The sequence below is a fragment of the Aquarana catesbeiana genome, linkage group LG07 (assembly GCF_042186555.1).
Source record: "Aquarana catesbeiana isolate 2022-GZ linkage group LG07, ASM4218655v1, whole genome shotgun sequence".
NCBI classification, from domain to species: Eukaryota; Metazoa; Chordata; class Amphibia; order Anura; family Ranidae; genus Aquarana; species Aquarana catesbeiana.
Genome location: NC_133330.1, coordinates 218,080,514 through 218,221,514, shown reverse-complemented (window position 1 = coordinate 218,221,514; position 141,001 = coordinate 218,080,514). Strand labels below are relative to the sequence as shown.

At 42.7% G+C, this 141,001-nt stretch overlaps 2 protein-coding genes across 2 annotated transcripts; one reads left to right on the top strand and one right to left on the bottom strand.

Moving 5' to 3' along the window:
- Positions 1-19,322: 19,322 nt before the first annotated feature.
- On the bottom strand, positions 19,323-61,511 carry DBT (dihydrolipoamide branched chain transacylase E2). Its single transcript, XM_073593046.1, has 11 exons — positions 61,361-61,511; positions 54,954-55,071; positions 49,794-49,869; positions 46,987-47,168; positions 38,990-39,114; positions 37,491-37,734; positions 36,350-36,516; positions 25,220-25,297; positions 23,999-24,190; positions 23,847-23,918; positions 19,323-20,339 (listed from the first exon to the last, which is right to left on the bottom strand). The coding sequence occupies exons 1-11, from the start codon at positions 61,409-61,411 to the stop codon at positions 20,172-20,174; spliced, it is 1,473 nt and encodes a 490-aa protein (XP_073449147.1). The 5' UTR covers positions 61,412-61,511; the 3' UTR covers positions 19,323-20,171.
- A 561-nt stretch (positions 61,512-62,072) lies between these two features.
- RTCA (RNA 3'-terminal phosphate cyclase) lies at positions 62,073-118,656 on the top strand. Its single transcript, XM_073593045.1, has 12 exons — positions 62,073-62,175; positions 66,414-66,496; positions 76,872-76,972; positions 83,750-83,893; positions 90,726-90,849; positions 96,552-96,610; positions 98,985-99,126; positions 100,557-100,681; positions 100,912-100,970; positions 112,932-113,026; positions 116,738-116,842; positions 118,315-118,656. Exons 2-12 carry the CDS (start codon positions 66,446-66,448, stop codon positions 118,408-118,410), a joined length of 1,101 nt encoding a protein of 366 aa, XP_073449146.1. The 5' UTR covers positions 62,073-62,175; positions 66,414-66,445; the 3' UTR covers positions 118,411-118,656.
- The last annotated feature ends 22,345 nt before the right edge of the window (positions 118,657-141,001 follow it).

Sequence of the window (141,001 nt, the reverse complement as noted above, 5' to 3'; positions counted from 1 at the left end):
ACAGATCAGACTGGATTTCTCGGTCACCCACTGCCCCTTTTAGAGACACAGTGAGATTTAGACATAGGAGGTGCATGGGGAGCTGAAACAAGGGTTTTCCAACCTCCCCAGGGGATTCTGGATTCCATGAGCCCCCCCCCGCCCAAAGTGACTGCCGTCACATCTCTACCCTTTCGGCAGCAGACTAACACAGGAGGAGACCCCAGTTAGGTTGACTCTGAAGTTAGTCAGTAGTTCCAGTACCCCAATGCGGGTATCCACACAGTACCCCAAATAAACTGTTCCATACATAGCATTACTCACCCAACCAACCTCTGTCTCTCTCAGAGAACATACCCGCCCCGCTGGGGAGAAGTGCAGACTGGCCCTTCTCCCTGGAGTCCTTTCAGCCGCTGGAGAGAAGACAGGGTGGCTGGAATTGCTTCATCATGCTGTTGGGGATCTGGGCCGACTGCCCAGCATCCCTTGGGTATACAGATGGAGACCGCATCTTTTGTTAGTTGAAGGCAGAGGCCAGCAGCATTCGGCCCTATTGCCAGACCTTCTGTTGGGTTGCTGGCATTATTCTGGGGTGCCATCTGCTGCTGGGAGGGGAAGCCGGCTGCTTACCCTCATCTGGCTGCTGGGATGACATGTCCCTGGTACTGTCTCCCAGGTGCATGGATCCTTTCTGGGGAGGAAAGACCACCACCTTCTCACCCTGGGCCTCTGGAACTGCAACAAGCATAGGGCAGAGGTCTGGGACCCTCTGTTCAGTTGTCAGTTGAAGGCAGAGGCAGGTGGCACTCGGCCCTATTGCCAGCCCTTCTGCTGGGTTGCTGGCTTTATTCTGGGTGCCATCTGCTGCTGGGAGGGGAAGGCGGCTGCTTACCCTCATCTGGCTGCTGAGATGACATGTCTCTGGTACTGTCTCCCAGGTGCATGGATCCTTTCTGGGGATGAAAAGACCAACACATTCTCACCCTGGGCCTCTGGAACTGCAACAAGTGTAGGGCAGAGGTCTGGGACCCTCTGTCCAGTAGTCAGTACTTCAGCTGCAGAAGTTTATGGTTACTCCACAGATGTTGCTGGCAGAAAATCCATTGTCTCTGTCAGTATTGTGGGAGAAAGGCTGACTGCCTCTTTTCTCAGGGAGGCTGAAGCTGGTGTTGGTGCTGGGCAGAGGTTAGCAGAGCTCTGCCCTGTTGTCAGCACTTCAGCTTTAGAAACGGCAATCTCCGGAGTTTCCACTGCCGATTCTCTGGCATGCTGCTGAACGTGTTCTAGACTTGACCTTTCTGCAGGAACCTCCAGCAGCTCGTGTTAATCTTCTGTCAGCCATTGTATTGCCTTGGCCATTACATAATCAGAAGAGAAAGCACGATTCTTGTATCGAGGATCCAAAAGACATGCCAGCACAACATTTTTATTCTCTTCATGCTTCTCAAAGTGTTTGGTGAGGCTATCCCTCATGACCTGCCTGAATGTTTTAATGCCACGTTTGTTGGGTCCTTCCTTCTCTTGAAGAAGTCACTTCCTCTATGGGGAGGAGGGTCTCAATGACATTGGCTACAATGTCCCACTGATCAGCAGTAGGACAACTACATCCCCCATGTTCACCTGAATAGAGTTCGCTTCTGTTCCAGCATTCTTTGCAGCATGTGAAGTGTTGAACTCCAACATGTTGGAACAGTCTGAATTAGGCCATTTTTGGGTAGGCCAAGGTCTGACTGAATGCACCTCAGTCGCTGCTTGACAAGGACTGAATGGAGGAAATGGCCTGCGCACCTCTTCAGCATGCCAATTATATCTATCAAAGCTCTCTGGCTTGACAGACCATAATTTACCACAAGTTGCAGGGTGTGTGCCATGCAACTGAGGTCTGACACTTCAGCAAGCCTCATTCCTTTCACCATGTTTGCACCACTGTCACGAAGCACAAGCATCACTCGGTCTTTGTTTATTCCCCAGTCTTGAAGCATGCCTAGAAACATTTTTCTAATGTACTCCCCCATGTGGGATCCTTGCATCACTTTTGTATTCAACACCAATTGCCTTTTTGTCCATCCGCTGTCAACGAAGTGGCATGTAAGACTCATCAGTGACACTGTAGGTCCTGACCAGCAGTCAGTCATGAATGAGAGTGAGTTGCCAGAATTCTCTGGTTGCAGCATAGCCTTTACTTTCTCAACTGCCTTTTGGTGAATCTTTCCCAGCATTTTGGTTCGATAATACTTTTCACTCTTCATTGGGTACCTTGGCTCAGCTATGGTCATCAACCACTGAAATCCAGAGTCAGACACCATTGTAAATGGCTGGTTATCCATAACCATCATCTCTGTGATTGCTTTGTCCAGCTGTTGGGATCTTCCATCCAAATTTAGCCACTTAGCTTTTTTCTGAAAATATCTTTTATTGTTTTTTGGTGGGATTGTGGTATTTTGCTTTGTGATTCAGTTTGTTTTCTCTGTGCTTCATTATCCACTTTAGACCCGGAATGTTTTACCCCCTTTCTGACCAGAGCATTTTTTACAATTTGGCACTGCGCTGCTTTAACTGGTAATTGCACGGTCATGCAATGCTGTACCCAAACCAAATATGCATCCTTTTTTCCCACAAATAGAGCTTTTATTTGTGGTGAGCACATTGAATATTTTATTTTTTTGTCATAAGTGATTAAAAAATGACAAAAAAAAAAAAAAATGTATACAAAGTTGTCACTGAAATGATATATTGCTCAAACATGCCATGGGCATATGTGAAATGACACCCCAAAATACATTCTGCTGCTTCTCTTGAGTACGGGGATACCACATGTCTGAGACTTTTTTGGGAGCCTAGCCGCGTATAGGACCCGGAAAACCAAGCAACGTCTTCAGGCTTTCAAGGGCGTACATTTTTTATTTCACTCTTCACTACCTTACACAGATTCTGAGGCCATGAAATGCCCAGATAGCACAACCCCCCCCCCCAAATTGACCCCATTTTGGAAAGTAGACACCCCAAGCTATTTGCTGAGAGTCATGTTGAGTCCATGGAATATTTTATATTTTGCCACAAGTTTCGGGAAAATGACAATCTTTTTTTTTTTTTTCCGCAAAGTTGTCACTAAATGATACATTGCTCAAACATGCCATGGGCATATGTGAAATTACACCCAAAATACATTCTGCTGCTTCTCCTGAGTACAGGGATACCACATGTGTGGGACTTTTTGGCAGTCTAGCCACGTACAGGACCTCGAAAACCAATCACCCCTGCCCCCATGCTTCGGCATATATGCTCTTTTTTTTTTCTCTTTCAAATCTTTTATTTATTAAAAGGGGAAAAATACACGCAATACAACATCCTTAATTATCAAAAGAAGAGGATACAGTGGTGTAGGGTGGGGTAGGGTGAGTTGAAATACATAACATGGCATATACAGGGTATCCAAGTACACCTGGACCAACAACTATACCTATCTGAAGTAACTAGCGTCTCCAGGTATGTGAAACTTAATAGTTACAGCCAACCCCATCTCCTACCGGGCTAGAAGGTATCCTACCTCCATAGTGCTTCTTTGGAACCCTGGACAGTTCCGTGGATCCTGCCCCCATTTTCAAGTATAATAGAGCAGCAGAGCATTGTAGGCATACGGTGGAACCAATATATCCCCGTATGCCTAGACATATAGAAACAGAGAGAAAGGACAAAGAAAGAGAAAGACGGGGGGGAAGAGAGAGGGATGCAACAGGGGAATAGGGGCGTAAAGATGGGGGGGGGGAGGAGAATTGGGGCTCATGGAGGCAGCGCACATTCGCATCTTGGGCTATGAGTCCAAACCGATACGGTCGGTTGACATCAGTATACTTCTTCGATCCACCATTAATCTATAATGAGGCTGATCTAATTGTTGTGTCACCTTCCAAAAGGGCCCGACCCTCATCCGAGAAGATAAACATATTCCAAATGGACCATGTTTTAGTGAACTGTTCATTTTAATGGTGGGATTAGATCCTCCATTTTTTTAATGTCTTCCACCTTCCTAAGCCACAGGCTAATGATTGGAGATTGTGTGGATTTCCAACCTAAGGGAATACATGACTTGGCGGCATTGAGTAAGTGACGGATTAGTGATTTTTTTGTAGGACTTACGTGAAATGTTAGAGGCATGGAGTAGGAAGAAGGCTGGATCAGCTAAGATTGGGCACTCAGTGAACTTCTGAATTATGTGCTGTATGGTCCTCTAGAAAAGGCTCCAAACTGGGGCACGTCTAGATGATGTGGAAGATCGTACCCCGATCGCCCTGACATCTCCAGCAGCGATCCAAGGTAGAGGGGAAAATCTTTTGTAGTTTTGCAGGGTATTGTACCATCTAGTGACGATTTTGTAGTTAGTCTCTTGTGTCTTCGTGCATATTGAAGATTTGTATGTGAAGTGAAGAATATTTTGTTTTTGACGCGTCGTAAAGGAACATTGCATGTCCCTTTCCCACATCTCGAGGCATTGCAGTTGATGACCATCTGGTAGTGTAACAACAGTTGATAGGTAGCAGATAAAGTATGTGGCATGATGCCCTCCTCTGAGCAATAGGTCTCGTAAGTGTTTAAGGTTTAGTCGGGATTCCCAGGGGAAGGTATGGATTTGAGAAAATGGCTAAGTTGGAGAGCCCTCCAATAATCCAAATGAAACGGTCCGTCTGGGTTCATGAGTTCGGTCGCGGACAGCCATTTACCGTTCACGAAGAAATGGGAAGCTTGAAAGCAACCCGAGCTCATCAAGGAGCAAAAGACGGGATCTGTATATCCGGGGGAAAACGTCGGGGTTCCCAATATTAGACGAAGCGGGGAGTCAGTTGTCGTAAAGGCGGGATCGTGTAAAGAGGGATGAGCAGATTTGTGTGGTCGTACCTATCAGGGGGTGGTTTTTCATGTCTCCTGGCAGTGAGTTATAGCACCAAGGAGCTCTGTTCAGGGGTATGGTACACTGGGATTGTTCTAGTCGGGGCCATAATTTAGTGGACTGGTGACGGTTCCAGTCAATCAGTCTGGCTACATGAGTTGCTTGGTGGTATTTACGGAGGTCCGGTACCGCTAGGCCTCCATACAGTTTTGGTAACATAAGTAGTCTGTTGAGTCTAGGCCTTTTATGTGCCCATATAAAGTCAAAAAACAGAGCTCTGGTCCGATCAAAATAGCTAGCGGGGAATTGGATCGGGAGGGCCTGTAAGAGGTAGAGAAATTTAGGAAAAATGCACATCGAGGATATTGCATCTGCCGAACCATGAATACAATCCCCTGTGCCATTTGGCGAGCAGTGCCCTTACCACTGCCAGCGGGGGGAAAATTCAGGTCGAATATCTGTGACATTTTGGGGGGGATGTATGTACCCAGATACTTCAGGGCAATGTTCGTCCACCTAAATTTAAAGCTGGTTTGAAGAGTTGTGAGAAGGCGCAAGGGTATACCCACACCCATGGATTTGGACTTATTGAAATTAATCTTCAAGTTCGAAAGACTACCATATGTTTCAAATTCTCGCAAAATCTTGGAAGGGAAACCACTGGATTAGTAAGTGAGAACAACATATCATCCGTGTATGCGGTAAGCTTCTGCTGTGATCCTCCCATAACCACTCCAGTGATGTCCGGGTTGGTGCGTACAGTACGCAGGAAAGGTTCCAGTGACAGGGCGAAAAGGAGCGGGGACAATGGACAACCCTGACGTGTTCCATTCTTGATCTTAAAGGAGTCCGACAGAACCCCATTGGCTCGAACATGAGCTGAAGGTTCAGTATAAATTGAGTTTATCCAATGTAACATGGTTTTGCCCAGCCCTATATGCTTCAGAATGGAAGACATTAATTGCCAGTTCACCCTGTCAAAGGCCTTCTCCGCGTCCGCACTTAGGAAGACACAGGGAGTCTTATTCTTATTGACTACGTGTAGGAGGTAAAGGACTTTAATTGTGTTGTCCCTTGCCTCCCTGGTTGGGACAAATCCTACTTGATCTAAATGGATCAGGGACGGGAGATAAAGTTGGATCCTAGTGGACAACAGTTTTGTAAAAATGTTTAGATCCGTGTTGAGAAGCGAGATTGGCCTATATTTTCCACATGCGGTAGGGTCCTTTCCCTCCTTGGGGATCACCACTATGTGTGCCGAGAGAGTGTCGCGAGGGAATGTAATGTCGGAACCTAATGAGTTGAAAAATTTGTGCATAAAGTTTCCGAGGGATGGCAATAGAGTTTTATAATAGTGAGCGGTTAGCCCATCTGGTCGGTCCCGGTGCTTTCCCTAGCTTTGTGGCCCCTGTTGCCGATTGTATCTCCTCTATGGTGGTGGGTGCGTCAAGTAGATCGCTTATTTCCATGGACAGCTTGGGCATGTCAGACTTGATCAAGTAGTCCTCTATCTGGGATGGAGGGGGGGATGGCGTCGGGAGGTTGTATAGCGACGTATAAAAGTCTTTAAATTCCCCTGCTATATTTTGTGGGAGAGCGATCTTCTGACCAGAGGGTGATATGATATGTGGTATATAATTTGCAAGCACTTGTTCTTTCAGGGATCTGGCTAGTAGCTTACCACATTTGTTACCTGATTCGTATGAGACCCGCCTGCAGGAACAGCATTAAATCAGTAATTTTTTTGCGTAATAGCAGGATCACCACCTCCGAAAAGGGAGTTTGGACATGTTTGTGTCAGGCTTCAGCCAGGTTCAAGTCATCAAGGACCGACGCCATCTGTGCAGTGCGTCGCCTCTTAATGCGCGACCCATGCTTTATTAGTACTCCGCGGATCACAGCCTTGTGGGCTTCCCAGACGATGCCCGGGTTACTGTCAGGAGTGTCGTTGGTTCGAAAGTAACAGTCTAGTTCCTTAACTACATCCTGGAGTACCTCTTCGTCTTGTAGAAGACTTTCATTTAACCTCCAAGTCTTGGACCTAGAGGTGATGTTATCAGTCAGGGCATAGGACCTTTTTTTTTTTAAAACTGTAGTGGTGAAATCACCTCCTACAGCACTGGAGTCGCTTGCAAACGCTGTTGCTGTCAAGATAAAATAATGGTTAACAATAAAACACAGTAAACAGTAAAGTATAAAAGAATTACCTGAAAAGCAAACATGATAAAACATAGTAACAATAAAACATTGCAGTTAAAAAACCCTAGTTAGACTTACCGGTAACGGTATTTCTACGGGTCTTTCAGGACAGCACCTGGAGAGAGCGCAGCTCCACCCACTTTTCCCAGGAAACACTGCAGTCAGTTTTTTCTTTAAAGACCGGACACTTCCACCATGGCTTCAGTTGTTCCTAGAGTACCTCCAGCCATGCTGAAATTAGATAAGCAGAACATAACAATAACACCACATTTTTATAAACCCATTAGGGCTGGTCATCGGTGCTGTCCTGAAAGACTCGTAGAAATACCGTTACCGGTAAGTCTAACTAGGGTTTTTCTCCCCTCGTCTTTCAGGACAGCACCTGGAGATGATAAAAGAGTACTTACTCTAGGGTGGGACCACCGCCTGCAGGACCTTCCTGCCAAACGATTGTTCCGCTGCTGATAGCAAGTCCAACCTGTAGTGGCGGGTGAAGGTGGAGAAGCTTGTCCACGTGGCCGCTTTACAGATCCGACCTGGAGAGGCCCCTGCTCTCTCCGCCCAGGACGTTACTATTGCCCTTGTTGAATGGGCCATTACCCCTGCTGGAGGATCAGCCCCTGAAGCTTTGTATGCTTCACTGATCGCCATTCTTAGCCATCTGCCTATAGTGCTTTTAGAAGCACAATGACCCTTGCGTGATCCAGAAAAAAGAATAAAAAGAGAATTTGTCTTCCTAAACTCTCTCGTAATCTCCAAATAATGGAGTAAACATCTTCTCACATCCAGGGTATGAAAAGCCTCCTCTTTAGAGTTGGATGGTGTAGGACAAAAAGTAGGTAAAACTATCTCTTGTGCCCTATGAAAAAAAGGTTGCGACTTTTGGCAAGAAACCCGGGTCAGTTTTCAGCACTACCCGGTCTGGAAATATCAAACAAAAGGGTTCTATTATAGATAGAGCTTGCAACTCACTTATTCTTCTGGCTGAGGTAATTGCTACCAAAAGAACCAGCTTAAGCGTCCATACTTTTAAAGTCGCTTCCTGTGGGGGCTCAAAAAGTGTTCTGATCAACCCCTGTAGCACCAGAGATAAATCCCACTTAGGGAAACATTTGAAAGGTACCGGCCTAAGCCTGGCCAGTGCTTTGAAGAATCTAACTATAAATGGTTCTTGAGATAACTTTCTCTCAAGAAACACCGACAAGGCAGCTACCTGGACCTTCAGGGTACTGGCTGCTAGCCCTATCTCCATACCATCATTGAGAAACTCTAATATTGAGGGCAATTCCTGTGGTGAACATTTTTTAGTCATGCACTAGGAATTAAACCGTTTCCATGTCTTGAAATAAATACCCCTGGTAACCTTCTTTCGGCTACTTAACAGGGTTGACACCAGCTTATCTGAGAAGCCCCTTCTTTTTAGAAGCTGCTCCTCAGTAACCAACCCGTCAGCCTGAGCTGGTTGATATTTGGATGTTGAAGGGGTCCCTGGGATAGTAGATCCTTTCGAAGTGGGAGAACCCAATGTGGTTCCACTGCCATCCTCTGAATGGTTGCAAACCAGGGCCTCTTGGGCCAAAAAGGAGCCACTAGGATCATACTTGTGGTCTCTCGTTGTAGTTTTTTCAACACCAAAGGGATCATTTGAAAGGGGGGAAAGGCGTAGCACAAGTGGAAGTTCCATGGTTGTGCCAGCGCATACAATCCTTTCGCCTGATCTTGCCTGTTTAGTGAGAAATAGGCCTTCACCTTTGAATTCTTGTGGGATGCGAACAGGTCTATCTGAGGAGTTCCCCATTTGTCTGTTAATTCCTGGAATACCTCCTTGTTCAGACTCCACTCTGCCTCTAGTATCCTTTCTCTGCTTAGAAAGTCTGTCACTAGATTCAGCTCTCCTTTTAGGTGTACAGCTGTTAGGGACCTTACGTTGCCTTCCGCCCAGGATAGCATCTGAACTGACAAGGCTAGCAAGACTTTGCTTCTCGTGCCCCCCTGTCTTGTAACATATGCCACTACTGTGGCATTGTCTGATAGCACCTGAACATGGTGACCCCGGACTATTTTCTCGAAAGCCCATAGTCCTAGGAGAATAGCCCTTAGCTCCCTCCAATTGGAGGATCTCCTGGCCTCCCTGTTTGTCCAATTCCCCTGAGCCATCTGTCCTTCCAGATGGGCGCCCCAACCCCAGGAACTTGCATCTGTTGTTAATCTCCTCTCCTGGGGAAAACACCAGAGCAGGCCCTTGTCCAGATTGGAGTGACTCCTCCACCACCAGAGCTTCCTCTGAACTCGGGGGGATATTGTTATCACTTTTTCTAAGGACTCTCCATGGGACCAATTTTTCAAAATTGTCTGTTGAAGTTCCCTTGCGTGCAAACGTGCCCACTGTACTGCAGGTATTGCTGCAGTAAGGAGCCCCAAAACGGACATCACTGCCCTGATAGAAATTGGCAGGTTTGTCTGGGCCTTTTTTACAGCGTTCTGAAGCTTTACTATCTTCTCCTCTGGGAGGTAGATTTTCTCCTGTATGGAATCGATAGTGTAACCTAGAAAGGTTATTGCCTGTGATGGGATCATGTTCGATTTTTCCTCGTTTATTAACCACCCCAGGCTCTGCGGATGACTCCTTGTCCTTTGCAGATCCCTCTCTAATATGTGCCTTGCTCTGGCAAATATTAGCAGGTCGTCTAAATATGGGACGATCGAGATTCCTTCTATTCTGAGAGGGGCTAAGGCCTCTGCCAGAATTTTTGTGAATATCCTCGGAGAGGATGACAGCCCGAAAGGGAGAGCTCTGAATTGCAGATGTATGACAGACCCCTCTATCCTGGTCGCAAATCTGAGGTGTTTTTGTGATGCTGGGGCTATAGGCACATGGAGATATGCATCTCTCAGGTCTAAGGATACCATAAAGCAGTTTAGGGTCAGGAGACTCTTTACCGAAAAGATCGTATCCATCTTGAATTTCTTGTACGTGACCGCTCTGTTGAGAATCTTCAGGTTCAGGATTAATCTGAACTTGCCTGAAGGCTTCTTCACCAGAAAGATGTGCGAATAGCACCCCTGTTCCACCTCCTTGGGGGGAACCTTTACTACCACCTTCTGCTGAATTAACTCCTGAAGAATTGCCAACATCGCTGTAAGCTTTTCTGGGTCTCTGGGAGCCTGAGTTATATAAAACCGAACCGGAGGGGGTTGGGCAAACTCCAGTCCGTAACCCTCCCTTATAGTTTTTAGGATAAACGGACTGTCTGTTATCCTCTGCCACTGCGGGAAGAAGGTCTGTAACCTTGCTCCCACAGACGGAGGACAGTCACTGGCTCTTTGTATTAGGGGTAGGGGGGCGAAAGAGTACCCCTGACTTGCCCCTGCCTCTCTGAGACCTCCAGGGTCTCTTATACCCTGTCTCCTTTGAGTCTGAGGTTTTCCGAAAAGGACGAAAATTTTTGTTGCCCTGAGGAACCACCTTTTTCTTAATGGGGAAGGCCTTCTTCTAGTCGGCCGTTCTCTCAAGAATGGCTTCAAGACCTGGGCCAAAAACCAAATCCCCCTCAAAGGGTAAACCACATAACTTGGTCTTAGAGGCTGTATCCCCGGTCTAAGTCTTGACCCATAGAGCTCTGCGCGTTGAATTGATTAGAGCAGATGATCTGGCCGACATCCTGATTCCGCCGAAGCATCTGCTATATATCCAGCAGCCTTCATAAGCACTGGTAAGGTCTCCAAAAGATCCTTACGAGGTGTACCTGCCTCGATATGAGCTTTCAGTTGTTCCAACCAATGCTCCAGGTTTTTGGCTACCACTGTTGATGCCATAGCTGGCTTTAGATTTGCAAGGGTGGAATCCCAAGCTTTCTTTAGCAGGGAGTCAGCCCTCTTGTCCATGGGATCCTTGAGGATACCCATGTCCTCGAACGCAAGGTCGGTGTTTCTCGACACTTGAGAGAAGGCCGCATCCAGTCTAGGCTTTTTGTTCCAGACCTGTGTGCTATCTTCCTCAAAGGGAAACCTGCGTTTGAGGGATCTAGAAAAGAAGGGGGCCCTCTCTGGGTCCTTCCATTCTCTTTTAATTGTTTCTGACAGAAACTTGTGCACCGGAAACATCCTGTGTTTCACTTCACCCATGCCCTGAAACATTTTGTCTTCACCCATGCCCTGAAACATTTTGTCATGTAACGACAGCAGGGCTTTGTCCTCTGTAATATTAAGAGTCGTGTGGATAGTTTTCAGCAAATCATCCACCTCCTCTAGAGACAATTTATATTGAGAAGAGGAAGAAGAAGATTCTCTCTCTTCGTCTGCTTCTTCCTCAGATTCCATAGCCATGCTACGATTTTCCTCTTCCGAGTCACTGTCACCCCTATATGCGGAAACAGAAGACTGGGAACGGGGTACTGAGCTGCCTGCGGCTGGACGTTTGTCTAGGTAAGATTTAAATGACTCAAAAGTCTCCGCCAAATCCTTCCTAAACGAGCTCAGTAAATCCTGCTGAACCACAGTTGCACTAGGAGTGGTTTCCTCCTTTACTAAGTCTGCAATACATCCTTTGCATAACACTTTTGCCCAGGACTCTTTAAGCACATTTTTACAAGATGGGCACTTTCTTATAACAGAAACAGACGAATGTTTGGTCTTTTCTTTAGCCTTCTGAAATACACAAACAATTAAACCTATAAACAAACAGCATGCTGAAAAAGGAATGGAAAAGCTAACACTTTAACCCCCCTCCTTCACTCAGCCAGTAAATCCCCCCACAGATTTACTTCACAATCTTTAAAACACATTTACTTCCTGCTTCAGTATACAGGAAGAATGTTGCAGGCTCTTTAAAAACTTTACCAAAGAGGGAACTAAAACATGCCCATAGAGTAAGTTACAGAGACACACTGTCCCCGCTTACCTGGGCCTGGCTGCCCTGTGTGGCTCCTGCTCCGGCCACCACCGATTGTTCCTCCTCCATGCTGCAGGATTTGCAATGGCGTTTTTGGTGCTTTTTTTGAAGTTTCCCGGTCCGCTCGCCGCTGCGAGGGCCGTAAATGACGTCAGCCGTCGGAGGCCTGCCCTCCCCTCCTGCGTTCAGAACCGGAAGCCGCGTCGCGCCGCTAGAAGCCCCGCCCCCAGCCGTAGTGACGCTCACGCCACCGGAACCCAGAAGGCTAAGCTATGGGGGTGAAAAAGAGACGCCGCTCCTCCCAAGCTAGCCGCCGGTCTAAGGGAGCGAGGACCCCCAGCAGCCTAATCCTCGCCGGACATGAGAAGGGGAGGACGCTGGAGCAACCCCCGCACGTCAAGGGAGGAAGCTGGGCTGGCCTGTGAAACAAACATCCCAACATACCGGTATGCCCCAACTCTCTATACCTGGAGACAGCGCAGCACACCCCTGGTTCCCTGCAGCGCTTCCACCATGGCGGAGGAAACACTACAACTGAAGCCATGGTGGAAGTGTCCGGTCTTTAAAGAAAAAACTGACTGCAGTGTTTCCTGGGAAAAGTGGGTGGAGCTGCGCTCTCTCCAGGTGCTGTCCTGAGACGAGGGGAGAAAAATACAGTAAAAGAGAGCAGAACAATAGAGAAAGAATAAAACGACAACTATATTTGGCTTTTTTATTTTTATATATATATATATATATATATATATATATATATATATATATATATATATATATATTTATATATTTATTTTTATTTTTTTTTCAACTACTTTAAAATTTTTCTTTTTTTTTTTTTTACACTTATTTGTAACTGTAACGATTCCAGGTTTGGGTCTCTAAAAATGCGATGGCATCTTTGAAGACCCTGTGAAAGTGTGTCTTAGCCTGTGCAGTGCTGTACCCTACACTAATGCTCCACTAGTGTGTGGTAGATGCAGAGACCAGGTTGGTCAGGACAGGAGGGACAACAATTGAGGGTGCCACGCCTAAATTCACGCTTGCTACGGACACGACATCTTCTTTGGCGTGATCGATTGGTAGGGGTACCAGGGAGGACATATGGAAAATGCCTCCCATGCAGCTGGCTCACAGCATTTACACAGCCACAGCACTGTCTGGAAACAGAAGGGCTGTGATTATGTCTTCCTGGAATTTAAGGAAGGATCCATTTCGTCCTGAAGCTTTGTATAGCACATAAGCGTTCAGCAGAGCCAATTGGAATAAGTATACAGACACTTTTTTTGTACCAGCCTCTGGCCTTATGGGCAATTAAGCACGGCGACATCAACTGGTCGTTGAGGTCCACCCCTCCCATATTAAGGTTGTATTCGTGGACGCAGAGGGGTTTCTTCACAACACCAGTCGCCATTTGAATTTGGACCATCGTGTCTGCATGAAGGGAGGACAGAATGAAAACATTCTTATTATCCCTCCACTTCACAGTGAGCAAATTGTTACATTTCAAGCAGACTCTCTCCCCCAGCCTAAGACGGGAAAATCTACAAGACGCTGGGGTAAGCCACGTCGATTAGATAGCATGGTGCCACATGCGCCAATTCCATGATCAAACAAGTGATTAAAAGTGGCACGCTTGTGTAATAATTGTCCACATACAAGTGGTACCCCTTTCCGAATAAGGGTGACACCAAGTCCCACACAATCTTACCAGTGCTCCCTATGTAGTCTGGGCAGTTCTCCGGCTCTACGTAACTATCACTTCCCTCGTAAACCATAAAACTATATGTATAGCCTGTTGCCCTGTCACAGTGCTTATACATCTTGACCCCAAATTTGGCACACTTGCTGGGAAGATACTGTTTGAATGACAAGCGGACAGAAAACTTAATCAGGGACTCATCAACGCAGACAACTTGATCGGGAGTAAACAAGGCTGCAAACTGTTGGTTGAAGTGGTTTACGAGGGGGCAAAATTTTGTGGAGCCAATTGTATTCAGGGTCACCCGAGGACGACAGAGTTCATTGTCATTGAAATGCATGAACCGCAAGATCTGCTCGTATCGTGTCCTGGTCATGCAAGCAGAGAACATGGGTATATGGCGAATTGGGTCAGTGGACCAACTTGACTGCAACTCACTTTTTTTAGTTAAGCCCAACAGGAGGGATAGGCCCAGGATTGTCTTAAATTCGGAGACCGTAATAGGTCTCCAATCTCTGGCAAGGGTCAACTAGGGATTAGTGGCGATTAATCGACCAGCATACAAATTGCTTTGATCCACAATAGATAGAGATCTTCCGTGAAAAACAGCAAATAAAAATTAAGTGATGTAAAATCAATTGTTACCACCTGAATTCCGGGTTGGCCAGTGAATGGGGGAAGTACGGGTGCTGCAGAAGTGGTAGGCTCCCAATTCGGATTGGCAAATGCAGCAGGAAGGGCACTATTGGCTCGAGGGGCCTGTCTTTGTCTTCTTGGTGGCAGCGGGACACTACTTGTGCTAGCCACCTCTCCAGCTTGAACTGCACTTATGGGACTCACCACGTCACCAAGTGTTACTGCAGTGCTGGATGTATGACCAGGATGTACTAGGCTGCTTGTGCTTGCAAGTTCTCCAGAAGGACGAGCAGCACTAGTACTGGCTCTCTGCTCCATACGAGAGCCATGTGGTTCTTGCACCTCAACAACAGCAGAAGAACGGGGTCGGGTACGCCTGACCTTGGCAGGGACCACTACGCCATTGTCAGAGCCAGGGCTTTTTTTCTCAGAGAATAGGTGCAGGAACTCAACCATGCCCACCACACACACATACCTGCCAAATGGCATCAAATAGTAGCTCTGTCCTCTGCATACAACCCCCTCCCTTCACTGCCCTCATCTTCTCCCCCCCTCCTTAAAAGCTTCACCATCTGTCATTTGTCTTACCTTTGTTGCAACATTAAGCTGAAACACCTATCCGGCTATAGTACCCCCCAGCATACTATACTATACTACAAAGGAAAAGAAGGGGCAATACTAACAGTACTACCAAAACCGGACTTTATGGTGCAGGAAAATGGAGAAAGGAATATTACAAGCAAAAGAGGTACCTTGAGTACGCTATTCTATATTTAGATATACACATCTTTGCCTTGCTCTTTTGCGACGCCCTTTTAGGTAATGAATCGCATTGTGCGTTTTTTTTTATAATTTTGAACTGTGAATATCCATTACCTACTCTAAGTTTTTGAGAGACAAATATATCAGCGTACTCCAATTCAAGGTACCTCTTTTGCTCATTGTTGATGTGCTTTCCTTTGAGTGATTCAGCATATGTCTTTTAAAGTAGATTATTTGTGCACTATTATTGGTTTTAATCACGTTATTTCATTTCAGATAGTGAGATTTTTTTTTTCTCTCATCTGTTGCGTCTTTGAACCTTGATCGTGTCCTGAAGAAGCCTAACGGCAAAACGCGTAGACGCACAAGGGCTCACTGTACAATTTTATAATGCATATGTACGATGGTTTCTATCTTCATTATTTTGTAAAAAAATTTTTTCAATAAATAAGATGTTTTTTTTGTAATATTCCTTTCTCCATTGTTTCCTGGCCCATAAAGTCCGGTTTTGGTAGTACTGTTAGTATTGCGCCTTCTCTCCATTTATACTATACTACAGTCACTTGCAATGGAGATCATGCAGTAGGAGCATCAACAACTGGTCGCCAGGGAAAAAATGGAGACCACAGAGGGTGCAGCTTACCACGCACCCTCTCCTGCCTATGACTGCACTGAACCCTGGGCACCTGTTCTGTAACCCCCTTGTCCTTGTCAGGCACTCAGTGTGATCTGTGCAGGAGATCTGACCTGTGGGAGCTACTGGGAGATAAGCTATCACTTGTAAATGCAAAAGCTAGACTTCAGTGTTACCAAGTGATAGTGGTGAGCAGGGAGCAGAAGACCTGAGCCAGAGGTGGTGGAACGGAGTTCCCCCTAGTTCCTGCTGAAAAAAGCCCTGGTCAGAGCTATCTGTCAGAGTGCCACTGCTGTCTACAGGATTGTATTCTGAGCCTGAATCTGACAGATGGGCGACTCTCTCTTCACTCTCATCTGTCATGCTCAGACACGTGTAGGCCTCTTCATTAGTGTACCTTCGATTGGACATTTTGGCCTCTAACTTTACTGGTACAACTAGTGAGAAAAAAAGAGCACCTGACTGTTAGCGACTGCTTCAAACGCTACCAAAAAACCCGTCAGCATTCGCAGGGATCAGGCCCAACTCTGAACGCTGCAGTTATGTGTTTAATGTTTTGCAATTGACAGTGATCGATTGATCCTGCATTTGGGTGGGCTGGGCAGAGGGGCTAAACGCAGGTGCTGGCAGGTATCTGGGCTGATCCCGCTAACGCTGCATTTTTGGGAACCCTAAACTACTGTGGATGCTAGTATAGATCTGATCAGATATTGATCCGTTCAGACACTATACTACTAAGGGAGGTGTATGGTGCGCGCGTGGGTGTTAGTGCTACTGGCACTAATCTGACGCTGCCTGGGGCGATGCAGACCCTGAAGCTAAAACCTAACTGATGTGATCAGGGGGTTAAACCTTTATTTAGGTAATATTCAGCGGGTACCCTGACGCTATCAAAAAATAACCAACTAACCAGCGTCCCCCATAACACCAATACGGTGATCACTGGTCACGGGTGATCAAGGGGTTAAACCTGTATTACGGGGGGTTAGGGGAGTACCCTAAAGCTACCTGGGCCTACCACTAACGCTGATTAGTGTCACAAATGACACCAGTAGAGTGATCAGTGAAAGATCTGATAACTGCACTGGGTGACACTGACAGGGAGTGAAGGGGTTAACTGGGGGGGCGACAAGTGTACCTACATGTACAGGTGTTAGTGTACTGTTGGTGCAACTTACTGTGAGATGTCTCCTCTCTGGAGCGAAAAAAGTGTTCCACGAGGGGAGATTACATCACTTCCCCTGCCTGTGTTTACACCTACAGGCAAGGAAAGGATTTCATTCGCCAGAACAATCAGCAGGTCCAGGCCATAAATTATTGGCCTGGACCTGAAGATTGATCGGTTCTAAAACAGATCCGATGGTTGCAAGCGCGGCGGGGGGGATGCACGGGTGCGCCCGCCCCGTACAGGTACAGGATTTCGCCACAATAAAATGTACATGACACGGTCGGCAAGTGGTTAAATATCTCAACATGGACTCTTACATGGGCCCAAAGATTTGACGTATTTTTGGTTTTTGCAGTTGTTGATCCCATGCTCACATCGTTTGTGCATGTGTTGCACACTGCTCCTTTTCCTGGAGATGGTTGAGACGAGAAATAGTCCCAGACCACACTTACTTTTTTTCTCTGCATTCATCTGCATTGGAATTTGAAAGAGTAAGTTTAAAAATGGCTGGCACCCTGCTGTGGGTGGGCTTGCTGGCTGGCACCCTACTGTGGGTGGCTTGCTGCCTGGCACCCTGCTGTGGGTGGCTTGCTGGCTAGCACCCTGCTGTGGGTGGCTTGATGTCTGGCACCCTGCTGTGGGTGGCTAGCTGGCACCCTGCTGTGGGTGGCTTACTGGCTGGCCTGGCACCCTGCTGTGGGTGGGTTTGCTGGCTGGCACCTTGCTGTGGGTGGGTGGCTGCTGGCTGGCACCTTGCTGTGGGTGGGTGGCTGCTGGCTGGCACCTTGCTGTGGGTGGGTGGCTGCTGGCTGGCACCTTGCTGTGGGTGGGTGGCTGCTGGCTGGCACCTTGCTGTGGGTGGGTGGCTGCTGGCTGGCCTGGCACCTTGCTGTGGGTGTCTGGCACGTTTCGTCCTAGTATCGAGGAGGAGAGGGAGGCCTGTCAGACTACAACGTTAGGCCCAGTGTGCAGAGATGTAATGACATTGTGTGCGTGTTCCATGCGCCCCTGCTCAATGGGTCTGCAGGCTTCTGGGCCCCAAAAAGATGGCCTGGCCCGCGGAGACCAATTTTGGTAATATTGGTCTAGTTTAGAAAAATACTGATAGTGGCCCGCGATAATCAGTCGATCCCTAATTACGACTTTCTAGACACTGGCATCCTAACAACCAATGACGTCATCAGTTAATAAGGAGGATGTCTGTTGCCTCCACAGCATCTTTGTTTGACCCTCCTGTGCCCCTCTCCCTCAGCACCTGGGTGACATTAGCTGACTGATGGAGAATAACTGAGGGAGAAGAGAAACATTGGAATATGTGCTAAATTTGCTTTAGAAAAAATTCAACAATACCATTGGGTGTCCTACGTGTGGATGTTGCTGCTTTATGTAACGTTATTAGAAAAACATTACATTTTAAAATGGGGCGCCTCGAGACTGTCCATACTTTTAAAGGGTGCCTTGAGATTGTCTATAGTTTTAAAGGGTGCCTTGCCTGAAAAAAAGGTTGAGAATCACTGGGTTTAGATCAAAGCATATTCATGTGTTAGAATGGCCCAGTCAAAGCCCAGACCTCAATCCAATTGAGAATCTGTGTCAAGACTCGAAAATTGCTTTTCACAGATGCTCTCCATCCAATCTGACAGAGCTTGAGCTATTTTGCAAAGAAGAATGGGCAAAAATTACACTCTAGATGTGCAAAGCTGGTAGAGACATCCCCAAAAAGACTTGCAGCTGTAAATGCAGCAAAAGGTGGTTCTACAAAGTATTGACTCAGGGGGACTGAATACAAATGCATGCCACACTTTTCACATATTAAATTGTAAGAAATTTTGAAAACCATTTATCATTTTCCTTCTACGTCACAATTATGTGCCACTTTGTGTTGGTCTATCACATAAAATTCCAATAAAATAAATTTACATTTTTGGTTGTAACATGACAAAATGTGGAAAATTTCAAGGGGTGTGAATACTTTAAGGCACTGTAGGATTTCAGATGGGCGTGCAACTGGCCAATTATCTAGATTCATACAGATGCTTATATGTATGCAACTTGTGAGATATATTATTTGAGATTGAAAAATAAATGTGGTTTCCCCTAGGCACCCACGTGACCTGGGCTAGACTTGGTAAGCCAAAAGGAGGAAGCTTTCCGCAGCTCAGTGCTATGCACAGGTCTGTGGAATGTTTTGTTTTGTTGCAGTGTCAAACCTGTGATGGTGTCACAGACACACTTGGAGAAAACAAAAAAGGTTTTATGTGACATAGAGAAAGCATAAAAGTTTTGTCTGGAGTTCATCAAAATGTAGTTCCCCACAAGGCTAATACTGGATCATTTTGTTCAATAGAAAACATATTTAAGCTGAACAACTTAAATTCCAAGAATGTTTTTAATTAAGAATATGTAATATAAGAAGTCCCATTCTAGTTTCTTAAAAAAAAAAAAATTTTTAAAAATCAATCAATCAGGAGGTATTTTACCACAATCCCATATTTATTACAGCGACACTGAACATTATGGGGGCATGGAGTGTAAATTCTCATGATCATTTAAAACCATTTCACATATTTCTCGAATTACCGCAAACACACACACACTAATCAGCACATTCGTATGTTAAATTTGATCCTTATGTAGTGTAACAGTCACCTAAATGTTTTTTTTTGCTTGACAGACTCATTTTCATTTCATTGACCAGTCAGTAGCCAATACAACACATAATTTTAACTTATGATCTTGTCCAGGCATACAACAGTTGGTTCAGACTATTAATCATTCATGAATCTTGCAAAACATGGTAGATCCATTTCGATGGCAGAGAGCACTTGTCAAGGGATGCCACAAAAGAAACGTTAATACTAGAAAAGCGAACCTTATTTTTTTTAAGTATTTGAAGGAAAAAATGTCTTATTCTCCCATTGTGTATCATATGATTGAAAGGCAGAATATGAGTGGCATTCAAATACGAAATACATTCTTCCTCTCCCTTATGCAAGTTATTTAGTAAGGCCCAATGTATACATGTGTTTGAAGGATCCACTTAAAGCCATTAATACATTGATGGGCTAGCAGTACCTTGTAATGAAGTTCCAGACATTTGAATCTAAAAAGTTAAAATTCTAAACAGTATTAAAGAGTGATCGCTTTGAATTGGATAGACGGCCTGTAATTTGTGCTTTAATGTGCACATTTGTCCATAGGACAGTACAGCCAGGCTGTATGAAGTGCCTCCCACAGTAAAGGGAAATCATGTTGAGGTTTTTAGTGGAGAGAGCTTGATGTTCCTGTTCCTTGAGAAAATAATAATTTTCGTCATCCATTTCATTTTAGATCCAGGAGCATGGAAGATGGGTTCTCTAGGTAGGATTTCCAGAGATTAGAGAATCTGGACATGGTGGCTCCATCGATAATCCTGTGGTCTGCAGACCAGCTAACGTTGATGATTTGAGCTTTCACAACCTGCCCTCTCGAGTCAAACCGTGGAACTACCTGTATGACAGGAGAGATAAGACAGCTAGTGACTACAGTTTGTTATGCAAGATTTTAATGACAGATTATGTGATAATAAAATGAATCCCTTTTGTCATTGTGGTTACAGATGCAACAACAACAACATAAAAGACACGTAAAATGTATAATTTACATGCAATGGCAAAATAAAGAAACAGACCATTCAAGCCTCAAAGATGTGGCTCAGAGAAGAATCTCACAGCCTGCCATTTCCTTAAAATATGGCTGGCTGAACACTACACAGTTCGGCCATATGTAGAGGCTTCTAACATGTATAAAATTATGCTATTGCTAGCTACTATTAGTAAGAGCTAGAGCATTTTAAACATTATAATCCCGATTTGAAAAGCTATATCAGAACTTAAAGTGGAAGTGAAACTAAGCTTAAACCTGTTCCCAACCCCCATTCTTAGCCCTATACTAACTACCATGTAAAGGAAAGGGGCATATGCATAATCTAAAGGCACTCTGGTCTGGTCACGTGATCTCCCTAGTGGCCAGCTTCAGGGGACAGGAGAGAGCAGCAACAATGACAGCAATGCCTGGGTGGTGACTTCACCCATAGAGTTACTATGGGGCATTTGTTGTCTGTTATCCCTCCACTCCCTTGAAGCCACCGCTGGGAGCTGATCACATTACGCACACCCTCAGATTAGGCAAGTATACAGAATTTTTCTTTACAGAGTAGTTAGTATAGGGCTTAGAATGGGGTGGGTGCAGGTTTAAGCGTAATTTTGACCAGATTTCCAATTTAAGCATGCAAAGGGGGGATTGTTGCCTGTGAGGCCATGTCAACATGCCTTACATACCATCACGATAGAAAAATTAGAATCAATAAACACAGTAATGAGTCCTGCTCTTTTGTCCATAAAAAAAAATGAAAAACAAAAAAATAAAATTGCGGAGAACTGAAGGAGTGAGAATAACAGGGGTAAACAGTTAAGTGAGCCTGTTGCATTAATCTGTATGGGCAAGAACGGGCTTGCATTAAAATGGTCCAATCCACTAAAAACTAACTTTGGTCACATACAGAGTCCAATGGTTTTAATAACACGCCTCTCAAGTTCTCAAGCAAAAAAATCTCCCTGTCATAATTTTTTGCTTGGAGTTTTGAGTGTTCCTACTCCTGCATTCTATCTCTATATACAGAATTTCAAAAGATTTAAGACAGTTAGTTTTGGGTCGAGCGACCATTTAAATGCTGTACTAGGCCTTTACAAGTCAGTTACTGATTTGACAGATTTAGAATGCTTAATTATAATTGACCACATAAAAAGGCACTTGCAGCAAGTAGTTTCCACAAACTTCTGTATGGCATATTCAAACAGCTCTAATTCACGTTATAATTTATGTAGGCATTTTAAAGGGAAAGATATCACTATTATCCCACAGGTACAAACAAGGTGGGGTATTTTTCCCAGCATATTTTACAGGATCTACAAGAAGTCCAACAATGAGAGTCTAGAGAAAGAATTTCTATTAACTATAACAAACTAGAAATGCAGAGAAATTCCAGCGCTGAAGAACTATTTCTAAACTTTTGATTTGTGCTCTAGGAAATGTAGGTTTCATTTTCTAATCTACATTAGAAAACAGTTGGAATAGGATTGGTTAAAACATTTTTTACTATACAGTAAAAAAATGGACACATGGCACCTGCAGGTTTCTTTGATGACATCATATAAAAATTCTTATACTGGCTCACCATTCAGACTGCAAGGACTACTATAGCACAGGTCAGCCACTAGAGGCAAATCTAAGAGGTTCATATAGTTCATTACATTCTAAAATAGCACCATAGCTTCACAAAAAAATGTGCTGCAGCACCTAAAGAGCAGCTTCCCCTTCTCCTTACACTTTTTGCCGAGTTATGCCTCCTATACTGCAGCAGTGTTCTGTAGGGATCTGCTGCTCCCCCACTTCACACCCAATCATATGATGCAATTTTTTTCTGTGATGTCATCGGGAGCTGCCTGTCTCTTCTGGGGTTATGCAGCTAGTACCCTGATGAGGTGCACTTGCAGTGATGCGCCACCAGGGGGCCAACTGCAAGAACCAGAAAGAAACAGCCAGCCCCCTAATTATGCACTGAAGAGCATGCGGCATAGAGTATTCCAAGGCCTCCTGGGACGCTGTGGGCAATGAGAAACTCCTTCTTGATTGTGCATGAATCCAGGAAGTTCAGGGATGTGTTCTCAGAAAAAAAAGGTATTCAAAAATAAAAACAATATGTGATTCTTAGAGAGGACGGGGTGGGGCTGGAAAGCAGAAAAGAGGGACTGAACTTAGCTTTCTCTTAGTTCCCCTCAAAATCCTATAAATACCTGTTAAATCTGCCATTGAAGTCCATCTAATGCAGTTGCCACCCCATCACAGGGAGCAATGCTGCACAGCTGCTGAATTCAGAGCAGAGTTGCCTCTAATTTGGGTGTGCCTGCTTGTGCTACTGTGGGATGAATCCTTACCTAATCAATACGCTTTGCCTTTTACTTTATTGCTGTGCAGCCAGCCTTCCTGATACACCAGGTAGTATGTCTCAGTCATATTCTATGTAATGGTCCAAATTCACAACATCACATTAAAATGCCAGTGATTCAGTCACTTCCAGTGCCATCATGCCTCAAAGTGTGTCCTGGAGATAAAAATCTCCAGTGACATTAGCACTTCTCCACCTCTACACAGGCCATGGAAGCTAATTGATGACACAGTAGTTCAATACATCACACCTTTTGAATGCTTTGCAGAACAAATAGAAAACAGACCAGCAAGATCATCCGCATACAGTTTAGAAGGCCAAGGTCTGGAAACCCCCTAGACTCTTGAAAAGAGGGATGTTTCAAGACTCTCTACCCAGTTACCCAGGCCATGATCCATGAAAAGAATTGAAGCCATGTTGGCAGACCAGATGAATGGATACACCAAGGTGTGTCAGCCCTGGATAAACAAATGCTTACTGCAAAGCTTTGATCACTGCCACTGGAACCCTAATGCACCTGTCTGTGTTGAATTATACCTCACCACTCAGAGCTCAGGCACGGCCTTTCCCTGCTCTATACCACTTGATAACCCACCACTCCCTCTCTTTTTCAGTCTTCTATCCTTACTTTTTATCCTGGTTAAACACATCAGTTTATGGTCTGTACGAACTACTGTAACTGTATAGACCTGAAAGATCTGAATGTACACATTTTTCCTCTTGAGCTTCGTCTTAAACACAGCATTTGAATTCCAATGAAAGAAACACTAAACATGAACATGAACATAAGTATCTTAATCCTGTTCTGTTAGCTTTGTGAGTTAAGCCTACATTCAAATATATAAAATTGTTCAAATGCCAACACATTCACACGGCTAAGATAATATACAGGCAATGTACATATGTAATGCTTCAATAACAGTGTCTGTGTAAGTGTGGAACAATAATATTCCAGGACATAGTGTGGCAAAACATTTTCTTTCTACATGTTTTTATGACAAATAACCAACCTGCAATTTTCCAATGGCACCAATTGCTACTTCTGGAGGCAATATAACAGGCTTGGCATAGGTACCCCCAATCTAGAAATGAAAACAGAAGGTCAGTAAACTATGCAGATGGGTCTTTAAGTGTTTACTCACACTATACCATGATCACTTACAGAACCAATGTTGGATAGTGTAAAAGTTCCCCCTGTCAGTTCGGAAGCCCCCAGTTGCCCCGAGGCACCAAGGGTCTGTAGTCGGTTAAGTTCACCAGCAATTTCAAATATACTTCGTACTTGTACATTCTTCACATTTGGAACAATCAGACCTTGATGTGTATCCATAGCAATCCCAATGTTGTGAGAAGCCTAGAAATGACATGTTGAAAATAGTCAAAATGTGCTTATATACAGGGCAAAACATTTTTTGTCTTAAATGGCCAGTCCACTTGAAACAGTTTTTAGCAGCTTTCATTGCCTATTATCTTTGTATATGTATGATGGCATTGTTAAAGGATCTTTGCATTTAGGCTGCAAGAACATCCATTAAAAGAATGTTCTACTGAAAGAATTCTCACTTGTAGAACACAGCAAAGACTGCAGCAGTAGATGCAAGATTTTCTGTGTGTCGGGAAAGTGAGGGATTGAAGTGGGCAATCTTGCCAGACAACATGACAAGGGAGTCTAATGCTGCGTACACACGGTCGGACTTTTCAGCTACAAAAGTCTGACAGACTGGACAGACTTTTGGCGGACTTGCAGCGGACTTTCTAACGAATGGACTTAACTGCATACGATCACACAAAAGTCCGACGGATTCGTACGCGATGACGTACGACCGGACTAAAATGAGGAAGTTGATAGCCAGTAGCCAATAGCTGCCCTAGCGTGGGTTTTTGTCCGTTGGACTAGCATACAGACGAGTGGATTTCTTGGTCCGGCGGAGTTACGACGTAAAGATTTGAAGCATGTTCCAAATCTAAAGTCCGTCAGATTTGCGACTGGAAAAGTCCGCTGAAGCCCACACACGATCGGATTGTACGCCGGATTTGGTCCATCGGACCAGTCCGGTCGAAAAGTCCGACCATGTGTACGCGGCATAAGGGATAAAAATTTCCAGCTGATAAATTGGCTCACCATCCTCTACCTATAATCATAATATATCACTTTATGACCTGTACACATCTGTACTTGATGTTTGTTACATTCCTGGAATATGATCCCCGATTCCGTTTGTTAACCCTAAAACAAAAACATTTAAATAATCATTTTAGGGAGAACTGAACCTTTACTTAATATTGGTTTTGGTCACATTTTCTTTAGTGGTCCTCTCAAACAGTAACCATGTATATTTAGATGATCAGTACAATGCTGCACTGCAGCTTTGACAATACAGACCTTATACGTGATATTCTGACAGTTTTCATCCACAAAGGCATTGAGGACTGGATACTGCAGTAAACCCAGACTGGCTGCCTGAAAGCAAGAGGAAAAATTATTGAATATGAAGTAAATTGCAACATCATAACAATGTTAGAGCAGTAAATATTAAAAAAAGGAAGAAATTCTGACACCACTGATACCTACTTTTCCTTATCTCAGCACTATGGTGTTTAAACTTTCAACAGCAGGCACAGTGTAAAAATTAAATATTACAACAAATTATTTCACATGTTATGTGTATATCAGCAGCCGCTTAAACAAACAAATCAGTTCCTCTCATAAGATAAATACTTCCTAATACTACACAGGATCAAGCGATTCATCAAAAGCAGCGCTCCTGTCAATATTTAAAATGACTGGCTAACAAAAGTCTATCAACATAAGTGAACAAAGAGAAACACTAGGGGTAGCAGGTGGTGATGAGAAAGAGTCCGTAGTAGACACAAGTGGTAATCTTAGTGTTGTCTGTAAAACATGCACCTTTCACCAGATTCCTCAAGACAGTGTGCCACACTGCCCTCTGGGGTTTAAACTCACCAAACCGCTGTAATTTACAAGCCTCAACAGATATCCAGATGCTACCTCCACACAATGTCCTCGATCAGAGCCTCAAAGTCCTCAGGCACCAAAAATATGAGAAGAAAACTCCACATAGTCTAGTCCCGTTTTGAATTTTTATTGAAATTCCTCCGATCATAAAAACGTGTAATCATTAAAACTTTCACAGTCCTTGCCTTCTGATTGATCCTATAACTTGATGTCCTTGTTATTATCAAACCTTACTGAGGGGCCAAAGATGGTTCCGTGGTGTGCTCAGCCAAACACGCCGACCCGCACTACTTCCGGTTTCCTCACTCAGTTCTTTGGAACGCAAGGCGTCAGTACATCACTTCCAGTTCTTCCTTCTCTTTTTTATAGTGCTAATATATAGACCTTTTGCTCTCCTAGACAGAAGTTGTCTGAAGTTCCCAGGCCAGGGAACTTCAGACAACTTCTGTCTAGGAGAGCAAAAGGTCTATATATTAGCACTATAAAAAAGAGCCACGGTCTAGCACACCACGGGAACTATCTTTGGCCCCTCAGTAAGGTTTGATAATAACAAGGACATCAAGTTATAGGATCAATCGGATGGCAAGGACTGTGAAAGTTTTAATGATTACACGTTTTTATGATCGGAGGAATTTCAATAAAAATTCAAAACGGGACTAGACTATGTGGAGTTTTCTTCTCATATTTTTGGTGCCTGAGGACTTCATTTGAGGCTCTGATCGAGGACATCGTGTGGAGGTAGCATCTGGATATCTGTTGAGGCTTGTAAATTAAAGCGGTTTGGTGAGTTTAAACCCCAGAGGGGAGTGTGACACACTGTCTTGAGGAATCTGGTGAAAGGTGCATGTTTTACAAACACTAAGATTACCACTTGTGTCTACTTCGGACTCTTTCTCATCACCACCTGCTACCCCTAGTGTTTCTCTTTGTTCACTTATGCTGATAGACATTTGTTAGCCAGTCATTTTACATATTGACAGGAGCGCTGCTTTTGATGAATTGCTTGATACTGTGTAGTATCAGGAAGTATTTCTCTTATGAGAGGAAATGTTAGAGCATCTCCAGCTACAGTAAAAAAAAAAAAAAAAAAAAATGTTAATAGAGAAGCGCCATCTTGCTCATAACACGGCCCCCTGAGAACAACGTCTGTGTACAAATAGAGGAGAATGACCTGACAAAACATGGGATGCCTCAAGTTTGGTAACAAAAAACAAAACTCAAGCGTATGTTTGTGCACAAAGAATCAGAAGTTGTAGACTGGCATAGACTCCAAAATGGGACTAGTTGGATGGATAAATACAGGAAAGAGGGGGACTAGGGAGAAAGATAGAATAAAGGATGGGAGGGGAGCAGGGAGGTAGGGGCAGTGCAGGAAATAAAGCCTAAACTGAAAAAAACGAATTCAGCCAACACATTTAAGGGTTTTAAACGGCAATACATTAATGTTTTGTTTTTTGGTCTAACACCTTTTAAGTTACATCACTTTCATGAAGGTGTTCGAATGAAGGGTGATAACCAGTCATGGCCTAAGAACTGGTCAGGCTGTGCTACTAGTCAGTACTTAGGATAGTTTTGGATCAGCTCCTATGTACCTGCAGAGTCCTTTGGCTTTAGGGCACAGACTATATATAGGGTCCTGACTTCTGTCCAAGTCAGCACCAAGTTCTACTCCCCTTTTCAACAATAATCTAGTGCCAAAACTTTGGTGGTCAGTAGATGAAAACTGTTGAATATCAGTGGTGAGTTTTAATGCTGGCATAGAAGCCCATGTTCATTATGCAGTAGGCACATGGAATTCAATGGGCTTCACTGGGATTGCTTTCAAGGTTAACATATGTACTTGCTGGCACCATAAGATGCTTCCACATCAGAATTGTGAGCTTAGCTAGGTTTTAGGATCTGACAGATTAACGTTAAAAAGCAAAAATTGGTCCATCTATGGATTATCAGACAAGAAGTCAGCCATGTATCGGAAAATAATCCCTCCCCTCATACTCTATTCATCTGAAATACCTTCCAAATAATATACATTTAGGCCCCTTTCACATGGGCATCATCCATTCAGTCACATTTTTGCTAAGAAAAACTGGATTTCAGTTACATCAGATGATGTAAATGGATGACATTTTTTATATCCATAGGAATGCAATAGGATGGATGAAAAATGGACAGATAGAAATTTCCGTGTGAAAGGGGGAATGAATATTAATCACACATACAAACACACATATGCAGACACACACACACACACACACACACAGTGGGGAAAGATAGGATTTTTAAAACAGCTTACCTGTAAAATCCTTTTCTTGGAGTACATCATAGGACACAGAGCCTCAAGTAATTACTTGGTGGGTTATGGGCCTACCTTCAGGTATTGACACTGGTATAACCAATACAGGAAGTTAACTCCCCTATATAACCCCTCCTCCTTCCAGGAGTCCTCAGTTTTTGTAGCCAAGCAATATACTCCCACCCCATAAAATAGAGGGACGGGAGCTCTGTGTCCTATGATGTACTCCAAGAAAAGGATTTTACAGGTAAGCTGTTTTAAAAATCCTATTTTCTTTATCGTACATCATAGGACACAGAGCCTTAACTTGAAAAGGGGGAATCTTTCCCTTTAAATCTTAAATTTGAATTATAACTTGCCGAATCCACTTAGCCACAGTGGATTTTGAAGCTGCCTGTCCTTTTTTAGGATTCTCTGGCAGAATAAATAAGACGTCAGTCTTACGAATCTGAGCAGTTTTCTTCAAATAGATCTTCACTGCTCTCACCACATCAAGACAATGTAGTGACTTTTCTTCCTTGGAACATGGTTTTGGAAAAAACAATGGCAGGACAATATCTTCATTGAGATGAAAGTCTGAAACCACTTTTGGCAAAAAGCCTGGACGAGGGCGTAACACCACTCTGTCCTCATGAATAACCTACATGGTTTGGGAAAAAACGGCAGGACAATATCTTGTTCAGGTGAAAACCTGAGACCACTTTTGGTAAAATACCTGGTTGAGGGCCCAACACCACTCTGTCCTCATAAATAACCAAATATGGCTCTTTACAGGAAAGAGCAGCCAATTCTGAAACCCTCCTTGCTGAGGATATAGCAACCAAAAATATCAGCTTCCTAGTCAGAAGGACTAAGGGAACATGCTGTAATGGTTCGAATGGCGGTTTTTGTAACACTGACAAATCTAAATTCAAGTCCCAAGGGCTTAAGGGTGATTTAACTGGAGGATTAATTCTGCATCACTCCTCGCATGAAACCCCGGACTAAAGAATGCGTAGCAAGTGGTCTTTGAAATAAAATTGATAAGGCTGAGACTTGGCCCTTAATAGTACTCAGGGCCAACTTCATCTCTATGCCTACTTGTAGAAAGGCAAGAATTCTGCCTATAATATATATCTCTGAGGGTGCCAACCCTTGGATTCACACCAGGAAACATAAGCTTTCCAGACTCTATAATATATAGTTCTAGAAGCTGGCTTCCTAGCATTAATTAAAGTAGAAATAACTGCCCTGGAAAGCCCACGTTTCTTCAGAATGTGGGTCTCAACAGCCAGGCCGTTAAATTTAGCATTCGTAAAGTAGGATGGAATATAGGCCCCTGTGAGAGCAGGTCTGGCCTTTGTGGAAGGGACCACAGATCCCCCATTGCCATCTTTACGACCTCTGCATACCATGACCTTCTGGGCCATGCTGGTGCTGCCAGAATTACCGGTTGTCTTTCCAGCTTGATCCTGCAAAGAAGTCGACGCAGCAACTGAATATGGGGAAATGCATAGATCAGTAAAAGCTGATCCCACAGTATGACCAATGCATCTGTTCTGCATGTGAATGGATCCCTTGTTGTGGACACAAAGTTGAGTAACTTTGTTGCACTGGATGCTAGAAGATCTAAATCCGGAGTCCCCCATCCTTGACAAACAGCCGGAAACATGTCGGGGTAAATAGACCATTCCCCTGGGAATAATCTGCTGGCGGCACATGTAGTGTGCGTGCCAATTCTCTATTCCCGGAATGAAGACTGCCGATGGGCACGGAATATTTCTTTCTGCCCAAGTTAGAATATGGTTCACTTCTCTGCACTGAGAGATTTTTGGTGCCCCTTTTGTTGATTGATATAGGCCACAGCCGTGGCATTGACGGATTGGATCCTGTCGGGACAATCTCTTAACCTGGAAGTCCAGGCTTTTAGAGCCAGACGCACTGCCCGAATCTCTAGGATGTTAATGGGCAAGGCTCTTTCGGTTCTTGAACAGTTGTCTTCTCTGTCATTACCACTTTCCAGAAAAGTGGTTTGAAGTATTTACCCTTTAGGACATTCTTTAGTAACCAATTGAGGCTTTGGGACACCCTTGGGGACAGCCGCATTGGCAAGTCCAAAGCTTGGATCGTTTTGTTCCAAGAAAATAGAATACTGTTTTGCAACAGTCTCGAATGGAACTGGGCAAAGGGAACTGCTTCGAATGAAGCCACCATCCTTTCTAACAACCTCATGCAAAGGTGAATGGAGGGACCTCCTTTTGACCTGACCATCCGGACCAACTCTTTTATAGAGAGGTGTTTTTCTTTATTTTGTTTTCTTTCTTTTTCTGGGCTGTATCTATGATCAGACCCAAATACTGCATCCCTCTTTTAGCGATTTTAATGGAGACTTTACTAGGTTGAGAATGCAACCCAGACCTTTCCAGGTAACTGGTTGTAATGCGTACACCTTACTCTGAACAGAGATTGGTCTATTAGCAATAGATCATCTAGGTATGCCAAGACTGTTTAAGCCCTGTGCCCTTGACCTGGCTACAGGTGGGGCTAGCACCTTTGTGAACACTCGAGGTGCTGTAGCTAGCCCGAAGAGCAAGGCTATAAACTGAAATGCTGCTGTTCTACTTCGAACCGCAGAAACCTTTGGTTAGCGGGAAATATATGGACATGCAGATATGCATCCCGATAGGCGCCAGAAGTTTTCCTCCTTGCAGGATAGAAACTACTGACTTGATCGACTCCATAGAAAGGAGCGGATCTTCAGGAACAGATTTAGATTCTTTTAGACCTAGAATGGATCTGTTGAATTTCTGCTTCGCTCTGTACATGTACAGGAAATGCATGAAAAAGGCAGTGAAGGTTCCAAGGAACCTAAGAAAAAACACAACTATCAGCTGACTCTACTGAAGGTAGCTTGAAAGAGGCACAAATCATCTCTGTAAGAGGTTTGTACCAGCAATTTCTCAGATTGCGAGGCTGAAAAAAAGTTCAACTCTAGTTGTCTCCTCTGCAGAGGAGTACTCGTTTTGCCTTTCTTCCGATTACCCGAGGGTAATCCTTCATCCTCTACCCACTGTTCCCTTGATAAGGGATCTCAGGTGGGGGAGGGGGGTCTAACACGCTTCTCATCCTTGGATATGGGATGCGATTAAAGTCGCTAATTTTCCTTCTAGGTCCTGCAGGGCGGCGGAAAAATGCATCTTCAATCATGTATACAGGGGCTGAATATTTTCTCCTCTTAGGCTCAGTTTCCACTATTGCAACCCCAAAGTTGCGTGATTTTACTGTGATCCTTTGCCACTGAGAATACGTTGGGGCGTGATTTTGATGCGACAGGAAACAATGTCTGTGTATTCTAGAGGTTTATGGACCTCAAGTCGCATCAAAGTGGTACCAAAGTAGTGCAGGGACTACCTTGAAGTCGCACAGATCTGAACAGTATTTCTTGAAAATCATGCCCTAGAGCAGTGATGGCAAACCTTGGCACTCGAGATGTTTTGGAACTACATTTCCCATGATGCTCCTTCCAAAACATCTGGGGTGCCAAGGTTCGCCATCACTGCCCTAGAGTCTGATGGTGGAGGCCGTCACCGCTGCCTAGAGGCAGCTGCCCCTGCGCAGGGGAAGGAATCTGTTTAAGTGACTTGTCCAAGGTCACAAGGAGCCAACGTGAGGACGAGGTCCCACGTCTTTCAGGAAGCCTCCCATGGCTACACTGGCCATCAGAGTAGTTAACCTGTGAGGAGTGGCTCCTTCACTAGTGAACGCCGACATGTGGATCTGAACCCATGTCTGTCAGGAAGTCTCCCATGGCTGCACTGGCCCTCAGTGTACTTAACCTGTGAGCTGTTGTGGCTTCACTTTAAATAAAAGGACATTTATACCTTCTACTGGACAAAAGAGCTTTACTGCTAGAAATCATTTGGATGTATTTCACCAAACCTTCCCCAATGAAAAGGGAAACTAGTCAGACACCCCTTTTTTGCAAGATGCTTCAGCTGACCAACCCTTTTAACCACAGGGTCCTAAGCATGTGTTTTAGCACAAGCGCAAGGCGAGACGCCTGGTGGATAGGGTCTTTTATGGCATCTATGGCGAAACATAGCGCCATTGGTAGGAGGATTTTAACAAAAAAATTCCAACTCCTTATCTGTTGGATGCTTAAGCAATTATGCATCTTTATTGATGCTGGAAATCGCAGCGTCTACTGCTGGTATTTCCAACCCTTGTGAATTTTTCCTCCATGATAGAGAACTGAAAAACTCTTTGGAGGGAAAAAAATGCTTATCCAGATTATCCCATTCAGCATAAATAAGCGCTGTAAAAGATTTTTTTTAGTTTTTTTTAAAAAAAAAAAACAAAGAAGGGACCTAGACTTTCAGCTTACTCTGTTAGGAGTAGTATAAAAAGTGGAATGAACCATCTCTGTAAGAGTTTGTACCATCAGTCTGTCAGATTGTGAGGTTGCATAAGGTTCATCAACTGTTGTTTTCTCCGCAGAGGAAAATTTGGCTTGTTTTTCCCCATGATCACCTGAGGATAACACCTCATCCTGTGCCCACTGTTCCCCTAGAAAAAGGGGTTTGAGGTGGGGGAGGGGGATCTAGCATGCTTCCTATCCTCTTGGATGGAGAATGTGATTAAAGCCGCTAATCTTCCTTCTAAGCCCAATGGGGCAGAATAGAATGCATCATCAGTCACATACACAGGGGCTGAAGTGTGAGAAGCAGTTGCACCACCAATTGCTTCCAATGACTCACCCTGGCTTGCCAAGTCAGGTATCTCCGGAGAGGATGACAGTGTGGAGGCATGACTGGAGTTCCCAGAGCCTAGGGGTGGAAACCTTGGTACCTTTGTGGTACACTGGAAATCAAATGTGCCAAGCACAACAGCAGAGGCACTTTAACAAATTATGGTATTTGCTGAACAATAGTTTTAGCAAAAGAAAACAATGTCACCATAAGGATCAGCCTTTCATGCGGAGTACCATAATATTTCCTGTGCTGGAAATGCCTGTTTACACACCTTTACATGCCCAGTGCTCCTGTGTCTCTTAGGCTCGGTTCACATAGGGGCGACTTGTCAGGCGACCTAGTCGCCTGACAAGTCGCCTCCCGTTCTGTGCTACGGAACCGTTCTAATGGGAGCGACGCAAGTCGCTCCGACTTAGAAAAAGGTTCCTGTACTACTTTGGGGGCGACTTGGGGCGACTTGCATAGACTTCTATACAGAAGTCGTTTTGCAAGTCGCCTCAGAAGTCGTTTGCAGGTCGCCTCGCTGAGGCGACCTGCAAGTCGTGCCGCCCCTGTGTGAACCGGCACTTAGTGTGACAGACTTCTGTCTTCAGCATATGAACTGAGAGCGTCTGTGTTAAGCCTCAGGTGAGAACCTAATTACACATAAGTGTCAGCTGTTCCCGCACCTCTCCAGGAGGAGAGGGGAGGGGGAGGGGAATTTTTATCAGCAGTGTTTGTTAAGCTCCTAGTTTTAAAGGAAGACTTCACTTTATACAAAAAAATGTAAATGGCTGGTTTTGTATGTTCATAAACTACTGCTGTAACCCCTTTAGATCCCTCAGAAGAGGAACAATTAAGAACTCCCCTCTGGCTGCAGGGACCACACCCGCTGCTATAGCCAGACACAGAGCTGCTGAAAAAGCATTGTACTAGGTAAGTGTAATATACTCCCTCTAGAGGAGACATTTTAAGGCATACAGTTATAAAATTATATTATATATATATATATATATATTTATTTATTTATTTTTTTTTTTTGGGAGAAAAAGGCATAGGTGGACTTTTTACAGTTCCTAGGCTTCTCCCCTTACCTTATCCTCGCTGCAGGATACCGCTGATTTAACAGACAGATCCAACTTTCACCCATCACGGCAGGCAGCGTAATTAAACCTTCAAAGACTGGGGCCCTTTTTAAAGGGGTGCCTCTCCTTTGGACCTGTATAGCACCCCTCAGGAACAACTTTAGGTAATATGAAAAACCAAAAAGAGTCCTGGTTCCTAGGGTCCAGCTCTCAAAGAGAAGCTTACAGGCAAAACCTCGTTCTTCAATGGGAGGCCCAGGTACCATCCTATGGCCTCAGTGGAGAGGATGGATCCGGTTGTGGAGGTTTTTTAAATCCAGCATGGATCCCTCCCTGGAGCTCCTCAGAGCACATCTTCACTCGTGACCAACACCTTAGACACTGGCGAAAAAACTGAGGACTCCTGGAAGGAGGAGGGGTTATATAGGGGAGTCAACTTCCTGTATTGGTTATACCAGTGTCAACACCTGAAGGTAGGCCCATAATCCACCAAGTAATTACTTGAGGCTCTGTGTCCTATGATGTACGATAAAGAAATTATTATTTGATCCCCTGCAGATTTTGTATCATATGTGTATTTTAAATGATAGAGACAGAATATCAACCAGAAGTCCAGAAAAAACCCCCACAAAAAACAAATGCTTTAAATTAAATTGCAGTTCAGTGAGTAAAATAAGTATTTGATCCCCAAGAAAAACATTTCTTAGTACTTAGTGGAGAAACCCTTGTTGGCAAGCCCAGAAGTAAGACATTTCTTGTAGTTGGTAACCAGGTTTGCACACATCTCAGGAGGGATTTTGGTCCACTCTTCTTTACAGATCTTCTCTAAATCCTTAAAGTTTCTTGGCTGTCTCTTGGCAACTCAACGTTTCAGTTCCCGCCATAAATTTTCTATAATATTAAGATCTGGAGACCGACTAGGCCACTCCATGACCTTAATGTGCTTCTTCTTGAGACACTCCTTTGTTGCCTTGGCAGTATGTTTTGGGTCATTGTCATGTTGGAAGAGCCATCCATGACCCACATTCAGTGTATTGGCTGAGGGAAGAAGGTTCTCATCCAAGATTTTACAATACATGGCTCAATCCATTGGCTCCTCAATTCAGCAAAGTCGGCCTTCTACCTTTAGAAGAGAAACAACCCCAAAGCATCAAGTTTCCACCTCCGTGCTTGACTGTAGGGATGGTGTTCTTAGGGTCATAGTCAGCATTTTTCTTCCTCCAAACACGGTGAGTCGATTTAATGCCAAAGAGCTAAGTTTTGGTCTTATCTGACCACAGTACTTTCTCCTAATTCTTCTCTGAATCATTAAGAGGTTTGTTGGCATGACTGTACATGTGCCTTCTTGAGGAGGGAGACTCGTCGTGTTTGGAAGAAGGAAAATTGCTGACTATGACCCAAAGAACAGCATCCCTACAGTCAAGCACGGAGGTGAAAACATTATGCTTTGGGGCTGTTTCTCTGCTAAAGGTACAGACCAACTTTGCTGCTTTGGGGAGGGCAATGGATGGGGCCATGTATTGTAAAATTTTGGATGAGAACCTTCTTCCCTCAGCCAGAACAGTGAAGATGGGTCTTCCAGCATGACAATGACCCAAAATATACCGCAAAGACAACAAGGGAGTGGCTCAAGAAGAAGCACATTAAGGTCATGGAGTGGCCTAGCCAGTCTCCAGACCTTAATTTCATAAAAAATGTATGTAGGAAGCTGAAACTTCAAGTTGCCAAGCGACAGCCAACCAAGAAACCTTAATGATTTAAAGAAGACCTGTAAAAAAAAAAAAAAAGGTAGAAGAGTGGACCAGAAATCCTCCTGAGATGTGTACAAACCTGTAAACCAACTACAAGAAACATCTTACATCTGTGCTTGCCAACAAAGGTTTCTCCACCGAGAGCACACACAATGATTATTGCTAATACTTTTAGCGACTGGCAATAACCACATGAAAAATCCAACAGGCTGGTTGTACCCAAGTTGACCGATCGGTCAATTAACTTGGGTACAATCAGCCTGCTCATACATGGTTCGAATCCCTATGGCCAGCTTTAAAATGTTAGTGCAAATTTATCACAGACAGTACTTGATTGTTTTTGCTGAAAATGCACTAATGTGGCTACAATCGATTACAATTCAACTTGTAATGTTGACAATGTTTGCTTTTCATTGGGTGCAATCTATTGTGTAGGTGCAAATATAGTACAATAGTTAGTGCAAGACAGTTTATTAGATCTCATATGGGCTTTATCCTTTTAGCATTGACAGATTTTCTATTTGTCACATATGCAGCAATGCTGTTTTAAGGCATAAAACCTATTTCCTAACAAAAAGGTGTGGATACCAGTGGAGGAAAATATGGGGAATGTTGGATTTTTTTTTTTACACATGAAAAAATTTATTGTAGCTATTTTTGTACTATTATCGTTCTTGTACCTTCTACTGTAACCTCACCTTGAGGAAGAAGGGCATAAATGACAGACGGACCCCTCGTGCTTCAGCAGAATGCTTCAAGTCCTCTCTCAGCTGGACAAGTTTGGTCATATCAATTTCATCACAGTACCCAAAGTGAGGGATCTTTAATGCCGCAGACATGGTCTTCACCATGGCTTTATGGAACCCTAAATCAATAAAACATTACAAAAAAATATAACAAAGAGGAAAAGGTGCACATTTCCAAAAAAAAAAAAAAACTGGAGAAATATTTTTGGTTCATTAAAAATACTTATATATTGTTTAAGTTTGTACACAAGCCTTTCTATGTCTGTGCATACAAAGACTGTATAGGCGCTCAGAAATATATGGATGTACCCTTTTCTGAATACAAGCATATATTTGATGATACGCCAATGATCTGAAATGCCCTGTACCGCTCAAAATAATCAAAATGGCTTCCTTTGCTGTAATCCCATTAATGCCAAGCTGTAGGCTGAAGCCGCATGCTGCTTTCTGAACTTCCCCCCTTTGACTATTGGTTTCCCTTTCTGGGTATGGCAGACACAAGACTTGGCTGTTTGGCTGTGATTTTTCTATATTTTCCAATATGAGCAAAAGTGGTGTTAAAAATGAGGTGACAAATTTACATCTATGGTTAGCTTATTAGAAAGCATACTACAGCTAAAGGTGGTATATTAATAATGATTAATTAAACCCGCTGTGCATGTAACTAAAATTAATGGTTACACAGTCGGCCGCTGAATTTTGAAATAATAGACCACTTAGGCCAGTCATAGACAGTTTGAATCTCGGCCAAGATTCACACCATATATGCACAAGACTGAATGTACCAGGTTGATCGATCGATCAACTTGGGTACAATCAGCCTGCCGGATTTTACATGCGATTATTGCTAGCGGCTGGTATAGCCGCTAACAATAATCACAGTTTCCTCCCAGCGGGGAAAGCTGTCCCCGCTGGGAGGAAACTGTGATTATTGTTAGCGGCTATAAATACAATGGCTTGGCCGGAGGGATTCCCCTGTCAACAGTCTGTTTTGATGGGAGAAATTTGCTCCGTGTATGGCCTGCTTTAGCTGTGTTATGAAAAAAGATAACAATTCACATGCACATGTCTTTGTTTGTCAGCACGGTGTTACCTTTCAATGGCTCTGTCACATCCTTTCCAGAGAATGTGATGGGTTTAGTAAATGTCACAGGAATACTAGGGGTTATCGGTATCTGGGATGACTTGGGGATCTCCGCTTTAGGAGGAGGTGGTATTATCTCCAATTTTGGAGAGGGTGGTAATATGGCTCCTGTTTGTTTGGCCAGAAAGCTTAAAATGTCTTCTTTTAGGATACGTCCATCCCGTCCAGTGCCCACTACTTCACTTAGTTTTATCTAAAACAAGATCAAAGAACACAGAGACTTCAGCACCTTGCAAACATTTAATGCTCATCTTGTGCTAAATTAGGGTTTCTGTCAGAGAAGTACAGTGCCTTGAAAAAGTATTCATACCCCTTGAAATTTTCCACATTTTGTCATGTTACAACCAAAAACGTAAATGTATTTTATTGGGATTTTATGTAATGGACCAACACAAAGTGGCACATAATCGTGAAGTGGAAGGAAAATGATAAATGGTTTTCAATATTTTTTACAAATAAATATGTGAAAAGTGTGGCGTGCATTTGTATTCAGCCCCCGAGTCAATACTTTGTAGAACCACCTTCGCTGCAATTGCGGCTGTAAGTCTTTTTGGGTATGTCTCTACCAGATTTGCACATCTAGGAGTGTAAAATTTGTGCCCATTATTCTTTGAAAAATAGCTCAAGCTCTGTCAGATTGGATGGTGAGCGTCTGAACAACAATTTTCAAGTCTTGCCACAGATTCTCAAATTGGATTTAGGAATAGACTTTGGGCCATTCTAATACAGGAAAATGCATTGATTTAAACTAAATTAATGCTTTCCTTGCCCAGCCTGTAAGTTTAGGTGGACGGCCATGTTTTGGTAGGTTTGCAGTTGTGCCATACTCTTTCCATTTTCAGATGATGGATTGAACAGCGCTCCATGAGATGTTCAAAGCTTGGGATATTTTTTCTTTATAACCTAACCCTGCTTTAAACTTCTCCACAACTTTAATCCTGGCCTTCATAATGCTGTTTGCTCACTAAGGTTCTCTAACAAACCTCTGAGGGCTTCACAGAACAGCTGTACTTATATTGATATTAAAATTACACACAGGTGGGCTCTATTTACTAATTAGGTGACTTCTGAAGGCAATTGGTTCCACTAAAAATTTTAGTTAGGGGTATCAGAAGGGGCTGAATACAAATGCACGCACACTTTTCAGATATTTATTTGTAAAAAAAATTAAAAATCATTTATCATTTACCTTCCACTTCACAATTATGTGCCACGTTTTGTTGGTTTATCACATAAAATCCCAATAAAATACATTTACGTTTTTGGTTGTAACATGAAAAATGTGGAAAATTTCAAGGGTTATAAATACTTTTTCAAGGCACTGTACCTACACTGTGAGGATGTTCAGCGTTTATTTATTGGCTGAACATGTAGGCCAAGTATAAAGCAAATAGCACTTTCAACATAGCATTGATGTATAGATTTCTATGCACAGTAAAATATCATACATTGTTCTCCATGGCAAGGCGTCTGACAGCTGGAGTTGCTAGAGTCTTGTGTCCCTTTATTTCCTGGTGTGTATGCTCTTGAGATATAGCAGGAGTTTCCACAACATCCTCTTCTGGGGCTCCATCTACAGGAAAAATGTGATCACTGACAATATATACAGTAAATGTAGCAGCAACAACTGACAAAGCTACATCTCCATACACAAACTTGTTAAGTGAATTGTAGGTTTAAAGACAAAAAGATGATGTTGGAGACTTTAATTTCTCCTATATCTCTATGAAATTCTGGTGGCAAGATCTCTTCACTTTAATTCCCATATCTGGCTACCCGCTGTGCCTTTTACAAAAAAGGCCCTACTCTACCGCCAGGATTTTTTAAATTTATTTTATTATGGGAACACCCTGAAGTTTAAAGTGGGCAAAAACACTTATAATAAATTTAGTAATACTTGCTTTTTATTTTGTGTACCTTTATTTATATTTTATATCACTTTTTCTACAGACCAAGCTGTCCATCAAAAGTGAAAGATGGCAGGGGTTTGAACAAACTTCAAAACTGCCAGCAGTGCTGGCAGTGATCACCTTTTATTTGTATGCTAGTTAACCACTGTGACATAAAGGAATCAATTTGTGAGCTCCACCTGCCCTAGCCTTGCAAAGAAATGCTACTGCAACTTCTCTATGATCCAACAATATAGCTTGTTCTAGTATTTGCTTATATCACTTTTGCTAGAGAGCGAGGTCTGCAAGTGAATGTAGTAAGAGAATATATATATATTTTAAATTATTTATTATGTATGTACCTACATAAAATTTTATATATATATATATATATATATATATATATAAAAAACACCCACAGTGTATATAAAAAGTCTACACAACCCATGTTAAATTGTCAGGTTTCTGTGATGTAAGAAAATTTGATGAAGATAAATAATTTCAGAAATTTTTCCAGCTTTAAATGTGACGTATAAACTGTACAACTCAGTTGAACAACAAACTGAAATCTTTTAGGTGGAGGGAAGTAAAAAATAAAAAAATATGGCTGCAAGTGTGAACACCCTTAAACTAATACTTTGTTGAAGCACCTTTTGATTCTATTACAGCACTCAGTCTTTTTGGGTATGAGTCTATCACAGTGTTTCTCAACTCCAGTCCTCAAGGCGCCCCAACAGGTCAGGTTTTCAGGATTTTCCTCAGATGAAACAGCTGTGGTAATTACTAAAGGCAGTGAAACTGATCAAATCACCTGTGTAAAATAATGGAAGGCCTGAAAACATGACCTTTTGGGGCGCCTTGAGAACTGGAGTTGAGAAACATTGGTCTATCAGCATGGCACCTTTTGACCTGACAATATTTGCCTACTCTTCTTTGCAAAAACACTCCAAAACTGTCAGATTGCAAGGGCATCTCCTGTGCACAGCCCTCTTCAGATCACCCCACAAATTTTCAATCGGATTAAGATCTGGGCCATTCCAAAACTTTAATCTTCTTCTGGTGAAGCCATTCCTTTGTGGATTTGGATGTATGCTTTGGGTCGTTATCATGCTGAAAGATGAAGTTCCTCTTCATGTTCAGCTTTCTAGCAGAAGCCTGAAGGTTTTGTGCCAATATTGACTGGTATGTGGAACTGTACATAACTTCTCTCTACCTTGACTAAGGCACCTGTTCCAGCTGAAGAAAAACAGCCCCAAAGCATGATCCTGCCACCACCATGCTTCACTGTGGGTATGGTGTCTTTTGGTGATGTGCAGTGTTTTTATGCCAAACGTATCTTATGGAATTATGGCCAAAAAGTTCAACCTTGGTTTCATCAGACCACAACACATTTTCCCACATGCTTTTGGGAGACTTCAGATGTTTTTTTGCAAAATTTAGCTAGCTTGGATGTTTTTCTTCTTCCGACTTGCCACTCTACCCCATAGCCCAGACATATGAAGAATACGGGGGATTGTTGTCACACGTACCACACAGCCAGTACTTGCCAGATACTCCTGTAGCTCCCTTAATGTTGCTGTAGGCTTCTTGGCAGCCTCCGTTGACCAGTTTTCTTATCCTCTTTTCATCAATTTTGGAGGGACGTCCGGGACTTGGTAATGTCACTGTTGTGCCATAGTTTCTCCACTTGATGACCGTCTTCACTGTGTTCCATGGTATATCTAATGCCTTGGAAATTCTTTTGTACCCTTCTCCTGACTGATACTTTTTAACAAGGAGATCCCTCTGATGCTTTGGAAGCTCCCTGCGGACCATGGCTTTTGCTGTAAGATGCGACTAAGAAAAGGTCATGAAAGACCTACTAGAACAGCTGAGCTTTATTTGGGGTTAATTAGAGGCACTTTAAACGATGGCAGGTGTGTGCTGATTCCTATTTAACATGAGTTTGAATGCGATTGCTTAAAGTGTTACTAAACCCACAACTGTAACATCTGTCTGTATATGCATAGCATGCTTGTTATACTCACTGTGGAACTTAAGGTGTTAATCCTCTGCATTGTGTAAAAAGGCTGTTTTATCCTGTATGCATAGATCCTCTTCCTCCTGCACTGTCTATCTGGGGAAGGCAAGCTAAAACAGGCAGAGTAGCTAACCTGCAAATGCTCAGTTGAGTCTTTTATGCTGGAGAGAACATTTACTTGTTCTCAGAGCTAGCCAGGTCATATGATATTGACATCACACATGTGGGCGTGTATGCAGGCTGTAGTGAAAATCTCCTCCTACCTGAACTCTCTTCACTGGAGAAACTGTGTAGAATATTTATAAGCTGTGGGCACTGTGGGGGGTGGATAAACTATTTTCATATTACTGGGTTTAGTAACACTTTAATTCTGAATACAGCTGCATCCCCAGTTATAAGAGGGTGTGCACACTTATGCAACCACATTAATTTTAGTTTTTTTAATTTTTACTCTCCCCCCTAAAATAATTCAGTTTGTTTTTCAGTTGAGTTGTAACGTTTATAGGTCACATTAAAAAGGTGGAAAGTTCTGAAATGATTTATCTTTGTCTCGTTTTTTTAACATCACAAAAACCTGACATTTTAACAGGGATGTGTAGATTATATATATATATATATTATATATATATACACATACATACACACACACACACACACACACACACACACACATTATATTATAAATATATACACACACACACACAGAGTTGTGCTCATAAGTTTACATACCCTGGAACAATTTATGATTTCTTGGACATTTTTCAGGGAATATGAATGAAAACAAAAACTTTTTTCACTCATGGTTAGTGTTTGGCTGAAACCATTTATTATCAATCAACTGTGTTTACTCTTTTTAAATAATGACAACAGAAACTACCCAAATGACCCTGGTCAAAAGTTTACATACCCTGGTGATTTTGGTCTGATAACATGCACACAAGTTGACACAAAGGGGTATTAAAAGGTAACCATCCTCACCTGTGATCTGTTCGCTTGTAATTAGTGTGTGTGTGTGTATAAAAGGTCAATGAGTTTCTGGACTCCTGACAGACCCTTGCATCTTTCATTCAGTGCTGCACTGACGATGCTGAGGCATGGGGAAAGCAAAATAATTGTCAAAGGTTCTGAGGAAAAAGGTAGTTGAACCGTATAAAACAGGAAAGGGATATAAAAGAAAGCCAAGGAATTGAGAATGCCAATCAGCAGTGTTCAAACTCTAATCAAGAAGTGGAAAATGAGGGGTTCTGTTGAAACCAAACCACGGTCAGGTAGACCAACTAAAATTTCAGCCACAACTGCCAGGAAAATTATTCAGGATGTAAAGAAAAACCCACAAATAACTTCAGGTGAAATACAGGACTCTCTGAAAACATGTGGTGTGGCTGTTTCAAGATGCACAATAAGGAGGCACTTGAAGAAAGATGGGCTGCATGGTCGAGTCGCCAGAAGAAAGCCATTACTATGCAAATGCCACTAAGTATCTTGCTTACAATACGCCAAACAGCACAGAGACAAGCCTCAAACCCTCTGGCACAAAATCATTTGGAGTGATGAGATCAAAATTGATCTTTTTGGCCACAACCATAAACACGACATTTGGAGATGAGTCAACAAGGCCCATGATGAAAGTTACAGCATTCCTCCTGTGAAATACGGAGGTGGATCGTTAATTTTTTGGGGATGTGTGAGCTACAAAAAGGCACAGGAAATTTGGACAAAATTGATGGCTAGTAAATGTAGTATGTTATCAAAAAATACTGGAGTGACATTTGCATTCATCAGCCAGGAAGCTGCGCATGGGAGAAGATAAAGAGCCTCATCCACAAATACAACAAAAGACTTCAAGCTGTCATTGATGTTAAAAGGGGGGCAATACATGGTATTAAGAACTAGGGTATGTAAACTCTTGATCAGGGTCATTTGGGTAGTTTCTGTTGTCATTATGATTAAAAAAGAGTAAACACAGTTGATTGATAATAAATGGCTTCAGCCAAACACTAACCATGAGTGAAAGAAAAGTTTGTGTTATCAATATTCTCTGAAAAATGGCCAAGAAATCATAAATTCTGCCAAGGTATGTAAAACTTATGAACACAACTGTAATATATAATATATATATATATATTATATATATATATATATATATATATATATATATATATATATATATATATATATATATATATATATATATATATATATATATATATATATATATTTTTTTTTATATTAATTAGATAGAAGTGTTAATAGTTTATTTTTATCAATTAACAAAATGAAAATGAAATGAACAGAAAAGAAATCCAAATCAAATTGACTACCCTTTGGCTTAACAGCATCAATTTTTCTAGGTGTGCACAGTTTTTGAAGGAACTCAGCAGGTAGGTTGCTCCAAACATCTTGGAGAAGTAAGTAACCAGAGATCTTCTGTGTATGTAAACTGCCTCAAATCCTTATGCATCTTCATGTAATACCAGAACGACTCGATGATGTTGAAATATGTAGCATTTTGTAAAACTGATAAAAATAAACAATGAAAAAATATATTTTTAACCACTTCCCACTCGCCATATGCAGAATGAAAGCCGGAAAGTGGTTCAGTTATCCTGACTGGGTGTCATGACATCCAGCAGGATAAAAAGTCGTCATGTGCCCGCGTTGATCGGTGGTGTGTCAGTCTGACACACCACATCTCCAATCTTGGTAAAGAGCCCCTGACGTAGACTCTTTACCACGTGATTAGCTGTGTCGAATCACAGCTGATCACAGTCTAAATCGGAAGAGCCGTTTATCGGCTTTTCCTCCACTCGCACTGACCGGCGCAAGTAGAGGAGAGCCGATCGCTGCTCTCCTGACTGGGGGCTGATTATCAGTGCAGCCCCCCCCAAGGATGCCCACCCAGGACCACCAGGGATGCCAATCAATGCCCAATAGGGATGGCACTCAGTGCCCATCACTGATGCTTGACAGTGCCTCCCGATCAGTGCCACCTCATTAGTGCCCATCAGTGAAGGAGAAAACTTACTTATTTACAAAGTTTTGTAACAGAAACAAGAAAAAACTTTTTTTTTTCAAATTTTTCTGTATTATTTATTTGTAGTGCAAAAATAAAAAATTCAGTGGTCACCAAATACCACCAAAAGAAAACTTTATGGAAAAAAAATATAAAAATTTCATTTGGGTACAGTGTTGCATGACCGCGCAATTGTCATTCAAAATGAAACAGCGCTGAAAGCTGAAAACTGGTCTGAGCGGGGGGGGGGAGTGCCCTGTATTGAAGTGGTTAAAAGCATTCTTACTTTTACAGCATTTCTTCACACCTGCCTAAGACCCCATACAAACTATTCAATTTTCTGCTGATTTTTGTCTTCAGATTTACCAAGACCATGTAGTGCAAGGGCCTGCCTGACTGCATACAAATTGAAACTCTTAAAGTTCGACCTCATATTACAGTATATGGTTTTGGTAAATCTGAAGACAAAAATCTGCAGGAAATCTAATAGTGGGTATGGGGCCCTTGGCTTCATGTACACTACAGCTCCTAAACTTGAGTCCATGTACACATAGGCTTTAACAATTGTTTAGGAACTGCCGCGGTTAGGGGAGGTTCAACCTCCCTCCTCTGAACGCTAAATAATCACGTTAAGGATAGAAACATTTTGACCACTAGCTGCAATATGCATCGGAATTGCAGTAAAATTGTGGCGTGATTTTGCAGCGTTTTGCGTTTTCCACGACAGGTGGTCTTAATAGGCTGTGTGTACATGAAGCCTAAAACTTTTGCACAGCACTGAATGGTGATGATAGTGAACAGTAATAGCTAGGCTTTGCTTAGTAACATCCTAGCAATGCCCTAGGAGTTTTCAGTCAGGCTTCATGAGGTACATAAAAGGTCTACACCTATAGCAATGGCATTATTTAACTTTAGTCAGAGCTGCAGTTTGTTTTTATCTACAAACGCCCCTTATCTATACAGGCAGTTTTGGTGTAAAAGGTGAAACTTTAAAGACAAACGCGGCAATAACTCAAAATACATGCTCCCTTAACATTCACTATAGGTTTCCACTTAAGGTAAATCTGTTATGAAAAATATGCAGGTTGCAACTGTGAACCTTCATTGTCTGACCATCTCTATGGTCAATATTTTCTTTTACTATCCCAAAAATAGTTTGTAGTCAGTGAAGGAGCTTGAAGGAGACCTGCCGGTTCACCCTGCTGACACTGTGTAAATTCTGGAGAGGAGGTGGAGGCATGATCTCTGCTGAGACACCTTACAGTGAGGACCTTTGTCTCGGACACTTATATTGCAGCATAGTATACCACTATGTAGGATACCTCTTTCAAACAGTGACCTAAATCCCCTGAATACTCGAAGGAGACATACAAATTTGCTACATATCTAGTAGTAATTTTAAGCTGTCACATAAGCGTGAAGGATATCGAGTCTTCACTTTGGTAAAAATAGGATACTCACTCCTCTACCACCAGAGCTGGAATACTACCGGTACCCTAGTAAGTATCGCTATATCCAATCCCCTTATGGAGCCTACATAGTTATTATCCTTCTCATACCAGCCTCGGACTGTTGTCTTTAGGTGTGTCCCCGTATGTCCCTGCAGGGGGGTCTGGATTGTCCTTCCCATCCTCTCTTCATTTGATTTTTTTATTAAAGTAATTTTAACCCTTAAGCTCCTGAAGAAGCAAATGTCAAGCGAAACATGTCGAGCAAGACTTTTAGCTGGACATCACCATCCCTCAATTAGCCACCACTGGATACCTGGAAACTAGGGCACTCAGGTTGTTTTCTGTATTCCGCATGTGTTGTAATTGTTTGGGGGCTCCCCACCCATAATTTGAGGGCTTATGGTGATACTAGCACAAGTTACTTGGGCTCAAAGAGAAACAATAATATGAAGTCTCAGTTTACCTCTATTCTTCAAATATCACTACATTAGGGATGAGGCATAGTATATCTATCTTTGCCCGCAGTACCACTCTGCATTGACATACATTTTTTAACTATCAGTGAAGGAGCGGTTGTTGGTTTGTAGTTCTCAACGAACTACCATGGTACTGTGGAGCGCTGTTTTAGTTCATCAAGTCTTCCTGTCATTGAGTATCAGCTTATCCATACGGGATGTACGGGTAAACAGATACACTGACAGTGTGCAGGGGACCTGCATGGTATCAGCGATCTGCCGATTGCTGGTGCCATGCTTTTCAGGCTCCTGCAACAAAAAATAACTAAATGCACATTTTTGTACCTGCAAAAAGATGTGCATTTATTATTTTTTGTACAAAGGTGAACTTATCCTTTAACTTTACTGACTAAAGTTCCAATTTAAAGGACTAATTTTATTATTAAATTATGAACAAGATTTCTGAAACTATTGTATCAGTATGACACTCAGGTAACTAGTATTTTTTTTTCAGAAGAGGTCATAATTGCAGCCTGCATAGTTCTCTTGACAGGCTTTAAGTGGTATCATAATACTTAGTGGTACAAATACACAATGCAATTAGCTTGCTTACAAACCTTTCAGAACATCAGTTTCAATGTCGACCAGAGGCTTCCCCACAAATGCTATGTCATCCACATTGTAATACAGTTTCCGAACAACCCCATCATAGCGGCTGGTAATTGTCACTGAAGCCTTGTCACTCTGTACTTCACAGATGCTGTCAAACTGTGACACTGTGTCCCCTTCTTTCACATACCTGAGAAGACAGATATTACAAGCAAATAGTCAGACAATTCTGGCAGAAAAATATTTAAAAATAAGTGGCAAAGTTGTGTTTTGGGTCCTACAGTCCAGAGACTTTGCAGAGCTTGGGTGGGATAAAGCCTCCATTCCTAGGTCCACATCTTACCTGGTAGCCATTCTCAGCTGTCCACGAGGATATAATATATATATATATATATATATATATATATATATATATATACACACACACACGTATATGTGAGCTGACTGATGCTTATGCTGTCTGCTGTAGGACCCTACTGTTGTGCAAAAAGGCAGAGTGCTGACAAAACACTAAATGGTGCAAGTGCTGCCTGTTCATTTTGGGGAACCCATTACAGTACACCCTGTAAGCCAGGCTTTAATCTGAGTTTGGCCGCTAGCACAGAAGAGTAGATGATTTTTTTATTGTTTTAAGCTATGGACTTGCTGTACAAAGCCCTCCTGCATTGAAACTGTGTTTGTTTGCTGCCTTGCTGATCAAAAGTGCAGGCCAAACCTGCTAAGACTGTCCCTGCCTTATGCATGGTTTGCTGCGACCAATAGCAGTTGAGTTTGTCCCCATTACTATAGATGGATAGAGAGGTTCGCATGGGGGTCAACAACCTGTAGATCACGGACAGGTGACTGGTAGATCTCAGGTCTGGGCTTGCTGACCCGCCATTCCAGAGCATCAAACGGAGTGCAATGTAGAGAGATTACCTGTAAAGTTGGAGCTGTAGTAAGGAGCAAGAGCCGTATAAGCCGATGCCTCCTGTGTAGTGCTGGTTCCTGTCCCATGCAAAGTGATACCAAAATGCACTCCACCTCTTATCCTGACTAGTGGTCTCCAGAGTGGTGCCAATAGCAGAAAAGAAGAGATCTTCATGTCAGTGTGAAGCAATACACTGGGCATTATAGTAAAAGGCTGCTTTCACACTGATGCACTGCGGTTTAACCACAAAGTGGGTGCAGTGCAGTGTACCTGCAGGTTTGCTACGCTTAGCCATAGACTTCTATTATATCCTGCTGTTTTACCACCCCCTTACTTTAGCGTGAACGAGCCCCAAGGGTGCTGCTGCCGAATGCAACTAAGGGCTCATTAACAAGTGCAGCAGGCACTGCTGCTCCTCTGAAAAGTGATCCGAGTGTGTGTGTTGACAGGTGGTGAGGAGGCGATATGTTGCTTCTTCGCCACCTGATTTAAACCCATGAATGCTGTGCAATGCACGCAATTGCGACACAGTAGTATGGAAATTTAAGGTTTAAATCAGGGGTGAGGAGACGCCACTGTGCACAGTGATCTTTGACTTCTCCCGTGTTGATTAGATATTGTGAAGGGCAGGGGAGACATTGGGGTCTATTTGACCCCTAATATCTCCATAAAGAATACCTGTCAACTGCCAAATGCTAATCATAGGGGTTTATTAAACCCTTGTGATAGCAATCACTACAAAAAAAAAAGAAAAAAAAAAGGGAAGAAGCCAAAACCCGTTGCCCTGTACCTACATAAACGTGGTGCACACGTGTATGTAAACCGCGGTCGCACCACACCATGTGACATATTGTTGCGAACATCAGAGTGGGAACAATAATTCTAGCACAGGAGCTCCTAGTTAACTCTAAAATGATGAGCTGCAACGGCTTTTAAGGCTTCACCTATGGTGATTTTTGGGCACATAAGTTTTTGGCGATATCGCGTGCGCATGCAATTTTAAGACATGGAATGTTAGGTATCCATTTACTTGTTGCAACCTCATCTTTTATATTTTAAGCAAAAATGGGTATTATATGGTGTGGTTTTGCACTAAAATTAATTTTAGTATATTTTTTCCGAAAAATTTGCATTTAATAAACTTGTGTAAATATCACATGAAAAACATGGAAAACATATCACCTTTTTATTCCACAACCTCTGCTTTCAGAAAATATATAAATGTTCTGGGATTTATGTAAATTTATTGCCAAAAATGAGGCTTTTTACAATTATGCGACAAAGAAAAAAAAATTGCTCTGGAGCCGAACTGGTTAAAGCTGACAGTAGATCGATTTCTACAAACTTGGCAGTGCCTAAAAATAGAGAGTAACCGAGCATGTGCAGAGCAGGGTGACACAGTATATTACTGGATTTAAAACAGTATAGGCACTTATTTTTATTGTTTTGGTTAATATAAGAATGTTAACTGACTGGAGCTTCTGCTTATTCATCATACGCTATTGGAATTGCTGTCCTGAAAGTAGTGAGGAAGATCCAACACATGGGGCACAGACCACTATATATAAAAAAAAAAAAAAAAACACACACACACACACACACACACACACACACACACACGGATCTATTGCTTCTCCTCTCTTTCCAAACCTACAACTATTTTATATAAATACTTTCACCTGTACACTGTAACAGAAAAATCTGAAAACCTTTTTTTATAATATGGTGTGAAAAATAAAATGAATACCAATCATACAAAGCATGAGGTATATACAAGGTAAGAAATTGCACTTGTCATAACAGAAACGGAAAAATAAAATCTGCCCAATTGGTTGCTTGGGCAACACTTGCTAATCTCAATGTGACAGTCTTCAGAAATCATATTTGCGGTTCTTGTTCACTTACCAATCTTTCACTGTCACCTCTGTGATTCCTTCTCCAATGTCTGATAACTTGAACTGTACAATCTGACCATTCAATGCTGGAAAAGCACAAATAAACCATCACTAGCTTTGTGAATACAAAAGAAACTATTCAGCTCACATACATTAACAACCAGTAAGTCAGAGAGAAGGCAAAAGTACGGTAAATCTTTGGGATGTGAACGGGGTGGCTCATTACGGGACTGGCAGACAAGATCACCTGCTGACTGGCTAGAAGTACATTTTCCATTACTCATCGCCCATACAAGAGGAGGCCCCACTATTTTGGAATACGTGGGTGTTTTCATCTATTAGGTTACTGGACTTTTGCTTGCAATTTATTAGGATACAAGCCACTCAGAAGGGGCTTCATATAGCCGTTTACACTGTGTTGTGTGTTCTTTCCTATCTGAGACAGCCTGATAATTCCTTTTTGGATGTAGCGCTATAGTAATGAGGCTATGGTCATGTAATTTGTGAGGTCTCCTGATGAAGCGATTGAACAGCAAAATGCATTGATTTAGGGGTGCACCGAATGTTTTTTTTGGTGCCGAAACCGATACCGAAAATGAAAAATACACTAGGCCGAAAACCGGAAACTGATACCGAAAATGACTGATACCAAAAATGTCCTGCATTCTTAACCTCCGCGGTGCTGCACACCGATAATGCTCCTCCCGCTGATCATACCAACAAGCTGCTCCTTAATGCGGTGTGCTGACAGCTTTCCTCCATAGATAGAGCACTGTTTTGTTTTCAGCCGCCTCGTCGAGGAGGGAGGGAGGGAGGGAAGGAGCGAGGGAGGGAAGGAGCGAGGGAGGGAAGGAGCGAGGGAGGGAAGGAGCGAGGGAGGGAAGGAGCGAGGGAGGGAAGGAGCAAAGGAGGGAGGAAGGGGAGGAGAGGACTGGACTGGGGCTGGATGGGGACGCTCCAGAACGACACCCCCGTACTGGGCGGCACCAGGGGCGGGGCCCCGCCCCCATTTTCGGCGGCTGAAATTTTAGTGCATCCCTACATTGATTGATTAACCATTATACTGCACATGTGCCCCTTACATCTGTATATACTGTATAATATTGCATTAACCAGTTCCTCTAGACACTGCTGATGACAGATCACTGTACCAAGCCACTACCGGTACAATGTGATCGCTGTGACCAATCACAGCAGATCACATGACAATTTTAAGAAATAGATGGCTTCCATACATGACATTCAGTGTGTACAATTGTGCTGCTAGCTGTGATTGGTCAGTGATCACATGGTACAGACAGGGCCAATAACTGCCCATCTGTACCATGCGATTAGCTGGGGCCGACCACAGCTAATCACAACAATACACACTGAAGGAATCAATTTCATTCAGTAAAATGATTGCTTATAACAATGAATTTCACTGGCATAAGCACTCATAGTGTGTTAATAAAAATCCTGATCACTTCTCCAGAGTAGTACAATGTTACTATGCTAACACTGTATTGCTCTGGTCATAGTGTGCTAAAAAAAACACAATTGTAAAAAAAAGAAAATAAAAATGTAAGGAAAAAAGAACCAAAATTGTCTCTGATCCCAGCCACACCAGTTATATGAGGATGCTGTACTGCACTGGTGACAGTATGTAAAAAATAAAACTTTAAAATTTCAGGCAAAAAATGTACAACTGCAAAAAACTTGCTATGCCGCTTACTAAATGCCTTGGACTGTCTACTTTCCAAAAAGGGGTCATTTGGGGGATATTTGTACTGTCCTGCCATATTCGGGCCTCAAATACATTAGGATTGATACATTTTCAGATATACACAGTATATACCATAGTTTGTGGACTCAAACTTTCCTACAGACTAAATAATATACACTGATTTGAGTTATTTTCATCAAAGACATGTAGCAGAATAAAGTTTGGCCTAAATTTATGAAGAAAGATTGTTTATTTGCAAAACTTTATAACAGAAACAAAGAAAAATGCGCTTTTTTTTCAACATTTTTGGCCTTTTTTTGTTAATTTAGCAAAAAAAAAAAAAAAAAAAAAAACACAACAGCAGTAATTCAATATCACCAAAAGAAGTTTCTATTTGTGTGGAAAAAAAATGTCATATGGGTAGTGTTGCATGACCGTGCAATTGTCATTCAAAGTGCGACTGCACTGCTGAAAGCTGATAACTGGCCTGGTATTGAAGTGGATTAAGATGCACTATATTGTCAAAAGTATCGGGAAGCCTGCCTTTACACACACATGAACTTGAAAAGGGGCTGTAAACCCTTTTTTTTTTTTCTTTAATTTTTATAAAAATAACAAACATGCCTATACTTACCTGCTCTGTGCAATCGTTTTCCACAAAGCAGCCCTGATCCTCTATTTGTGGGGTGCCCCATTGGCGCTCCAAGCCCCTCCTCTTCATCGGCTACTCCCTGGAAAAGCCTCTTTCCCTGGGGGTAATGCTCCCGAGCCCCGCTGCTGCGTCCATTGACAAAGACAACGGGAGTCGGCCCCGCCCCCCCTGCTCCTCTGTCAGTGGATTTGATTGACAGCTGCGAGCCAATGGCTCCTGCTGCTATCAATCTGTCCAATGAGGAGAGAGACAGTGGCTGGTCCTGCAGCGCTCGTGCACATTACTGGATTGGATTGGGTTCAGGCAAGAAGAAGGGGGGGGGGGTCTGGGGGGAGCTGCAGCACAGAAGGTTTTTCACCTTAATGCATAAGATGCATTAAGGTGAAAAACCTTGAGGTTTTGCAACCACTTTAAAGGCATCCCAGTCTTAGTCCGTAGGATTCAATATTGAGTTGGCCCACCCTTTGCAGCTATAACAGCTTCAACTCTTCTGGGAGGGCTGTCCACAAGGTTGAGGAATGTGTCTATGGGAATGTTTGACCATTCTTCCAGAAGCACATTTGTGAGGTCAGGCACTGATGTTGGACGAGAAGGCTTGGCTTGCAGTCTCCGCTCTAATTTATCTCAAAAGGTGTTCTATCGGGTTGAGGTAAGGACTCTGTGCAGGTCAGCCAAGTTCCTTCACCCCACACTCGCTCATCCATGTATTTATTGACCTTGCTTTGTGCACTGGTCCTAATCATTTGGTGGAAGGGGGATTATGGTGTTTTTCAGGGGTTGGGCTCGGCCCCTTAGTTCCAGTGAAGGGAACTCTTAAGGCGTCAGCATACCAAGACATTTTGGACAATTTCATGTTCCCAACTTTGTGGGAACAGTTTGGGGATGGCCCCTTCCTGTACCAACATGACTACACACCAGTGCACAAACAAGGTCCATAAAGACATGGATGAGCAAGTTTGGGGTGGAGGAACTTGACTGACCTGCACAGAGTCCTGACCTCACTGCCATTAGAGAATACCATTTCCATGAAGGGGTGTACTTGGGTCAATAACAATGTTGATAGTGTATCCTGGTGCCATCTCTTGTACAGGAAAGTGACACACATGCACCCAGCCACCCACATGATTTAAATAAAAATGTGATTCATTAGGACAGGCCACCGTCTATTGCACCGTGGTCCAGTTCTGATGTTCACATGCCCATTGGTTGTGGACACGGGTCAGCATTGGTGCCTTACACAACAAACGGCAATGCTTCCAACTCATCAACTTCAAGGACAACATGTTTACTTGCTGCCTATTCACTTTATCTGTCAGTGGTCATAAAGTTAAAGTTAAGGCTGTTTGGTGTATATCTAGGCAAAGAAAATTTGTAAATATTACCCATTCCTTTTTTTTTTCTTTGATGGCTGACATCAAAGTTTCAGGAAGCACCAAGAACCCCTTTTGCTTACTTACAGCTATTATGCGTATGTGTAATAGGTGTCTTCTTACTTTACTATCTCATGCTCATTCCAGGACAGTGACTTGCTAAGCTGTGCTGAAACAATAAAAACTCTGAATCTCACATGTTCAAAAACAAGTCAACAATGCTAGCTCCCACATTTCTATCATTACAAGTTCCTTTTACAGTTAAATTGAGTGGTATTTTAGATTTCACAGAGCTGCAGTGTTTCCTTGATATTAGTAGCTCTAGGGGTGCACCGAAATCGATACTGAAAATGAAAAATACACTAGGAAAACTGAAACCGAAAATGACCGATACTGAAAATGACTGTTTTTAAAAAATATTTTTATACAGGAGATGGTCAGAGACTGGGGGCATGGTACAGGAGATGGTCAGAGACTGCAGAGGTGGTCAGAGACTGCAGAGGTGGTACAGGAGATCAATGCCGCCTGCCAGTGCCCATCATTTGCAGCCTGCCTGTGCCTCACTAGTGCCCAGCAGCCTACCAGTGCCCATCATGCAGCCTGCCTTAGTATGTCTGACAGGATCAGGACAGAGCAGTGTTAGCAAGGCAAAGCCAAGAACAGTGCTCTATCTATGGAGGAAAGCTGTCAGCACACCGCGTTAAGGAGCAGCTTGTCGGTATGATCAGCGCTGCACACTGATAACGCTCCTCCCACTGATCATACCGACAAGCTGCTTCTTAATGCGGTGTGCCGACAGCTTTCCTCCATAGATAGAGCACTGTTATGCATTCAGCCGCCTCGTCGAGGAGGGAGGGAGGAAGGAAGGGAGGAGAGGACTGGACTGGGGCTGGATGGGGACGCTCCAGAATGACACCCCCGTACTGGGAGGCACCAGGGGCGGGGCACCGTCTCCATTTTCGTTGTGATTTCCTTTTCGGAAAAATGCTGAAAAGGCCATTTTTGGCCGATATGTTTCGGCGGCCGAAATTTCGGTGCATCCCTAAGTAGCTCATTTACTTTCACCAACTTTACCTGTGATTGCTCTTAAATGGAAAATTCCACTTTAAAACCATTTGCTGCAGCATAACCTAGAGGTGCCTGCACAGAACCTGCTGCAGCCTGTGATCTCTTCTCTCCACCCAATACCCAAATCCTGGGTTGGTCTGGTTAGGCAAAGCGCCGGAGCTTCCTGCTAGTGTCAAAAGCTGGCCCTCTTCCTCCCCGGCTGTTGGCAGTGTGTGCACTGCAAGTGCATGTGGAGGTCTCCATCAATACTGGTAATGGGGACAAGCGACTGTGGAATGAGATTGCAAACCCTTGGGAATAATCATAAACATCAATGCATCTGGCCCAGTAAGTAGAGATTGTTAAAACTTTAGAAAGGGTATTCTCTATGCTTACCCGAAATAGTTCTGAAGTATCTGATCTGTGAAGTTAGCAGATGTGAAGAATGAGGTTGTTGTTTGCATGATTTTATCAACAAAAACCGGTTACATGAGGTCAGCTGTCTAAAACTGGCCTGGGGGGGAATAAGAGCAAAACAGCAATCAGTGGAAATACACGATCAATACAAGGCTAAAGAATGTAGTTTTCCAAGAAACCATTTACACTGCTTGTGTTACCCTGCATTATACAACACGGGCCAAAGGCAGAGCAATGCAGAAAGTCATGCTTTCAGATGGAGCATGGTCTTCCATACACACACACGGGTTATTTTACTAAAACCGGAGAGTACAAAATCTGGCGCAGCTCTGCATAGAAACCAGCTTCCAGGTTTTCTTTTTTTCAAAGCTTAATTAAACAAGCTGAAGTTAGATGCCGATTGGCTACCATGCACAGCTGCACCAGATTTTGCACTCTCCATTCTAAGGCCTCATGCACACGAGACGCCGGTGCAAACTCTGCTGAACACATGTTTTTAAAAGCTGAAACCGGCGTTTAGAAACACCTGTTTTGCCGCGTTTGCATGCCGCGTTTGCGTCTAGAAGTGTCTGCAGAGCAGAGAATGACATTTTGTGACCCAACTTTGGGGCCCTGTAGCTCGGGGCCACTTAGTGCTAGGAACCCCAAATTTGGTGTCACGCCTCCTCCTCGTCCGTGACAGAACACTGACTCACATTGAATCAGTGTTCCACCTATCATGGACAAGGAGGAGGCGGGGCTTTGTTACAATGCATGGCTGTTGACTAGACTGACGTCACAGCGTCGGGAGATCAGGCGCACACGGCTGCAGATGGACACAGACTCGAGTATAAGCCGAGGGGGGCATTTTCAGCACATAAAAATGTGCTGAAAAACTTGGATTATACTCTAGTATATACGGTAACCAACTATATGATTAGGGAGCAAAATATCTAATCCACTCTGAGAATAACAGACAGAAAGGATATACAGTATATACTATTAGAGGGGATATGCTGTATATACGATTAGGGGAGAGATCTACTGTATATACTATTAGAGGAGAGATATACTGTATATACTATTACTATATAATATACTATCGTTAGAGGGGTAAAAATTTACGCTCGTTTTCAACCACAGTGACGGGAAAATTTGGAAATAATAGAAAACTTTTTGGTCAAAGGAATTTTCAGACAGTGTATGTGGTTTTCGTTCAGAAATTACATTCATTTTAAAAACAGAATGTTAAAAACCAAGTGAAAATTTCAAACAACATTCTTTCATTTAGCGAATGTACAAAGATTTTTCGTCTGAATATTCTCATCTGAAAATTTAACCATGTGGCCAGCATAAGGCTCAGTACACACCTATGCAGTTTTCTTTTGATCCGTTTCTGCAGTGCTTTTTGCTGTGCATTTTGATTTTTGCACACATGATTTTGCTTCTTTTTTTTTTTTTTGGCCAATTTGTTGTTGGGCAGACTAAAAAACACAAATTGCGGCAAAAACGCATTACATGCTTTTCTACAGCTTCTCCATTGAAGTATATTGAACCAAAAAAGCACCGTTTTGCGGTAAAAAAAAAAAAAAAAAAAAAAGTCCTTGACCCTTTCCAAATACGCAGCGGCTGAAAAAAGCATAGATGTGAATGTGTCCCATAGGAAACCATGTAAATGAACTGTAGTGCGTTTCTGCAAAAAGCACCAAAAAATTTATATGTGTGAACCAGGCCTAAGACGTTTAGTTATATAACGGGGTTAAAAAAACTAAAATTAGCCCTTTATAGTACAAAAAAAAAAAAAAAAAGCAGATAATCACTACTGTAAGGGGTTCTTTTTTTTACTGTAGAACTGTAAAAGTAATATTTACAGTAGCGATTATTTGCTACTGTAAAGGGCTCATTTTAGTTTTTTTTAACCCCATTATGTTACTGGCCGATTAATTACGAAAATAGTAATCGATTCATTTCATAATTGATTAGTTGTCGATTAATCGATTCGTTGTTTCAGCCCTATCCAAGTCAATTGAATAGGAACCTTTCAAATTGCAGTAGAATGCACATGAGAACGCATAGCAGTGTGCATTACTGTTAACATGCATTTCTAGATCCGTTGTGTAAAAGAACCCGAAACACTCAGCTAAAAAGTACTGAAATAACAGAACAGACCCAACCAAACACAACATTAGGGCCCCTCCACCAAACACAGTGCTTCTGTAGTGATACTTTATTACATAGAATCTGCCAAGAAAAAAAAAAAAATCTTTCCACATGTAGCAGTTTCCTATATACATAAAAAATATAAAGCTCTTGCCAGATGTGTCAATATCCAGATGAATGATACAATGTAATATGTTAGGGACAATCATCAAGATCACGGCACTCTGAAAAATCAATGAGCTGCATTGAAAAATGTTGGATGATTACCCCCTGCTCACTGTATTGTGTGCCATTCTAGAAGTATAATCGCTTCTAGGCCATTCTCTGTCATGTTATTATCTTTAAGATTGTTGAACATCAGCATCACATTAATCATGGGAACCCAATAGCAGCCTCAAAACACTTTTACAAAGTGTGTTTAATTTGATGATAATATTCAACAATATTAAATAGATTATTAAAATGACAGCAAATACTCTATTGCAGGTTTTCTCAACCAGGGTTCCTCGAGCAATGGACAATTTCTGCTTCTCAGATAAGTTCCCACTGACATCATTGAACTTTTTATCTATCTATAAGCGGGTAATTCTTCCCAATGACCACCAGTGTAAGAAGAATTCATCCCACTGACCAACACACTAATGTATCATGAGTTGCAGATAGGGTTTTCCCGATACCACTTTTTTAAGACCGAGTACAAGTACCGAACTATATGGGCTGGATGTAATAAGATGTCTGCTGCTGGCTTACTGCAGCCGAGTGCAGGGTGTACCAAGATGGGCGTCGGGATGTCCAATCGCTGACGGAGCGTCACTTACGGTGTTCCGCCCGCTGACTTCCGGCTGCGTCGAGTCGCTTTATTCCTCTCCCAGGTATCGGATCGGGAGCATTTGCGCGAGTACAAGTACTCGCGCAAATGCTCAGTATCGGTCTCGATACCGATACTAGTATCGGTATCAGGACAACCCTAGTTGCAGATATAGAAATTTTTGGCAGGGGTTCCCAAAAACCGGAAAGTTATTTGAGCCCTGGTTCACATTGGTGCGATTTGGCATGTCAAATCGCATGCCAAATTGGTGGCAATTGCACCGCAGCGCCGCACCAATTTCCAAAAGTTGTTCCTGTACTACTTTTGGCGATTTTGAGATGCGATTTCCATTGACATCTGTACAAAAACCCACACAGATGTCTCTGAAATCGTCCCTGAAATCGGGACTGACATGCGGGAACGAAATTGCGCAAGTTCATTCCTGCACTCAGTGTGAACCTAGGCTAAAGGTTTCTTCTGTGTTGAAAAAGTTGAGAAAGGCTGCCCTATTGTCTACAGAAAGATCAGACTCCCCACTTCCAACTGCTCTCTGGAGTACAAATAGTACCATAAAAAGGAGTAAGATTTTTAAAATAAGGTTTTGCTATATAAAACACTCAAGGGGGCATATTTTTTGAAGCTGTGAATAAGGAATTTACTGGGGGTAAATCATTCCCTGTATATCAAAGTAAAAGGAGAGTCTAACAAATCAACATTTTAATGTCGCTGCCCTTTTTCTCCCCACAATGTAAAGACCCTTTTTTTGTTTCTATTTGGTCACATGACACTTGGGCTCCAGCGCGTCGGAGTAATGTGGAGAGCTGAATCATATACAGTGGGGACGTCACCAGACGGTGTCCACTGCTCTAGACACTGTTGGCGGGGCAGACCTCATACCCACCAGCTCCCCAGAAAAATGATAGCGCTGGAGCATTGCACTTAAGTTTGCACATACAAAAAAAGCCCCCCCCCCCCCCAAAAAAAATGTATTTACATTGCAATTTGTTATAAAATGTATGCAGGTCCAGGGGAAGAAAGGGAGAGGATCATATAAATGTTGGTTTAATACTTAGCCCTTTCTTGTACTTAAAAAAAAAAAATACATTCAGCAAAAAGATTCTCCTGCAGTGAGTGTCTCCCACTGCTTTATAAATATGCTTCTAGGTATTTTTACAATATTTAGGGGCTGTCAAGGGGCTTTAAAAGTCAATGGGAGTGAACAAACTAATGCCAGCCATACAAAATGCGAATTTAGAACGAAAATACAAATCGAAAATAAAATAGTTTGTTTTTGGTATCGTTAGTGTGGCATGTGCGACATGCAATTTTCATTTGACAACCGAAATGGACTGATCCAACATGTTTCGTTTTTCTACGATTATTAAGTTATAACTTTTGGGTAAAATTTTTTTTTTTGGATAGCATGGAGAGGGATTAGAACTCAGTCAGTTTTTATTGCAATCTGTGCTCCCATTAGGTAGATTCACCCTCTCTATTTATCCTGATTACTGTTATCATCAAAAGAGAATCCCATATTTTGGGTTGACATCAGAACCAGAAAAGGGGGGGGGGACTCTTCCAATGGGTACACTATCACTTTCTGCTCTGGCTATGGGACAGGAAGTGAAGGGAGATATCCTAAACCAGACACAAATGGGAAAACAAAAAAATAAACTGGACTATATTCAAAATGAGAGAAAAATAAAGTTTTGTCATTGGTGACACTTTAAGCACATTAACTTAAAGTGGTTGTAAAGGCAGAAGGTTTTTTTTATCTTAATGCAAAAACCTTGTGTGCCTTAGCCCCCTAATACTTACCTGAGCCCCATCTCTATCCAGCAACGTGCACGAATGTCTCGTTCATCCGAGACGCTCCCTACTGATTGGCTAAGACACAGCAGTGGTGCCATTGGCTCCCGCTGCTGTCAAAGTCAGTTAGCCAATCAGGAGAGAGAGGGGGTAGGGCTGAACGCAGCTCAATTTCTGAATGGCCACAGGGAGCTGCGGCTTAGTGCACTCAACAGGAGAGAGGGGCCAGCAGCACTGAATAGGGACCCGAGAAGAGACGGATCCGGGTTGCCCTAGGCAAATCCGCTGCAACAGAGCAGGTAAATATAACAAAGAAAGAAAAAATAAACGAGACCTTATATCACTTTAATGGTAAGCACTTCTACCTAGCAGCACTGAGGTTTTCTGTTTAAATTCCCAACAGGACAAAATGTGCCTGGAGTTTGCATGTCCTCCATGGGTTTACTTCTGGTACTCCGGTTTCCTCCCACAACCCAAAGACATGCTGGTAGGTTGATTAGCTCCTCTCTAAACTGGTCCTAGTAATTGTGTGTGTGTGTATATGAATGTGAGCTAGGGACTTTAGATTGTAAACTCCTTGAGACCAAAGATTGATGTAAATGTGCTATATGTAAATTCTCAGCACTATATTACTGTACCTGTAATCTATAAAATATAAACGCAGCAGAGGAGCTTGCAATCTATTGGTATTACTATGCACAAAGTATGTGTATCCAGAAACCAGCAGTATGTTTCTGGTATAAAGCGGAGCACCAAGGGGCTACTAATGCTAACAAAAGGACAACAAACTCCGTGCAGATCGCACCCCCCCGAGAACAAACTCCGTGCAGATCGCGCGCCCCCCCCGAGAACAAACTCCGTGCAGATCGCGCCCCCCCGGAGAACAAACTCCGTGCAGATCGCGCCCCCCCGGAGAACAAACTCCGTGCAGATCGCGCCCCCCCCGGAGAACAAACTCCGTGCAGATCGCGCCCCCCCCCGGAGAACAAACTCCGTGCAGATCGCGCCCCCCCCCCGGAGAACAAACTCCGTGCAGATCGCGCCCCCCCCCGGAGAACAAACTCCGTGCAGATCGCGCCCCCCCCCGGAGAACAAACTCCGTGCAGATCGCGCCCCCCCCCGGAGAACAAACTCCGTGCAGATCGCGCCCCCCCCGGAGAACAAACTCCGTGCAGATCGCGCCCCCCCGGAAAACAAACTCCGTGCAGATCGCGCCCCCCCGGAAAACAAACTCCGTGCAGATCGCCGCCCTGAAGAACAAACTCCATGCAGATCGCCGCCCTGAAGAACAAACTCCATGCAGATCGCCGCCCTGAAGAACAAACTCCATGCAGATCGTGCCCCATGGAGAATGAAGCCAGCACCTTAGCTCTGCAATGAAGGAAAGCCTGTGCTGGGATTATTATTGTGCTCTAGTTGGGTTTATCCATCCTGCCAATGTTATAGCGGATTTCCTCTATCAGTCCTTGCAGTGTACAGCCCAGTGACATCAGACATTCTTCTCATAACTGATAAGAAAGGGCAGGACAAGTGTCACTGTCACCGTCCCCCAGACATGAATGTCATTACCCCAGGGGTGACCCTCACAGTTTGCCTCTCATACAGAAGAACACATTACAGCTTCTCTCACCAGACGGACGAATGACCGGTTACAGCTCCTCAAGGCTCTCACAGCCGCCATGTTTCCCGGAAAAGCCCGGAGAACCAATCAGATCACAGAGCTGCTGCTCCCGACCAATCGGAAGACAAGAACTAGAACAATTGTGTCAATGCCAAGGAGATGGGGGAGGGAGGGGGTGTGGGGCCCCGACAGCCAATCGGAGTTGGAATAAACTGTTGCCCAGCTGTCAGAGCAGGGGGCGGAGCGCCAGACTGGGATCGCCAAATCTGACGGCGACTTCAGACTATAGGCTTAGTGTGGCCGAGTGCGGGTGTACCAAGATGACCGTGACGAAACGTCACTTCCGTTACGAAATTTGACAGGTCGCCTCATCTGACGGAACACCTGAGCAATCCTACAGGGACATCGTTTTATGAATGTGTCGCTGTCAATGTGAGCAGCCATTTTCTTGGTTAGAAAAAGATCAGAAGACCGTGATCAATATTACAAATTTCATTTAATGAGGCTTTAACGAATATGTCAAAATCCTTACTAGTCCTCATATGAACAATTCATCTAGATCTGGGTGCAACAAAAAACTGGATACAAATACGTTTAAATACTTATATTGAACATGTTATACGGTGTTCGTATTTATTGGTTAACTAACTTTATCTGAACGTCAATATATGAACAGATTTTTAGTACATAAGAGGAGTGCAAAGCGCGATTTTCCCTGGCAGCGGCAGGGTTAATGAGTGACAGGAAGGGGCGGGCCCAGGGTGACAGGAGCCGGTGTTCACTGCACCGCTATACACTGGACGGGGCCGACTGATCGGGGACTGGTGGGTGCTACAGGCTTTCATCGTACACACACACACCATGCATATGTACAGGGAGGCTTTTATCACACACACCATGTATATATGTACAGGGAGACATTCATCATACACACACACACACACACACACACCATGAATATATGTATAGGAACGCTTTCATCACACACACACACCATTATATGTACAGGAACGCTTTCATCATACACACACACACCATGTATATATGTACAGGGAGGCTGCTACAATATAAATGTATACACATCAAGCTCGGGGTATGGGCTATGCTGCCCAAATCGCACATTTCCATTGATTTGTGAGGGTGTGTATATACACCGATCAGCCATAACATGATGACCACTGACAGGTAAAGTGAACAATTACTTTGTTACACTGGCATCTGAAAGTGGGTGGGATATATTAGGTAGCAAGTGAACACGTTGTCCCTAAAGTTGATATTTTGAAAGCAGAAAAAATTGGGTAATTGTATGGATTGGAGCGACTTTGCCTAATTGCAATGGGTAAACGATTGGGTCAGAGCATCTCCAAGCCTGCGGCTCTTGTGGGATGTTCCAGGTCTACAGTGATCAGGATGTACCAAAAGTGGTCCAAGGAAGGAACAGGGTCATGGGCTGATTGATGCACGTGGGGCGCGAAGGCCGGCCTGTGTAGTCTGATACAGTAGAGCTAATGTGGCTCAAATTGCGGAAAAAGTTGATGCTGGTTCCGATAGGTTTCAGAACTTACAGGGGTTTATTTACTAAAACTGGAGAGTGAAAAATCTGGTGCAGCTGTGCATGGTAGCGAATCTGCTTTTAACTTCAGCTTGTTCATTTAAAGTGGTTTTACACCCTGTACAACCAATTTTACCTACAGGTAAGCTTATATTAAGGCTTACCTGTAGGTGCTGGAAATATCTCCTAAACCTCCCCGGTTTAGGAGATATTTACGAAAAACCTGAGCGCCGATGACTACAGCGCATGCGCCAATATCATCGGCGCATGCAAACTTTAGAAAGGGCACATCGTGCCCTTTCTAATAGGGGTCATGCTGTGACTGGTGGCTCCCGAACGCGACTCCGGCCAGTGACAGAGCCCAGAGTTCGCGGCCCCGGAAGGAAGAGGGGCAAAGATGGACACTTCTTGATAGTGGGGACAACGGTGACATCGCAGGCTTCGGTTTCAGGTAAGTGACACATAATGGGCTACTATGCAATGCATAGTAGCCCATTATGCTTTACCTTTGCAGGGAAATAAAGAGGAAGTAAAGCTCACCAGGGTTTACTTCTTCTTTAGGCTTTGACATAAAAACCTGGAATCTGATTGGTTTCTATGTAGAGCTGCACCAAATTTTGTACTCTCCAGTCTTAGTAAACCAACCCCATGGTGCATCACAGTGTGTTGGGTCTGCGTAGCTACAGACAGGTGCCCATGATTACCCGTGTCCACAACCAATGGGCTCATAAGTATCAGAACTGGACCACAGAACAATGGAAGAAGGTGTCTTCAAATTCTCCAGATCTCAATCCATCAAGCATTTGTGGGATGTGCTGGAAAAACAAGTCCGATCCACGGAGGCCCCATCTCGCAACATGATCTGCTGCCGTTGGCTTGGTTCCAGATATCACAGCATAACTTCAGCGATCTAGTGCAGTGGTTCTCAACCTACCCCCAACAGGCCTGTTTGTGGGTTTTCCTTTATCTTGTACAGGTGCTGTAAATCAGAATCGATGGCTTGGTATTTTAGACCGCTATTTTTTCTAAGAGAAATTCCCAAAACATACTTGAGGACTGAAGTTGAGAACCACTGGTCTAGTGGTGTCTGTGTCTCGACAGGTCAGGGCTGTTTGGTGGCAAAAAGGGGACCTACTTAACATTAGATGGGTGGACATGTTATGGTAGATGGTCACGATGTTAAGGCTGATCGGTGTATACTTTATATTACAGAGACACATGTATATAAATATATATGTACCTTGGGGTACACTTTTATATTAGTAATGCTCTCAAGAGTCCTGCAGATGCAATCAGTCAGGCAGTACCTTCATAGTTCATCCTTTGTAGTGTACCCCAATATTTATTTGCAGATCACACATTCTTTTTATTACAGGTGTTTATATAGTGATGACAATTTTGCAGCTTTACATACTGTGCATTCACATCAGTCTCAGCATCAAGGAGCTTACAGTCTGACACTGGCCATACAATATGCACATTTTGGCAAGTTCCTGATTAGGGATGAGCTCAGGTGGGTTTGGATCCTAATTTGAACCCACTGGAATGAACCTGTCAGTAAGGTGCCGCTTGTACTGGGCCATTCATCTGAAGCCATGGTATTCCCTACTCCACAGCTGCATGTATACATGCCTATTGCATACATGTGGCTGTGGGGAATGCCATGGCTGCAGATGATTGGTCCAGTACAGGTGACACCTTACTGACAGGCTCACTCAGATAAGTTCAGACTAGGTTCACTCCCAAGTAGAGCTGTACAATTAATTGTTAAAAGATCGCAATCTCAATTCAACACCCCTGACGATCTGTAGTGCAGAGTTTCCCAATTCTTTCATGCAACAAGTATAGAGAATTCTCTGCTCACTCTGACAGTCTGCCAAGTTTTTAACAACATTGTAACTCTTCTGTCTTAGATCAAAGGGATAAAACTTCTGTGTGAATATGCAGGAAGTTTAACCAATTAAAGTCTAAACCTTTTTCTGACACTTGTTTCTTATGCCCCATACACACGGTCGGACTTTGTTCGGACATTCCGACAACAAAATCCATGGATTTTTTCCGACGGATGTTGGCTCAAACTTGTCTTGCATACACACGGTCACACAAAGTTGTCGGAAAATCCGATCGTTCTAAACGCGGTGACGTAAAACACGTACGTCGGGACTATAAACGGGGCAGTGGCCAATAGCTTTCATCTCTTTATTTATTCTGAGCATGCATGGCACTTTGTCCGTCGGATTTGTGTACACATGATCGGAATTTCCGACAACGGATTTTGTTGTCGGAAAATTTTATATCCTGCTCTCAAACTTTGTGTGTCGGAAAATCCGATGGAAAATGTCCGATGGAGCCCACACATGGTCGGAATTTCCGACAAGACGCTCCGATCGGACATTTTCCATCGGAAAGTCCGACCGTGTGTACGGGGCATTACAGTTAAAATCAGATTTTTTTGCTAGAAAATTACTTGGAACCCCCCAAACATTATATATATATATATATATTTTTTTAGCCGAGACCCTAGGGAATAAAATGGCGATTGTTGCAATATTGTATGTCACACTGTATTTGCACAGTGGTCTTTCAAACGCAATTTTTTTGGAAAAATACACTTCAATGAATAAAAAGAAACAGTAAAGTTAGTCCAATTATTTTGTTTAATGTGAAAGATGATGTTACTCTATGAGAATCGTGATCTATCTTCTAAGCAAAAAAATTGCGATTCTCATTTTAGCCAGAATCGTGCAGCTCTACTCCCAAACTCATCACTAATGCCAAAAATGGCTGCATCCAATCAGATGCAACAGCTGTCCAGGTATATTGACAGAAAGTGTGGCTGGCTGTGAAAATGCAGTGCGCACAGTGAGAGATTCATTCATCTGCACTGTATAGGGTAGATGGAGGAATCGGTTAGATTTCAGTTGTTGAATGAAGAAAATTTATCAGCGTCTGGCAAACTAAAAGTAGAGCTAAAAAAGCAAAAAACGTTATTTTTTCATTTACGATAGAGTAAGGGAGAGTTATAACCCCTGTCAGTTTTTGCCATCTGTGTCCAGTTAAGGAGATTTCCTTTCACTTCTTCTCCCAAAGCCAAGGTTGTCACCAGAACTAGTGTCACCATTGGAAGACTTCCCTTCTATTAGAACCAGTTCACAGCAGATGCTGTTCCGTGTGCTTTTTTTCTGCACAAAATGCATGCACAGTGTTTTCTATGTATTCTAATGGCTGTAGTTCACACCATGCAGTCAGTTTCCAGTCAGTTTCTGCACCGGAAACTGACTGCATGGTGTGAACTAGATCCATTGAAATACATGGAAAACACGGTGCATGCATTTTTGGTGCAGAAAAAACCGCACGGAACTGCATCTGGTGTGAACTGGCCCTTACTGTTCTGGTGACGTATAACGTATAAACCCCATGAAGATAGTGTCTTGGCCGGGACTGGAACTGGTCCCCAGTACTGCAAGGCAGAAGTATTCCATTTTTATCTTTCTTCCTATTATGTTTTAGGAGTTACTAGTGAAACCCAAGAGGCTGGAAACATGGCAGAAGAGGGGTCAACTATAGACATTGATGGTAGCATCATGGAGGGAGTAAGTAATCCATATTGTCACTGCCTGTCCTCTGTGTAGCCAGGAGAGCGATGCTGGGCACACACCTGTATGTGTTTAAATTTATTCTATGTAGTATGAGCTTCTACCTGATTGAATATAATCTGAATAAATACTCACATTACATAATTTTCATTACATTTTGTTAATCAATTTGATTGAATCAGACGCAAACTCTGTGTATGTGATCAGCTTACTGAAAGTAGAACTAGAACTCCTAAGCAGAACTTTTTGTTTCATTTTGCATAGAGCAAGGAAGGGTTATAAACTGTCAGATTTTTTTTTTTTCACCATCTGTGTCACTATGGGGAGATTTTCCTTCACTTCTAGTCCCATAGCCAAACAGGAAGTGACAGGAAATTTCTGCAAATTAAGGGAATCCCCAGGTCATCTGAACTAGAGTCTCCATTGGAAGCTTTCCCCTCTATTACTTTTTTGGGGACAACCCAACATTAGGGATTTTCTTTACTTTGACCAGAACTAGTGGCTCCAAAATTTGGGATTTTTTTTTCACTTTCACTTTGAACGATAATGGTAAACGGGGGCACAGACCACAGTGAAAACTGTCAGGAGTTCGAATCCATCTCCACACTATCCAAAATTATAAAAAAAAACAAGTTTTGTCTTTAGTTATACTTTAATACAGGAGTAGTCAACTGATAGTATAAATAATATAATATTATGAACCATGAAGTGCACAAGCATATCTGCAGTGTCGCTATAATGATCCTGAAAACACTGCTTTTGCCTACCAAAAAGTCAGTATCTGTATACTCTTTGGCACAGCTGCCTGTATAACCGACCATAGTAATTACTGGCTGTATGCGGCCATTCGCCTGTTAATGCCCCAACTTGCGTAAGGCTCAGTTCACACTGGTGCGATGCCGCAAACTCTGTGCCAGTTCCTGCATCGCACCTGAATCGCACAGTGGTCCACACTATGATCTGCGAACCGCTGGGGCTGTCAATGTAAAGTTAATGACAGCCCCAGATCGGTTCGCAGATTGTAGTGCGAACAGTGAAGTGGTGCAGCAATCGGATCGCATAGGTGTGAACACCCATATGATCTGATTCCAGTGTGGACCAAAAAAGGGTCCTGCACCCTGTTGGTGCGAATGCGATCTGATTTCAGCCATACAGTTTTTATGGCTGAAATCGCATTGTACAGACATCGCATGTGATCTGCACAGCAATGAGGTGCGAATCACATGCAATGTCTGGCATCTCAATAGTGTGAACTGGCACTAAAGTTGTTCCCCTAGACACAGACTGCCTTCACAGTGGGTTGTATGCCCATACGCATGCACGGGTTTGCAAAGTAGTGGCGTAAACCCGTGTACAGACACATACAGCCATCCATTACTATGGTTGGTTGGTTGTACATGGCAGCTGTGTTTCTCAGGTGCAAAAAAAAACCTACAGTGCGTTATACGTTTTCATGAACTTGTGTGCATGAGGCAATATGTACATGGCAGTTGGCCACACCTTATACTCAATCAGAGATTTTATAGAAAATTGTGAAGCGCTTGAAAAAAGTCCAAAATGAACCCAAAATATATTGCTGGCACAGACTCAACTGGCAAAAACATATAAATGTAATCCACTTTTAAAAAGTCCGAAATAAGCCAAAGGGATGTGTCTTGAGGTATCAAATAAGTGAAGATACTGCCACCGTCACCCAAACACACTGCCTCATTCCCATAGATAGATAGATGTTAACAAGCATGGATATAAATCACTGACAGCTCCTCAGCAGCACGGCGACGACTATCTCCTTCACAGTCTCAATACCCATTTAAGAGAAAAAAGAGACTCCTCATAGTGCAGACATCCAAATGTTAGTTTATTAATAAAAAGCTAAAAAGTTTTGCACTCACATTTCAGCAGGTTAATATAGGCATTGTAGGAAACCTTCCAGCGTTTCCAACCCACAAAATGGCCGCCGTGTCCCAGCATGCAAGTTGCGTCAAACATCTCCAACTCCTCCTACACGTTTCGTCATCTATGGCGACATCAAGGGTGTGGCTTGACATGTGTGATGCTCGATATATATATATATATAGGGACAGCTAATTAGTGGGCGGGCATTGCCTGCGTTTCAACAACAGGAAGCAATAGAAGATATACTGAGTTCCAACAACAGGAAACAGTAAATACTTATGCACTCCATTGACAGGAAGCATCAATACTTATAGTGAATCTTAAGCAACCAAGCCAGGAAGCAGTGTCAACTTGTGGTACAAAAATATATTTAAAAAAATAAACAATTGATAACATTACAACACTTATAGACAATTACATGAATATTACGAAAACATTAATGACACTTTAAATTAAAAATGTTGTCTAGGAGGAGACAAAAGGGCACAAACCAAAAACTGATTAGCTATTATTAATGAATGAATTAATATCCCACTCTATGCTCATACCATGTGGGGCATAGCACCTAACCTGATAAATCCACTTAGTTTCAAGACGTGATACCTCTCGCACCACATTGCTACCTCTCCAGTTACTAGTGAATCTATCAGTACCACTAGGATCTCAATTATGACACCGGTCATAATGCTTGGATAAACTGTGCTTAGGAAACCCTTTTTATTATATTGGCCACATGTTCGCTTAATCGCACATGTAACATCTGTATCGTGCGACCGATATATTGATGCCCGAATGGACACCAAACAACGTACACGACATTCCTAGTTGAATAGGAAAGGTAATAAAGGGTTTAATGGGGAACTCCTCATTGGTAGAAGAGGATGAAACAACTCTGTCCTTCTGCGCATATGTGCGTTAATTTTACATATGGGGCACTTCCTACAAGGGAAGAAGCCCCCCCATATTCTGAAAAAACACAGGTTTCTTCGGGGGTTCAATAATATTGGGTGCTACCTGTAACCTTAGTGGGGGGGACCCCTCTAAACACCACACAAGGTTTCTCAGGGAGATGAGGCCCCAGAATTTGATCATTGTAGAGTACATCCCAGTGTTTACTCATTATTTTCTTAACGGAAAAATGTTGGTTGGAATAGGTAGTAAGGAGAGCAAACTTAAAGGGGTTGTAAATCCTTGTGTTTTTTCACCTTACTGCAGCCTATGCAGTAAGGTGAAAAAACACCTAGCAGTGACTGGCCCCCCAGCCCCCCCGTTTTACTTACCTGAGCCCTGGAATTTCACACTCTGGAGACGCGCTCTTCCTCTGCCCGGTGTTCTCGGCTCTTGATTGGATAGATTGATGGCAGCACAGCCATTGGCTCCCACTGCTGTCAATCAAATCCAATGACGCGGGGGGCGGGGCCGAGTCTGGCATTCGTGTCTATGGACGCAAATGCTGGACTCGGGAGCGCGCCCACAAGGTAACCCCCCCCCGGGAGAGCGCTTCTCCTAGGGGGTTATCTGATGCGGGGAGGAGCCGCGAGAGCCACAGAGGGACCCCAGAAGAGGATGATCGGGGCCACTCTGTGCAAAACGAGCTGCACAGTAGAGGTAAGTATGACATGTTTGTTATTTAAAAAAAAATAAGAAACTATTACAATCAATTTAAAAGAGTCATCCTGATCCCTAATCCTAGGGGCAAGTAGATCATCTCTGACCCTCTCATCAGCACTTTTAATAGCATCCTCCAATTCTGAAAACTGATAGCCTTTCTGAAGGAATTTCAACTTGAGAGATGAGGCCTCCCGGAGAAAGTCACTCCTATTGGTGCAATTTCTCTTTAGTCTTAAGTTCCACCCAAAAATGAAACTTCCGCTTCTCCGGTTCCTCCCCCCCTCCAGTGTCACACTTGGCATCTTTCAGGGGGGAGCAGATACCGGTCTAATACAGGTATTTTGCTCCCTATTCCGGGCATAGATACCTGAGCCACCCGCAGGTATCTACGCCACTTACCGCCCCCCCCCCCCCCCGCCGTATTCTGGGACACACACGGGTCCCAGAAAACAGCAGGGACCAGTGGGATAGTGCAGTGCGGGTCGCGCGTGCGCAGTAGGGAACCAGGAAGCGAAGCCATAAAGCTTCACTTCCTGATTCCCTTACCGAGGATGGCGGCAGCAGCACCCAACAGCTGAGGGGCAGATCAGTTTTGGGTGCCGACATCGTGGGCGCCCTGGACAGGTGAGTGTCCATATTCTAAAAGTCAACAGCTGCAGTATTTGTAACTGCTGACTTTAAAAAAAAAAAAAACAGCGGAACTCCGCTTTAAGAATTGACTCTTGGCACTGACCTCAACCAAGCTGCGTGGTGACAGCTATTGGTGTTAATAAAGCCATTTCTGTCGGTTTCTTTAAAATAGGTGGATGTAAAGATATCATCATCCACAGCCTTGATATTAATATCCAAAAAATGGATTTCTGACTTACTAGCATCATGTTTTAAGATTATACACTTATCATTGGCATTCAGTTCGGCCATATACAGGTCAAGTGATTCAAAGTCGCCAGCCCATAGGAGGAGGATGTTGTCTATATACCTTTTCCAGAGAATCGGCTCCGGTCTAGGCCTCAGATAGACGTCATCCTCCTCCCAATTGGCCATAAAGAGTTTGGCCATGCTCAGGGCAAACTTAACCCCCATGGCCACACCTCTATTCTGTAAATAATAAGTGCCTCCGAACCAAAAATAATTATGGCCCATTGCAAAATCCAAGAACCTTAATAAAAATCATCTCTGATCATCCAGCAGGTCACTTGAGCTGAGAAAATGGTCCACAGCCTCACGGCCATGTTGATTTGAGATGATGGTGTAGAGAGATCTTACATCTGCTGTAGCCAGTATGTAACTCTCCTTCCATTAAACAGTCCTTAGGATATTTAAAGCCTGAGTGGAATCTCTAACAAAAGAAGGGCTATGTGCTACTAAGGGCTGCAAGAAATAGTCTATATAGCGACCGACTCTAGAGGTAATAGAGTCGATACCACTCACAATAGGCCTTCCAGGAGGGTGCACTGGATCCTTGTGAACCTTTGGCAGGTAATAGATCACAGGCACCCTTGGAGCCACAGGAATCAAAAACAGTTTTTCGTTTTTTAAACCAAATTTCTGCTAAAACCTTTATCAACCAAACTTACTAGTTCTTTCTTAAATTTGATAGTAGGATTTCCCTTTAATGGAATATAAGTCTCATCATCCGATAATAATCTAAGCATCTCTGTCTGATAGGCTGCCCTATCTAAGATCACAATTCCTCCACCCTTGTCAGTGGGTCTCACCACAATGTCATTCCGCTTTTTTAGACAATCAAGTACTTTCCTGAACATATAATCACTTCTACCATTTCATTGTTCTAAATCATTGCTCACCAACTCCATAAAAACCTTAAGGGATAGGGCTAGATTCCCTGGTGGGTTGAACAAAGATGCATTCGTCAATGAGGTATGTTTTACCTCAGTGGATGCCATCCTAGTAGACCTAAAAGGATTGGTGATCATATACCTTTTTGATATTAATCTTGCGGACAAATCTGTGGCGATCAATAAAGGTTTGAAATTTATTTAGTGGTCTAGAAGGGGCGAATGTGAGACCATGGTTCAGCGCATGTTTTTCTTCTACTGAAATCGTGGCTATACTCAAATTAAACAGGCCGGCGTCTTTCAGACCCGCCCTCTTTTTTTAGCGGATCCGCCTTCCCCCTCAGGAACCCCTTTTTTATCTATTGTTCTTTTTTAGATTTGGAGCCCTGGGAAAAAATGTTGGCCACCCCTATTATAATTATTCACCCTATCAGGACCCATAGGTCCAGGTAAATAGTCTGGTTGTTGCCACCAGACAATCAGAGACTTTTTGTTCTGTTTTAGACCCCTTTCACACCGAGGGCGTTTTGCAGGCGCTATAGTGTTAAATACAGCGCCTGCAATCCTCCCTTAAACAGCTGCTCCATTGTCTCCAGTGTGAAAGCCCGAGGGAGCGGTGTGCTGGCAGGACGTCAGGAAAAGTCCTGCCAGCAGATTCTTTAGAGCGGTGTGTTTACCGCTTCTCCACCGCTGCTCCCCAATGAAATCAATGGGGCAGCACGGCTATACAGCCGGAAAAATTCCACTATTGTGGCGCATTGCGGGTGGTTTTAACCCTTTCTCAGCAGCTAGTGGGGATTAAAAGCACCCCACTAGCGGCCGAAATGCGTTACAAATCCGACGGTAAAACGCTGCTAAAAATAGCGGTGTTTTACCGCTGACGCTATGGGCATCACAGTCTGAAAGGGGTCTAAAAGTGGAACTTTACCCATAACAACCTGATAAAAAATGTTTGAAGCCCAGAGCCCCTGTACAGCGGTAAATCATAAAGTGGAAGTAAACCCATTGATTTTAACGGTTTCAAAAAACAGTTACATTTCTGGAATGCCGGGATTGCTAACGGTCGCATTTGCTTGTTTCCTAACTGATCACTTGTGCAGCACCATGGCGGTTGCAAATCAAACAGAAGCAGCTATCTTGGCTGTAAAGAATAGGAGGGTTTAATTCTGCTTTAAAGCCCCATACACACTGTCAGATTTTCTGCTGATTTTTGTCTTCAGATTTACCAAAACCATGTAGTGCAAGGGCCTGCCTGATTGCATACAAGTTGAAACTCCTAAGGTTTGACTTCATATTATATGGTTTTGGTAAATCTGAAGGAAAAAATCAGCAGAAAATCTGATAGTGTGTATGGGGCTTAAGGCTCTCAGCAGATCTGCTTCTACAAATTTGACAGTGCCTAAAAATGCTGTGCAACTGAGCATGTGCAGAGCAGGGTGAGACGGGGTATTACTGGACTTTATACAGTATATGCATTTGTTTTTTACATAGCTATACCTGCAAAAGGGGCCAACCTGAAGACCCCTTTCACACTGCCAGCATTTTTCAGGTGCTACAGTGCTAAAAATAGCACCTGTATAGCGCCTGAAAAAAGCGGCTCCTTTCACTCCAGTGTGAAAGCCCGAGGGCTCCAGCTTCTTTGGAGCGGTGAAGGAGCGGTGAACTTGCCGCTCCTCCACCGCTGCTCCCCATTGAAATCAATGGGGCAGTGCTGCGATACCTCCGTCAAAACGCTGCTCCGGCGGCGGTTTGCAGGCGGCTTTATCCCCTTTTCATCCACTAGCGGGGGGTTAAAACCTCCCCGCTAGTGGCCGCATATCGCCACTAAAACAGCGGTAAAGCGGCGCTATATGCCGCCGATGCCCCCCGCGGCTCGGTGTGAAAGGGCTCGAAGTGATCTAGCAAGATTTAATATTCTGATTAAAGTTCCACTTTCAGTTCTTCACTCTGGAAATGACAGTTGGAAGCTGATTATTTGTTATGGCCAACAACACATTTTCTTCTTAGCAATTTTTTCATGTTGTACATAAGCCACACTTCTATGTAGTGGGACCTGATTTACTGACAGCATGAACACTTCTGTGGTTTGCATTCACTATTCAAACCACATAGTGGACATGTAAATTATTGTGTATACAAATACACTGCAGTATTCTTATGTCAAAAGATGTTTAGAGGCAGGCTAGAGGATTATTAAATCGTGGGGTCAATTCTTTCAGACTCACACTTAAAGCTGAACTAAACCCTCCTATCTATAACAGTCAAGGAATCATCTTAGCTTCTGGTTGATCTGATTTTGCCATGGTGTTCCACATGTGATCAGTTGAGAGTTGAGTTTAGATGCCAGGCATTTAATGGCTTGACAGTGCAGTTGAGAGCACAAGCAACTGTGCCAGTTATCATTCACAGCATACCTTCAATGTAACTGTTTTGGGAAACCGTTAAATCAATTGTTTTAGTTCTTGACCAGAGCTGTGTCAGCTTCATAGGCAGAGAGGACCAGTGCCACTCGGGAGGATATTTTGCAGGGCGGCCAAATGGTCCAGCTATTCTACGTTCACAAAGCATTATCGCCTGGACCTGTTTTCCAGTAAGGAGGCGGCCTTTAGACGAAAAGCCCTCCAGGCAGTGGTCCCGCTCTAGCAGGGTAAGTTTCTTGCTCATCATCTCAGAGGCTGTACGGCTTACCGGTAACTATTTTTCTAGGAGTTTCCCAGAACAGCCTCGTTTCCCACCCAGGTTCTTTTGTTGCACAATTGGTGGGTACTGTTTTGCCAGTGTATTGTCTTTTAGAGCCTTCCGGCGGTTCTTGAGGATACTGAAGGAAGAGGTCTGGAGGACCTGCTTTAAAGTTTGGGTGAGCGTGTTTCCTGTCTCGGGGGAGGAGCCCTATGTCTCAAAGGCTGTCCTGGAAGACTCCTAGAAAAAGAGTTACCCGTAAGCCTAACTCCAGTTTATTTATTTTTTTCCACTAGCTGTCCAAATCTGATGGAATCCCATTTCCACTAAGTCCAGGTCATCTTTAACCACTTCAGCACCGGAAGAATTGGCTACTCAATGACCAGGCCATTTTTGTGCGATACGGCACTGCGACGCTTTAACTGACAATTGCGCGGTCGTGCGACGCTGTACCCAAACAAAATTTGATCATCTCTGAGGTTTTTATTTTTTGCGCTATAAACAAAAATAGAGCAACAATTTTGAAAAAAACACGATATTTTGTACTTTTTGCTTTTAAAAAAGCTCATATTTTTTCCTCAGTTTAGGTTGATATGTATTCTTCTACATAGTTTTGGTAATAAAAATTGCAAAAAGCATATATTGATTGGTTTGCGCAAAAGTTATAGCGTCTACAAAATAGGGGATAGATTTATGGCATTTTTATTTATTTTTTTTTTACTAGTAATGGCGATCTGCGATTTTTATCGAGACTGCCACATTATGGCGGACACACCTGACTTTTGACATTTTTGAGTCGATTTGACAATTGTACAGCAATCAGTACTGTAAAAATTCACTGATTACTGTATAAATGTCACTGGCAGGGAAGGGGTTAACTGTGTTCCCTATATGTGTGTTCTAACTGTGGGGGATGGGACTGACTATAGGGAGATGAGAGATCGTGGTTCCCAGTTCGTAGGAACTCACGATCTCTCTCTCTCTCTCTCTCTCTCTCTCTCTCTCTCCTCTCCTCACAGAACTGGGATGTGTGTGTTTAAACACACACACACGTCCCTGTTCTGCCTCTCATGCCCGCGATCGCTTGTGGCCGGCGGTCATCACGATCCCATGAACCGTCGTAGCTATACAGCGGTCCCTTTAAGCGGGATAGCATGCGTGCGCCCGCTGCACAGCGGGGGTGCCGATGCTCGTGACCAGCGGTCGCCATGAACACCGGTCACGAGCATCGGCACCCCCGCTGTGCAGCAGGCGTGCGCATGCTATCCCGCTTCAAGGGACCGACGTATAGCTACGACGGTTCGTGGGATCGTGCGACCTGCCGCAGTATAATGACCGCGGCTGGTCGGCAAGTGGTTAACTCACCTCAGTGATACAGTAATGATCTCCTCTCTGGGACTCTGCTCTCTCCTCTTATCAGCATGCTTCTTGCCAGCACATCACTGGATTGGCTCTTTGTACTGCATTCCTTTCATGCTTCAGCCCTGCTGTACTAGAATGCAAGAGGCTGATCGCATTCAGATTACCTGCTGTAAAAACCTTGGCAGAGGTTTTGCGAGCCTGGGACTGGCATAGTGGGTGCTGCTGGGTAGAGAAGAGGAGGGAGAGCGGACACGTTGACGTGTGACGTCCTTTTCGGGTCTGGTTGAGTTTCCCCAGCCATCAAGGCCAGGAAAGAATGTAATGCTGTGAGATGTGCATTGCATTACATTCAGTGTAGCACATGTCTTTTTAGATGTTTTCATTAAAGGGCACCTGTCACCAAACAAAAATCATCATATAGGGGACTTTTTGCAGATTTATTAAAAAAGAAAAACTGAAATATCACATGGTCCTAAGTATTCAGAGCCTTTGCTGTGACACTCATATATTTAACTCAGGTGCTGTCCATTTATTCTGATTATCCTTGAGATGGTTCTACACCTTCATTTGAGTCCAGCTGTGTTTGATTATACTGATTGGACTTGATTAGGAAAGCCACACAACAGTCTATATAAGACCTTACAGCTCACAGTGCATGTCAGAGCAAATGAGAATCATGAGGTCAAAGGAACTGCCTGAAGAGCTCAGAGACAGAATTGTGGCAAGGCGCAGATCTGGCCAAGGTTACAAAAAAAATTCTGCTGCACTTAAGGTTCCTAAGAGCAAAGTAGCCTCCATAATCCTTAAAAGGAAGACGTTTGGGGCAACCAGAACCCTTCCTAGCTTCTTGCCTCGTTGAGCATTCACAGTGGGTAGGAAGTGAGGGAAGTATTTTCCAGCAATGACATAATAGAAGTTGTAAACCTTCTCTACTCTTTCCAAAACAGTTCTGCATTAAGGAGTATATGTACAGATTGTTTTGTGTCTGTGTCATTTATGGTCATTATGTTATTTTGGAAATGTAGGGAGGACAGATCCTGCGTATCTGCACTGCTTTGAGCTGCCTTCTTGGATTACGCGTGCGTGTAATGAAGATCCGAGCAGGAAGAAGCACTCCAGGACTGAGGTGAGAACTAATTTCTATCCCATGCAGTGTACATAAGAGGACAAGTTCACCCATCTCAAGATGTCTTTATTAGTTGGCTACTGGGCTGAAAAGGCTGCTGCTTTCATTGACTAGGTTTTCGGAAGCCATTAACTTTAGCCTCCTCACCTTTCTTTGGGCCAAATCTCACCTAACGCAGTGGGATTCAGTTGACTGCAGTTGGATGCATTTTTGACTGCACTCCAACTGCATAGACAGTCCAAATACAAGATAATCCTATTGGCATAGTTCACATTATTGCAGTGCAGTCATTTTTCCCACCGCAAATGTGCAAAGATGTCTACAAATGTACTGCAACTTATCAAACTGCACATAGAAGCCCAGAGAAAGAAAGAAGCAAGTGACCTCACAGGACAAATGCAGACAGAAAAATGCACTTTCTTTCTCGAACATCACGGGACACAGAGCCACAGTAATTACTGATGGGTTATATAGGTATCACTGGTGATTGGACACTGGCACACCCTATCAGGAAGTTCAACCCCCTATATAATCCCTCCCCCTTGCAGGGATACCTCAGTTTTTACGCCAGTGTCTTAGGTGATGGACGTGTAAAGATGTCTTGTGCTGAGCTCCAAAGGGAATATCCTAAGATCCTATACTGGGGCAAGCCAGGCGAACCGGATCCATTCAAAGTGTCTTTTCATGGCCGAATTGAATGGTACCCGGGCCTCGTGTCCGAAGAAACGAGGTTTTACCCGTAATGCTTCTCTTTTTAGAGAGCTGGACCCCGCAGATCAGAAAATGGCTTTAAACTTCCTAATTTCTGGCGAGGTGCTTTACGGTCCCAGAACTGTTGGATCCCCCTACTGATGGGGGCCCCAGTCTCTGACGGTTTTTTCAAACGGAGCCCACCGTGAGAGGTGAAGATTGGGTCTGTGTAAACAGCACCCTGCGGCTGGATAAGGTAAGAGGAGATTCCACAGAATTTTTGAGTTCTAGTGGCTTTTCTCCTTTAAGGTAAATGCATGCTATGCCTATTGTGACCACCGGGGGCTGCCAAGAGCACAAACCTACACATGCTGACTCTGTCTCAGGTGTTGTAATCGCTGTTTATGTCCCAGCGTCTCAAGCAGGCTGCAAGCAGGTAAGGTGGAAAGGGGGATTTCTCATGTTTGAATGTTCCCCCCCAGGCTAGAGAGGGGCCACAGGGGTCTAGAAAGTGGTTATACCACCCGGGCTCTGCGGCCTAATGGCCACCATCTCTTAAGATAGCCGTTCAGGCAGATCTTGTTACCAGCCTCCCTCCCCCCCCCCCCCATCCCCAGCCTTTCTCCGGAAGCATGACAGGAGAGTCGGCAGCGCGGGAAGCGCTCGTTGTTTTCAAAACTCGAGGGGGGGGCGGTAGAGGAGGGGGCGGGATGTCAGCACAGAGTGCTTAGACTCCCACTCAGGCCAGCTGCAGGCTATTAAAGGCACTCTGTACAGGTGCACTCAGCCTTCTGAGAGACACAGAGCTGACGGTCGCATGTAAGGTGGGACACAGGCATTCTCCTAGGCAGCATTTACTGAAGTAACACCAGACTGAGCATTGGGTAGCAAGGCTTTTAGCCAGACTACATCGCTCAGCGGGCAGTGTTCATTTGTATACCTCACACCTTGTTGCTTTGCACTATGGGTAGAAGAGGTTCAAGCACCCCAGGAACCAGAGACACTAGGGGATCTCGTTCAGGTTCTGAGGGCCCCCTGTCGGCAGCATCCTCCCCCCCTAAAGATGGGCCAGGGACGGCTAGCCAGGGAGAGCCATCGGGGTCAGGGGCTACACCTGCTTCTGGCACTTCAGCCCCTGTATATATTACACAAGAGGTTTTTTCCTCAACCATTAATGGTCTAGAGGAAAGATTAATGGCCTTGATTACGTCTTCACTCAGTGGAAGAAAACGCACTAGGCTTTCCTCTGTTCCCCAAGACCCTCAGACAGAGGAGCTCTGGGATAAAGGAGATGAATCCCTTTCAGAGGATCGGGATGGGACAGATGATTCCTCTTCGGAGGATTCAGGTGGAGAGGGACCCTCTGCGACTTCCCAAGAGGAGAAAGTCTTAGTGCAGATCCTCACTGGATTGGTCCGCTCCACATTTAAGTTGCCCATACCTGAAACTGCTAAAGAATCCTCTTCTGCTTTGGGGTCACTGAAACCTTTCCAAGCAGCACATGCTTTTCCTGTTCATACTTTACTTGAAAAGCTTATTTATTCTGAGTGGGATCACCCAGACAAACGTTTTTTTCCGCCGAGAAAGTTTTCAACACTTTATCCGATGGAAGAAAAGTTTATTAAAATGTGGGGAATACCGGCTATTGATGCCGCCATTTCCTCCGTAAATAATAGCCTGACTTGTCCTGTAGACAATGCTCAGATGCTCAGGGATCCTGTAGATAAAAGGATGGAATCCCTATTTAAGGATGTTTTCTCCTTAGCAGGATCAGTGGCCCAACCTGCAGTAGCAGCGATTGGAGTCTGTCAATACTTAAGAGACCATGTTAAGCAGGTCATCAAAGTATTACCTGAACAGCAGGCCCAGGGGTTTGCTAACCTTCCAGCGGCCTTATGCTTTGTGGTTGACGCCATTAGAGATTCTATCGTGCAAACCTCCCGTCTTTCACTGGGGTTGGTGCATATACGTAGAATCCTGTGGTTGAAAAATTGGTCAGCCGAAGCACCATGTAAGAAGCTACTGGCTGGGTTTCCATTTCGTGGTGCAAGGTTGTTTGGAGAGGACTTGGATAACTATATCAAGAGAATCTCTTGTGGGAAAAGCACTCTCTTACCTGTCAAGAAGAAGAGTAAGCGTCCCTCTTTCAAACGGACTCTTTCCCCAGCGCCGGGGGCTTCAGCCTCCAGGCAGTCTCGACGGCCGCCTCCATCGGGGTCCAGAGACAAGAGTCAACCCCAGGGACAAAAGAAGTCCTGGGGAAAGAAGCCTACTAGGCAAAACACTAAGACCTCTGCATGAGGGGGCGCCCCCGCTCACTCGAGTGGGGGAAGACTGCGACAGTTCTCAGAGCTCTGGCACGAGGACTTCCAGGACAGATGGGTAGTCTCCACGGTAACCTTAGGGTACAAGCTGGAGTTTCAGGAATTCCCTTCTCCTCGGTTCCTCAGATCAAATGTTCCCAGAGACCCAGAGAAGAAGCAGTCGTTCCTTCTAGCGTTAGAGCGACTTTTGTCGCATGAGGTCATTATGATAGTTCCCGCAAAGGACCAGGGATTGGGCTTCTATTCCAACCTTTTTACGGTCCAAAAGCCAAATGGGGATGTCAGGCCCATTTTGGACTTAAGGGATCTGAACCGATTCCTAAGGATTCAATCCTTCCGCATGGAATCAATTCGAACAGTAGTTCCCACCCTGCAGCGAGGAGAATTTCTGGCATCAATAGACATCAGAGATGCATATCTGCATGTGCCCATTTTTCCTGCTCATCAGAAGTTTCTGCGCTTCGAGGTAGGAGGGCGCCATTTCCAGTTTGTGGCTCTGCCTTTCGGGATAGCCACTGCACCTCGAGTGTTCATAAAGATCTTGGCTCCTCCTTTGGCCAGATTAAGGGCTCAGGGTATAGCTGTCATAGCATACCTAGACGACCTGCTCTTGATAGACCGGTCGGTAGCCTCTTTGAATGGAAACTTAAGGACCACGGTCAGGTATCTAGAACACCTGGGTTGGATCCTCAACTTAGAAAAGTCTTTCCTAAAACCAGTAAGAAGACTGGAGTATTTAGGTCTGATTATAGATACAAGCCAGGAGAAAATATTTCTACCCCAGGTAAAGATCACTGCTTTGAGAGAGCTGATTCTGACAGTAAGGACCAAGAAGGGTCCCTCAGTCCGCCTTTGTATGAGGCTACTAGGGAAGATGGTGTCTTCATTCGAAGCAGTTCCCTATGCTCAGTTTCACTCAAGAATGCTGCAACACAGTATTCTGTCGACCTGGAACAAGAAGGTTCAGGCATTAGACTTTCCGATGCACCTGTCGCATGCGGTGCATCAGAGCCTCAATTGGTGGCTCATACCCGAAAACCTGCAGAAGGGGAAATCCTTTCTACCGGTTACCTGGACGGTGGTAACACCAGATGCCAGTCTGTCAGGTTGGGGAGCAGTTCTGGAACAGGCTGCGGTCCAGGGGGTATGGTCCAAAACAGAGAGGACCTTACCCATCAACATTCTGGAGATCCGGGCGATACATCTAGCTCTAAAAGCCTGGACTATCAGGCTACAGGGTTGTCCGGTCAGGATCCAGTCCGACAATGCCACAGCAGTGGCTTATGTCAATCATCAGGGAGGCACCCGGAGCAGAGATGCTCAAAAAGAGGTGAACCAGATCTTAGTCTGGCAGAGATGCATGTGCCATGCATATCGGCAGTTTTCATCCCGGGAATAGAAAATTGGCAGGCGGACTATCTAAGTCGCCAGCAGTTACTTCCAGGGGAATGGTCTCTGCATCCCGACGTCTTTTGGGCCATATGCCAAAGATGGGGGGTTCCAGATGTAGATCTCTTTGCATCCCGATTCAACAAAAAGATAGACAGATTTGTGGCAAGGACAAAAGATCCTCTTGCATGCGGGACGGATGCGTTGGTGATTCCGTGGCATCGGTTCTCACTGATTTACGCATTCCCGCCTATTCTGCTACTACCACGACTCCTTCGCAGGATCAGGCAGGAAAGGAAGTCGGTACTTCTGGTGGCCCCCGCTTGGCCCAGAAGGACTTGGTATGCAGAAATAGTAAGGATGACAGTAGGTTCCCCGTGGACACTACCGGAACGCCCAGACCTGTTATCTCAAGGTCCAGTGTTCCATCCTGCCTTACAAACGCTAAATTTGACGGTTTGGCTATTGAGACCCACGTTCTGAAGAGTCGTGGGCTCTCAGGTCCTGTCATATCTACCTTGATTAATGCAAGGAAGCCAGCTTCCAGGATGATTTATCATAGAGTCTGGAAGGCTTATATAACCTGGTGTGAATCCAGAGGTTGGCATCCCAGGAAATATGTCATAGGTAGAATCCTTGATTTTCTACAGATGGGATTAGAGATGAAGCTGGCCTTGAGTACCATCAAGGGCCAGGTCTCTGCTTTATCAGTATTATTTCAGCGGCCACTTGCTTCTCATTCTTTGGTCCGAAACTTTATGCAGGGGGTGATGCGTCTTAATCCTCCGGTTAAAGCGCCCCTAAACCCCTGGGACTTGAATTTGGTCCTGGCTGTGTTACAGAAACGGCCTTTTGAACCAATAAGTCAGATTCCTTTGGTCTTGTTGACAAGGAAATTAATTTTTCTGGTGGCCATCTCTTCTGCTAGAAGAGTATCAGAATTAGCAGCTCTTTCCTGTAAGGAGCCTTATTTGATTATACACAAGGATAGAGTGGTACTACGCCCTCATCCTAGTTTTTTTACCGAAGGTGGTTTCTGATTTTCATTTAAACCAAGACATTGTTCTACCTTCCTTTTTTCCAGATCCCTGTTCCCCGGAAGAGAGATCTCTACATTCGTTGGATGTAGTAAGAGCAGTTAAGGCCTATCTAGGGGCAACTACTCAGATCCGCAAGACGGATGTTTTGTTTGTGCTGCCAGAGGGTCCCAATAGAGGACAGGCAGCGTCAAAAGCTACCATTTCTAAATGGATTCGACAGTTGATCATTCAAGCTTACGGTTTGAAACAGAAGATTCCTCCGTTTCAGATCAGGGCACATTCCACAAGGGCTATTGGTGCTTCTTGGGCAGTGCATCACCGGGCCTGTATGGCTCAAATCTGCAAGGCCGCAACCTGGTCTTCAGTTCATACATTCACCAGATTCTATCAGGTGGATGTGAGAAGGCATGAGGATATCGCCTTTGGGCGTAGTGTGCTGCAGGCAGCGGTACAGGGTCCTCAGGTCTGATTGCACCCTACTTGGTCGTGGTTCCCCCCCCTCAGGTAGCATTGCTCTGGGACATCCCATCAGTAATTACTGTGGCTCTGTGTCCCGTGATGTTCGAGAAAGAAAATAGGATTTTTTAAAACAGCTTACCTGTAAAATCCTTTTCTTTCGAAGGACATCACGGGACACAGAGGTCCCGCCCCTCTTCTAATACACTATATTGCTTGGCTACAAAACTGAGGTATCCCTGCGAGGGGGAGAGATTATATAGGGGGTTGAACTTCCTGATAGGGTGTGCCAGTGTCCAATCACCAGTGATACCTATATAACCCATCAGTAATTACTGTGGCTCTGTGTCCCGTGATGTCCTTCGAAAGAAAAGGATTTTACAGGTAAGCTGTTTTAAAAAATCCTATTTTTGCAAAATTTTCAAAAATGTGAGGGGTGTACTCACTTTTGTGAGATACTGTACATATGTAATTAGCCTCATGTCAAAAATAATATTAACACGTATCAATGTTTTAAAAACATATTTATAGCTGTTAATTGGATGTAAATTAGTGTCAGCCATTTTCTTCTTTAAATATGCATGCTGTGATCCCTGTTTTGTAGTGCAGTGATTAGACTTTACTAATCCTTTTATCTCAGTCTCAAATCTTTAATCAAAGTTGGGATCTGATTTGGTAAATAGATTTTAACAATAGACTACTACTGGTGGCTGTAAAAATGTTGTTTTCACATCAAATTATATTATGTAAACATAACAGTATTGCCTAAAAGTTTTCATTTGACAGGGTATTTCCAATTAGCCTTTACATCTCCAGAACAGAAAACAAGCACTATTTGCGGTTATTACTATGCCTAACGTTTTCTGTCCTCTCCCTAGGCCACAGCACTTATCTGGACTAGAGACTGTTCGGGATTTGTGTTGTGGGCAGTTGGAAAATGCTCATATTGGATCAACAGAGATCAATTTTGCACCTGGAAGGATAAAAGGAGGAGCACTGACTGCTGATACAAAGACAGCTGGGTTAGTTGGCATATAATATTGGATAAAAGCCAAAAATTTGGGGTGCTGCTTCAGGCTCCTTATCTGTCCAGGTCCGGTGACTTTTGCTAAGGAGTGTAGGTTGGGGGCGAGTTCGGCTTCATGTGTAAACATACATAAAGAATAGATCCCAAGTGCCGCACATCCAGAAAAGCCCAACGGTGTCTATAGTAAAAGCAACCTCTGTCCCATGCGGCTTAGCCACGAGTAATGCCGCGTACACACGACCGGACTTTACGGCATGCTTGGTCCGGCGGACCGGAGTCTGTCGGACAATTCGATCGTGTGTGGGCTCCAGTGGAATTTTTTTTTTTTTCAAAAGTTTGACGGACCTAGAAATGAAACATGATTCAAATCTGTCCGACGGACTCGAGTCCGGTCGAAAAGTCCGCTTGTCTGTATGCTTGTCCGAGGGACAAAAACCGACGCTAGGGCAGCTATTGGCTACTGGCTATGAACTTCCTTGTTTTAGTCCGGTCGTACGTCATCGCGTACAAATCCGTCGGACTTTGGTTGATCGTGTGTAGGCAAGTCCGTTCATTCGGAAAGTCCGTCGAAAAGTCCGCAGGACAAAGTCTGCCGTAAAGTCTGCTCGTGTGTACGCGGCATAAGCCTGAGGCTACTTTTACAGTAGACACTGTTGAGCTTTGCAGGATGTGCAGCACTTGGGATTTTTCCTTCCTGTATAGAATTTGGGATGTTTGTCTAAATCGAATCCGTGAAAATAAGTGTGATTAGTGCATCTAAACCCAAGAACAAAAATATATTGCAGTTTTATCAGTTTTTAGATGTGGTGGCTGCAATCTGACCTAAGGAAAATGACACATTCCTGAAAGAAGACTAGTGGGCTGGCTTGTCCATATAGTCGGTTTACAATCACATTCCTGTAGCATGAGTCAGCAAAGGTAACCAGACTTTATCCTGTATGGCCCCTTAGCCAAGGCTTCGAGCCATTCTTAAATATTGTGAGGCAATTGGACAACTTTAAATAAGGTAATATGCAATTTCCCCATCAGTAACACACTTTCTGTCCCAGGGTTACAACACTGCACTGTACCTGAGGGAGGGAGCAGCATTGCCATCCAGCATGCTTGTTTTAAATATCATAGTCAGATAGCCACTGGACAAAATTTCCTGTAGATCAAAAGTCCATATTCCACCAGTCTGTTTCCTTAATAGAAGGTCATATTTGCCTTATGGGGTTTGCTGATCTGCCACCCTAATGGAATTCTATAGTCTCTTTATGGGAAAACTGGGTCTGCTGCCCTAATGCAATGCAATATTTCCCTTTTGGGAATTACTGGATCTACTGCCATGATGGAATACTAAATTTGCTTTATGAAAATCTGTGGGTGTGATGTACCAAAGGAATACTACCACTTCTAGGGTTCTATGGGTCTGCTCTCTCTGGTTTTCTTTTTAAAAGATCTACTGTCTATGTAACTAGCAAGATGTTTAAAGTGTTTGTAAAGGCTCATTTTGTAGCTACAGGCATCATCCAGATATCGTCTTTTAGAGCCGGCGATTCTGTGCACGGTAAGAACGATCATAACGGCAATTTCGCCGCTTGATCGTTCTTGCAGGCGACAGGAGAGAACATCCCCCTCCCGCCGCCCTCCAGTGCTTCTCCGGGTTCTCCCATACCATCGGGGACTCGGAGAAAGAATCCGCCACTGCCGAATGACTAGCATAGAGATTTCCAGTGACCAGATTTTTTTGCTAGAAAATTACTCAGAACTCCCAAATATTATATATGTTTTTTAGCAGACACCCAATGGAATTAAATGGTGGTTTAAAAAAAAAATTGCAACTTTTTATGTCACACTGTATTTGCGCAACAATGTCGCGTCTGGGCCGCGGTTGTAAACAAAGTCGCAATCGCAGCTGGAAAACATGGGATGGTTAATTTTTTATTTATTTTTTCTCTTTCCAGCCTGGAGGAGAGATGTGGGGTCTTATAGGTCTTATAGACTCCATAAAGAGGACCTGTCACACAACATTCCTATTAAAAGGGATATTTACATTCCTTATAAAAGGAATAAAAGTGATCAAAAAAACCATTTAAGAGAAAGTGTAAAAATAAAAAGTAAAATAAACAATAAAAAAAATATAAAGCGTCCCTGTCGGCTCGCGCACAGAAGCAAACGCACGCATAATTCCCGCCCACATATGTAAACGCTGTTCAAACCACACATGTAAGGTATCACTGTGTGCATTAGAGTGAGAACAACAATTCTAGCACGAGACCTCCTCTGTAGCTCTAAAATGGTAATCTGTAAAAAATGTTGAGTGTCGTCTATGGAGCTTTTTAAGAACTGAATTTTAGCGCCATTCCATGAGTGTGCACAATTTTAAAGCGTGACATGTTGGTTATCTATTTACTCGGCGTAACATCATCTTTTACATTATACAAAAAAACTGGGCTAACTTTACTGTTTTATTCTTTTAATTCATGAAATGTGCGTTTGTAACGAATGCGTTTGAAAAATTGTTGCCCAAATATCGTGTGACATAAAAAGTTGCAATGACCACCATTTTATTCCCTGGGGTGTCTGCTAAAAAAAAACATATATAATATTTGGGAGTTCTGAGTAATTTTCTAGCAAAAAAATGATCATTTTTACATGTAGGAGAGAAGTGCCAAAATAGGCTCAGATGTCAAGTGGTTAAATTTACAGTGCCTTGCAGAAGTATTCACTCCCCTGGCATTTTTCGTGTTTTGTTGCCTCACAACTTGGAATTAACATGGATTGTTTGAGGATTTGCATTATTTAATTTACAGAACATGCCCACAACTTTGAAATTTTTGTGTTTTGTTTTTATTGTGAAGCAAACAACAAATAGGACAAAATAACAGAAAAAGTCAAAGTGCATAACTATTCACCTCCCTAAAGTCAATACTTTGTAGAGCCACCTTTTGCGGCTATCACAGCTCCAAGTCGCTTTGGATAAGTCTCTATGAGCTTGCCACATCTTACCACTGGGATTTTTCCCCATTCAAAACTGCTCCAGCTCCTTCAAGTTGGATGGTTTGCTCTTGTGAACAGCAATCTTTAAGTCTGACCACAGATTTTCTATTGGATTGAGGTCTGGGCTTTGACTATGCCATTCCAATACATTTACATGTTTCCCCTTAAACCAAGTGTTGCTTTAGCAGTGTGTTTGGGGTCATTGTCCTGCTGGAAGATGAGCCTCCATCTTAGCCTCAAATCGCACACAGAGTGGTACAGGTTTTGCTCAAGAATATCCCTGTATTTAGCACCATCCATCCTTCCCTCAACTCTGACCAGTTTCCCAGTCCCGACTGCTGAAAAACATCCCCACAACATGATGCTGCCACCACCATGTTTCACTGTGGGGATGGTGTTCTTTGGGTGATGTGATGTGTTGGGTTTTCACCAGACATAGCATTTTCTTTGATGGCCAAAAAGTTCAATTTTAGTCTCATCAGACCAGAGCACCTTCCTCCATACATTTTGGGAGTCTCCCACATGCCTTTTCGCAAACTCAAAACGTGCCATTTTGTTTTTTGCTGAAAGTAATGGCTTTCTTCTGGCCACTCTGCCATAAAGTCCAACTATATGTAATGTACGGCTTATTGTTGTCCCATGTACAGACACTCCAGTCATTGCTGTGGAACTCTGCAGCTCCTCCAGGGTTACCTTAGGTTTCTGTGCTGCCTCTCTGATTAATGCCCTCCTTGCCCAGTCCGTGAGTTTTAGTGTGTGGCCATCTCTTGGCAGGTTTGCTGTTGTGCCATGTTCTTTCCATTTGGTTATGATAGATTTGATGGTGCTCCTAGGGATAATCAAAAATTTTGATATTTTTTTATAACGTAACCCTGACTTATACTTCTCAACAACATTGTCCCTTACTTGTTTGGAGAGTTCCTTGGTCTTCATGGCAGTGTTTGGTTAGTGGTGCCTCTTGCTTAGGTGTTGCAGCCTCTGGGGCCTTGCAAAAAGGTGTGTGTATGTAATGTCAGATCATGTGACACTTGGATTGCACACAGGTGGACATCATTTCACTAATTATGTGACTTCTGAAGGTAATTGGTTGCACCAGAGCTTTTTATGGGGTTCATAACAAAGGGGGTGAATATATACGCACATGCCAATTATTAGTTTATTTCTGAAAAATAGTTTTATGTATATATTTTTCTAATTTTACTTCACCAACTTAGACTATTGTGTTCTGATCCATCACATATAATTCAGATTTAAAAAAAACATTCAACTAAAGGCTGCAATGTAACAAAATAGGTACAAAGCCAAGGGGGTGAGTACTTTTGCAAGTCACTGTACATGCTGTAACCCCTGTTTTGTGCAGTACGGTGATTACCACTTCCCGACCGCCGCACGTATATATACGTCCTAAGTTTGAACGGGGATATCGTTGTTATGGCAGCAGCTAGCTGCCATAACCCCGGTATCCCCGTTTTCGTGCGGCAGCCGGCTTTCAGATAAGAGTGGTCCCTGCGGCGGATTCGCCGCGAGATCACTTTTATCGGTGGCGGGAGAGGGGCACCCCCCCTCCCGCCGCGATCCGGTGCCCTCCGCCGCTTACCGGAGCCGTCGGTAGCAGCGGAGGCGATCGCGTCCTTCTGCCTGGTGTGTCTGGAGACAAGTGAGGCCAAGATGGCGCTCACTCGTCTCCAAGATACTGCTGGGCGGAAGCGACGTCAAAACGTCACTTCTGTCCACGCCTCTTAAAGGCATATTTTTTCAAATGTCATTTTTCTAAATGACTTTTTTTTTTTTTTTTTTTATTGCATTTTAGTGTAAATATGAGATCTGAGGTCTTTTTGACCCCAGATCTCATATTTAAGAGGTCCTGCCATGCTTTTTTCTATTACAAGGGATGTTTACATTCCTTGTAATAGGAATAAAAGTGACACAATTTTTTTTTTTTTTTAAACAGTGTAAAAATAAATAAAATATTTTAAAATAAATAATAAAAATAAAAAAAAAAAAATTTAAAACCCCCCTGTCCCAACGAGCTCGCGCGCAGAAGCGAACGCATACGCGAGTAGCGCCCGCATATGAAAACGGTGGTCAAACCACACATGTGAGGTATCACAGCGACCGGTAGAGCGAGAGCAATAATTCTAGCCCTAGACCTCCTCTGTAGCGCAAAATATGCAACCTGTAGAATTTTTTAAACGTCGCCTATGGAGATTTTTGAGGGTAAAAGTTTGACGCCATTCCACGAGCGGGCGCAATTTTCAAGCATGACATGTTGGGTATCAATTTACTTGGCGTAACATTATATTTCACAATATAAAAAAAAATTGGGATAACTTTACTGTTGTTTTATTTTTTTATTCAAAAAAGTGAATTTTTTCCAAAAAAAGTGCGCTTATAAGACCGCTGCGCAAATACGGTGCAAAAAAAAAGTATTGCAATGACCGCCATTGTATTCTCTAGGGTGTTAGAAGAAAAACCATATATAATGTTTGGGGGTTCTAAGTAATTTTCTAGCAGAAAAACCTGTTTTAAACATGTAAACACCTAAAATCCAAAACGAGGCTAGTCCTTAAGTGGTTAATAATCCTTTTATCTCAGTCTCAAATTTATAGTCAAGGTTTGCACTAAAGGAATACCGCCACTTCTAGGGTTCTATGACTCTCCTACCCTAATGGAATGCCACAGTCACCTTTTAGTAACGTATGGGTCTACCTCTCTAATGGAATGTCACATTTACCTTTTTGGTTATCTGTGGATCGGCTGCAAAAATAGAGTTCTCCAGTCTTGTAAAGTGTGCAAGCTAGACCTGGGGCATCATCTCTTTTATGTTAAACTTTCATTGTCTTATTCTGGGAGCCAAAAATATTTATCTATGGATTGTATGTCAAATCAATGAATTTCAGGGCCCAAAAGGATTAATATTGCACTCCATGCGGAATGCAGACCCATAAATCCTCACAGGGCAACTACAGCATTACATTAAGCTGGCCATAGATGGATCAAAATGTGGCTGGTTCAGTAGGGACTGAACACATTTTGATCCATCTATGGCCATTCCCGCTAGAGTGAAGTCAATCTAATGATCGGCTTCTCTTAAACAAGAATGTTGGAAATTTTTCATTCGCCAATTGCAGGTCCCACTTTCAAAATACAATACCACAGCCGGGAGGATTCTATCTCCCCCCTGAATGGGGGGAATCCATTGTGTGTTTTTTATTTTTGTTCATCCATGGCCATCTTTAAGGCAGCAAAGCCACAGATCCTTCCCAAAAGGTAAAACTGAAATTTTATTGCAATTAGAATAATTTGTCCTGTTTTTAAATGTTATCATGTAAAGTGAAGATTATATGTGTGTGTATTTTTCCCAGGAAAGACATTGGAAATAACAAAAAAGCTTAAGTTTTTATCTGCACTGAGAGTGATTACCCTTTACTTTCAGTATTGTCAAGACAGAAATTAAGGGGAGTTTTCCCAACAGAGACACTGGCAGCCTGAAATACATTTTATTTAGAGTGGGTATGGGTTGCATTGTGTTCTGATACTAGTCCAAATCTGCCTAAGCTATCCCGCCAGGCATCAGTCAGAAACAGCAGAGGCATTCTTCATCTCACAGCCATACGTATACAAAGGAACTATAAATGTGTGGCTGAGGGGCAAGGAATTCCTCCACCACTTATGATTGGCGGTCCACAGTGACAGTTTTCTGTTGGGATAGATCAGGCAGGTTTAGACTAGTATCCAAACATGCCGGAGCTCATCCCTGGCTAAGAGAACTGGGAGGAGTTAGGGTCTCTGTGCTGCTTATATTGCTATTCACTCTATATTCTCCCCTTCGCTGTCCCCTGTAGAAGCGTGTGCTTGCTGCTTCAAGTCTCACTCCCCTGCGTCCTTTTTGCTGAGTCCCCCTGTGAACTCATCTTCAAAGGTGGTACAAATGCTGAGATGGCACCACAGATTGACTATACTACAATGGTGAGTATGATTTCTCATGTAAATCATATAAAATATTCAATGAATCACTGATAATTTAATACATGGGCAGCATAGAGCATACAACCACAAATTAGGGTTGTGTATAAAAGAAAAGAGCTGCGCTTGCCCTACCAACCTATTAAATGTAATACAAAAACACATCTGGAAGTGCATAAATCCTCCTTACAATCAAAATGTGCTTTAGTGCTGAAATAAAAGTTTTAAAATATCCAGTACTTAATGTTATAAACAGCCCAAATTAAAGTGCTATTGTGCAGGAAAAAAAGTGCATACCGATGTTGTGCAATTCTTCTTAAAAAAATGTAGTATGTACTCCGTGCAATTTCACCTCAATTTCCACTCCAAGTGTTCTCTATGAGTACAAACTCACCAGAAGTTGTTGACCACTTAAGCTTGTGCCGAGGGAGGTCAATGAGAGATTAAATCACAGCCATGCTGTGTATTATACCATCAATCAAGCTGGGTGTTATATCCTCATGATGGTTCTCAAATCCACATCGTACGGAGAGAAAACCAAGAGAGATCTCATAGGGTAATACTGTTTAATTAAAAACGAATGCAAATATAAAATATTACATTCACAATGTGTGGTGCCCATCCTGGCACCCGGAATAATCTGACAATATTTTGTATAGAAACGCCGCCGCTCCAGCTCGCATGGGTGCTGACCTGTGTTCCAATAGGCGGAAGTAGCTCAAGCCGGAAGTCCTGCCCCTGCGCGTTTTGTCACATCCGGGACTTTAGGAGGCAAATTGGGGTTGATTTACTAAAACTGGAGAGTACAAAATCTGGTGCTGCATAGAAACCAATCAGCTTCCATAATTTTTATTTTTTTTCATTTTTTTTTTGTCAAAGCTTAATTGAACAAGCTGATTGGCTACCATGCACAGCTGCACCAGATTTTGCACTCCCCAGTTTTAGTAAATCAACTCCATTGTCTTTTTACAAGCTTTGTATAGACAGCTCAGGATTAATAAAAGATTGTCTTTAATGGAAGCCTGTATGGAAAGAAATTTGGTGCTTGTTATTGCTGACCGCTTTCTAAAAATACTGGTTGCCTGGCTGGTTTTAATCTTTGGTACACATTATCAAGTACATAGCTCGTGTGTAAAGAAAAGACAAATAGTGGTACAGCAGTCTAATAGTAATCACATAGGTACATACACAAGCATTTTGTCGATGTATAGTAATATTAGAAATCCGCATATATAATATAGCCTGGCACGGCCTGCAAGTGAATCATACTATGTATACATTATAAAGAAAGGGTCAAGGGGCTGGCCAACCATCTGCCCCAGATTTTGTGGAACATTTTTTTCCATTTTCTGAGTTCCAAAGTAAGTCTATACAGTGGTATAACATCATTAATTAATTTTAGCCAGAGAGATTTCAGAGACGTCTGTATACCTTTCCAGGACAACAGTATAGTCTTTCTGACATAAAAATAAAGGATACGTAATAGTCTCTAAGCCTGTGATGATATCTGTAAGTCACCAAAGACCCCTAGTAAACCATGTTTAGGGTGAATAATGTTAGGGAGACCTAGAGCAGAAGAAATGAAAGAACCCACCTCCACCCAAAAGTCCTGAACCACTGGACAGGTCCAGAAGCAGTGCATGAAGTCAGCATCCCTTCCACAACCACGGAAACACTCAGCCGAGGGCTTCAACCCCATTTTATACAGCCTTGCCGGGGTAAGGTGGGATTGGTGGAAAACTCGGTCCCTAGATGAAATAACTGTGCTTTTGTATGTGTCACTAAACTCAGTCCAGTCTTCCTCTGTGAGTGAAATATCCATGGATACCCATTTTTCCTGTGCTTTACTAAATCTGGGGTTAAAATCCGTCATTAGGGCAGTGTAGTAAGCAGAAATAAGTTTGTTAGGATCAGGTTGTCTCAGCAGTCTCTCTGGTGGGGGCAAGTTAGTGGGGTCCTTTAGGTATCCAAACTGAGCTTGGATAGCATGTCTAAGTTGATAATAGTAGAACAAATAAGAGCGTGGTAAGTCAAAGTCAAGTCTCAGTTGAAAAGATTTGAAGCCCTGAGCATTGTATAGATGACATAGATATTTTACCCCCATGGAGTACCAGTATTTGGTGTCGGGCAAAGAATATAGTTCCTGCAGAGTGGGGTTAAACCATAGAGGGGAGGGAGTTCCGGAACACAGCTTGTGCTTGACAGCCTCATCTCTGTTCCTGTGTGCTGTGTGAAAGGTGTGTTCCTTCCATCCAACCAGCTCTCAGAGCTCTCCCTACTGAGCTCTGCAGAGTGTGACTTCAGCTCTCTGTCCTTTTTTTTTTTTTTTTTCCTGAAAGCTCAGACAAGCTTTATAAATCCTGAACGCAAGAGAATACTGCAGATAAACAGGTACAGCTTATGTAGGAGGCTTTCTTTTATCTCTGTGTATCCCCTGAGGCCAGTCACTTAACTGGGTATATGTGATGGTTTACAACCACTTTAAAACATTCACATGGTCAAGCAGAAATGTAGGATAATTGAGGAGAGGGGAAAAGCAGAAAACACAGAGTAATATATAGTCATCCCATATGTAGTTGGACTGTTAGGAAAATTTTTAGAAAGATCTTTGATAAACATTGCATCCCTGTGTCTTTTCAAGCCCAGCAATACACTGGGACAGAAGTGTGTACATCCAACAGTTCCAACACTTGATTAACAATTAAAGGGGTTGTAAACCCTTGTGTTTTTTCACCTTAATGCATCCTATGCATTAAGGTGAAAAAACTTCTGACACTGACCGCGTTTTAGTCACCTGAGCCCTTCGTTCCCTCGGAGGAGACGCGCTGTACCTCTCTGCCCGGGGTTCTCGGCTCTTCATTGGATAGATTGATAGCAGTGCAGCCATTAGCTCCCGCTGCTGTCAATCAAATCCAGTGACGCGGGCGCCAGAGGGCAGGGCTGAGTCCGGTACTCTGTGTCTATAGATGCAAATGCAGGACTTGGGAGCGCCTCCCGCAAGGTAACCCCCCCCAGGAGAGCACTTCTCCCAGGGGGTTTACCGATGCGAGGAGGAGCCGCCGGGGGGCCCCAGAAGATGATGTTCGGGCCACACAAAATGAACTGCACAGTGGAGGTAAGTATGAAAAAATGTATTAAAAAAAAAATGAGGGTTTCAAACCCTTTAATTTGCTATTTGCAGGGGCCTGTATATTGGGGATATGAAACAACCTTTTAAAAAAATGAATGGTCCAATATAGAAAGGAAAGTTCTTCAGATCAAGAGTTTTCCTAAAAAGGACACTCTTATGTGTTTTAAATTGAGGTGCACATTTTAGACAGAGAGGACAACTGGTTCACAAAAGGAGTGAAAGAGGCTATCTGCATCCAACTGAAACAACCATCCTTGAAAAGGAACTAAAGACGTGGCTTGGATAAGCTACAAAATGTCTTTAACGTTACAGAACATATCCAGTTGAATGTGACTGCTAAGAACTAGCTTTTCCAGAAATCAGCAATGGCAACTTACATAATTCTTTCAGTACAGTTACCCTTCATCCACAGAATGATAATGAGCACTTGAGAACATTGGGCGCTCTCATTATCAAACCTTTTTAAATAAATCTGTGCTCTTTCAGCATTTGTTCCCTTTTCTCTGCAGCATGCACAACATCTGCCCTGCATCTGTATATTGGCAGGCTTGGAGGAAAATGTCACAATTGGCATCCAGCATTCTCATTGTGATATTTGGGGTCCTCACCTCTTGGACTTCTTCAAATTGGCTTTACTCCAAGGCTTAGGGCATCCATGTGTTTTTATCTTTTTTATTAATTGCCTATAAAAAAAGCAGATGATCATAATAACCAAAGTAGACTATTTTGTGTTTTCCTATGGATTACAGGGGACAAAGTAGTATTATTGCAACACATTTTTTTATATACTCTGTGATTATTACCTGCAGCCCAGTATGTTGCCATTTGTGATATAAAATTATGTATTTATCCATACTCCGTGCATAACAGCTTCAGGATATACATTCTTTACTGGAATAGAATGATTAAAGTAGAACTATAGGCAAAACCTTTTTTTTAAATTTTGGATAGTGCAAGGGAGGGTTATAAGCCCTGTCAGTTTTTTTTTTCACTATCTGTGTCCTGTTGCATAGATTTCCCTTCACTTCCTGTCCCATAGCCAAACAGAGGAAACAGAGGAAATCCCTGCAAATTAATGGATTTCCTTGGACCCTCAGGTAACTAGAACTACTGTGCCAATTGGAAGATTTCCCCTCTATTACTTTTCTGGGGACAACCCAAAATTTGGAATTTTCTTTTACTTTCAATGATAATGGTAAACAGTACAAATAGAGAGGGTGAATCTCCATAACGGGGGACACAGACAGCAATAAACACTGACAAGCATTTTAATCTCTCTTCATTCTATCTAAAACTTAAAAAAAAGTTTTGTCTTTAGTTATACTTTATTTTGCCAGCAGGAGTTTGCCAGCATATTGAAAGATGATATTCTACATACTGTTTACTGCTCATTTGTTGAACTATGCAGCAGCCAAATATTGCAAGCAACCATGGTGTCTATCGCATCACTTATGAAAATTGTATAGTGTGTAGCTAATATTGTACCTACATTAGAGCCTTTCCATATGGGAGAATGGCTGCATTTATTATGCATGAGCCTGTCTGCATTGCTCTCATGCTGAGATTTGCTTTGTGCTGATTCAGCCCATGGGGTTTACAGCCTGTGTTTACTATAAAGAACAATTAAGACTATGTGCACTATGGCCACAATAGACATTAACACTCCAGGTAAATGGCTAAATACAAATTTGAAATGCATACTGTACATTCAACCTATTTTACCTGCCAAAAGATTTGTAAGTATTAAAGTAGTTGTGGACATACAAAGTTATAGACACTTTCCCATTTTTTATTTATCCAACAAACACAGATGAGCAAACATCACTCAAAACAAACAGCAGACAATATAACAGTTGTCCATTCTGAATATCATTGTCTAATACAGTTACTATGCAGGCTCCATAACTGCTTTTGCTTCGTTTCAGGAATGGCCTTTCTTACCTTTTTCTCAAGGTTAAAAAGTTCTGTCATGTGACCATGCACCTCTTCTTCCTGATAGTGGGTGGCGGGGTTACAGGACATTGTGAAGACACACAGGGGATGATTTAGTAAAGGCAAATAGACTGTGCAGTTGCTCCAGAGCTTAGTAAATAAGGGGAAGCTCTGCTGTCTTCCATCATCCAATCATGTGCAAGCAAAGCTGTTTTTTTTTCTTTGCACTTGATTGGATAGTCTTTGCAAAGTGGAGCTTTATCTCATTTACTGAGCTCTGGAGCAACTGCACTTACAAAGTACACAGTCTGTTTGTCTTTAGTAAATCAACCCCACAGTATTGCCTGTGTTCTATAGTCTGTTCAGCCTGAGACAAGATGCAGTGCTTGAGCCGGGGACATGTTCAAGAGTCATGCTGTGATTGGGGGGGGGTGCCAGATCTTTGATCGGAGGGCATGGTGGCTGAACAACCTACCAAATACAGGCATGCTGTATTTCTGCACGGTGTTCTGTACCTCGTAATGGCCAGTCAAAGCAGTCACATGCCTGAGTACAAGGACACGAACATATAAATAGAATTGTACATTTATGACTTATTCTGACCAATACTTTCAAATCTTTCTTTAATCTGTGTTTCATTCAGGTGTTTAAGCCTGCTGCAGAGCGGTTTGGTTTTAAGCTGGATTGTGACATTAGGAAAAGGTAAACCAATTTTTAACAAATAATAATGAAATGTAACCTTGTGTTTGTTACATGTATTGTAATATGACTTGTTTTTGTTCACATACGCTATATTTTAGGCTCATTTACGTATGGAGTTGAGAATGTTTACTCAAAAAAAATATTTACTTCACTGCTCCACCTGTTCCAGTTTCTGTTTCACAGTAAAATAGGTACTGGTATGGGTTCTGCATCCAGTTAATAAAGGGATCTTGGCAGTTTGCAGTATAGAAAACTGACACAGATCCCTGCCAGATCAGCCCTAGTATATGAGATACGAACTGTCTGCAGCCAGCTCACATGCCTCTCTGCATGAGCAGAGCCTGCAGGGTTACCAGCCTTCCTTCTCCTTCCCACTCTTAGCTGAGGGGGTGAGGTTTTTGGGGAGCAAGACAAGCAGAGGGATCCAGAGCATGCAGATTCAGGTAAATTACTTTCTGCGCTGTGTCTGTCACAGATACAGCATATATCATAGAGTAGATCACTCCTAATTAACAAAAGGTTTGTGCCCATTTTGTAAATTAGGGGCAGGATCTGCTCCATTTCCCAGCTTAGAGTGGCGCAAGCAAAAAGCTTATGTCACTTTTTGTAATGTCCCCTCAATGTGTTTTAGTCTGAAATACTCAAAGGTAGGTCAGATGCATTTTATTTTTTTTACACAGAAACCTACAATGCAGACCAGTCTTATCTTATCTACAGTGAGGGGAAAAAGTATTTGATCCCCCTTCTGTTTTTGTACATTTGCCCACTGACATAGAAATGATCAGTCTATAATTTTAATGGTAGGTTTATTTTAACAGTGAGAGACAGAATAACAACAAAAATATCCAGAAAAACGCATTTCAAAAAAGTTTTATAAATTGATTTGCATTTTAATGAGTGAAATAAGTATTCGATCCCCTATCAATCGGCAAGATTTCTGGCTCCCAGGTGTCTTCTATAGAGGTAACGAGCTAAGATTAGGAGCACTCTCTTAAAGGGAGTGCTCCTAATCTCAGCTTGTTATTTGTATAAAAGACATCTGTCCACAGAAGCAATCAATCATATTCCAATCTCTCCACCATGGCCAAGATCAAAGAGCTGTCCAAGGATGTCAGGGACAAGATTGTAGACTTGGACAAGACTGGAATGGGCTACAACACCATTGCCAAGCAGCTTGGTGAGAGGGTGACAACAATTGGTGCGATTTATTCGCAAATGGAAGAAACACAAAATACCCGTCAATCTCCCTCGGTCTGGGGCTCCATGCAAAATCTTGTGGAGTTTCAATGATCATGAGAACAGTGAGGAATCAGCCCAGAACTACACAGGAGAATCTTGGCAATGATCTCAAGGCAGCTGGGACCATAGTCACCAAGAAAACAATTGGTAACACACACTACGCCGTGAAGGACTGAAATCATGCAGTGCCCACAAGGTCCCCCTGCTCAAGAAAGCACATGTACAGGCTCGTCTGAAGTTTGCTAATGAACATCTGAATGATTCAGAGGAGAACTGGGTGAAAGTGTTGTGGTCAGATGAGACCAAAATTGAGCTCTTTGGCATCAACTCAACTCGCCGTGTTTGGAGGAGGAGGAATGTTGCCTATGACCCTCAAGAACACCATCCCCACCATCAAACATGGAGGTGGAAATATTATGCTTTGGGCGTGTTTTTCTGCTAAGGGCACAGGACAACTTCACTGCATCAAAGGGACGATGGACAGGGCCATGTACCATCAAATGTTGGGTGAGAACCTCCTTCCCGCAGCCAGGCTAGAGTGGCCTAGCCAGTCTCCAGATCTTAATCCAATAGAAAATATGTGGAGGGAGCTGAAGGTTCGAGTTACCAAATATCAGCCTTGAATCTTTAAAGACTTGGAGAGGATCTGCAAAGAGGAGTGGGACAAAATCCCTCCTGAGATGTGTGCAAACCTGGTGGCCAACTACAAGAAAAGTCTTACTTCTGTGATTGCTAAGAAGGGTTTTGCCACCAAGTACTAAGTCATGTTTTGCGAAGGGGACAAATACTTATTTCACTAATTAAAATGCTAATTAATTTATAACTTTTTTGAAATGCGTTTTTCTGGATTTTTATTATTCTGTCTCTCACTGTTAAAATAAACCTACCATTAAAATTATAGACTGTTCATTTCTTTGTCAGTGGGCAAACGTACAAAATCAGCAGGGGATCAAATACTTTTTTCCCCTCACTGTAATTGGATTTTTATGTCTTCTGTATATATTATACATACTGTATCTGTAATTAGATAATCAATTAAGATATTTATAATGATCTGATCTGTTTATCAAATTGAAAACAACATATTGACTGGCATGGTGTTCTGAACTGGTGCTGACAACTTTTTTTATTGCAGGGGTTACTACCCACGTGGAGGAGGGGAAATACTAGTCAGAGTATCTCCTATAAAATATTTGAAGCCCATCAACCTAACAGACAGAGGCACCATCACAAAGATCTATGGACGGGCCTTTGTGGCTGGAGTTCTTCCCTACAAGGTCAGTGTGTGCATTTCCTATATAGTATTTGTGTAAATACACACACACACACACACACACACACATATAGTGTATGTTCAGTTTAGCAAAAAGATAATTGCTCTATCTGATTTATTTATCTTCTAGTCCAGCCAAAGCTACTATCACCAGGCTACATAAATAAAAGAATAGAAGAAAGTCTGACCGGGATCATTATGCTTGGGCACTGCTACATAAGTGCCCACATTATGAGAATGCACTTATGTCTCTAATAGGATGGTTATATACTTCTACAACAACAATTAATCACACCTGGCAGCCTAATGCAGCAGTTGTGTGCAAATAACCACTACTACATTCTACTTTGTAGCTGTCATCATTAGGAGAAATCTGTTCCATCGATGAGAGATCGATCTATACTCTTAGCAGTTTGTTGCAGACCATTTTGAAAGCCCGGTTGAGCTACCAAAAACCACCCTTCGTGACTTTTGGCTGCTTTACCCTGAGGCTCATATTTTTGGGACTACTCCCAAGCTGGCCAATACGGCAGTAGATTTTTTTTTTTACGAATGTTTGTAGGAAAATTCCCAATTGTATATTTGATCATTTGATGAATGTCATTTGAAAGTACTTCAAAAAACATTTGCTTTTAACGTTCTATTTTGGAGTGAATGAACTTTCCCAAACAAAATTCACTGTTAGGCCGGCCATAGGCAGTTCGAATCTCACACGGTTTCTGCTGAACCTGCCAAGATTCGGACCGTGTGTGGGCAGGCTGCATATACCAAGTTGATCAATCGATCAACTTGGGTACAACCAGTATGCTGGATTCAGTTGCGATTAACGCTAACAGCCACTAGCAATAATTACTGTTTTTCTCCCAGCGGAGACAGCTTCCCCCGCCGGTAGCAGACAATTGCTCGGCAGGAGGGATTCCCCTGTCAGCACTGTCTGTGTTGATAGAGGTATCGAAATTTGCAGGAAAGAAATTTGCACCGTCTATGGCCTGCCCTAGAAATTTGTTCATTCATGGAAAAATTTCCATACTGCGTCTTCAAATCTTCTTCTCACTGTGGTGAAAAAAAGAAATATCTATTTGACCCCACTAATGATTAGAAAATCAAACCATCTTTAACATAAACATTTTCAAACAAAATTCTACTAGTGCATGGCTAGCTTTATTTTTACTGTTCTGGTTCATGTTTACCTCCAGAAACATGTCTAAACTCTGCTGAGTTTTTTGGTGCTATCTTATCCTATTATTAAATTTAAGTAACATCACTGGCTGATGAAATTATGCATAACATTTGTTCTAAACATTATCATTTACATTTTCACTCCAATTTCAGCAAAAATATAGTTGCACAATAGCAAAGTTTTTTCATTTATGACATATAATTTTCCCTAAAAAGCCTAATATCTGCACCATATTTTCTTAATCTCACTGCAAGATGGTAAAGGACATGATTTCAGCAGCAGTGCGCTGCATACGACGGGAGTTGAGGGACCTGTATGTGAACATTCAAGGTGTCCAAGAGCCTGCAGACAAAGCAGTGGGAAACGGTAGCGGCATTATGTAAGTGTTGTCTGGGTCTATGTCTATGGGTTGTATGAAGACGTTTTGGGGGGGGGGACACTGGTGTGCAATGGGACTGTGTGGATGATACAGAGTTGTCTTTAACACAAGATGATTTATGGCTTGTATGGAGATAGGCATGACTGTTCTTGCAGTATAAATTTTAAAATCTTAAAAAAAAAAAAAAAAAACTCTTTCTACTTATCTGTTAATATTTATTTCTTTTATAGAATTGTTGCTGAAACTTCCACAGGTTGTATATTTGCAGGATCATCGCTAGGGAAGAAGGGTAATACTGCTTTATTTTATTTATTTATTACAGGTACTTTTATAGTGCTGTCAATTTACGCAGTGCTTTACACATATATTGTACATTCACATCAGCCCTGCCCTCAAGGAGCTTACTATCTAAGGTCCCTAACTCACATTTATACATACACATACTAGGGCCAATTTAGACAGGAGCCAAATTAACCTACCAGAATGTCTTTTGGAGTATGGGAGGAAACTGGAGTATCCAGAGGAAACCCATGGGGATCAGCACACAGCTTTATGTGATTTTTCTATTTTGATTATTTTTTTCTTGTAAGCTTAATTTAATACATTTTTTTCTGCATGTTTGGGGTTATGCTTTATTGTATATGGTTTTCTCAAACAAATAATTTTTATGAATCTTTCTTACCAAAGTTTCTTACCTAGAGATTCTGCTAGTTGCAATACTTCTGTTGCAGACGGACAACGCCAAGAGGCAGTAGAAGCGTTGTCAGCCTGTCATGTGTGCTTCTTTATCCAGTTGTTGCACTTTCCTTCAGGTCTTCCTCCCAAATGTAATGACACATCTGTCTGCTTACTATTCAGATTTTTTGCCGCTGTGACCCAAACATCATTTGCTGGAGTATACTTTGGGAACTCTTTTCTCATAGTTTGATGAACTGCTTAGGCTCTTGTTCATTAGAGAAAGGCACTTAAGTACTCTAAAATTGTCCATTTACCCTAAAGCCACATGGGCTGAATGTCGGGCAACATTGGCCAGTTCAAAAAAAACTGTCCAACATTTCACCTGTGTGTAAGGCAGCAGGTTCGACAGAAGCCGGCCATTTGCCTGACTTCTGTTGGATGACCATGCTGGAAAACCAGCAGCCGACCGACTCCAGATCGACGCTCTCAGCCAATGGCTGACCGGAGTGTTCTGGTGGGGGTCTGTCTCCCTGTCAGAACACAAAATAACACCAGGGTAGATCACTGTACTAATGTTGGATCGTTAGTACAGCGGCTCCGACCGGAGCTGTCCAAAAAAACTAGTGGTGTGCACCAGGCTTTACCCTAAGCCCTTCTCAGCATAATCTGTTTAGCTAAAAGTCAAATAGCAGCTTTAGTTCTAGCAAGTATAATTATAGACCCCATGCTTTATTATTTCATGTTTTAAAAGTGATGCTTTAAAGATCAGCAATATAGTGGGATAAATAGCGGTAAAGCTCAGCAATATATGGGAGATAAATAGCAGTAAAGTTTAGCAATACTGTATATGAGAGATAAATAGCAGCAAAGTCTTTAGATAATGGAAGCACGCACAGCTCTATTGGCCTTATAAAAACAATTTCTATTTTTGAAATTGCCAAATATTACATATGGCTTGCAATGCTTTCTGTCTAAGTCATACTGTTTCACTTTTTGCAAAATGTCCAAACAATAGAAAAAGCCCAGATTCATCATCATTTTTTCAACAGTAGAAGTTTGTTTCATCTTTCCACTGCTAGCTCATTGATTGTTACTGGTAGCAGCTCTAAATTTCCTCCCAGCTTTTGTAAATTAGTCTCTTTATTGAGCTCTTTCATTTTTAAGAGTGTCATAATATTTATTGTGTTAATACTGCATAAAAGTATTGTATTCATTATACAGAAAGTCCTGGAAAAAAAAAATTAATTGGCATAGGACCGCAGCACAAAATTTTCTGCTTGAGTCCCAAGGAGCCTGCAGTGCTGTAATTAAAAAGACAAATGTAATGACAGAGCTGTACGGTTTTATTACTATGCCACGTCTAATGGCCAGAATACAGACTTCAAATCAAAAATGAAATGGTCTGTGATTGCTTTTAAGAAAACCTCTATGATACACTTTACTGTGGTGGCCTGGGATTTAGGAGCCACATGTGGTTCTCCGCTATCTTTTCTTGTTGCATATAACACTGCTAAGTAGGTACATACCTTTCTGTCTCCCACCCCCCGCTGTATTCTGTTTTTATATCTAGGTCATATCATGTGCTTTTTTCCAAAAAATAATTATAACTAACTTACAAACTGAAAACAATGGGCTTGCGTATCAATGTATTATCTTCATGTATATGTGAAAAAAACCTCTGGATTAGAGCTGCACGATTAATCGTTAAAAAATCACGATCTCGATTCAACCCCCTTCACAATCCTAATCAGCCATTTCTGTGTAAACAGTGCAGAGCCGAGCTGTCGGGAAAAAAAAGCCGGCAAATATTTATCAACGTTCCTCAGCGCTGAGAGCAAGAGAAGAGATACAATAACATTTAGTTCTTTTAGATCAAAGGGATGAACTTCGGTCTGTAAATGAAGTCAGTTTAACCACTTAAAAACTTGTTGCTTACAAGTTAAACGTTTGATAGAAAATTACTTAGAACCCCCAAACATTATATATCTTTTTTTTTTTTTTTTTTCTGGTGGTCGTTGCAATATTTTATGTCACACTGTATTTGCGCAGCAGTCTTTCAAATGCAATTTTTGGGGAAAAACTACACTTGAATTAAATTGAATTAATGAATTAAAAAAAATAAACGAAACCGTAAAGTTAGCCCAATTTTTTTTGTGTAAAGATGATGTAATGCTGCGTGAATCGTGATCTTTATTCAAAGCAAAAAATTTGTGATTCTCATTTTATCTAAAATCGTGCAGCTCTACTCTGGATTAAAAATGAATATTCTTTTGAAGTTGGGAGTTGCTGAACTAACCAGATATTACTAATACACCTGTTCACCTGCTTTCTTTGCAAAGGAAAACAAGCAAATGTTCAGGCTCGTACCTGACACCTTTGAAAATCTTGATGAGGTCCAGCACAGAGGAAATGGGTTGAATGATGCTGGTCATCTAACTGTGGGCAACTAGAAAACAGGGGCTTTGGGGCTAATTTTAGGGTTGAAGCAAAAAGCTGGTTTTATTATTTCATCTTTTAATGTTTTTTTTGGCTGGAGATCTGCTTTAAAACTATTTGTGGACTTTTAATGTGTACCAATAAATTACCTGTAATGATGGGTGCCTCATGTGAGGCTGGCTGCTGTGTTAGGTAAAACTCTTAGTTTCATTCAGCCCCAACATTACCGTAATATTGAGCTTCTGGAGCTGCAAATCAAAGTTCTGTCGCTCATACAAAGTAGGCAAGATGAAGAGCATCACTTGCTCTCGGCTGCATCCATTTTATAAAGTGCCTTGTATTTTATTGACAGAATACAAGGCATTATGTGAATGGACAGGGGGCAGTCCTGACACTCATCTGCCCTGCCTCTCCCTTATTCAGTAGAATACAAGGCATTTTATGAAAGACGAGATTGTGAACATGTCATTTTGTTTTTAAAGCGGAGTTCCACCCAAAAGTGGAACTTCCGCCTATTCGTCGTTCCCCCCGGTGCCACATTTGGCACCTTTCAGGGAGGAGGGGGGAAATGGGGACCTGTTTTTGACAGGTCCCCTTTCCCACTTCTGGGAGACAAGGCCGTGGCGCCGTCTCTCAGAAGTTTGGCCCCTTTCCTCCACCGCTAGGGGCCAATTAGAAAGTGCAGCACAGTAAGGAACCATTTGTGAAGCAGAAAGGCTTCACGGCCGGGTTCCCTTACCGGCAAAGGCGGTGGCTGCACCCAACAGCTGACCTGAAGATCTTCTGCGGTGCCGACATCATGGGCTCACTGGACAGGTAAGTGTCCATATATTTTTTTTTTTCCTTCCCCTTTTATCCCCCCCCACCCCTCTCCCCACTCACCCCAATTACTCCTCCCCCACAGTTGCTTCCAATAAAATAGTCATATCTTAAATTTGACAAAACTTATTACCTAACTAGATACATATTACTTAATACTTATTCCCTCAAATATCTATTCCTTGATACTAATGATCCTACCCACACTAAAGATTTATATATTCCTACCCTGACACCACAAACCCCAAATCTTTGAGAACTTCCTATAACTTCCCCTTCTAATATAGATTGTCCTCTCTGTTCCAACCAGTGAGTTTATTGTGCTAACCCATTTTTCAGGAGTAGGAGGCACTGCTGATAACCATGCTTTCGCAATCAATTTCCTCGCCTGGTATAAACCCCGCACAATTGCTATACCTATGTGGTCTTCCCCAATATTCTTACTGATTAGCCCCAGCACACACGCCTTAGCCTCGTATTCCACTCTTATCCCAAATCTAGCTTCTATAATGTTTAGGATCTCAGTCCAATACCTAGCTAATTTCGGGCATCTCCACATTATATGTATAAGATCGCCCGTCTCTAGACATCTGGGGCATTTATCGTCTGGTCTTCGACCAAATCTATGCAGCCTCTTGGGGGTATAGTAGGCTCTGTGTACAAGCAAGAGGTACGATGCCCGCTGCAACGGAGAGAGGGACACCAGTGGACCGAGCTCCAATATCCTCTCCCACTGGTCATCGCTCAGCTCCCCCACATCGGCCCCCCACCCCTCCCTTGCACGCGAAATTGGAGCCAAACTAATTGCCCTTGCCGTTAGATGGTCATAAATCCCTGATATTAACCCTTTAAAACTAGGTACCCTCACCACCTTGCTAAGCAGAGGTGCACTACACCATTCCGGTGCCTTGATCTTGAATTGCTTCTCTAGTGCGTGCCTAATCTGGAGGTAAAAATAAAATGTTTCTTTAGGAATTCCAAACTCCCGTCTCAGGTCCGCAAAGGATTTTAATATATTGCCATCAAATATTTGCTTCAGCCTATTTATACCCGCCCTTTCCCAGATCCTGTTTACTCCTATAGCCTTCAGTTCTTGTAGCTGCCCATTCTGCCATATAGGTGAACCCCCCTATAACCCATTTCGATCTTCACTGACCGCCAGACTTTTATAACCAATTTATATGTTGGAAATACACTTCCTAATGTTCCGGCTTCCAGTGCCCCTACCAGGGAATTATGCGGATTCCCTGATAACATAATTTTTGCGCTGGTATTCACCTCTCCCCCGCACTCACACCCCCCCAGATGCTGCAACTGGGCCGCCAGAAAATATCTATATGGGTGGGGCACCGCCAATCCCCCCTCCTTGTCAGGGCGCTGCAAGGTCTGAAGACTGATCCTGGCCTGACCCTTCTTCCAAATTAACTCACGAAAGATGGAATTTATTTTTACAAACCATTCCCTCCCAATCCAAACCGGTGAGTTATGTAATATGTACATTAATTGTGGCATCCAGATCATCTTGATCAAATTTACGTGCCCTGCCATAGATAGAGGGAGCCGGCACCAGATGTCTTTCTTCCTTTTAAACTTTTCCAAAAGCGGAGCTAGATTGTCTCTAATATACTGGGTTGGGTTATTGGTTATTACTATACCCAAATATTTGAACTTCTCCACCACCCTAAAGCGAGGTATTTCCTGCGGGAGGGAACCGGTAGTCGAGTCAAGCGGGAGAAGTGTAGATTTTTCCCAGTTGACTATTAGCCCCGAAATCCTTCCGAACCCTTCCACCAACTGCATTGCCTTTACTAATGACGGCCCCATGTCCCCCAGAAACAATAGCACGTCATCAGCATATAGTGCTATTCTCTCCTCACCCCCCTTTCTTTTATAACCCTGCAGGCCTGGAGAGCTTCTTATTACCTCCGCGAACGGCTCCATTGCCAGGGCGAACAGCAGGGGCGACAAGGGACACCCCTGCCTAGTCCCCCTCTCAAGGGAGATCCGTTCTGAGTATGTATTATTTATTTTTAATCTAGCATTGGGATGGTGATATAGTATCTTAAGCCACTTAATGAACAGGGGGCCGAACCCAAATGTTTCCAGTACCCACCATAAATAGCCCCACTCCAGGGAGTCAAATGCCCTGGCGATATCCAAGGACAAGACAACCCTGGAGCCTGCATTCTCTACCGGAGTCTGGAGATTCAAATCGGTCCTTCTTATGTTTTTACTAGTAGACCTATTCTGCATAAACCCAGACTGGTCCGGGTGAATCAGACTAGATATACATTTATTCAGCCTGGCTGCCAGGACCTTTGCCAGAATCTTGACATCCGTGCCCAGCAATGAAATTGGTCTGTATGACGATGTTTCTAATTGATTTTTCCCCTCTTTCTGGATCAGTACTATAATAGCCTCAGACATTGACGAAGGTAAACTCCCAACTGCAGCTGACCAATTCAATGTCTTCAGAAGTTCCGGGGCCAACACCTCCCCATATTGTTTATAAACCTCGACTGGCAATCCATCGGGACCTGGGGACTTTTGGCTCGGCATATTCTTTATTGCTTGCGCAATTTCTTCCAATGTTATTGGTACTTCCAGACTATTCATATCTGCGTCCGACAGCACCGGCAGAACAATACCTCCCAAAAATTCCTCCATCTCTACTTGTTCAGGACAGTGGCGCGTCTTATATAGATCACTATAGAATTCTACAAATGTATCATTAATTATCAAAGGATGTGATGAAATATCCCCTTTCTTTGTTTTAATCATGGGAATTATTGAAGAGGGAGAATTGGTTTTGGCCAACAAAGCCAACGTCCGACCCACTCTTTCCCCCTCGTCAAAATTCCTTTGCCTCTGAAAAACCTTCCTGTTCTCTGCTCTTCTAATTTCTTCGTTTTTGTATTCTTGTTGCTTCAATACCCAGAGGTCTCGATTTTCCATAGTCAGACCTAACACATACTTTCTTTCTGATTCCCGAACCTCTTCCCTAATACGCTCTCCCCTTGCCCTTGTTTGCTTCTTTAACTTAGATATCTGTTGGATCAAAAGCCCTCTGAGGAACGCTTTCAAAGAGTCCCATATCACACCCCCCGATGCAGTACCTGTATTAAAGTCGATAAATTCTCTCAGTCTTAAAATAATTTCGTCCCTGTTCCCCATCAATTCCAACCATGTTGGATTTAATGACCACATTCTCAGGCCACCATTATCCCACATGGTTATTGTCAATATCCGTGGCAAATGGTCGGACACTCCCCTTGGGCGATATTCAATTCTATCGATTAGGGGTTGGGCTTCTTGATTACCTATGGCTATATCAATACGGGAGAGCATATGGTGGGTCCCTGAAAAGCAAGAATATTGTTGGCTAATGGGATTAGGAGCCCTCCACATGTCACACCACCCTACCTCCTCAAAGAACTGTGCCAGCCTTCCCTCCGACCCTCTGCCTCCACTAAACCCTGGCGGAAATCTGTCTAGCCTGCTATCAAGAAAGGCATTCAAATCCCCAACTATCACCACTGGGACCTCTCTCTTATCCTCCAAGAACCCTAGTAACAAGAACAAGATCTCCATTTTAAAAGGTGGGGAAATATACACATTTACTATAACAAAAGGCCTACCCTCAAACAATACAAAAAAATAAAACACCCCAATTTATCAATACTGACATCCCTGCAGGAAAACATCAAACCCTTTCTAATCAGAATACTCACTCCCCTTGAGTAGGAGGAGTACACTGAGTGATATTGTAACTGAAATTTTTTATTTCTAATTGATAACATGGTCTCATCGGTCAAGTGAGTTTCCTGCAGGCATATCACCTCGGTAGCACAAGATTCTAATTCCTGGAACACAGTAGCTTTTTTCATAGGCTCACTCATACCTCTGATGTTCCAGGAACTTATCCCGAATGATCTAGGCTGCATTCAGAATATACATCAACAAAGAACTATACCAGTTATACAAATACCGGAATAAGGTTATCCTTCTGCTAATATGTTGAGAAGTCGTGGCCATACGATTGTGCTGCTTTAAACCGGCACTTTTTTGAAAAGGACTACAAAGAAGAAATCTCCAGCATCTAAACTGATAATACCAATTCACCACATGTGCCCTTATTCCCCCTGGCCTTTTGGCCTTCTGTTTCAAATCAACAATACCCCCTTTTACCACACTCAGTGCTATTATTATGGGGAGGGGACCAAGCGGGTCCAGAGGAGAATTACCCCCACACAAACCCCCCCCCCCCAACTCCATCCAAAACAGTGTTCCTCATTTTATTAAATCTTATAAACTTTAAATATTTAAATTTCATTTCTTTCATCTTCAGAAATTTTTTTAACTGTGCTCTGTACATTTTAACCATAATTGATACAACTGTGCTATCCCCTACTTAAAAATAATCCCTTCTGCCCCCTCCCTTGCCTCACTCGGCGTGCCCTAGGAGCCTTCCTTGTGACCTCTCTTCTCCCCTCATCCCACCTCATCCACCCCACTTCTCCCCATGCTCCCCTCACTCCCCCCCCTCCCCCCCCAGTAACCCCATTGACCCAAGGGTTACAAAAAACCCCATCACCACTCTAAACAATGCTCTCAACTTACACATCATCCGCCCATCCCTCCCTCTCCCGACCCCTACTGCTGCAAAAAAAAAAAAAAACCCTTCAGTTGTCCATATGCGATTTCATCTTTATAAGTTCTTTTTGTTCTCTTCAAACCAGTCCGTGACTCCTTTGACAGTTTCAAAAAAACGGATAGTTCCTAGAGCCTCTATACGCAGCCATGCAGGATATAATAATGCATATGGAATGTTATGATTCCGTAGTGTGCGTTAATATCCAAAAAACCTGCTCTTCTCCTTTGTAGATCTGGGGAATAATCTGGGTATATCGATATTTTAGCTCCATTAAAAAAAAAGTCTCCTTTCTCTCTAGTCCTTTGCATTAAATTCAATTTATCTTTATAACAAAAAAATCTCAGTATCATTGGTCTCGGGCGATCTCCTGAGTATGCTGATCTGGAAGGCACTCTGTGGGCTCGCTCAATAGAAAAAAATTGTGAAAAAGCCTCAGCCCCAAACACCTCCTTAAGCCACTTTTCCATAAATTCTTCGGGGCGGGAACCCTCGCTTTTCTCGGGGAGACCCATCACTCTTACGTTTTGTCTTCGGGACCTATTCATCCATTTTAAGGTTGTTGGCGTCTAGCTGTGCTTGCATTTTTTTAAACTCATGCCGCATTGGGGTTACAATGTCTTCTACTTGGCTAACCCTTTCCTCCACACCTTTAACTCTCTCCACTGTTTTCTGAAGCTCTTGTTTAATGCTGCAAAACTCCTCACTTAAAGCTTTCAACTCTTCCCACATCCCGCTTATCGAGCTCCTGCATGCGTTTATGGCACATAATACCTCTTTTAAGGTGGGTTTTTGATCACTGGCTACGGCTGTATTGGGGCTGCTATCCCCTGTTCTTCCTGGCTGCTCCCTCTCCAAGCTTTTTTTGTTCATTACTCTTGTGCTGGCTACCTGGTTATCAGGTCCTTTCGCCAGGCTCTTTCTGTCCCCCGAGCCCCAAGCTGACGACTTTCCCAAAGTCGGCTGATTACTTTTGGCTGGAGACTGCGTAGCGCTATGTGCAAATTTTTCCAGCTTCGCAGCGACTGTTAATGCGGATACATTTTGAGACCCCTTCTCCTTTTCTTTGGCTGCCCGGGTAACTTGAATAGGCATATTTTCTTGGGGCTGCTGTAGTTAATCTTCCCCCTCCCTTATGGACATAGCCAGCTAGGATACTCTAAGCACTCTATAGCCCACCAGTCTGACAAGTCCACCAGCCAATCTTTCCTCGCTTTAGCTGACCACTCTTTATAGTAACAAGGGACAGGTCCCAGTCTCCCTGCTTTAACACACTGTCACTGTACTATATGCTTATATACAGATCAGGATCTTTACCTCTCTCCCTTTAGCCTTTAGGGAGTTTGCAGGGCTTCAGCAGGGCTTTTGCAGTTATTTCTACTTACTCAGCCTCCCGCTGTGACGGCGAGGTGTCACTAGGCAACCAGACACAGCCACAAGCACAACGGCGGTATTTATTTCCGAGGCTCCGCTCAGCTGATCTTCCCTGGCTTCCTCTCTTGCCGCCCCCGCTGATCAGCGTATCGAGCCTCCCGCTGTTACGGCGTGGCGTCGCTAGGCAACCAGGCACAGCCACAGACACGGCGGCGGTAGTTGTTCCCGAACTCCGCTCAGCAGCACGGCGGGGAAAAATAACAGCTGATCTTCCCCAGCCTTCTCCCTTGCCGCCCCAGCCAATCAGCATGCCATCCCTCAGTAATCAGCCAGTGGGAGCCTCTAAGAATCAAAGGCAGGAACCGGGAGCTCACAGGGCTTTCACACGGCTTTCACACGGCTGGACAAGCCCATTCGAATAGCAGCGCTAGTGCAGCATCAGGGTCGGAGCCGGGAGAGAGCACTCACTCACCGCTCACACCTGCATCCGGTCACGCCCCCCTGAGTGTCCATATATTAAAAGTCAGCAGCTGCAGTATTTGTAGCTGCTCACTTTAAATTTTTCGTGGGGTGGGAAAACCTCCTCTTTAACTGTTTGAGGTAAAGTACCAACAAATTACCTGTCATGATAGGAGCCCGATGTAAGGCTTGCTGCTGCATTAGGTAAAATTGTTAGTTTCATTCAGCCCCAATGCTACTGTAAGCACTGAAACTCCAGATCTGTATATCAAAGTTCTGTCTCTCATATTGCCATAAATAGAATAGCTCACGATTTGCCTCTTTTATTCATAAAACTTCTGGAATTCTATTTACAGGATACAAGATGCTCTGTGATTTAACAAGAGAAGAGGCTGGGTGGATTCATGTCAGGATCTCCCCTTGTCAGTCACATAATGCCTTGTATTCTGTCAATAGAACACAAGGCGTTTTAATAAATGGATGTGGTTGAGAGCAAGTGGTGCTTCTGTATAAGAGATGGAAGCTGAGCTGATTTACAGCAGCGGAAGTTTGGCACTTACAGTTGTGTCGGGCAGAACGAAAAAAGGATTTTTCCCAACTCATTGGTCATCCACACGTAGTAAGTCTATCATTAGAAGAATTGTATTGGTATGTAGCAAATGTCCAACATTTGTTATTCCTGTTCCACTTTAATGTCATTGGACCCTTTCAAATGTTATATTGGTGTATTTTGTTTGTCTTGGCTTGCAATGATGGGATCATATGTTGTGACTGCAGTGTGTAGTGTCATGGCTGATCGATTCCTCCATATCCATATATTGCTTCAGCTAGCTGGTCCCTGTGTACCAAGGGGACAAGACAACAACTTGTTCCAGGTCACACAGCATCCAATGCATGCTTTGCCATCCCTTCTGTGTTTCATAACAAATGGAGTTCTAATGTGGAGAAGCACATCATCTCCCAGCTTAGTGTCTGCACATGTTGTATCTGTGTTGCATCTAATTACTGTGTAGCTTCCACCTGCATGCTTACTAGACAGAGACCCAGGGAGGGATTGTGGGATAAGCACTTTCTTCACAGGAAGTGTCAGGTGTCGCACTACTGACAGAAGTTGTGCATTAACCTGTGTTGTGCCATGCCGAATGTTTTGACACAAAACTGCTGACAAAAACTGCTGACACAGGGATTGTGATTTATTTTACATTAAGCTGTGCATAAAGTGCAACAAATGATATGAAACTAGGTGATCAATGCACATTTATGTAGGTGAAAAACACAAGAAGCAGGTAAAAAGGTGTATAATGCCTTAATCCTAATGGTTACCATTCAGAACTAGAAATGCAAATCTGCAGACAGAAAGCATGCAATATGTGTCTGCTATCTCTTGCTACTTGCGCATCCACTAGGCGGGTAAAAACAAGGTTCTAAAACCATGTGCTACATTATACAACTTCCTAATGACTATACGGTATGAATATCATTATATAGCACAAAATGCAGTAATGCAAAATCTTATGTAAACTGGTAGTTTTTATATAAGATTTGGCATAAAAGTTGAGTTGGGGATGTGATGTTACTGACTATCCAGTGGTTCCATGAATAAGTTAATTTACCAAGTGCAGTAAAGCATTACAATCGGTAATAATTCATATTTTACTAGTTTGACAATAGTCATGTATATTCTGATGAGGTACTATGGGTTATGCACTTTGACTTGATCATTGGAATTTTCAGCACTTTGTTGAATACTCTTTAGCTTTCATTTCCAGGGTTGTTTTGAAATTGTCATGTGTTTTACTTCCACCATTGACTCAATTGTTCTGTGTACTTCAGGAGTAACTGCAGACCGTGTAGGGGCTGAAGCTGCAGAAATCCTTCTCCGTAACCTGCGTCATGGAGGCTGTGTTGATGAGTATCTTCAGGACCAGGTATGACCTAAAGTTTTAAGACAAAAAGCTTGAAGGTCAGGAGTCTGATATTACCTGAAGTCTGACAGTCGTACTCAGTCATCCATCATAAGTAATCATATGGGTACATGTACTACCACTTATTAAGTGTAAATAGAAATACATGATAGAAGCAGTAACCCTGGCAATGCGTGTTTCAGTCTAATTGTACAATCTTTTATTCGATTTACAAACCACTATGCAGTGTGAAGGCCTACTTGATTGAACGTATTGCAAGTTGATTTTTTTTTTTTTTAAGTAGGCTTTTGTAATATATTAGTTATTGGTGAATCTAGACTGAACATGGGTTAAACAATTTGATTTTAAAATTCATGGCCAGCCGAAAGCAAACCAAAGATGATGCAGAAAATTGCTTGATTCCATCATCAACACAGCCAGCGCTGATGGGGGAATCCCTGCCACAGCCTTTGTGTTCTGCTGGTGGAGAGCCTTCCCTGCTGGCAGGACGCAATGATTACTGCTGGCAGATCTAGTCACCGGCTGTAATCACATTCTAAAAATCCAACAGGCTGGTTGTGCTGAAGTTGACTGATGTATCGAATTCAGTACAACCAGCCTGCCCATGGATAGATCAAATCTCGGTAGGTTCAGCAGGGATCTATGGCCGGCTTAAAGCCTGCCACATGCAGTCTGATTTTTAAATTGTCATTCTTTGTCCCTGCAGTAGATGCTACTTGTCAGGAAGTTGATCTTTGCTTAGTTGTAGAGCAGTCCTCTGGTCTGGCCATACTGTGCAAAAAAACAGGCACTATGTATAAGAAATACTTTAGGCAGCATGCATTTACCTTCTATGCACTCCCCTGCTATCCTGGTCAATCACGATATCATGTGACACTCTCCTGCTTCACCACATTGTGTGCTCAAGCTATGTGATTGGCCTGTAAGCAGGGAGGCCAAGTTGGCATTCCCATTGCTATCCCCATAGTATTTTCCAGATCCAGTAATGCCAACATTGAAAAAAATGACTTACAAAAGGTGGTACTTTTAAAGATTTTTTTTTAAATATGTCAAATATACCCTACAGTAAAAGGCTATTGTATGTATATAATATTTATTTATGCCACATCATCAGTAGCTGCCCTTCAAGCAGAACTAGAGGCAAATTGTTCATTTTTTATATATATATATATATATATATATATATATATATATATATATATATATATATAAAATAGTAAAGGAGAGTTATAGCCCATGTCAGGTGTGTAGCAGGGGTATAAATATATATATGGACCTACACAAATATTAACCAACCAGGGAAGTTGTTTAATAAAGTGAAAGTAAAGGCGAATACAATTTAGGTCAAAGACTGTTTGTTTATAAAAGAGTTCTACAGATAGTATGGCTGAAATTGCATCGCATTCGGACTAAACTCGCACAGGACCCTTTTTTTGGTCCACACCAGAATCGGATCGCATGGGTGTTCACACCTATGCAATCCGATTCATGTCCGAACTGACAGTTCGCAGTGCAATATCCGAGCTGAAATGGGGGTGTCATTAACATTGTATTGACACTCCCCAGCAGTTTGCATATGGCAGTGTGAACTGCTGTGCGATTCTGGTGCGATGCGGAAATCCGCAGTGGATTTGCAGAGTTCCTGCATCGTAACAGTGTGAACCCTGCCAGTAAGTGAAAGTGGTGATCTGTGAGTGCAGGGCTACACAAGGCTGAAAAAAAAAACCTGGGGAGGTGAACAGACAACTGATCCTGACACTTTACATCTTTGTCCCAGCCAGCTGTGTGAACATCCAGGGATTAGCGAGCAAGCCAGCTGGATGTGCCAGACTTCACCTATCAGATCGAAGCTGTGATGTTGTATGGGTCGGACTGCTACCCAGACCCACCCCCTCTGTCAAACAACCAATGTAATCAAAGAGCCAGCCAGAGCCGTCAGGTTTTTTTTCGTTCAGCCTGCTGGTTGAATGAGAAAAAAATGAATAGTGTGTACCCGATTAGATTTTCAGTTAAATGTCAACTTTAACGTGTCCCCACACCAGGGATGGGGCCTTGGCACAGAGCAAAGCATTCACCGGGTCCCTTACAGACAGACAGACAGATGGCAGTTGAGTGCAGGGATGGTGTCAGCAATGGAGGCGCTCAGCTCTAGTACTTATCTTTTACTTTGATCTGAATGGACGATGACAGGTTCTCTTTACTGCTAGACACCCCTAGATGCCTGATCCCCCTCTCAGATCTCCTGTAGGGGGCCCTGGAGCCCACACATTGGACAGATCCAATCTTCAGAGAGATGCAATATCTGCAATGAGAGATCCCACTAATACATACAGAGAGCTTAGGGGGAGGCCAGTCTGACACATCATTTCCCCCAGGAAGTGATATCCTCAGCACTGTACATAGTGATGGCACAATAAAAAACAGAGCTGCAGACACACATACCTTCTCAGCTTTAAAGCAACTGACATGCTGGGACCTGTAGTCCCTCCTGTGAATGTCTCAATCAGAGCTCAGCCTCCTCTCACTATACACTCACCTCACATTCACCTGCTGCTCATGCCAGAAAGGATGTAGGGGGAGGGGTGGGGCTTAGATACAACATGCTAGAGGGGAGGGGCCGCTGTGCTCTGTGTAAGGGAGGAATGGGGAAGTGTGGTGTGCGGATGTGATAAAGGGGGGAGGAGCACTGCAAATAATGAAGTGTGATGTGAGCCGGCTCTTTCATTACATTGGTTGTTTGACAGAGGGGGTGGGTCTGAGTAACACTCCAACCATACCCGACATCACAGCTTGGATCTGACAGGTGAAGTCTTTAATCGGAGCTGCACAGTGCACATCCAGCCAGCTCGTTCGCCAATCCCTCGATGTGCAGGATGTTCACACAGTGGGCCGGGGCCCCAGGTGAACGTGGGGCTCCCTAGGCATGTGGGGCCCCCGGGCAAGTGCCCAGCGTGCCCATGCGAAAAGATGGCCAATGGTTTTAACGTATATGCGAGCAAAATGAATGTATTTCAATTAGCCTATTTTAAAGAAAATAAAAAGTACAGCATGCTGTACTGGAATGCACATAAACATACATGAATGTACCTCAAATACACGTAAATACAACTCTATAAAAAATAAATAAATCATAAGTAATGCGTGCAAAATGCATTACATATGTATGGAAACATGCATATAGAACAGGAGGAATGTGGTATAAACCAGCCCTAAATACATTTCTTGTTTTTTTGTTTTTTTTTGTTTCAATGTGGTCACTTGATCTGTAATGTAAGCTCTGGTTCCACTGCACTCCAATGCAGACAGACTGCGTACCATAAGACCAACATAGGTGTATAGTAAACATTGCACATGCAGATCTGTGCAGTTGGCTGCCTATCATTGATTTCATCAGGCTACCTGCATGGGTCTGCATTAAACACCTGTGAATCCCATGCAAATGAAGACTGCCCCTTCACATGGGAGTGTGGGTCAATATGTGCCCTAATATCTAACCTAGACATATGAGCCCTAATGTCTGACTGGGACTTACTTTTTTTATCATAAAGATATTTGAACATAAATGGCTAACATACTTAAGCTGGTTCGGATTATAATCGATTCATGCCACAGAAAATGACCCAGTCCCCGGCTTTTAAGGTTAGGTGTAGTTGTGTAAATTTTGTATCAAAGCCACTGCAATGTTGAAAATTTTTTTTTTTCTTATTTTTACAGTTGATTATTTTCATGGCTCTGGCAGATGGAGTCTCTCAGATTAGGACAGGTCCTCTTACCCTGCATACGCAAACAGCCATACACTTCACAGAGCAATTAACAAAGGTAAGTCCTGATAAAAACAAAGATCTGTGTGTAGGGTGCTTTAACCCATGGCAACCAATCGGCAATCATTTGTCCTTGTGAACGTGTCTGATTGGTTTGTCACAAAAAAAAAGCTCTGCAGGCTCCTGAGAATAAGAAATGCACCTTTTTTACCTGCAAAAAACATTTGCGTTTTTATTTTTTTTGTAAGCTTTTAATCACTATGAGCTTGTTTTCAAAAAATGAATTCCTTTACCACTTTCCCGAGGGTCAGTGGAGCAGGTTATGTGATTGCTGCAGCTTCTACGGTGATGCACGAACCTGCTGGTGGGGGTGTATAGTGCTGGGGCATTACGTCATGGAAGGAAGTGATGGCACGCCATCCAGCCCGGCGGCATAACCTCACTGTTCCCTTCACAGCTGAATGAAGTGGCGGTGGAAGCACGGTTTGTGTACTGACTGCAGAAAATACAAGCATGCTGTACTCTAGCACAGCATGCCTGTATCATCAGCGGAATGACACAAGATGTAAACTGACCACACTAGCATGGACCCGGCAGTCGTGCTAGCAATTCTGTCCATCTGGTGACATTGCACAGAGACATGCTCTTATGCTGCATACACACAGTTGGAATTTCCGTAAAAAAAAGTGTGATTGGAGCTTTTGGTCGAATATATTCTGACCGTGTGTATGCTCCATCCAACTTTTTCTATCTGCATTTCCGCCAGCAAAAGATTGAGACCTGGTTCTCTATTTTTCCGACGGAAAAAGTTCTTGACGGAAATTCCGTTTGTATGCAATTCCGGTGCGCAAAAAAACATGCATGCTCGGAAACAATTCGATGCATGCTCTGAAGCATTGAACTTCATTTTCTCGAGAATTTTTGTGTGACCGTGTTTATGCAAGGCAAGCTTAAGCGGAATTCTGTCGGAAAAACCATCCAAGATTTTTCCAACGGAAATTCCGCTCGTGTGTACGGGGCATAAGACATGATGTGCATGTGTGAGGAGAAAACCCAGTCAACACAGACTTTGATTCTTCAATCTTGTGAGTAGCTATATGCTTTTACCAATAAATCTGTGATTTTAATACTGCACTTAGTCTGGCGCCCCTCTGTTCCTGCTTTACCCACAGAGTCCACTGCTTCGCTCCAAGGATGCTGCCTTCAGGTGCTGATAGAATTACATCAGACTTAGATGGACTATAATATGATCTAATGTGTAATGTTTATAATTCACATTCCTTTTTTTAAAGATCTTTTATGTGCATTTGTGCATCCAGGTGTCCTACAATTTTTTACCTAATCTCATTGGTCTAGCGCCACTGTTCCTTTTTTTGTGCTATTAGTTTCATGCCTATTGCTGGTCAGCCATGAGTGACCATTTGGCTTGTCAGTCAAGAATAATTGCTCAGTGGTGTATGTGTGTTTTTTTTTTTTTTTTTTTTTTTTTTAATATATTATGACCTGTTTTACGTCTTTACTTCCCAACAGGCTAAGTTTACAGTGACAAAATGCGATGAACCCAACACAGATAGCAACATCATAGAATGTCAAGGAACCGGCATGCAGAACAAGAATGCTTCATAAAATTGTTACAGCAAAGGAAAGGATTATAAGTGAAGTCTCCGCAGATTGCAGCATGGCATACAATAAAGAAAGCATGACACATGGGGGCAATGCATAGGACTTGGCATTTTACAGCTTTCCATTTTGTTTATAGTCTGAGAGGTAATCAGAAATTTTGTGCGCATGAAGTTGAGTTTGAAATTTAATATTTTATGACTTGTGACAGTTAATTGCCAATGCCATAAATAAATGGAGGTACAAAAATGATGGCAGGTTGTGATTTTATAGACTTCTTGGCCTACTTGCTGTGACTTGCATATCAGATTTGTACTTCGCGTCTTTAAAGGCTCAGCTGAAGTGTAATAAAATGGAGCGATCAACCCAACAGATGATACATGAGTGTCTATATAACTGATCAGTTACTGAAAATGGCAGCTGTTTTCAATGCATTTATAACTACACTGATTGGTTGGATTCACCAACCAGCAGCAAATTTCCTTTTTTCCAGGTTGATTGTCATTTGCAACAGAGGCAAGTTATGCCTTGCAAAACATTTCTGCCACGTATCAGAGTACTTCTCTTCCATTTTGATGAGTGCTTTCATGTGTTACATTAAATCATTTAGCTGGATACCATACACATTTGCGTTGATCTATTAAAAAAAAATATGTTTGTGTGTATATAGATTTACAAATGGTTAACCTAGTAAAAGATCACACAGATAACTTACATTCTTCAGTGAAAGTTCACCAAAAACTGATACATCTTCTAATAACTGTTAGAGCATGTGTAGTGGAAAGAATGTTCCTTGAAAATCCCAGCTCTGTGGCTTTAAAGTAAACCTGTCAAGTCCTAAAGACTGCTCCCCCTACCTCTTTTTGGATGTTTTTTATTTTTTTTTATTTTATTATTTTTGGGAGTGGGTACCTATTTGACATGTACCTGCTCCCACTTTCACTCTGCGGGATTGCTATCCCCTGCCTACAACCTCCAGGGACACGTCGCATATACCAGGAGGCTGCAGGTCCATTCAGAAAGCGCAGCACGACCCGCGCATTGAGCCAGCTAAAATGTCCCAGGAAGCCACAGTCAGCTTCCCACAAACAAGGGTGGGGCCTGGGACCTGAAGACTGGCAAAGAACTGGCCCAGAGCAATGAATCCCTGGACTGGTGAGTGTCTGTTTATTAAGTTAGCAGCTACAGTATTTGTAGCTGCTGACTTTAAATTCTTGTACAAATTCCTGAAGTTCATCTTTAAAGTAGAAATAAGGAAATTAGGGAATTCCTGGTTGTCACCATGACTAATGTTCCCGTTGGAAGATTTCCTCCTCTGTTCCTGTTCTGGTGACAACCCATATTTTGGGATTTTCTTCCATTTTCACTTTTGGTTATAATGGTAAACAGGACAAATTAAGTGGATGAATTTACCTAATGGGGTCACAGACAATGACAAAAACCAGACAGGTGTTCAAATCCTTCTCCACTCTATCCAAATCTAACAAAAAAAGTTTTACCTTTTTTAGTTCTACTTTAAAATGTTAATAAACCCAGGACCCTGCATTCACTATATCTGGTCTCCCACAGTACACAGAACATAGAAATGCAATTATTTTAGTAAATACAGTATAAACTGTTAAATACCTTTTCTCATCAGTAGTATATAGCAGCCTTGTGACTTCTATCATTGTCCAGCCGGCCACTTAGCTTGTAGGAGGAGTTTTCATTCTACTCTAACTGTCCTATGAGACTACTGCATAACCCCTGACCCTCTGTCTGGACAGTGCTGATTGGCCCTGTGCTGGTCACATGCACCCTCCGAAGAAAAAAAAAATCTCTTAGTAATAGACACCAAACTTGGCATGTGCAGAGTGCCTCCAAGGCTCTGTTCTATCAGGAGATGGATTGGGGACTGTGGAGGATCAGAGAAGACCGGATTAAACAGCCTTTTTACACAATGTGCAGGATTAACTCCTTAGGTTCCACAGGGAGTATAACAAGCATGCTTTACTGCATATACAAACTGATTTGACTGTTGTGGGTTTAGTAACACTTTAACCTCTTCCTGACCGTGCTCTAGCCTAATGATGGCTACAGCGCGGTCGCACACTTCTGGGAGGGCGTCTATTGACGTCCTTCTGTGATTGCTCCTTCAGACACAGCTGATCACAGATTGGGGTAAAGCGCCTATCACAGCTGCTCTTTACCATGTAATCAGCTGTGTCCAATCACAGCTGGTCACAGTGTAAACCGGATTTGCCGGTTATTGCATGAGGAGGGCAGAGCCGGTAAGCGGCAATCCACACGGAACATTTACACTGATAATCACACTGTCAGTGCTCATCAGCGATGCCTGTCAGTGGCGCCTCATCAGCACACAGAAAAATTACTTATTTACAAATTTTATAACGAAATCTAAGAACTTTTTTTTTTTCAAAATGTTTTGTTTAGCAAAATATAACCAGTGGTGATAAAATACCACCAAGAGAAAGCTCAATCTGTCTCAAAACAATGATGAAAATTTAGTTTGGGTACAGTGTTGCATGACTGCGCAATTGTCATTCAAAGTGTGACAGCGCTGAAAGCTGAAAATTGGCCTGGGCAGGAAGAACCTGTAAATATCTTTAAAGCAGTCCCAGTGAAATTCATGGATTCCAGGCCCATGATCGGTTTTGACCTGTAATCAAGCTAATACTAAGCCCTACTGATATTACACAGTCCACTGCCAGAGTCTTTACTAGCCAGTGAGGTTCTAGCATTGGATTGTTGGATGAGGGTGGTGCAGTGGCAAGGACTAATGTCCTATGAACAGATTTTATGCCCAGTATACAGCTTGGACCTGAAAGTCAGCGACTGATTAGAAGATTACAGATGTCTTCACTTTCAATAGATTTTATTTTATTTTTTTAAAGATTTTTACAGGAAACCATTACTAAGTTGCAGAGGTTTATATATAACGTAAAATCCGTGCACAACTGTCATACAATAGAAATGGTCAATACAGTGTATATGTACATATACTGTATATGACAAGGATAAGCATAAAAAGACATGCAAGCCCCTGATGCAGAAAATAAATGTGTCAGGTCACCTGAAGCTAGGTGACAGATGCACGCCGTTGGGATTAGGGGTGCACCGCAAGGTAGTGGACCCTACAGCTAACTGCTGCAGATGGGAGTCAGGGTGGTAAGGAAGGCAGGGCCGCTGGAACACCAACACAGATCCCTCCGGGGTTAGAGCATAAGATTCCCTGGGGCGCGGAGTCTAAGAGCCAGCAGGTGTTCACCAGAGCCTCTAGTGGTGAGGATGGACTGGGCTGCAACTGGCTCCAGGTCGCGGCCCCCAGGGTCCCCTAGCTCACGCCCACAGTAGGCAACAGGAGGATAGGGATAGTAAGGGAATAAGCCAAGGTCGGGGCCACAAGCAGACAAGGACAACAGAGACACGCCAAAGGTTCAGGGTCACAAGCAAACAGGAATAGTTGAGGACACTCCAAAGGTCAGGGTCACAAGCAAACAGGAATAGTCGGGAACACGCCAAAGGTCAGGGTCATGAGCAGGCAGGAATAGTTGAGAACAAAAAAAGGTCGGTAACAGAAAACAAACTTAGAGCACACGGCAAGCAGGAAACAGGAAGCCAAACACACAAAGGTAGATCAGCAGGGCTGTCCTGCAGTGCACAGGTTAATATAGAGTTCTCTGATAGGAGCTGGGGTGGAGCCATGCTAGAGGAGAGATTATAAAGGCAGTCTGGTGAGAGTCGGCTGGTCTCTAGAGATGTACACATGGTGATAGGTAAGCTGACAGACAAACTATTGCATAACCATGACAAAATGTGTAAGGGAACAGAGTTATGAAAAGTATAAGGAAATGTAGGCGGAAGCGTTAATCATAGACAAAGACCCAAGTCGTTATCGAAGCAATGTAAAGTATAGAAGGGAAAGTTTAATAAATAGAAATGGAGGGAGATAGAGGCTCCCCCCATACCCCACAATCCAAACCTCCAACCAGCGTGCCACTGCAGAGCCCCCTATCCCAGGTGCGGCGCTCCACAAGAAGCAAGGCCAAGCTCAAGGCTCAACCTCCCTGACGACGACGGCTGTCAAGGTCCCTTTTGGGATGATGAAAAATTTCTTCTTTGTCGCTAATTTCCCTAATTGATCCTAGGGCGGGATCACAGTTAGAATCACAGTTAGAACCATTGAGGGTTTAAGTTTACAGTTATGTTACAGAAAGAGGGAAACCCTCCCTTACAAACAAACACTATCCTCTAATATAGTGTACAACAACAATGGGACTTCCATTCCTTGTTAAAAAAGTATGGTTCTACAGTTAATGATTCAAGGGTGTTCTAATGGCCGGTGGTGGATGTCATCTGCCCTGTTTGATTTTGCTCTCCCCCCTTGTTGAGGAGACTGGGATCAAACCTGGCCTTGGGTCTAACCCAAGGCTGTTACTGACGACAAGGGGCTTATACCCCCTTCCCCCCCCCCCTTTTTTTTTTTTTCCCCCCCTTGTTATTACAATTTAGCTATCATTAACAATATAAGTGACTTGTTCTAATATTGTTTTTATCCCCCCCTCCCCCCCCCCCCTTTTTTTTTTTTTTTTCCTTTGTGTTCTGTACAACACTTTTGTGTCATTTAACAGAAAATATGTTTGCTGACTGATTGTTCATGCCATTTTGTATAATTTGCAAAACCTTTAATAAAGAAAATTGAAAAGAAATGGAGGGAGAGAGAAGGAAGATTATCGTAAAGAATGAGACACAAAAAACACCAGGGCCTTCCATGTGGTGTGAATTGTGTAAATTGCTTCATCCAAGCCCTTACAATGGTTTATTGGCTTGGCTAATACCACATCTGTAGCTAAAGTAAATTGAGGCTTGGTGAGGAAGGAAGGTTTGAGATGGAGAGGCACAAGCCAAGGATGTCTTGGGAAGGGGATAAGATAGCACCTTTCTCAGCTGTAAGGGCTTATTTACACTTGTGTTTTGGGAGAGAAAAAAAAAGGGTCTGAGCCACATTTTTATCACCCTCCCCTTTCCCTTGAGCTGATGGCATGCACGCAATCAAAGCAAAAATGATACAACCCTGTCATGTTCGCCGGGCAGTGAATGGGGCCATGCTGCAACTGCCCTCAAACCACGCGCAATGCAGATGGTTGTGGTGCGGTGGAAAGGTATTTGCAGGGTTAAAAAAGGCGGTGAGGAGATGACATATTGCCTCCTCGTCCCTGTCAAATGCCTCTGAAAAGTGATCCAATGTGAACAACTTTTTAGAGGGACTGCAAAGTCTGCTGCATATCTAAACTTGGCCTTAAGGATAGGATGTTTTTATTCAGCTTTAAGAGAGAAGTATTCATATGCATTATTTTTTGTTTAAAAACTAAAAAGATGTAAATGATTTTAAAGACATGCATGCAAAACACTATACATTTCCAGTAAGCCTCCAGGACATATATATAAGTTAATGGATTTCCACTCCATGAGTGCTTTTCCAAATGTGCCCGTGCTAAACTCATTGTACCCACTGTCAGCTTGACACATGAAGTCCTGGTTTGTGAGCAAGACCCAATTATAGCCGCTCCTGCTTGAATGATCACTATAGCAGCTAGTGACAGCGATCATTTTGCAATAAAGTTATACTGCCACAGACTATTATTGTAGACTACAGACTATTCTTGTAGATTAATGACTTGTTTTGTGATCTGATCCGAACTACAAATGCTGCAAACCTGAAAACTTAAAAAAAAAAAAATCTTCCCTTACTGCTCTTAATCAGGCCCTATTTACCCCAATGACCCATTTTTTATGAGATTGATTGTTTTAGTGTGCATTATTTTTTTTTTATCAAGAAATTTTTATTTGAGAAGAGCAAAGTAATTCTTTTTTCCATAGTTTCTTTTTACAGAAAAGTGAGAGAACAAGTGCAAAACAGAAAATGACTTACAGTATGAGAAGTGGTTTTAAAACCAAAACCAAAAATGTAAGGTATTGCAGCTTACCAATCATTAGATGTAGTGGCTGCATTAGTTTTCTTTTTTTTTTTTTGCCTTCCGTTTTTTACTTGGTGATCTGTCGAGTAACACTTCCTTTATAAGGCCTTATACATACTTTTTTTTTCAGCTGCTCCTAGGGGCGTGTAGCGTTTTTTGTTGTGTTTTTTTTTTTTTTTTTTTTTTTCAGGCCTCCAAAGGCCTCTGCATGTGTCCATTCACACATAGGCTTTTAGAGAAGTATAGAGGCAGGCAAAAACCCACTGTCAGTGTGTCCAGAGAAACAGCACAGTTTTGGCAGAAAAATGCTTGATGTGTGTAAACGCGCGTTAAAGCTGGACATGTTTAGTGCTTAATAAGCATTAATTCATTTCAGTGTAATGAATTAGCACCCAAACGCTTGATGCCTGTACACATGACTGAACGCATTACACACTTTTACAAGCATCAGACGTTTTATTCTGCCAAAATGCTGCTGTCAGGAGGAAAAGCTTCTAGGAGAGTTTGCAAAACGTCTTGTGTGCATGAGGCCTTAGGGTGCCCTGACTCTGAATGAAGGAGCACAGGGGCACCTTTGGACAGCGGCATTGTTAGTCTGGGTGGAGGGGAGTGTGAGATGTCCTAGCAGATTTAGATACACTAACAAATTGAAGCCAAACTCCAGCTCGCACCGTAGTTACAGCAACAGATTTAATTTACCTTTTTGGAATAAAGGTTTTACATTAATAATGAAAAGTGCTTGTTGCAAACAGCCCTGTCGGTGGTAAATGGCTTCTCAACACTCTAATGGCTAGAAATTTAAAGATACAAAGGACGGGACTTTAAAGGTGCCAAGTAATTAAACAACTTGTATAAAAAATTATACATTTTATTAAATATCAATCTCTTTAAAATGACAGATAATCAAATATATGATATACATACAACATTGCAGCCACTTGTGCTCAACATCTTTCTCTCAAAGGAGCTTCCTCGGGAGACTTAAAAGTGCTGCATGAAGTTGTTACTAAGAAATAAACAAATGAGGGGGCAGGAGGCGGAGCCTAGCGGAGCAGACATGCATTGTTAGAGCTCCACACCGCTGAGGAGAGAAGAGAAGGACAAAGCGGAGCCTGCAGGCTCAAAAGGTATCCATTTGAACCTTTTTGCCCCAGGGAACAAACTGTGAAAGTTTGGGCAGGAAATATGGTACTGGGAGGAAACCGTGGCAGAAATAAAAATCACCTCACAAAGAGCTCACAGGCACTCACTGCAGCTGAAGCAGCTCCAGTCACCTCACAAGATACAGCATCAGGGCGCTGTCACAGCAAGACTCTCCATTTGAGTCAGATACAGAACAAATCCTCTCACAAACTTCTCCACAAGCCTCCTCAGCATCCCCAGTAATATTATTACAATTTGAAAAGATGCTTCATAAGGCTTTAAAACAAACCTCAGACCAAATAACAAAAAGCCTAACCAAAGAAATAAGAGAGCTGGGAAACCGCACCGCAGCCTTAGAAATAAAAATGGATGAAATTGAAATTACAACCCAAGAAAATATAACAGAATTGGAACAATTAAAAAAAGAGAATTTAATACTTCAAACTAAGCTCGAAGATTACGAAAATAGAGCCAGACGTTCAAACTTGCGCATAAGGGGAATACCTGAAACTGTGACAGACCTGCAATCTACTATTACTGCTCTATTACAAGAACTAAAGCCAGATATCCCTATTGAACGTTTAGAACTGGACAGAGTACACAGAGCCCTCACAGCCAAAAAGAAAGATGGACCCCCACGTGATATAATCACAAAATTTCATTATTACAGAACGAAAGAACAATTACTAATTGCTGCAAGAGAAAAAAAGGAACTTAATTTTCAAGGACACAATTATCAAATTTTTGCTGACCTATCCCAACTTACTATTACTAAAAGACGATCCATGAAACCCCAACTAATGGAACTGCAACGCCACAACATTATGTATCAATGGGGCTTCCCCTTTTCAGTCAGATTTAACTACCAAGGTACAATTTACAGAAGCAGATCAGCAGATGAACTACAACAAACTCTTTTAAAATTAAATCTGACAGAACCCACAAGCAGCAACACTCCCACACGCAGAAGAATGGCATCATCTTCACCTTCAGGCAGCACCCAGAAAATTTCAGAACAAAATGGGAATCATCATTCTCACAAAAGAGGCCGTTATGCCACATCATCCATGGACCAAGAAGATTCAATGGACTGACATCCTAATTCCTGATATCTCTTCATTTATTATACTAAGAGATGGTTCTCTATAAAAAACCTATATTTATAACTGAATGTAACTGCATTCTGATAGTCACACACTGTGTGGGATCATGTTACATTCCAGTTATATTTCTTATCACTTCTGATTCATATAGCCTTAGAATATATAAGTGAAATAAGGAAATTCTTGTTCAGTTATATATTATCAGGTAATAACAATATATTTATTACTTTTTAGGACAAATATGTTCAATAATCCAGAAGTAATGGAAGCTTTTTCTTTCTTTTCTTAAAACAAATATATTATTACCTAACTAGTTCCTAGAATTATGTTTTTGTTTATTCTAATCTGAAGCAATACAACCTCAATTTTATGAGTTAACATTTCTAAACAGTTGCATATGAATAAAATATGTAATTGTTTACTCTAAAAGGGTTAAAATCCCAAAATAATTCAAACTATCTTCATCAATACCAATGTTATTAACAGTACGTTTCTAACTGAATTATTTAGCCTAGGGCAAAACTAACCATATACAACCACCCTGGAATAAATAATTTCAACAAAAACTATATTCTGCACTCCAATTAATGAAACATCATTTTGATGTCTTTTGACATAGCACTTCTCTCCTATAAGCGGAAGATCCATGTTCCCCCATTAGCCCTCCTCATTCTCCCAACCATATTATGTGGGAGTGTGACGAAGGCACTTATTCCCCTGAGAGAGATATTTATTCTCTTTCACGGGTAAATTGTGATTACTTGCAAAAAATAATTTATACAATGTATCATCTAATCTCATATGTTTTTTGTTTACTCTTTACTCCAAAATTCACTGGTTTCTTTTCTATCTTTTCATCTCTTCAGTCCACACAGGTTGATCTGCGCAGTCAGCTCTGCATAACAAAAAGTAAGTCAAAACTATTTGATCTGTTGCCATGGCACCACTGAATATACTCCTCCCTGAATGTTCAGGGAATAAATGTCTCTCAAAAAAGGACCAAAGCCTTCCGTACTTTCCATAACAAGAAGGCTCACATAGTATGCCTCCAAGAAACACACTTCACCAAAGATTCTACTCCAAAATATATTTCTCCTTTTTATCAACAAATTTACACGGCTTCTGCCTGTACCAAGCAAAGGGGAACTCTAATTGCATTTCACCGATCCACACCATTCACCTTATCATCAGAAATTAAAGACCCAGAAGGTAGATACCTGATACTCATGGGTTATATAATGGATACAGCAATCACGGTGATTTCCTACTACGCTCCTAACAAACAACCTACACCATTCCTCTCACATATATTACAAGTGATTAATACACACAAAATAGGAACAGTGATAATGTGTGGGGATTCGAACCAGGTCCTCCTCCCATTTCTAGATAAATCACCTTTTACACCATCCAAAATAACCTCTAGATTACCTTTTTCTCAACTTCTTTCCAAATACAATCTGGTAGATTCATGGAGAGAAAGTAACCCAATGAAAAAGAAATTCACTTATTTCTCGCACCCTCATCAAACCTTCACCAGAATAGATCATATTTTTCTAACAATAGGAATGATACCAGAAATTATTGCATCAGATATAATTCCGATTCCGTGGTCTGACCATAATGCAGTATACACTACTATAGCCTCAGCCATACCAAAAGCGCATGACCCAACGTGGTACTTACCGGACATAATGCTCAAACACCCACTACATCAGATGGCCATTGAACAAGCTTTAAAGGAATACATATCAATTAATAATACAACAGACATATCCCCAATAACACTGTGGGAAGCTCATAAGCCTGTCTTGCGTGGTACAATACAAAGACAAATGGCACTATTTAAACGGGAACGCAAAAATCTAGCAAAAAAACTAGAACTCAATTTTAATGCAGCCTACATATCATTCCAAGATAATCCATCTCAGAGTACAAAATCTCATCTGGAAAAATCTAGATTGGAATACGATCTATTTCTCACTGAGTCAGTTGATAAATCCCTCAAACGCTCCAAACACAATTTCTACATGAATACAAACAAACCAGGTACATATTTGGCTCGGGCATTAAGTTCAACTAACAAATCTTTCAAACCAATACGTTTGAAATTATCAAAAAATGTTTATACTTGTAATCCAGTTAAAATAGTCCATAAATTTCACTCACATCTCGCAACTTTATACAAGACAAACAATGAATTTAATCCTACAGAGGCTGAATCCTTCTTCTCAAAAATAACCTTACCTGAGTTATCTCAGAATCAATAAAGCAGTTTGGATGAGCCTATAACTATAGATGAAGTTGCTAACGCCATAAAAGGCCTAAAACTTAACAAAAGACCAGGCCCAGACGGCTACTCGGCTTTATACTATAAAACATTCTCAGAAATACTCTCTCCCATTCTCACTGAAACTTTTAACAAACTTCTAGATGAACATTCTTTTCGGCAAGAAACACTAATGGCAATTGTTTGTATGATCCCAAAACCCCTTTCTGATGATACTTCCTGTGTGAATTATCGGCCTATCTCTCTGTTAAACCTTGATATTAAATTATTAGCAAAAATAATAGCAAAACGCCTCAATAGCATTATAGGAAAATTAATACATAGAGATCAAGTAGGCTTCATGCCAAATAGACAGGCAGGCGATAATATACGCAGGGCAGTGTTATTGGCACATATTGCTAAAAAACGGAAAATCTCTTTATGTTTTCTATCTCTCGATATTAAGAGGGCATTTGACACAGTATCCTGGCAATATATGCAATATTCATTACAAAAATGGGGTTTTGGACCCCACTTTTTAACATGAATCAAAGCATTATATAATAAACCCAAAGCCTATATAAAATATGCTGGATACAAATCTGATGCCTTTAATATCGAAAGAGGTACCCGACAGGGTTGCCCATTATCTCCCTTAGTATTTGCCCTTATACTCGAACCCATGGCCCAATACATCAGAACAAACCAAACTATAACTGGCATTGAAGTAGGAGGTATCACACACAAATTATGTATATTTGCAGACGATATATTACTTTTTTTATCATCACCACAGGTCTCTGGTCCTAACTTAATACCAGCTCTTGATGGATTTGCAGCCCTATCCGGCCTTATGATTAATCCCAAGAAATGCCTAGTGCTTAATATTTCACTCACAAACTTGGAGTTGATCCCGGCTAGGGCTGCACTCCCATTCACATGGGCAGAAAAATCAATCCCATATCTTGGAATTCATTTAACAGCATCTCATTCTGACTTATTCTCAACCAATTATCCTCCTGTATTAAGACAGATCACAAATCTAATAAAACAATGGTCGCAACTTCCTTTATCCTGGATAGGGAAGATTAATGCAATCAAAATGACTATTCTACCCAAATTGCTTTATCTATTCAGAGTCCTCCCTATTCCAATTCCTTCCTATTTTTTGAGAATAGTACAAAAAAGAGCAACTTCGTTTAAATGGGGCTCTTCTAAACCACGTATACCTATACACACACTACATCTTCCCAAAAATAAAGGAGGCCTGGGATACCCTAATTTTACTAAGTACTACAGAGCAGCACATTTGGCCAGTCTGTCCAAATACCATGCAAAACAGGAAATCCCATTATGGGTATTTATAGAGGCTTCAGAAAATGACCCTCTATTAATATCAAACTTATTATGGCTTGATCCTAAAGACCGCTTTAAAATTCATAATCCCATAACTAAACACTTCTTATCTCTCTGGGATAAACTAAAAACCAAATATCAGTTACAATCTCCACACAATCCTCTCCTTTCTTTTATCAGAAATCCGGTCTTTTATCCGGCATGGATCTACCCAAATTCTTTTAAAGCTTGGACAACATCAGGCATTCAGACACTAAATGACTTCATAGCATCTAAATCATTCCTTTCATTCCCATTGCTTAGAGAAAAATATGATCTACCAAACGCTGAGATATTTAGATATCTCCAAATCAAAAAATTCTATACACCATTCCTAAAGGGGGATACACCATTATCCCAATTATCCATTTTTGAATCAATCTGTACAAAAGATCCATTTGCTAAAGGTACAATTTCATCACTTTATAATCAATTATATGGAGTACCAAATCTTAATAGACCCTCTTACGTTCAGAGGTGGGAGGAGGACCTGGGACGAACTTTAGAAGACATGGACTGGTCTAACATATGGCTCACATCTAAGTCATCTTCACCCAACATCTTAGCACTGGAGACAAATTATAAAGTCCTAACTCGCTGGTACCTTGTACCCGCTAGAGTGGCAAAATATTCACCTAATACCTCAGCTCTTTGTTTTCGAGGATGCCCAGAAATAGGCACACATTTACACATATGGTGGACGTGCCCAGTAATCCAAACCTTCTGGAAGGAAGTCTTCGTGATTGCATCTAAAATATTTAAAAAAATAATACAACCAGATCCTTATATAACTTTACTTAATCTAAAACCGGAATGGTTAACACTCTCTCAATTCAAACTTATGATCCAACTAACAACGGCTGCAAAACAAACAGTGGCCAAGGCATGGAAATCTCCTACATTGGTACTAGCAGAAACAATTCACAGAATGAATAATACAATGTCCCATGCTAAGATGGTAGCCATCGATCAAAATCAAATTCCAAAATTTGAAAAACTTTGGCATCCTTGGATAAAACAACAGTTCCTGTCAAACTTCAATGACTCTGTCCTGTTGCCATGGTAGCAGATTAAATGACTTACAGAGACACCCATTCTAAGGCTTCAAAGAGAACTAAAAAGAATAATAAACTGACGAGCGGGACAACCTTGTGGACCATACCTCTGCCTTTCTACCCTTTTTCTTCTTTCTCTTTCCTTTTCTCCACCTTACGATTAAAGCTCATTATCAGAATTTATTTGACCTATATACACTCTACCTGTAAACAATATGTATAGTAGATATAAATCATTTAAATACCTACAAAAGTAACTAAGGTAATGATATATATCTTTAATTTAGGTTTACGTGAACCCAATGTTTATTATTTGAAATTTCATGATATTTACCTATATAAACCCTACTGTAAAACAATGAGCTTACTTTATAGATCCTTGTAAACTTACTTTATGTATCTTTATAATATTGTATACTCAATAAACTTCTTTTGACAAGGAAAAAAAAAAAAAAAAAAAAAAGAAATAAACAAATAATTGTAAGTATTAACAAATATTAGCATTAGATTATAGTGCAACAATGGCGTTACAATAGACACATGTTTGCATTTGAATTGCACAAAATTACATATAGTCAATATATATCAAGCTGAGAGAGAGGGCCTACCAGGTGCTTTAAAATCAAATCTTGAATCAGTTGAATTTAACAATTCCTCTGGAGCCTAGGTCAGAAGGGCACGTTGCAACCATAGGGAGAAGGAAATTTTTCTAAAGTAGTAGAACAATTTTTTTTTTTGATACACTTAAAGTTATCAATATCTCTACCTGGCAAAGATATTTCAGGTTGACCATAGGTAAAAAAGATTACCTTATTCACATGAGTGTCAAAATATAACCAACTGATTCCTCATTTTCTTGAAACAAGTAATTAGCTGCTAGGATTTAAACAGAGAGATAAACCGGCAGATGGTAGTTCCTGATGACCAGGGGGCCCCAAAATGGAGCATAAAGCAGTGGGAGTCCCTCCTGCTGTATAAGCTTGTTTAGTCAAAGAATCAACCAGCAAGATCCTAAAAAGTGTAAGGAAAAAACATATATGTATAATATATATGTGATGTTTCATATCACTATGAGGGATGTGACGGGGCAATAATTCAACCAAAGTGGGGAGCAGAACAAGCAATCATCCCTCCTGTGATTGAGCGACCATTAACTTGTCCATTGTTGTTAAATAAACCCCCTCCATAAGGGAGAATGGTAACCAGTCAAACCCACGTCTCATCCCAAGATCAGGTGTTAAAATGACAAAGAAATCTATTTAGGAACAGTACTCACCGGCTGTGGAGTCAATGCAAGATTTTGTTGCGCTAAAGAGGGAGAAGAGAGGTGCAAACCTTCTCTCTCACAAATCCTTCATCAGGAATGGTGGCTGAATGCCACAATTTAAACTTCTCCCTGTCCCGGCAGCTTCTGATGTCACCAGCAGGGCGCGGACATATTAATAGCACTACTGCACATGCGTGAACCCAAGACGGCCGATGTGACGCCATATGCACGTATGCGGAGATGCACATAGCCATTGCCCATACATAACATGGGGAAAAAAACATGGGAATTTTTAAATATCCAATCTCCAAAAACACATACGCTTTTATGCGTTGCCCAAAATATGTGCATAAATATGTGCATATGGTGTCACATCGGCCATCTTGGGTTCACGCATGTGCAGTAGTGCTATTAATACGTGCACCCTGCTGGTGACGTCAGACGCCGCCGGGACAGGGAGAAGTTTAAATTGTGACATTCAGCCACCATTCCTGATGGAGGCTTTGTGAGAGAGAGGGTTTGCACCTCTCTTCTCCCTCTTTACCGCAACAAAATCTTGCAATTACTCTGCAGCTGGTGAGTACTGTTCCTAAATAGATTTCTTTGTCATTTTAACACCTGATCTTTGGATGAGACGTGGGTTTGACTGGTTACCATTCTCCCTTATGGAGGGGGTTTATTTACCAACAATGGACAAGTTAATGGTTGCTCAATCACAGGAGGGATGATTGCTTGTTCTGCTCCCCACTTTGGTTGAATTGTTGGAACCTAACTCATCCCCCGGGGCGACCAATAGTCTTGGCAAATGGATGTCTTACTAAGGCAGCCAGCCAAATGGTAGATGATTATCTTCGCCCCCTACATACAGGATACCATGGATCTTTTGAAAACCCTAGATGGGATGCATATCCCAGAGGGGGCGTGGTTTGTGGTAATTGAGGTGGAGCCCCTCTACAACTCCTTCCCCCATGCTTTGTAGGATGGGGTTGTGGAGGGCCTCATTTCAGAACGAGATCGTACTGGACCATACAACAAATTTACATGAACCTGTACCTGTGGGGGTGGGAACATAACCTTTTTTACAGGGAAGATATGCAGCAATTTTTCAGTAAGGTGCTAGTATAGTGCAGTTTCATCGACATTTTTTTTTTTTATATGGACGGGGATATTAGATGAACTGCTCATCTTTTTTGAAACACAATGATTTCAATCTGAAATTCAACTTAGATTTTCACCAGCAAACATTGAACTTTTTGGATGTTAAAATCTTTGTTAACCCTGATGGCAGCCTCGGCTCCACATTATTCCGCAAATCATCTGCAGGAAATTCTATCCTGCATGCGGATAGTTCTCATCCTACCTCTCTAGTGATGAGTATCCCCTATAGTCAATATTTGAGAATAAGGAGGAATTGCAGTAGGGATATTGATTTTGAAAAAGAGGCCAAGGCGTTACAGCTGCGTCTTTATGAAAAAGGCTACAGTAGGAAAATGCCTTAAAATGGTGTATAACCAAGCCAAAAATTAAGATAGGGTGCAATTGATTCATGGTAAAAAATCGAAAACATCCGAGGTGGGGGTAAGGTTGATTTACCCATTTCTCAGGACAACAAAAACAAGTCTGCAAAATAATACAGAAATACTGGTACCTATTATTGGCAGATGATGCTGTACCTAAACATCTCAAAACCTACCCTGAAATGGGTCGAGATCAATGAAAGATAATCTGGTCTATAGCCATCACAAATCCAAAACAGTAAATAAAATAAGACTTAAGGGAACCTTTCCCTGTAACAAATGTAATTTCTGTAGATATATTTATTTAGCCCAGCAAATTACATTACCTGATGGACATATTTTTAGACCTAAATTTTCGGTCAATTGTCAATCGATAGGAGTGGTTTACATTATGATATGCGATTGTGCGATCACATCTGCAATGCGATGATATGCGATTGTATCTGTGACCATGTTTCTCTAGTCTCCAAGTCCAAGATGGAGACACCCATTAGTAGACCCAAGGGTCTATTTCATGGATTTGATCTATCAAAGATGCATTTTTTTTGCTTTAGAATATTTACCAATAAATGAGAGAGGAGGAGACAGTGATGGGCTGTTACTACAGTGATAAGCTCGCTGGATTCACAACTTATCGGCTCTTAAACCTTCAATTACAAGCCCTTTTTATAAATGGTTTAGAGTAATCATGATCCTCTACTTCATTCCCTGATCCACTTCTTATGACTGTCCAAAATCCACTCATCTTATATTAGGATGGGTCATTCTAAAGATCATTTTGTTGTTGCTAAGTATTTTTTGGAACATGTTAAATTATGTACCGCATTTAAATATATGTTATATATTCATATTAAGCTGAGAGAATGGGCCCCTTTCTGTGATTGGATGCAGGTGGGATTTTGAAAGGATTTCATGTACCTGTTCAATCTATTTCTATGTTTGTATACAATTTCCATGTCCTGGGTCTTGGTTCCAGCAACCATACAGACGCCCTGGGCACTTGCTTGCAGGGTGTCAAACCAATCGCCTTTGCTAAGCTTGAGCCCTTGCAGCGCTGTTTGCGCTTGCAATGGGGGTCTCTAATAACATCTGGCGATCAGATTGCCTCCTTTTTGCTCTCTGTATCGCCCCCCTGAAGTCCTATGTCCTATGATGCTGAGGTGAGGGGCGGACCTTAATCTCTGTGTGTTATGTATGGGCAATGGATTTTCCACTATGGCGATGTGCGTCTCCGCATACGTGCGCATGATGTCACATCTGCCGTCTTGGGTTCATGCATGCCCAGTATCGCTATTAATACGTCCGCGCCCCGCTGGTGACGTCAGACACCTCCGGGACAGGGGAGAAGTTTCAATTGTGGAGTTCAGCTACCATTTCTGATGGAGGATTTGTGAGAGAGGGTTTGCACCTCTCTTCTCCCTCTTTACCTCACCAAAATCTCCTTGCATTGACTCCACCGCTGGTGAGGACTGTTCCTAAATAGATTTCTTTGCTATTTCAACACCTGATCTTGGGATGAGACGTGGGTTTGACTGGTTACCATTCTCCCTTATGGAGGGGGTTTATTTACCAACAGTGGAGAAGTTAATGGTCACTCAATCATAGGAGGGATGATTGCTTGTTCTGCTCCCTACTTTGGTTGAATTGTTGCCCCGTCTTATCCCTCCATAGTGATAATTCCCTATGAGACATCACATATATATTATATATTATACATATATATATTTTCCTCCCCCTTTTTTAGGCTCTTGCTGGTTGATTCTTTGACTAAACAAGTTTATACAGGAGGAGGGACTCCCACTGCTTTATGCTCCATTTTGGGCTCCCCTGGTCATCAGGAAATACCATCTGCCGGTTTCTCTCTCTGTTTAAATCCCAGCAGCTAATTACATGTTTTTTTTTTAAATTGGAAAACCAACTTTATTGAAAAGTATATGCATGGTACATGTATAATTATAGGCGATCTTGACATGAATAACAGTACATACATCCTCACATTGAAACATCAGCCTATCATGGGGCCATATATCAGGTGGGAGTAGAACTAGTCCTTGTCCATTATAAGGTTAAGGGATTAGGAATTTAGACATATAGTAATAGGGAAAAAAGCTTAATTAGCAAATCAGGTGCATGTTTCACCATCCATCATCCATCTGCCCCAAACCTTTTCATATTTAAGGGGACATCCTCTATGCGTGTAGATCAGTTTCTTATATGGGAGAGTTTCGGTGACCTCTTTTTTCCAGCTCTGTATCGTAGGAGGCAGGGCCTGCATCCAATTGCGGGCCACTGCCTTTCTTGCCAAGAATAGCGTCTCGTGTAAAAAGGTACCCAAGGATTTGTCAATGTCTAAGTCTGGCAGTAGACCCACAGTAGGCACAGCTTTGGTTCTAGGGTGACAGGTGAGCCCATTTGGTCATGAAGGAAGCGTATCACATGCACCCAGTATGCTTGGATGACTGGGAAGGTCCATATTAGGTGGTAAAACGAGCCAGGGGTTTGGTCACACATGCGCCATCCTGAATTGTATGTGGGTGTGAATCGAGCTATCCTCTGGGGTGTCAGATAAGTCCTATGTATAATATATAGCTGTGTGATGTGGTCTGATAATCTGGGGGAGGCCTTTTTGACATCCCCCAAAATCTCATCTCAATCCTCATCCTCAATTGTTCCAACGTCCGTCTCCCATCTAGTCTTGGCTGCATAGGCTAAAGCTGTGGTGCTAGGGAGGCGGACCATGGAATAGAGGGTGGAGATTAGCTTAGCTGGCTCAGTACCATAGAAGGGGTGTTTAAGGATGGGTTGGAGCCAGTGAACTGGGTTTGTATAGCGTGGCAGAGTTGGAGATACCTAAATAGGAGGTGGTTAGGGAGGGTAAATTCGTCTTTTAGTGTTTGGAACGTTTTAATTCCCGTAGGGGTCATAATCTGATATATGTATAGTATATGTTTTATCCATACATTGGGGTCTGGGATGGACAGTAATTCGGGTAGTTGTGTGTTGAACCATAGAGGGGTGTGGGAGTGGATCTGTGGGGCTTTGAGTTTTGGTAATGCTGTCCGCCATACTCGTCGGTGGTGAGTCAACATGTCGGCTTTGTGTTGGGAGGGAAGTCTTGTCGATGGAACTCTGAGTACTGTCTGAAGTTGGGAGTGGGCTGGGTCATCTGGGCTCGCGCAGAGCAATGACTGGTTTCTTGGGAGTTCGTTTTTTTTTTAAATAGTAGAAATGGGACAGTTGGGCGGCTAGATAGTAATCTTGAAAGTCTGGGAAAGCTACACCCCCTGATGTCACTGGGTTCTTCAGTATTCTCCAAGATAGTTTATGCCTGCTGTGGCCCCATATGAATGAATTAAGAATGGATTTGATTATTTTGAAGATTTTTTGTGGTATGTATAGGGGGGCATGCCACATCAGGAAGAGTATCTTTGGGAGGAGTATCATTTTATCTAGACTGATGCGCCCCATGATACCCAGGGGTAGTCTGGCCCATGTCTGCGTCTTGGTCTTAACCAGGGTATATAGGGGTTCAATGTTTAAAGATACGTAATCTGTGAGAGATCTGGTAACCTTCACTCCAAGGTATTTGATTAGGGACACTCTGGGGAGGGTTGGGGGGGGGGAATGGTCAATTGGTAGGATTTGGGATTTGGACCAATTAATTCTTAGACCCGAGTGGCTGCCAATACATTCTATGGAGTGTAGAGCTGTAACAAGACAGGGTCCTGAGTTTGCTAAGTAAAGGATCGTATCATCGGCATACATTTCTATCTTTTCTTCTGAGTTCCCTATCTTTAGGCCTCGGATATTAGTGTCTGCTTGAATTATGATGGCCAACGGCTCGACAGCCAGCACGTATAGCAGGGGGGAAAGGGGGTAGCCCTGTCGAGTCACCCTCTCTAGAGGGAGTTGTTCGGAAAGCCAACCGTTCACAAACACTCTAGCTCTTGGAGACTGATACATGACTTGTACCCAACGGATAAAGTTGGGGCCAAATCCAAATCCCGAGAGGCACTCCCACAGGTAGTTCCATTCCATGGAATCGAAGGCCTTGGCGGAATCCAGGGCCACCGTGACCCTCGAACCAATTTCATCGTGGGACCCCTGTATGTTCATGAACAGGCATTGAATATTCATGGCGGTGTTTTTGTCTGGCATGAAGCCTGTTTGGTTGGGATGGATCAATGATAGAATGACCTGATTCAGGCGAGTAGCTAGGATCTTGACTAGTATTTTAATGTCCACCTGTAGTAATGAAATTTGGGCGATATGATTCCGGGTATCTAGGGTCTTTACCGGGCTTAGGGATTACTATAATTTGGGCCTCTTTCATAGATGGGGGTAGGATTTCAGAGTCGAATATGGATCTGTATGGGTCATGGAGTTTAGGGGTTAGAATTTCAGAGTAGGTGGCATAACATTCAAGTGGCAGGCCATCTGATCCTGGGGCCTTAGATGTGGCCAGGCATGAGATAGCCGTGGAGATGGCCTCTTTGGTAATAGGGGCTTCCAAAAGTTCTATTTGGTCGTTAGTCAATCTAGGGAATTTGACTCCCGCCAAGTAGTCCCTGCTATCTTGTGGAGTTTGAGTGACCTGGGAAGTGTAAAGCGTGCAGTAAAATGCTCCAAATTCCTCCGTCACTTGTTTTGGGTCAGTAATATAATTTCCTTGTGAATCGGCCAACGACACTACCACTGGGGGGTGTGAGTCTAAGTGAGCCAGATACGCAAGTAGTTTGCCTGATCTTTCTCCATATTCAAACACCTTTTGTTTACAGAAAAAGATGCGTTGCTTAGCTTTTTCAATGTGTAGTTGCGAGACCTGTCGTGTCTGAATTTTGAGGTTATTAGCAGTGCTGGGCGAGGGGTCTCTATGGAACGCTTCCTCCAGTGCCTGTAGGTGTTCTGGAGCTTGTTGGACAATAATTTTTTGATGACCGTTTGAGTCTGTTAATGCCTGTGGATAGCAGTGAGCAGGCGTGTAGCTTGAACGTCTCCCACACCATGTCATAGGTGGCCAAATCCCCATTAGCTATAAAATAGTATTACAGTTCCGCAGGTATGTCATCCTGATCCTACAGGGCTGACATCCAAAATGGATTCAGCCTCCAAGTTGGAGCGGGTGAGGCCTTCAATAGCTGGATCGTGATCCAGTAGGGAGCGTGATTCGAGAGAATCCTTGGTGCATAGCCCACATCTCCCAGTTTTGGTATCAGGGTCATTGAAAGTAGGATAAAATCAATTTGTGACATCATGTTGTGACTGGCTGAGAAGCATTAGAAGGCTTTAGCAGCCGGGTGTTTGTGTCGCCATGTGTCTACCAGGGCAAAGTCAGTTAGTATGCGGTGTAGTCTGGTTTGTGTGGGGGGATGTAGAGAGGGGTCTAATGTGTTCATTCGGTCTAGTGCGGGGATTAGGGTCATATTAAAGTCCCCCATCCACACTGCCGGTACGGATGGATATTGTGTCATAAAAGCTAGGCCCTTCTTGACCACATTTGAGTTGTAATGGGGGGGGGGGGACATAGCAAGCCAGTATTAAGATGGGAGACCCATTAATAGTAGCCTGTAGAAATACATATCTCCCCTGCTGGTCTGTCTGGAGTAGGACTAACTCAAACGGGACCCTTTTGGCAATCGGGACACACACCCCTCTGGAGAATGAAGTACGGGTTGCGTGGTAAGCCCATCCAATCCATGGCTTTTTGAGGGAAGATTGCAAGTGGCCCGCGATATGAGTTTCAACCAGCGTGAAGACGTCAGACTTGAGGAATGCAAGTACAGCGTTTGATCTTATTGCGCAAGCCTCTAACATTCCATGTGAGAAACTTCAGGGAACTCATGGCGGGTACAGGGAATGTGTCTTAGGATATAATTGGATATGGACCAGCAGAGCAGATCTAGGCATGTCAGGCAGCATAATAAACAGTGGCAAACAAAATCTATAGTATGTACATGTCATTAACATGGTACTTTTTGAACAAGTAAGTCGTTGTAAGTATGTTGGTAAAAAAACATTTCCCATCCCTCCCATTCCACTACCGCCCCAACTCAGCATGGACATATCTCCCCTTAACCAGGTATCAACAGAAGACATCCAGTGTTGAGAACCCATTGGAGGCAAGCTTAGTTTCAAAACATAGATACCCATAACAAAAATCAAAAGGCAAAAACAGTCAGGTAAGTGGGGAAAGAAAAAATTCCCAGAAACCCTAGGGGGGCGACTTCTTCTCTGAGAAGTGCATGGGGTGTAGGAGCCATAAAAGTTTAGCACCATTACGGCTGTGCAGGGGGGGCCACCCGCCGGCAAGGTAGTGGGTAAAGTGAGGCATAAAACCTCAATAACGTTTCGTACAGTATCTTCGGTATAATTCATTTAGGTGTGGAGTCAGCAGGGGTCCTGGGATCATGAATCTTTGGTGTCACCTTAGAGCATAAGGCATGTTGTGAGCTCTGATTAAATTTGAAGATGAATCCCCGCTCTTCTGCTCCGACAGGAGATAGGCATAGTTTCAGGACCCAAAGCGGGTCTAGTCAGCAGGGTTAGGATGAGCAGCAATGGGGGTGTAAGAAGGATTGGGGAGATAAAAGATGGTACTCACAGCATCTAGGTGAAGTGGAGTAATCATTCCCGGTGATCCTTTTGGTCTATCCAAGTGGATGCCAGATCTGGATCCTCAGAAAATTGATCCCAGCCATCGCATTCCATGCGTAGTCTTGCAGGGTACAGCATAGCATATTTGAGGTGCAGGGTGCGGAGGTGCCGTTTAACATCATGGCACCTGGATCGCTGCCATTGTACCTCGTTGGAGAAATCCGGAAAGATGGCCACATGTGTGTTAGTGTGGGGGATATTAACCTTTTCTCTGGT

Bases quoted from the DNA above. Each gene is read 5' to 3' on its own strand.
- DBT (XM_073593046.1), bottom strand. From the start codon at position 61,411: ATGGCGGCTGTGAGAGCCTTGAGGAGCTGTAACCGGTCATTCGTCCGT. The intron at 49,870-54,953 runs GTAAGCATAGAG...GTGCTTTTCCAG, and splicing joins ATACTTCAGAACTATTTCGG to CATTGAATGGTCAGATTGTA. The intron at 37,735-38,989 runs GTATGATATTTT...ATCTTGTTTTAG, and splicing joins GCCTTGCCATGGAGAACAAT to ATAAAACTAAGTGAAGTAGT.
- RTCA (XM_073593045.1), top strand. From the start codon at position 66,446: ATGGCAGAAGAGGGGTCAACTATAGACATTGATGGTAGCATCATGGAG. The intron at 90,850-96,551 runs GTGAGTATGATT...TGTTTCATTCAG, and splicing joins AGATTGACTATACTACAATG to GTGTTTAAGCCTGCTGCAGA. The intron at 116,843-118,314 runs GTAAGTCCTGAT...ACTTCCCAACAG, and splicing joins TCACAGAGCAATTAACAAAG to GCTAAGTTTACAGTGACAAA.